This window comes from Podarcis raffonei, chromosome 2 (assembly GCF_027172205.1).
Source record: "Podarcis raffonei isolate rPodRaf1 chromosome 2, rPodRaf1.pri, whole genome shotgun sequence".
NCBI lineage: Eukaryota > Metazoa > Chordata > Lepidosauria > Squamata > Lacertidae > Podarcis > Podarcis raffonei.
In genome coordinates, this window is record NC_070603.1 from 59,933,734 (window position 1) to 60,077,912 (window position 144,179).

Genomic DNA, 144,179 nt, shown 5'->3' on the forward strand with positions numbered 1-144,179 from the left:
GTTGCACATTTGCAACCATAATGTGGTAGTACCCTCTTGTGGCCTGCCACAGCACTGCTGCTTCTTAAACATGAATGGTTTCAATCGCAATCAGGGTGTATGGGAATGGGAATTTGAAAGCAACCTTTTCATCATTACGTATTTGGTCCTCCAAAAGTCACAGGACCACCTTCTATCGTATATACTAAATGGCAAATTCATTCCAAGCTCCAATCATCATGCAGCCAGTGGTACCAACCACTAACCACACACAAGAGGGAAGTATCAGAAGATTTAAGGGAACATCAAGGTTTCCAAAAGTACCAGGTCACTTGCTTGCTCAGATGCAAGGGAACATTGAGTGTCCGTCGAGGGCAAAAATCTGGAGGAAACCTGAGGGAAGTGGGAATGCAATGGTGTGTCCTAGAAGCAATATGTTTTGTGAGAGGAAGGGGAAACTCTATAATGTGGCTCTGTCCAGCATTTCATTCAACTTTGTCTGGGTTCTGACTGATCGATTTATGAGTAATCCAGAGGCATTAAAGTTGCAATTAAGTCTGCTTCCCATCTCTCCCACTGAGGTGGCCTGATAGTTATGGGAAGAGAAAGGATTCAGATTATGTGACTTGTATGTAAAAGGTTATCCTATTACATTACAGAAATCTAGGGACACAGACTCTTAGCTGGCTGAGGATTTATCAATTCCAGCATGTATTGGCTAGTCAAAGCCACTTGTAGGATTTGAAAGGATGTTTATTAGTCCAGAGTAATAAGAATAGGATGGGAACTGCTCTCTGTACAGACTGGAAGTGCCCAGTAGACTTTTACTGGGATTGAAATGAGAGAAAAAGTAGCTTTTACTGAAAATTAGTAGGACAATTTATGACTATCTAAACCATATAAATTAGTATCTACTAATATAAAGGAATGCTCATTAAAAATTAAACACGGAGGGCACTATACCCTGGCACAGATTTATAGAAAAACATCTGGACACCCCTCGTGGGGTCAATTTCAGCAGAATACTGGCACAGGAACCCAGTCCAGGTCTGGAACATCTTTCTTAAAATAAAAGCAGTAAGATTGAGCACACTTACCTAAAGACATGAATGAGGTAACAGTGTAGTTTGGCACTTATCATAAGACTTTTAGTGATAGCCTGGGTAAGTGGTTTGCTTTTAAAATCTGTATCTTGCCATGTGGCAATATAAATACTCAGGGTTGTTAACAAAACATAAAACCAGTAACAGCAAATCTGTAAAAATTCAATATATTAAAACAATTCAACATAATGAAATGGGCAGAAAGACTATGTGTTGAATTATCAACAATCTAAAATCTTCAAAAACTCCCAATAACATTTCTTTAAAAACAGTTCTGGAATGCAATTAATTTTCATTTGGTTGTGGGAGTGAGATGACCTTCACACATTTTCTACAAGAAGGCCTGATGAATGTCTCTAGGATGGAGTTCCACAATACGGATGACAATATCAAAAAAGCCCTGGCCCTCAGGCCTAAGGTCTAAGGGGGGGATGTCTAAGGGGGGAATGTGACTAGAAATTAACCAGAACCCAGTGAAGTTCTTTCATGATGATGGTTCCTGTGCCTTATACCCCAAAACAAAATACCAATAGAATTTTTATTGATTTATTTATGTATTTATTAAATTTGTATACTACCTTTTAACCACAGATCTCAGAGAGGTAATTATTTTATATTTGCTATTAATTACTTTGGAGAAGGAAAACAATTGCTATTATAGCTACTGTGGATACAATGATAAAGGGGGTTAGAAAATACGGGAAACATGAGTGTTTACCTTTTTTGTAACACAGTTTCTATTCACTTTCTTCTTTAAAATGTTTAACATGGTTGCACTGAAATGCAACAATTACATAAAAATAAAACAAGAAACACTCAGATAAACATTTCTGAATATATTAGCAAAGTTGTAGCAAAATGTAAATACCAAAATTATTACAAATACGAAACGATGTATAGTAATGTGTATTGCTTAGATTGGTGGCCGTAAATAAAAGGCATTTTGTATCCATTAGAATTTTTAGGAAGAGGAGAGGGGGGGAAAAGGGGAAATAAAAGGAAAGATGTTCTTCATGCATGCCAGACTGTGCTGTAAACTATGGGTACTGTTCTACCATATGCAGGACTATTTCTGTAATCAATAAATCCATATCACTGCATAAAATTTGTGTTTCTTTTGGCCTATTGCTACTTTTAAATTATTGTGTCAGTTTTTTCCAACAATGCTGTTTGGCAGATTACATTATGCCTTTGGTCCATAGTTAACAATTGTAATGATTTCCATGTGCTGGCAATAGTTGTTCCTGCAAGGGTTAATAGATGTGTTGAGAGTTCTGTTTCCAACATCGTATGTCCATATTTGTTGTTTCCCATCCCTTGATATAATTTGTCTGATACACAGTAATTTGTTTAAATTATAAGTAATACAAATGTATCCCTATCGTGTTTTATGACTTCCCTAATACTTTATGTGAGCTGGAACTGGTCTGTGACTGAAATAATAAATTCATTCAATGATAAGTAACTTGAATGCCTAAGTATCTGAAGCTTTTTCTCACTACTGGGATTTGTAATATTTTGGAAGCTTCCTGAAGTTGTGGGGAAACATGAAAGAATATTATTTTCAATTCTTGAAAACTTACCTTAAGTCCAGAGACATTAAAAAAGGTCTCTAATTCTATACTCAATAACCTTCCAGTGTTAAGCGAGTCTGATGCAGATAAAACAAGACCGTTGGCATAAAGCCCCAGAATGCATTCGGTTCCATTGATAGTTACACCATATCCTGCCAGAATTTGGCATAATCTCATTGCCAGTGGTTCTATAATTAGAGCAAATAATGGGCAAACTTGTTTTGTCTCACAGCTAAGTTGACATGAGTATTTATTTTGTACTGAAGCTAGGTGTACCATTGAGTAGGGTTGTGCTAAATAATGGGGATGTGTCTTTAATAACTTCAGGAAAATATTTGGCAAGCCTAGTTTCTGTCACTGTTGAAATTATGTGACAATAGATTTCTATACTATTTTAAGTTCAAAAAGCTTATTTCATGCACTACAGTACATGCTGTTTGTCTTATCAGTCTTACCTATTTTTAAACAGGTGAAAGAACCCATGGCATGGATGAACTAGCTTTTTATTTATAGAACTGATGTTACATCATGCTGACACATCATGCTGACCCTTTTCTTTAAAACTGCCTATATTTTTTTAAAGCAACACAAAACTTCCTTGAAGGCTGGAAAGTACAGACAAACTGCATATGTCTTGACTCTCTTTATGATGCAGTTTTTTTATATAAAAAAACCCCAGAGATATAATTCCTCTTTTCAAAAAATAAAGAACTAAATAAATTGCCAAGACCCACTAAAGAACATTGCATGGCACACAGCCCTGAACACTGCTGGTGACTAACAGAACTACTAGCCAGCCTTCATGAATGTTGACATACTAACCTACTTTGAAGGTATTAATGCTGCTACCACTTCTGTCTCCTTGGCAATTTCAGCTCATTAGAACTGCACTATATAATTATAATAAGACCATTATTTCAATTTTAAAGAATGAGAATGGTGTTCTAAAATTTATTCCTGTTAACTAGTTCGTCTGAATAGGTAAATTTATGTGATAACTATCTTGTGCAGCTTTTATTGCCTTTATAACCCTGAACTATTTATATTTGCACCAGACAAGTCTGTGCATGACACTGCAAAATAAACTGCAGTGCAAATTTTCTTCCTTTGACTGTTGTGCATGTGGAGGTCTTCTTCTCTGTGCACATACTTAGTTCAATTGGAGTAAAAGTAAGCAATTAAAGAGGCAATTTCAAGTCTATACGCAAATGACTAAAGGAATTCATGGATTGCATCTCCTTGATAAATAATTTATCAAGGATGAATCATTGTTTGTTTTGGTACATAGAATAATAGCAGAAATGCTACTAGAAGTCACCCACCCCAATCCAATAGCTTGGTGATGAAAGGTCAAAATTTAAATATGCTATACCTCCAAATTACTCCTGAAATGCTTTGTGCTACATTGTGTCTGTTTGCCTTGGTGTAAAACCATGCAAGTGCATTGGTCTTTAGGAAAATTGGAAGCACACTAAGACCACCTCTAAGACCACTTGAAAAGGCCTACAGTATTTGCAGCTATCTACCCCCAGGTGCCATATAAATGTGCTGCCCTTTTACAGCTACTGAATGTACCAGGGTAGGTTGTTGATTATTTTTCCTCTGATGATGTATGGTAGGCTCCTGATACTTTCTAAAGGCAACAGTGCAGGATTTCAACACATTTCCAGAATCATTTAAAAAGGTATTGGGTGAAAAACTAGATCCAGCCAGCAGGCCCAATCCTGAACTCCCCCACCCTTTCCTTGCGGGCTTTGACAAATGAGTGGCGCTCCTCTCCACAATGGCAGCAGGAATCAAAATAATAATAACAACAAACATTTGTGGGCACTGTTCAAGTTATACATGTGTAGGACCATCCTTTGCATCGCTTTGTTGATTTTGGTTACGTCTTTTGTGTTTTCATTTTGTATTTTTATGTTGTGAATTGCCCTGTGATCTTTGGATGAAGAGTGGTATACAAATTAATTAAATAAATAAATGCTTGTGCTTATAGCAACTTGTGGCTTGCTGTAAGCACCAATGAGTTAATCGGTTTTGACAACAAGTCCACTTTGCTCAGGGTTTTACTGCACCATAGGGCTCCTGCTTGTTTATTTGCAGCTGTGTCACTATCTCTCCTACATCTGATGCCACATGTCAGCAAAGGAGGTGGTAGGTATGGTTTGGGGGAAATGGACTCACAGGTCGAAATGGGGGGGGCTGTGCTAGGCGCAGAAGTTCTCTACCCCCTAGAAAAGGCAACCCATTTCTCAGGAAACGAGTCAGGGGGAAAGGGAGGGGGCTGTTAAGGCAAGCCTGATGTTTTGGGTGGAATTCCAAAGTCTACAGACTATTAGGTGTTCATGATATTCCAAAATTATGCATTATGACTCTCTGCATTCGAATCGACCTATTCCTTACAGCTGCACTCAACCAGCCACATTGGCTCCACCCTGCAGCTTTCTGATGTTCACATTTCCAACAGCCTCCTTTAGCCAGTCAGCTAAACTGGGGAATGCGTCCCATTTTAATATCCTTCCAGCACATGAAGCAACCACTTAATTCAACTGATTTCATTCCCTAGGCAGCGATGTGGTCCAGATGTTACTGGACCACACACTGTCCCCACCCAACCCCTGTCTACCGTGTATTGAAACTGTGTTCAGAAGCTCCATTACTTGCGCATTTGCCAGCCTGGCCAAATGGCAGGCCATAAATTTAACATATACACAATAAACGCCCCTGCCATTGGCTATGCCATCTGAGACTTGTAGAAGTTAGGCGTCCACAGCATTTACCCAATCAAAAGTGCTTCAGCTCCAGCCCTATGAAGTGTTAAAACACATGCACTCAGTCTAGAAAATAATTCTCTTACAGTGAAAGCAGCAGATGCCCTACTGGAATTTTTTCACTCAGCTTTCTTTTCCTCCTGTTTTCAGCCTCCCATCAGCATGACCAAATGGCATCTTCGTCACAGCTGCTCCTATTGAGTGGCAATAATTCTCTAACCCTATTAATAACTGCCCCTGCTACCCTACCTCCGCTTCAGAGTATCAGACGAAGTGTGTATTACACACGAAAGCTCATACCTTGAAAGCTTATATTTAGTTGATATTTAAGGTGCCACTGGAATTATTTAAAAAGATTTTTTTCATCTTGTTATTTATTATGCTACCCTAGTGTAAGTAAGCGGAGTTCCCTAAAGCTACTGAACAGGCCTTTGCTACCATTTTAAGCGTCGCCATGGCAACCCCTGACAAGCACAAAATGGTGGCGGGAGGCACGCAGCCCCGCCCACCCCCGTATGCGCGCGCTACTACAACCCCGCACCAGACCTAACCCTACCCTACCGAACCCGACCCGCTTTTCGGCTCCAAGGGAGGGAAAGGCTCGCCTGTCGTAAAAAGAACGCGGCGAAGCGGCAGAGTGCGGAAGTGAGAGACGGGGAGATCGAGATGCGCACGCGCCGGAATCTAGGTCAACGGAGCTGGGTACGCTCGCGCATGCGCCAGAGGGGAAGGAAAGGAGGCGAGGGTGGGTGCGGGTCAGGCGTTGAGGCAGCTCCTCCTCCAGTCCGCCGCCGCGGAAGTGACTGGGCTTGTTGTGGGGTCGAGGTGGCGCCGCCGACTTGTTTTTCCTTGCCTCCCTCCTCCGCCTGCCCGCCCGCCCGCCACTCGCGTCCTGGCACGAGCCTTCGGGATTCTGAGGTGAGGGGAGAGCGGGGAGGGGGCGCCTTGGGTGCATTAGCTCCTGCGCCACAGACGCAACAACAAGGCCCGTTTGGGGGGAGGGCGGGGGGCCGCGGCGGAGAAACGGCCGCGCGCACTTTCAGGGCCTGGAAGGCGTCGGGAGCGTTGGAGGCGCGGCTGAGCCAGGATGCGGGAGAGGAGCAGCCGCCTCCGCCGCGAGTCCCCATTGGCCCGGAGGGCGGCAGTGGGGCGTCCGCCACAAGTGCGCGGCTGGGGGCGTCCGTTGGGATCCCTCGCGCCTTCCTTCCCCTGGCAGAAGTCACGAAGCCTGTTTGGAAGTCGGTGGCAGCTCTCGAGAGAGAGAGGGAGAAAGAAGCGCCTTTTGGTGGTGGTTGGGGGGGGGGCACGAGGAAGCAGCAAAGCCGTAGCCTTCCTAAATCATAAAGCGATGCCAGTACAGTAATTAGCCCTTAGCCCCCTAATGCACCTTGAGCTGAAAATCTGCTTCTGACGTAAAAGAGTGCGCGTCCGTGTACGCCTTGAGCGACTGTTTATAAACAGCCCTGCAGCTGCTGACAGGTAAATAGACTTATCTGCCTTTCGTTTGCCTGTCACTGTGCTCGCAGCCAGTGGGACAAAACGGTGCAGTTGATGCGCTTTCGCTGCTGGAAGCTTTTCTCTTTTTTTGCCAGGAAGATTTTTTTAAAGGGAGAAAAGAAAAACAATTAACCCACACAGCTAGTATTGGGCACCTAATGAGTTGTTACTTGATACTTAACATTGTGCTCTTGTGGCTTAGTACACGGGCTCTTTTCTTCGTAGGGGAAAGTGAACTGTTAACTTGACTCAATTCTGATTTTTGCCCAGCAGGTTTTGAAAAACAACAGTGTTGAATGAAAAATCTAGGGACCTTCATTGCAAGTTGGAGTGCTTAACACTAGACTGAACAAACGACAGTAGGTAGCTTTTTATTTCACAAATAACTGCAGGAGCTAATATATCATGAAATTTGTTTGCTAAAAATGCATTTTCTGGTATGTGTCCAGTGAGCTTGTCATTGAAAGACAGCTTAAGAGTGGTGATGTTAAACCCAATGTCAATTTTCTTTCAGATGGTAGAGATTTTAAATATCCTGTTTGATTCTTTGCTTAGTTCTTGAAGATGGTCAGTTTTTCTACACCAATTTTCTATGCAGCAGATAAGGATAGTAGGACTGTTTACATCTTCACATGGATTTTACTGCAGAACTATGAGTTCCAGTTATTAACATATATCTGAATCTAGTGCAAAAGGTACATAGTCACATGGTAAACAATTGTGTGGAAATGTGTCAACTATTTTTTTATTTTCTTTGCTACCATCTGAAGATCACAGGACAATATACAACTAGAAATGGCAGCTGTTTTTAAATGAGTTATAAAGCAATATAACATGATTATGTTTGCACATCATTCTTAACAGCCATTACATGTTGTTTCCTGTTACTTCAGTCCAGAATACATTATATTTTTATTTCCAAAACAACCCTCAGTTTACATTTGAGACATTAAAACCTGTAACTTGGTTCTCAGTGTCTAAGTTAATACAACTGGGTCACAGCAAGTATGCTGTCTTCATGTTAAATAGTTGTCGGAATACAAGATGACTTTAAACCTGTATAATGGAAAACTAAACTATTGACAATACATAATATATATGGTAATGTGAGTTATTATGGGACAACTTCTTTCACCTGAGCCTATACTCAATTATTTCAACTGTCTGTGTTTTGGATTGGACATTTTATCTTGTCCTCTTTCAAAACTGTACTGTGTCATGACAGAATTGAAAGTTAGTGAAACAAGCAGTTTCCAGCATATCAGTTTGACTTGCAAATGGCAAAGTTTGTGTTCATGAATTCTCTGAAAATACCATGAATTGGGTCAAGTCGTCCACTGTGTTTGCACATGCCACACTACACTTACCAATTTCTATTCCAGCATTTGTACTTTAGCCAGTTTGAGATCATTGGCTGAACCTCTGAGAAAAGGAATATTCTCTTAATTTCTAAATTGTACTTAAACCCCCCTCATCAAAAAAAGATGTACTTTGTCAGATCTAGAATTCTTGGGTTTTTGTTAGATATGGCACTGTTGGGATTTTGTCCTGATCTGGTGTATGGCTTTCTGCATGATCATCTGAAGGCACCCTTGATTTTTATGAAATTATGCCTTATAAAGAAGCATATGCAGTGTGTGTGTCCTTCTTAAAATACCATTTTTTTAAACGATCCTCTGCAGAGTCACCCAAACTGCTCTATAAATGCTCAGTATTCATTAATCGGTTTTGGGGTCTTTGCATGATAAATATTTTGTTTAAAATTCTGTGTGTTTTTTATATAAAAAGAAAACTAAATCAAAGTATTATATAAAACAGAATAACCCGTTACATAAAACAGTGGCAGAATTAAAGCAGAACTAAAAACGCAATTAGGGAGCATATGGTGAAAAGTGTATTTTAATACAAAAGAATTTAAACAGCAGTTGAGTCTGCTCTTCAGGGTTTTCTTTTTAATAGGAAATTTTGGGGGGAGGGGAAAGATTGTGGCTTGGATTTTATGTACTGATGGAAAGAGGTGTGCAATGAGTGACTTTCCTCCTTCTGAAAAGCCTCGCCACAAGGCTCAGGGGACTGAGATTGCTGAGGGAAGTCACCGAAGGCACATTCAGTGAGAATGTTGTCTACTCAGCAACCGATCTCAGTGATCACGGGTAGGAGGAGGAGTTACGCTAAGACTAGACCACGTCATTACAGAGGGGGCAGGTTTAGTCGTTGTCTGAGGACTATTCCTGCCTCTGGGTCTGGTCCTGACCGGATGGATACTAGAATCAGCAAGGGATACCCACATGACCTGAAGGTGCTGCTGTGCAATGCCAGGTCAATGATTCATAAGACCACTGCCATCCATGACTTGATCATGGATGGAGGACTTGACCTGGCATGTGTAACAGAGACTTGGTTGGATGAAGCAGATGGGCCTGTCCTTGCCGCTGCTTGTCCACCAGGTTTCTCTTACGCACAGCAACCCAGGTCATGTGGGCGGGGAGGGGGGGTTGCAGTGATTTTTAGGAAGTCATTAGTTTGCACCAGGCGTCCTATTGGGAAGACCCAGTTTTCCGAGTGCATGTTCTGGAAGTTGGGCAATAGGGGCAGTACAGGATTCCTTTTGGTGTACCGACCTCCCCGCTGCACCAAGGATTCCCTGCCCGAGCTGCTTCAGGTCGTGGCGGATGTTCTCCTGGAGACACCTAGCTTGGTCGTCCTAGGGGATTTTAACATCCATGCCGACACGACCTTACAAGGGGCCGCTCGGGACTTCGTGGAAAGCATGGCCTCCATGGGGCTGTCCCTGAATAAGTCTGGCCCAACCCATAGCCGCGGACATGCCTTGGACCTGGTGTTTACCTCTATGGATGTTGGTGATCTGACACTAAGTAAAAGCGAAACGAAAGAAGTGCCATGGTCAGATCACTTCCTGGTGCAACTGGACTTCTCTGCGACCCATCCCCTCTGCAGGGAGGTGGGACCAATTCGGATGGTCCGCCCCCGCCACTTAATGGATCCAAATGGTTTCCAGAGAGTGGTAGGGGATGCTTTATCCCATGTTGATGGCCTTTCAGCTGATTCCCTGGTGGCCCGCTGGAATGTGGAGTTAACCAGGGCTATTGACTGTTTGGCTCCGAAGCGCCCTCTCTGACTGCATGGAGCCCGGACAGCCCCGTGGTTTTCCACGGATCTGAGGGCAATGAAACAATCGTTGAGACGGCTAGAGCGCCGGTGGCGGATAACTCATTCCGAATCTGACCGGACACAGGTTAGAGCTCAACGTCGAGCCTACCAAGTGGCGATAGCGACGGCGAAGAAGAATTTCTTCACCGCCTCTATTGCATCTGCAGAAAACAGCAGCAGGAGACTTTTTCAGGTGGTTCACAATTTAGCGGAACCACCTGCAACATCGGGGCCCAGTATGGGCCACATGTTCTCCTGCAATGATTTTGCAAAGTTTTTTGCAGATAAAATCGCTCAGATTCGGGAAGAAGTAGACTCCACCGTGGGAGCAGGGCCGGGGCGGGAGAGTGCTAGAGTTCTGTCTAGTCAAGTTGAGTGGGATCAATTCCAATCTGTTACCGCCGAGGATGTGGACAGGCTGCTTGGACGAGTGAAACCAACCACCTGTCTCCTGGATCCTTGCCCATCCTGGCTTATAAAAGCTAGCCGGGAAGGACTGGGCGATGGGCTTCGTGGGGTGGTGAATGCTTCCCTCCGTGAGGGAGCCTTCCCAGACCCGCTGAAAGAGGCGGTTATTAAACCGCTTCTTAAAAAACCATCTTTAGATGCGGCCACGATGGCCAACTATCGCCCAGTCTCAAATCTTCCATTCTTGGGCAAGGTGATTGAGCGAGCGGTTGCCGAACAACTCCAGGCACGCCTGGAAGAAGCGGACCATTTGGATCCCTTCCAGTCGGGATTCAGGCCTCATCATGGGACTGAAACTGCCTTGGTCGCACTGGTTGATGATCTCCGGCGGGCTAGAGACAAAGGTGAGAGCTGTTTCCTAGTTCTGCTGGATCTCTCAGCGGCGTTTGATACCATCAACCATAACATCCTTCTGGACCGTCTTGAGGGGCTGGGAGCTGGGGGCACTGTCATACAGTGGTTCCGCTCCTTCCTCCTGGGCCGTGTTCAGAAAGTGGTGGTGGGGGATGAGTGTTCAGACCCCTGGGCTCTCACTTGTGGGGTGCCTCAGGGTTCTGTCCTCTCCCCCATGCTTTTCAACATTTACATGCAGCCGCTGGGAGAGATCATCAGGAGGTTTGGGCTGGGTGTTCATCAGTATGCGGATGATACCCAGCTCTACCTCTCTTTTAAATCAGAACCAGTGAGGGCGGTGAAGGTCCTGTGTGAGTGTCTGGAGGCGGTTGGAGGATGGATGGCGGCTAACAGATTGAGGTTGAATCCTGACAAGACAGAAGTACTGTTTTTGGGGGACAGGAGGCGGGCAGGTGTGGAGGATTCCCTGGTCCTGAATGGGGTAACTGTGCCCCTGAAGGACCAGGTGCGCAGCCTGGGAGTCATTTTGGACTCACAGCTGTCCATGGAGGCACAGGTCAAATCTGTGTCCAGGGCAGCTGTTTACCAGCTCCATCTGGTACGTAGGCTGAGACCCTATCTGCCTGCGGACTGTCTCGCCAGAGTGGTGCATGCTCTGGTTATCTCCCGCTTGGATTACTGCAATACGCTCTACGTGGGGCTACCTTTGAAGGTGACTCGGAAACTACAACTAATCCAGAATGCAGCAGCTAGACTGGTGACTGGGGGCAGCCGCCGAGACCATATAACACCGGTCTTGAAAGACCTACATTGGCTCCCAGTACGTTTCCGAGCACAATTCAAAGTGTTGGTGCTGACCTTTAAAGCCCTAAACGGCCTCGGTCCAGTATACCTGAAGGAGCGTCTCCACCCCCATCATTCTGCCCGGACGCTGAGGTCTAGCGCCGAGGGCCTTCTGGCGGTTCCCTCATTGCGAGAAGCAAAGCTACAGGGAACCAGGCAGAGGGCCTTCTCGGTAGTGGCGCCCGCCCTGTGGAATGCCCTTCCAGCAGATGTCAAAGAGATAAACAACTACCTGACATTCAGAAGACATCTTAAGGCAGCCCTGTTCAGGGAAGTTTTTAACGTGTGATATTTTACTGTATTTTTGGTTTTTATGGAAGCCGCCCAGAGTGGCTGGGGAGGCCCAGCCAGATGGGCGGGGTATAAATAATAAATTATTATTATTATTATTATTATTATTATTACTCTTGGAAGGTGCCTGCACCTTCTTGCAGTTACCTTCAGTCTCCTGTGCCATAGCTCACCCTATTCAGTAAAGGCATTTCAGGGGACTGCTAGGGAAAGAAGATGGAAAAGCCATCTTCTGCTCTCCCCCTGCCATCAGGAGTTGGATTCAAGCTGTTGTGTATGCAACAGCAGCATCAGTCCTAGGGGAAAGGGTGGGGGCGGAACTGTGGTGGCAAAACTCCAGATTGCTTTTTGCACTCGGGAAGTATTTGTAGTTTAAAGGGATCAGTTGAATCTATAATGGCACCTTATGAGAATGAATGTTCATAATTTTAAAAATAAAAAGGTGCGCACACTCCAGGATCTTATACATAATTTATCAGGTGCAGTGATGAAGTTATAAAGTGTTCGTTGGATTGAGGATTGCAGATTGAATGTTAAACATTTTCCACTCCTAAAACTGGAACTTGGTTTCCAAGGAAGAAGAAAATTGATTTGTTTGGTACAGTGGTACCTCCAGTTACGAACTTAATTCGTTCTGGAGGTCTGTTCTTAAGCCGAAACCATTCTTAACATGAGACGCGCTTTCGCTAATGGGGTCTCCTGCTGCTGCCACGCCGACGGCATGCGACTTCTGCTTGCATCCCGGGGCAAACTTTGCAACTAAGGGCATCTACTTTCGGGTTAGTGGAGCTCGTTGCCCGAAGCATTCGTAAGGAGGACAGTACGTAACCCAAGGTTCCACTGTATCTTCCTCTCTCTGTGTCAGAATAGGTGAAAATCTGAACTCGGTGCAGTTGTAGTTGTTAAATTCCCACATCATATAGGAAGATTATAAACTCACTCTGAAATTCTGTTTTGGCAAACTAAATTAAAATTTCTTTGATATTTTACCTAGCCTAGAAGTGCAAGCAGACAGATGTGGGTGATTGACTCATGGACGCAGATAACCCAGTTCATTCATCCAGCGTTAACTATAATTTGGACACATTCTTTAGGTAAGAGAATGTTGGTACAAAAATGTATTGTATAGTTTGCTTTGGGTTTAACATTGCCATATTAGTAATAGCTGAATGTTATCCATAAATATTTGTTCATTGATGTGCTTTCTGTGCTTTGTGCAGCAATAAACAGGCTATCTATGCTATGATATCCATCATGTTCTGTTGCTAAATAAACCAGAAATATGTCTTCTGTATGTTTTTGAAATAAAATGCAAAAGAAATATCAAGACAACCACTTCATTTCAAAGAAGTAATAGTGAAGAGTATTTTAATCTTCAATGAGATATTAATGTAACTTTTTTCCAACTGTTACTAACTTTTAAAATCCAGTTCCAGATGTCTGCATCTAATAATATATCTACAACCAAAATACCACCTTAATAGTTAAAATACAGTGATACCTCTAGTTACGAACTTAATTTGTTCCAGAGGTCTGTTCTTAACCTGAAACTCTTCTTAACTAGAGGCGTTCTTTCGCTAATGGGGCCTCTTGGTGGCATACGATTTCTGTTCTCATCCTGGAGCAAAGTTCTCAACTCGAGGTAACTCTTTCAGGTTAGCGGAGTTTGTAGCCTGAGGCATTTGGAACCTGAGACGTTTGTAACTCGAGGTACCACTGTATATTCATTCGAAGAGTGCCTAACCAGAATGCCTAACCTGAATGGGAGTTTTAGAACTTTTGAGAAAAAGATGATTTGCACTTAGCAGTCTGCCAGTGAGAGACAGTTACGATCTCTGCCTTACATCTTCCACTCCTTGTACTTTAGTTATCTTCTGGGCCGCTTTTCTGTGAGCCAAGCTGAAAGAATCTGGCCCATCCTTTATTGGTCACAGCTGAGTTCCTGACATCCTCTTCTCTCTTGCAGGGAGGAGTCTTAGGTCTTAGAGCAGATTCCCATCCATGTTACTCAGAAGTAAAACCCACTGTATTCATGGGAGTTTATGTTCCAGCGATAACATAAGGAGAGAGCTGTTGGATGAGACGAAAGCTCAGCATACTGTTTTCCAGCGTGACCAGCTAGAAAGTCCACAAGCAGTGCATGTAGAAATAGCCCTCTCTTGTATTTGCTCCTGAACAACTAGTGTTTTGTGGCAGGGATAAATAATCATCCTAACAAGTAGTCATTGACACATTAGTCACCATAAGCTAATCACTTTTAAAGCCCTCTAAAGTAGTGATCATCACCATAGCTCGTGGCACCCATTTCCTTTAATTACGCTCTATGTGAAGTATTTTATTTTTTCAGTCCTAAATCTAAACAGCTTCCTTGGAAACGGTTAGATTGTTCTGAGAGAGGGGGGAAAGAACCCTTTCTCTGTGCCCTTCATCCACAACATGCTTAATTTTTAAATCTTGTCATAACCCCTTCCCTGGTCACCTGTTTTCTGAAGACCCCAAATGTAGTTGCATCTCTCTTTAGAGAAGATGCTCCTTATCAGCCTTATTCTTGAGTTTTTGCATTCCTGAATAATTTGATCCCATGCACTTTGATGATCAGCCTTAACTCTAGGTTATATACAGGTATGAAAGAATTAGAAAGTATTGGCTCAATACTACTTCTTAGGAGATCCTACATTTTATTTCCTTCCCTTGTGAGAACTGCTTTCTTTCCATAAGTGTCCATAGGATTGCAGCCTTAGTTCCCTGTTTTGCACAATACTTTTTGGAGTATCTTTCCCTTTTCTGAACTTTGCCTAACTGCACAGAGATTCATTAGAATCTATTAGAGCCATTGCAGCTTTCTTACAAATGAACAAATTTAAGAAGCAATCATGGGAAGAAGTCAGCACTACTGAATCCCAGCTTCAAAACTATTCTATGATTTGTTGCTGGGTTGGCATTCCATTCCATTAGTCCAAAGCTCTTTCAGGGCTTTTAATTTTCCTACTTGTTGCAAGCATGTTAATACAAATTGTGCTTAACTTACAGAATGGAAATTGCCTGGTCAGCTTGCTAGGCAGGCTCGCCTTGCTAATAAGTATTGAGGGGACATCCCTGACCTGCTGCCATTTGCTGCCCTGTCCTCTGTATCTGGTTTCGTTCCAATATAACACTGGACACACCATAACTGAGCCTGGGTGAACCTTGAATTGTTTATCATATTTTCAGTACTTAAACAGTTGTAATTTTCTTAGTTGAAGTATAAAGGCATATGTTTGGATATAGTCAGGTTTGCCAAGCTTTTATAAACTGCATGGTACATTCTTCTGTGTTAGAAGTCTTGCTCCATTGGTGTTTTTCTTTCATGAAATTAATCAGTTCCAGATATTTTGAATTTCAAACCACTAGTAGGAAGTGATTTACTTGCACAAGTCATAGTTCCAAAACTTGACTGCGTCCCTCATATGGGTTTCCTAGACTTGGCAGGTCGTTTTTTCTTTGGTGGATGACGTCATAGGTCAGCCATTCTTCTAGGACCCCACCCTGCTCTCCAGTTAAGGAATCTTTTCACACAGACAGGATGACTCATCAATGGGATGGCTGTTCTGACACCATAAAGGTACTTGTGTTAGACAGGAATTTCCACATTCTCTAGAGGTATGTGTGCAAGTGCACCTCTAATTCAAGGCTAGGTGACTTGTACAACTAGCCATTAAGCTGTAGTTGACTTAACGGGGGGGGGGGGCAAGCTTGAATCTATTTGGAGACACTTTGGTTCATATGCAATGTTTTGTCTTTAACTATTAATTTGTTCAGAGAAAAGTACTAACTACAGCTTTATAATTTCTAGATGTGCAGAGTTAGTCGTTCCTACGGTATTGCTCTGCATTCTGGTCGAACTGGCTGCATGTATGTAACCTGAAGCATATGTTAACCCGAGGTACCACTGTAAACCATTAGCTGTGATTTAGCATGGTATGCTAACACTACCATTGTCACATGCTCTCATTTGTTTGTGAGGTAGATTATAAAATGAATACAGTGGTACCTCGAGTTACATACGCTTCAGGTTACATATGCTTCAGGTTACAGACTCCGCTAACCCAGAAATAGTACCTCAGGTTAAGAACTTTGCTTCAGGATGAGAACAGAAATCATGCAGCGGCGGCAGCAGGAGGCCCCATTAGCTAAAGTGGTGCTTCAGGTTAAGAACAGACCTCCGGAATGAATGAAGTGCTTAACCCGAGGTACCACCGTACAGCAGTCACAGCTTTATAGTTTGTGTCATTTTATAGCTATATATTTTGGTTGCTTTGTCAACTACGTATCAGAAAACTATACTATGACTTTCACAACTGATGTTTTAGAGATGATACTGTAATAGTATCTGAATATTATTACTAAGACTGTAGTCCTAACTTTGCTTACCTGCGAGTAAGGCCTGTTCAGTCAGAATTACCTCAGAGTGGACTTGTGTGCTGTAAATTGTCCTTGTTTGCTAGTAATATTTTGGTGATTGGAGGACGCATTTAATTATCCCAATAAATGACTGATGCTAGCAGCCAGGGACTCCAGCAGCATTCTTTGGGGACCCCCCCCCCCGCTTGCCTGTTATTCATCTTCTCTGAATATAAGTGTTTCTTAGAGCAATGTGAACCTTCAGCTTCAATATACTATTTATCTTTCCTCTGGAAAAACACTGTCTTTCAGCATTTGTCTGCTCTTTATTTTTTAAAAAATGGATTACTTAAGTCGTCCAGGCCTTCGCCAGGATTAGAGAACCACTTGTTCTAGAGCAAAAAGGTTGATGAACTCCATCTTGGCTCATACTTAAGACCTCTAAGCTTAACTCCCCCCCCCCCCAAAAGCCCCAGCAACATTGGGTTACATAGAGTGAGTGCTCGTCCTACTCAGAGTAGACTCATTTAAGTTACTAGGCCTCACTAACTAAGATTCATTAATTTTAATGGGTCTACTCTGAGCAGAACTAGCATTAGATACAACCCATTGTTCCTATGTTATATGTCTGTCTTGGCTGCAAATGTCTGTAACCTATACGGTACAAGATTATCTTTCTTGTCCTCATCTTACATTGCTAAAATATTTTGGGTTGTATCCAATGGTGTCACTCAGCAAGGTGAAGGGGGGAAACAATTTCTAGCAATTCCCCAAGTCCTAAATACAGTATTGAGTTATAAGATTCTCCAGAACAGATGGGGCAGGGAGGAAGAAGGGAGAATTTACCAAAACTGTTTCGCTCTGCTGGTGAAACGTTCTGCTGGTGACACAGTTGGACACACCCCTCTTTGTGGAAGATTTAACCTTTAAGATTAAATCTCTTAATATTTTTATCATTAATGAAAGGATTTGAACTTCTACCAAAAAAATATAATTCACAAAATTAAAAACACCTTTTTAATTGATTTAAAACTTTCATTTGGTTAATCTTAAACAGTGGGCTGGGACCTACTGATGGGCCCTGGGCCACTTTCAGGGAGGCCACAGCATGCCCAGTACTTGAACTACTCTCTTGGCATACCATAAGCTTTTGGTTGAATCAGTGTCAGCACAGCCACCATTTTTGCATGCTGAGTAAAAGTTGCCAGGGATGCAAGTTAATAAATATAATAGCAATAATTAACTAGGAATAGAAAGGAAGGGAATCGGGTAGAAGTGAATGTAGAAACAACAGAATGGAGGAATGGCTGTTGGAGATAAGATATGAGCTGAGTGCGAAAGGAGAATGGGAGAAGAAATTACAGGAGATGAATAAAAACACCTTTAAAAGGCATGTTATAAAAGGGGGAAATACCAAAGAAAACTTATTTCCTCTTTCTGCTTAAAATTTGGAAGTGGGTAAGTTGTGATACTCTAGAGCAAATGTCAGTACTTATTTTAGGAGAGCTGAGCTATGGAACTCCTTGCCACAAGAAAAATACTGTAGCCATATGTTTCATATATCACTTGTCATTAGAACATGATTCCCAACTAATTATGTCAAACTGTGCTTATACCTGCCAATATTTTTTGACTAGCTGTGCAGCTGAACATGCTTGCAAACCTCCCTGTGATTGGGAACACTACCTTATCACTGTTTCTGATACAGAGACTAGTAAGTGCCTTCATTCCAAATAAGAGGAGTGAAACATGCATGTACCTCACCCCCCCCCTTTAAGTTTAAGTCCTTATGCATTGTTTTGAAAACTGGGACAAAGTATCAAACAATATTATAGCTTACAAAAGCAAAGTTGCAAGATATACTTTGGAATTCTAATTATTTTGTTTGTTACGGCCCTATGTACTTTTATAGAGATCTACAGTACTTGAAAACTTTCAGAAAGCTTTGCAGCTTCTATACATCTCAACAGTATTGTACCTGAAATCATTTTGCTCTCGGAATGAAGAGGATCAGGCAGACAGCTAAAGCTGAAAATCCAGTTCTTCAAACACTACAGAGGACAAAAAAGCAGAAGACTGGTTTTTACAACACTCTGTTTGATACATCTCATCCTTTTACCTTGATGGACTGGGGAAGTCTGCCACACCACGTAGTCTTGCACATCTTCCAGTGCCTGCCTCTTGTTGATCGTGCCCGTGCATCTTCAGTTTGCCGGAGATGGAATGAAGTGTTCCATATTCCTGATCTCTGGAGAAAGTTTGAATTTGAGCTTAATCAGCCTGCTACTTCATACTTGAAGTCTACTCACCCAGATCTTATTCAACAGATTATTAAAAGACATGCTGATCATTTGCAGTATGTCAGCTTCAAGGTAAAGAAGCCTCTTTTGTGTTCTAGTAATAATTAAGAATATTTTATGTACATTGAATTTTAGAATATGTATTTGTCAATTTTAAAGAAACTTACTTGTTTAGGCTAGTGTTTACTGTTTTTTTTAAGTGTAGAACTATCAAATAGAAATGTGCTGGCAACTGCAAGTTTTCTATGTCTCCAATTCCTATCTTCCCAGGGAAACCAGTGTTAAGAGATAATGTGGGCATCTCCTGGATTTAGGATACTTTTTGTTGTTGTTAATTAGGTAGGGTTTACTTTTCAAATGCACCTTCAGCGTTATTTCTTTACCAATTTCAGTAAGTGAAATATAGTGTATTTACCACCTACTTGGAGCATTTCTGGTAGAAATGAAAAGTAGAGAGCCTGAAACCAAGGAGTTTCAAATTCAGATTTTGGACCAATCGCAATCTCTTGGCTTAACCTATTTCACAGTGTTCTTGTGAAGATAAAGGAATAGATTTTCTACATCACCTTGAACCAATTTGGAGAAAGGGTAATAATGTAATAGTTTCAGGTTATTATTCTTATTCTTATTTAGTCACTTGTTAAGTGACTTACATTAAAGAAAAATATATGCACATACATAATGCTGTTGGGAAAAGGGAGAGATTATATAATAGATTAACATTTCATATTACATACAAAATCACACCAGCCCCATAAACAATAACAAAAACATTGGCAGTACTCAAGCAATAAGCAAAGCAATACTTGCACCCAGTAATTAGCAGATAAACAAATCTCAAGCCCCTCGCTGGTCCAAAAACCATTCACTTCAACCGAACAATTCGCCCTCCCACCTCCCCACCAAGAAGTCTGGCATCAGGTGGTCACTGTCAACTTTCCTTTGGATTAAACTGAATCACTCCAGACAGCCTGGAAGGTACACTTCCTTCCAGCAGGTTTGGAGTGACATAGACTGCTTGCATTCCTTTTTCAAACACAGGGATGCTGTGTTTTATGAAATCAGCACTAAACTCTGTGTCATGCATGCAATACATAGTTGCTGCTCAAGAATCTCTGGGAAACATTAATGAAGTTGCAGTACAGAATTTTGGACAGGTGTGCTCACTAAGAATCAAAAGTGCTTTGCAATAACTTCAATGCACAAGTACAAAGCAGCACATGGTGCTAGTACTCATTGGCTCTCTACATTGCACAATGAATATAATTCAATGTAATGTTGATTTTCACTAAAGTATTGTGTGTTGCCTTTCAGGTTGATAGTAGTACAGAGTCTGCAGAAGCAGCTTGTGACATCCTATCTCAGCTGGTGAATTGTTCTATCAAGACACTTGGCTTGATTTCAACGGCAAAACCAAGTTTCATGAATGTTTCCAAGGTAATATTCCATAGAGTTCTGAACTTGAAATTATGTCTGTAAATAAAATGAGGTGGGACCTGTTCTAAAAGTTAGGTTTACTCTGCATGTAATGAATTTCTAGGGTAATTAGGGGGTGAGGTTGGGCAAAGTTGCTAATTGCAGTGGCACGGTATTATTGGGACTTCAGTACCAGATTTTTATGCAGGATGTAAAATGAGCATGAGCTTCAGGTTTCTTTTAAAATAACATTTGATTGTTCAATGTCAAATTTTTGACTTCCATTAATTTATTTATTGTAATTTCCAGTACTCAGCCAGTCAGCAAATGGAGTTAGGAGCTTCCACTTCATAGTGGCCTGTCTGCCAGTTATTTTTTATTTTGTTTGTTATTTCCATACATTTTTCCTTTGAAAAAAAACAAGATTTGGGGATAAAATTTTAAAAGTCATATAACTGCATGCCAATGTTTTCCTTCTCTTTTTTTGTCTGAATAGGCTCACTTCGTATCAGCTCTTACAGTAGTATTTGTCAATTCCAAGTCATTATCTTCCATCAAGATTGAAGACACACCAGTAGATGATCCATCCTTGAAGGTCCTTGTTGCAAACAATAGTGACACTTTAAAATTGCTCAAAATGAGCAGTTGCCCTCATGTTTCACCAGCTGGTAAGTAATCTGAGAAAACAAAAATTAATATAAAAGTAGCAGTTCATGATTAATTCCTTCAATTAACATTTTATTTATTTAAAAATCACCTTCATAATTATCAAGGTTCCCTCTTTACCAAGTTTATGAAATTCTTTTATCAACTTTTGTCTTTATTACAGAAGAAATAAACTGTATATATCATTATTAGCATTACATCTGAAAGAGGATTATGGCTTGTTTCACTCCAGAGATGATTTAGCCCTTATGGTTGGGTTGCAGCAAAACACAAACATTCCCAAAGCAAGAGCCATCTGTGTGTTGACAATGAACTATTAACTTTGATTTATTAAGCTATGTGGATGCTGCCATAGTCTCTGCTACTCAGATGAAATACAGTTGTAGGCCCAGGATAATGTTTGGAAACTGAAAACAATTAAGAAAATCACAGCTTTATTCTCCATAGACTTCAAATTTTGGTGAATGAATTTCACTAATTGACTATGTTAAGATTTGAGTCCTTTATGCTTGTGTTGCTTGCTTTGTTAATATACTGACAAGTACTGCCTTCCATAGGTGTCAAATCCTTTTGGGTAAATAAAATTGTTGTGAAGGTTTTTGTTCTTGAAACATACTGAGAGAAAATATGCATACAGACAGCAGACTGTACAAAAAAGTTACATTTTGAAATGCAATTATTTTTCTCAGTGAGCATTTACATTGCTTTCCATTGTGATTGGAACTTCTAAAAACAGTTTTTTACAAGCATTATTTCGTATCCTAGACCTCAATCTAGAATGATTGCTAAAATATCCGCTGAACAATATACAGACCTTCTTACCAATAATCCTCATTTAAAACATACATCATAATAATACATAAATAAGTGATGCATTCAAACAGATATACATGGGAGGCAAAATCCTAGCCCTTATATAGGCTACGTACATAATGGCACAATCTTATGAAGCTTCACATAAAAGTTGTTAGATAACAGCCTAAGAACTTGATGCTGGTTTCTGATAATTGTGATGTCCTGGAATTGGGAATGTTTTTCAGCATGGTAGAGGTAAACTAAATTAGAGTCTTTCTTTGTACTTAACTTTTCTTTCCTTCTTTTTGTCATTCCTAGGAATTCTTTGTGTTGCTGACCAGTGTCATGGCCTTAGGGAGCTCGCTCTTAATTACTATCTACTAAGTGATGAATTGTTACTGGCTCTTTCAAGTGAGAAGCATGTTAATCTTGAACATCTCCGTATAGATGTTGTGAGTGAGAATCCTGGACAGATTGAATTTCACGCTATCAAAAAACAAAGCTGGGATGCTCTCATTAAACACTCCCCCAAAGTCAACATTGTGATGTACTTCTTCCTATATGAGGAGGAATTTGATGCATTCTTCAGGGAGGAAACACCTGTAACTCATCTTTATTTTGGCCGTGCAGTAAGCAAATCAATGCTCGGACGTATTGGACTGAACTGCCCAAGGTTGATTGAATTGGTTGTCTGTGCTAATGGCCTACAGCCCTTGGATGATGAACTCATTCGCATTGCTGAACGCTGTAAGAATCTAACTGCCATGGGGCTTGGTGAATGTGAAGTTACATGTCGAGGCTTCATTGAGTTTGTAAAGATGTGCGGAGGCAGGCTTACCCAGCTGTCCATTATGGAGGAAGTGCTTATTCCAGACAATGACTACAATCTGGATCAAATTCATTCTGAAGTTTCCAAACACCTTGGAAGAATGTGGTTTCCTGATATGATGCCAACATGGTAAAAAAAAATCAATGAGGCAAAAGACCGAATTGGTCAGAACTGTAGTACAGGGTGTTGCTTTCTATGCAAATAAGGAATCTTAAATATAAACATACTGAATTATTTTCCTCAGTTAATTGCATACCGGCAGTACTATGCCAATCATAAAATGGAATAGAGTATACTGAATAGTGTATACATTGAAAGTATATCCATAAAGTGCTTAGTTTATCCTCCAGTTAATTGGAGTATTTTTAACAGATTTGTATTTAATTGTTAAGCACTTGGTTTAGTACAAGTTACTTTTGTACTAGTATTTCTGGTGTGGCTAAACACTTTGGCCTTCTTGGTAAACTTCTGCCTAATGGGTGTCTGGATTTTGAGTTAAAGTGCTGTTTCTCCTGTTGCTGTTCCTTTAATTAAAACCAGTGGTTATATACAACTTGTAAACAACAACAGCTTATAGTATGATGCCTGAGGCCTATATTTGTATTAGTATTGTGACAATGCTCAAGCTACAACAGGACAACTGTGTAAATGCACTATTTCACTGTTTCTCTCCCCCCCAACCCCCCTAACCATCTGAATGCAGCCCTGTTTAGGGAAGCATTTAATGTTTAACAGACTATTGTATTTTAATATTCTGTTGGAAGCCGCCCAGAGTAGCTGGGGAAACCCAGCCAGATGGGCAGGGTATAAATAATAAATTATTATTATAATTATTATAACCAGTTGAAAAATTGCTTATGTAACTGTATAGAAAACATTGGTCAATACATGTCCGAGAGCTTACGGTTTTTCTAGTTATGGGTGGATGGTGGCACTGCAGATGGCAGCCATAGTGATCACAGCAAAGGCAGTTCGGAAACATCTCAGCCTTCCGCCACTTGTAAATTAAGTTATCCTCTTCAGCAGTCACTGCCCATACATGTGCTGTAAGCACAGCTTGAAGCGTGGTAGAATTGCAAGTTCACTTTCCTCCAGCAGCTTTTCTCATCTTGCCAGTCTGATACAAGCAATCATTTGATTTTTCTTCTCTGCCGAACAACCCACAGAGAGAACTCTTACTACTACCTGTACACAGGATTCCATTATGTAAATAAAACAGATACCAGCATTGAGAAAGGATAGATAATGTATGTCTGTATAGTATTGATGCTACTTATAAGTGATGCCTCTGCAGGAAAATAACTTGTGTTTCTGAATGTTCTGATATTAAAGATACTGGTTACCCGAACCCATAAGTTTATAGAGATATTTCCCCTGGTTGCATTTGTGTGCATGTGTGTGAGAGAGAAATTCCCATCTTTTCTGGTTGGAGCCTCTCAGGTTGTGCTCCCCTTACAGAGAAAAAACAGTTCTTTCTAACCTCCCAACCCGCTACTGAAGCTCAGGGTTCTTGCATCTTAACAGTTGCCTTGGTACTGCTGCAGGATCTGAACTTATGCAAGTGTAAGCAACTCATTGCTAAACAAACAAACACCTTTAGTACGGAGTGGAAAGGAAGAGCCATTTGAAAAATCCTATTGGAAAATGTTTGGCCAGTCTGCCCACTTGTACTTTTTTGGTATTTCGGTTTGCTGCTGCCATGAAAAGTACTTCATGTTGAAAACAAGCATGTCTAGGAGAAAGGTTTGATCTACTTTCCCAGATGCACCATTTTTCTATTGGTTTTCATGGGAGAATGTGAAAACTTTCTCCTGTAGTTTGAAGTTGTACAGATGACGAATTTTTTTATCCTGAATAAAATACAGAGATTGCTAGCCCAGAGATGTAAGCAAGACTGCTGTGTATTGCACATCACATTGTTTGCAACATATCTCAGAAATAAGCAGAAATGGTCATATTTAAGGGATGCCTGATTAGAGGTACAATCAGAAGCTCTGCTCTCTTCAATATTTGATAGTACACACCCTTTCTACTTGGGAAGCAGGTGTTTAACTTCAGCTCAGTTCATGCTCTATTTATTTCGTGCAATACTTTATTTGGCAGGCACATTTTATCAGTTGGAGCAGGGATTGGATTGTATACACTTAGTTTAAAGTCGCATTAAATTTAGCAAGATTTACGAAGTAAACACACATAGGATTGGCTGCATGATTCTGCCTAAATTGACAGCTGGGATTTTAGTAGAGTGGCATAGAAATTACCTAAGCCTCCCACGTAAGATCAATTCTGAGTGTTTCATTTTCACATAACATTTCCAGCTCTGAGCCTTGGGTAACTGTAGGAGCCAGGCTTTGCTGATGTCAAGTAGAATGTTACCTTAACAAAATTGTTAAACTGTAACCATGCAAATCTCAACAGGTGAAATGGATGTTCAGTGCATGTAAGCACTGCGTTATGCATAAGCAGGGTAGAATTTTAGTACAGATTTTGTTTGTAACCATTTATGCACAATTTCAGTGTAATCCTATGAATGTTTACCCAGAAGTATGTGTGTTTAGTACTGTAGCCTTAGTTATGTGCTGTTCACATAAACTAGAGAAAGCAAAATTGTAATATGAGTGAACCAGTTTCCTTCAGTTCATATAAATTGCTCCAGTTAAAGTACTAATCCACTTTATCACTACAAATGGGAAGGACGTTTTTAAAACTTTAAAACTAGGGTGCAGTTGGTGAGGAGTGGTTGGAAGAGCAGCAGAGGCCAGGGACTTTGAGGTAAAGTGGAAGACAGCTTGTCTCCTGATGAGCTTCTTGAATCTCATAACCATATCTCACTGCCTTTATTGCGCGAAGCTTCTTAAAAGCAAAGCCGACAATCGTATTGTACAGTTCTCCAAACTTTTAACCAAAGCCATCTGTTGTACCTTATGGAAAGCTATCAAAGTTTAATCCTTGGTATGTAAAACAAAACCAAGTAGAGCCATTTCTACAAATAATTTTACACTGCTTACTGCTATTGAGCAGTGATATATCAACTAATGTATAATGTTGTAAATAAAACTTTCAAAACTACGTACATGTAAAGAAAATAAAATGGAATGGAGCTTATTCATTTCAGTTAAGCAAGGCTAGCATACTGAAAGATCTGCTTCATATGCATGTTGACCGTATATAGTGTGTGGGGAAATGTACATTATGAAATTTGATTTTTGACACTTGGAGAAGAGATAGAGCTTTTCAAATGTCAAGGAAGGTTTAACTTTTCACTAAAAATACTTATCCCCGTTGCTGCCATGTAGGAATCTGCTTTTGAAACCCAGGGCAGCTTCATATTGCAGGTTCAATGAAAAGTAAAAATTGTGCTGGGGAAAGGTAAAGAGCCCCCTGACAGTTAAGTCCAGTCACAAACGACTATGGGGTTGCGGCGCTCATCTCACTTTACTGGTCAAGGGAGCTGACGTTTGTCCGCAGACAGTTTTTCCGGGTCATGTGGGCAGCATGACCAAGCTGCTTCTGGTGCAACGGAACACCGAACCCAGAGCAGCGCATGGAAATGCCATTTACCTTCCTGCCAGAGTGGTACCTATTTATCTACTTGCACTTTGATGTGCTTTCGAACTGCCAGGTTGGGGTAGAAAAGTCTTTTAATGTAGCACTAATGTTTTCATTCTGTTCCCAGAAAGAAACAACTTGCACATTTTAAGTAGAGGAAAGTGATTAAAACCTTTTTACTGCCTGCTGCAAAGCTCCAGAATGGACTATTTAGGGATAACTTGTAAGGAACAACTTCTATATAGTTATTTATGGGTGATAGCATTTTGCATCTGTATTAAGGTTGTAGGTGCAGCTCTCCGTTTTTGCTTTTGCAGATACATTTTGGCAACAAGAAGGGTTGGGGAGCTGTTAACTCTTCCAACTTTTCTGTATGAAGAGTGCTGTAGTTTTAAGTGGACCATACTGAAATGAACATCTGGCTAGAACTGATTCCCCAGGGCTGGAAAACACTATTTCGGCAGCAGCTAGAGCTCACTGCCATCATTCTGCCTGCTGAATTTCAAGCACAAACTTGCTAGTTCAAGCACAAATGTCAGAACATTGCAGTAGGATTTTGAGTTTGAGGAAAGAAAACTACAAAAGTATATAAGCTTATGACTGAAATGTTTAGAAGCAGATGGAACATATAATAATGAAGGTATTAATGCACTGAAACAGTTCAAGTTGTGTTGTAGTTCCATATGGCTTCCTAATACTAGAATATGAAATCCAAATTTGGATGAGCCTTAATTTGGATCCAAAACCACATCTGAATGCAGAGGTGTGGAATCTGCAACCCTATAGATATTCCTGGACTACAATTCCCATCACCCTTGACCATTGGCTAGTTGCTTGGGGCTTATGGGAGTCTAACAACATCTAGAGAGCCACAAGTGCCCCATTTTTTAAGACACCTGTCTAAAACACTACTTTTTAAAAATACCTATCTAAAACACTACACCTATCTGACACTACTAATCAGATATAGCTTGATCACAGTTGTGGCTCCAGTGGTTTGTGTGTCATCAATTTAAAAGAATAGCTTATGTGCTCTGGCTTTTCTAAAGAGCAATATGCTTGGGTGAACCGCCCTGAGACCTCGGGCTATAAGGTGGTATATAAATTCAACAAATAATAATAAAGCGTGTATTAACAGTTCATTCCATCCTTCAGTATGTAAACTAAGCCTTCAGAATATAGTTATAATTGAAAATAAAAATCTACAAGCAGGATGCATATGTTGTTGAGGTAAATTGCTAATATACTCACATCAGTCGCTAATACCTTTTGTGTTAGACCAAACAACTTGTATGTTCCAGCTGCCACCACCAGGTGTCGTTTGGGGGCCTACAATCAAAGCCATCTGACAGCTCATCCTCACTTTCATTATAATTACTCAGCTGAAGATTGCAGGCTGATTCACAACAACAAAAATACAATATGAGAACACAAGATACATAATAAAACAAAAATGAACCAATAAACATTTCCCAGACAAACACACAAATGTATTTCCAGTTTTAAAAGTTCCAAGTGTGTAAGGTCTGTGTTTTATGCATTCCAGTTCACCAGTGTCTAGAGCAGTTCCAGCCTAGGTTTTGCATTTCTCGTGGACTTTTCTCATGCCCAAGGTGCATTAGAGCTTGTTCCTAATAAGGGACATCTTTGAGATGCCCTCTGACATTTGTTCCCAATTCATCCTGGGCTGAACTGTTAGCAATAGTGAAACCCGGTGTATAGGCAGTTGGATGGGGGAGATCAAGGTTGCAACAATCACCTTAAAAGCATTCACCAAGAAGTAGGTTCTGTCTGTACCCTTAAAGTAGTAACCTACTTTAAGAAGTCATGTATTACATCAGTACGCATGGGAAACCATTAAGGGTGCAGTCTTACAGACAGTTGAGACGTCTGAAATAAGTGGGATGCACTTCGGAGTAAGTCTGCATTGCACTGCATTGTAAATGGAGAGAACAATCTGGCTCTTAATACGGCTAAGACCAAGGAATTAGTGGTGGATTACAGGAAAAAAAAGGCGGACATTCAGCCCTTGCATATCAATGGGGAACGGGTGGAGAGGGTGGCGGAATTCAGGTTTTTGGGAGTAACTATCGATCAGGGCATGACTTGGAGCGCAAATACCACTGCTCTGGTGAAGAAGGCCCAGCAGAGAATTTATTTCCTCAGACTTTTAAAGAAGAACAATCTGAGTGAGAGACTGCTGGTGTCCTTCTACCGAGGCTCCATAGAGAGCATTCTTACATACTGTATTTGTGCTTGGTTCTCCAGTTGTACAGCTAGGGAGAGGAAGGTGCTCCAGAAGGTCATAACCACAGCACAAAGGATTATTGGTCAACCTCTCCCATCTTTGGAAGAATTGTACGGTTCCCGTTGTCTTAGGAAAGCAAACAACATCCTGCAGGATTCATCTCACCCGGGATACAGTCTGTTTGCACTACTGCCTTCTGGCAGGAGATATAGAAACATCAAGTCAAGGACAAATAGACTGAAAAACAGTTTTTACCCGAGAGCTGTGGCCCTTTTGAATGCTGTAACTCGATAGTGTGACCTGGGAGATTGATGGGTGTGGGTGTGGCTGGAATGTGGTTTGTTGGTTGTTGTTGTTGTTTTGCTTTTGTTGTTTTTAAGGGATGGCATCCAATTTCGTTGCACTTGTGCAATGTTGCACGTGTGTAATGACAATAAAGAATCTATTTTAAAAATTAGCCAAAATAGGACTGAGCAAGCTAGCTCAGCTACAAACACATCCTTCATATTCCTCTCCAAACATTCCATAAACCCTATGCTGCGTTGTAAATAGATGTCTCCCCAATGATGAACATTTGGATGTGCATGCTCACTTTGATCCGCATATGGGCAGTGGGATTGTGTAGAATAACCTCCTGCAGTCTTCTAATGCATGAGAAAGTTAAGCATTGGGGCGGGGTATAAACAAACCATAAGAGTAAGCTGTTACAGGTGGTGTATGTATAAACCGTATGCTCTGGAACAGAATAGGCTCAGAGGGAGCCATAGGCCCAAGTGCCAAGCCTTCCACCCATTAGCAGTCCTGGCTGAACACACACTTTTGCTTTTAAAAACATCCCCAGATAACAAGCCGGAGGTGATAGTTTCCAAGGCAACTGATACCCGTGGGAAACCAAGCAGAGGTTTTCTGCTTCACACCCATACATCAGCAGCTTACCCACCAACGCACAACCTTATATTGTGGGCAGTCAGGGAGCAGGCCGTATGAATGCGCACATGCGCAGTGGGGAGGGGTCATAACTGGGAAGGGGCTGTAGGACAGTGGCTGGCTCCTGCTACACACATTTGAGCTCCCAGGCCCAATTTACATTATTTCCAGTTAAAGTTTCCATGTAGGAGGGCTAAGAACAGCCGCTAAGAGCTTAAAGAGCCAAAGTAGACAAGACCATGCTTGATGGATTCAATGCTTCGATTCAGACACGATGTTAAGCACGGACTGGCACTACATGAGGAAACCCTGGGCTTACATGCTCCCATCACATGCCCCGATTTCCTCTCATCCGTTTGAATCAAGAGGCAAACCGTGATCTGCTATTGCATCTGAAGTGGGGGAAACTGATGCAGAAAGTTATTTAAAAGCAGTTGACTCTCAAAAGTAAGACTTCTTCCAGTATGTTACGGTTTGCCAAACCAATTACCCCAACACATACAGCTGCTAAAGGAAAAAGGACACTATATATTTATGTATAATCTGGCCCTCATTACTGAACATTTCATTTGGCATTTCAGAGGAAATGTTGGATGTAACTTCTTCCTCTGCTCCACAGAGTCATCCCATTTCAACCATGCATGCATCCTTCCTTTTTAGCAATTCAAAACCCACCCTTTCATCTCTATCCCTGTTTTACATCTTTGCGGGCCTCCACTTTATGCTATCAATTACTTCAGCATGTTCCCCTTTGGCCTTTTGACAGAGCTGGCCTAAGAGCCATAAGAGTCCCACATAAGTGGGTGCTTGCTGAGGTAGAGCCAATGCATAAACAGAGTAAAGCAGAGGTGAATTTTTGTGGCTAAAGGTAAATACTATTTATGTAGAAGAATTAGTCTGTCATGCACCATTTTACTTCTATTCAAGACTCTCAGCAGTCGCTACATGTGTTTTAAAATTCTTCATCATCTGGCAGCTACATGATCTAGCCAATCTGGAATCATATTAATTCACATTGACGTCATGTACTATGTAGTTGTGTCATGTGATGGCACCAGAAAGATGGCAGTCTTCCTGTCGTGACTTTAATTGTGAGAACATTCTCACTCTGCTACAAAGTAGGCTTAATTATCATCAAAGCGGAGTAAGTGCATTTCACAGAGGCGGAGATTTCCGCCCCCCAAGCCACACACATTGCCCATTTCAGAATATAGTTTTTTGTGCAGCATTGTTGGGTTAATTCTGCACAAAATTTCCAGGGACCCTGCAGCCTAGGAATAAAGGCAGGCAGCTGCAGGTGAACTTATGAAGATGGCAGGAGCAGCAGGCAGGGATGATCAATAAGCAGAATCTGAACCTCTTTGAGGAGCTGGGCAAAGTCACTGGCAAAAGCTCGACATTGATGTATTTCAACTCAGCAGGATTTCTTAGGCTCCTCTGCTGTTATAAAAATGCAAGGTGCTGTGGCTGAGAACAAAGTCATTAGGCAGTCACTGCTATCTCCCTTGTTTTCTGCAGACATAATTGATGCTTGGAAAGGAAGGCGATGAGTAGCTCTCATCTCCTTGCTTCACTTTTCCTGTGTTGCTCTTGCCATCTGCCTATGAGCATTTCAGTGGATGCCTTGGTACAAAGCTTTATATTTCAGATACAAGCCAGGCACTCCTGGCACTGGGATTCTTTGAAGCAAAAATGTTTTGAAAATAAGGGACACCCAGGATTTTTACTGCTGCAGGCATGGTCCTGATTTTGCAGTCCAAGAAACACTCTGGTTATATTCAATAATCGTCAGCAGGGGGAGCGACATATCTCCGTTTGTACTTCATTCTACATTTCCCACTTTCTTTTCCTGTTTGGATTTAAAATGATTGTTTTGATATTCTCTGCATGATACGTCTCCTTTCCTGTTTCATTTCAGGGATAGTGACACAACACTGGAGTACTTAACATTAACTGCCATGTGTTTTTTGCTTCACAAAGGCACAACATCAAGTCCATTAGCACGCTGCCAAATACCTTCCAGTACTGATAATTAAAACATACCTTTGCAGGCCAGTTTTTTTATTAGCCTTTTTGGCCATAACTGAACTGTGATAAAAGCACATAAGAAGTTTTAATTTAAAAAATGCTGTCATAGATGTTGACCAAATGTATTATTTATTTGTTTGTTTTACGAATCATTTCTCAGGTGGCACTCAAAGCGATTTACACTATGAGCCATTTACAGTGTATTGCTATATACAGCACAGATAAACAAAAGCGCTTTGCAATAAATTGCTAGATATAAAACACAGGTCTGCACAGTTGTAAAGGTGTACTTCTTTGGCCACTCCAATAAAGAAAAAGAGAAATGAGTGACATGGCCCTACTCTACCCTCCTGGAGGAAGAAAAGTGCCTCTCTAGAGGTCAGATATTGGGGTGGTAGAACAGAGTATGTCTCCCGGCTCTTTTCCCTAATGGCTGCTGGAAAAAGCACCTGCCTTCCAGCCCTGGGGTGTCCCTCACCCTGAACCACTGGGAAGCTGCTTCACCAGGTGATCATCCCTCATGTGGGAGGATGAGGAGGGAAAAGGGGATTAGGGAAGCTCGTCTTGGACCCAGTGGCTGACCTACATTTTGGGGGCCCTGAAGCTTGAACTCTTATGATGGGCCCCTTAAATATTAGCAATGTGATCTGGGTAATACTGTTATCTTCTTCAATGGGGTCGTTCCACAACGGATTTCCACACCTTTACAACATACGTGCTACTGACTGTCAAACTTTGGAATTGTTGAAATATATACTAAATTACACACACGCATCAATACAGTGGTACCTCGGGTTACATACACTTCAGGTTACAGACTCCACTAACCCAGAAATAGTACCTTGGGTTAAGAACTTTGCTTCAGGATGAGAACAGAAATTGTGCTCCGGCAGCGCAGCAGCAGCAGGAGGCCCCATTAGCTAAAGTGGTGCTTCAGGTTAAGAACAGTTTCAGGTTAAGAACGGACCTCCGGAACAAATGAAGTACGTAACCAGATGTACCACTGTATATCAATTTGAGTCATGTGATTCATATTGGGTCTACTAGACCCAAAATTTTAAAGCAATGTGGACCAAAGTCACTTCCTGGACTCCTCCAGGATTAGGGGCCCTGAATCTTAAGCTTCATTAGCTTCATAGTAGATCCACCCCTGTCTGGACCCCCATCACCACAATGGGCAGGGAAAGGAAAGTGCCACCACTGGAAGAGAGGAACCTTGTAGGTGGAGCTCTGAGTTGTCCCATGTTGTGCTGCATTGCGTTGAGCTCAGGGCCGGATTTAGGTTTGACAAGGCCCTTAGCTACTGAAGTTAATGGGGCCCTTTATATGTCCAGCTGTCCTTTGTCAACAACAAATTGCCACTGTTTTTGTGTGTTGAATATACGATATACGATATACAATATCTTTATTGTCATTGTCTCATGCAGGACAATGAAATTGAAAAACTACATAAAACTACTACAAAACTACATAAAACTACTACAAAACTACATAAAACATTCAAAAACCCCTAAAAACTCTGAAACCCCATTTTAAAATACACTATACTATGCTATATGGCAATTTATGGACCTAATAGGTATCCAAAGCCATTTGCACATAACAAAATATGTATTTTATCAAAGTAATTGTTGAACTGAAATACAATTAAGAAGTATATTAACAGAGAAATACATCATAGGAGCCTACACAACACAAAACACTGTTGCTGTATGTGGGTTTTATTTTGTTTTTTATCTTATGTTTTGGAAATGTACATCCAGTTTTTTTTCTCCCTTAATTTTTTTGGGGGCCCCCAAGAGAGTAGGGCCCTAAGCTATAGCTTGTTTATCTTATATGTAAATCTGGCACTGGTTGAGCTGCTTCAGCCAAAAGAGGCCCCTACCCACCCTGCCGGTGCCAGTTGCATTTAATGCCACTGTACCAGGGGAGGCCCTGTGGGTGGTGACCAGGGCAAGATGCCATTTTGCCCCACCCAACCTTCTGCCTGGGGCACATGCCCCCTCTCTCCCCACTTGATCCTGGCCTAAGTGTACCTGTGGGAGCCTACATCAGACATTGCATTTGCCATGTGCATGCTTCCAAAGCAGCCTTCACTAAGGAGGGGAATGATGCACTTTAGTCAGAGACGGTCGGGTAAACCTTTACCTGTGCATTTCTACATAGCTATGGTTTTCTACATGCCTAAACCTTATATTCCTACGCACGCACACCAATGAGCCAGTGGGGTGGAATGGCAGAAGGTCAGGCTAGGGCTTAGGGGGAATCTGTTTTCAAATTGCCCATCAGTTTCGAAATTCACTGGGGATCCTTGGACCAGCCTCTGTCTCTCAACTCAGCCTACTTCACAGGCTGGTTGTCATGGTAAAAACGATGGGGACCACCAGGTATGCTGCCTTGAGCTCCTTGGAAGGAAGATGGAATATAAATACAATGAATGAAAAAGTGCCCTATGACATACTGATTCAGCAGCGTGAGCCATTGTTCAAATCTTAGTATCTTGCAGATCTCCCCCAGTTTTAACACCCTGCCCCCACTGCTGTTTGTACAGCTGGTAAATGCTTTGCTGCCAGATGTTCTTTCCTTTCGGTTCAAAAGGTGGCCTCGTCTCGTGCAGATCACTTCGGCGGTGCAAAATAATAAAGGGTCCCCTTGTTACCGAAGGCTGAAGTTGCAGAGAATACAGCTCGTTCCAGTTCCATCGCTGGTGCCTCTTGTTTTGATCTTCTGCCTGACAGACCTAACGGACCCTGGCATGCATTGTTGGCCCAGAGGCAGTGAAAACTGAATGAAGTCAGTGAGAAAGTTATTTGAATATCTTTGCTTTGTTTTAGATGTACTTGCATTGTGCTCCACTTCTGATGAATAGTCACACTACACTGAATTAGCTTAGTGAAGCAAGTGTCACTGGTCACTGATCATGAATAGGACCACTTCTCCATAGCATGAATGAGGTGACTAGTCGCTTTAAGGAGGTTTATCAAGTGGCAATCATGGCAATTTATGCATTTTCCAGTATTGCAGCTATGCCTGGTAGCTTCCAGTGGCTGTAGCAGGCATTGCATGGGACTCAACATACAAGCCACTATTTTGTGGCTTGTGGATGTGTCTACAGACTTCTTTTGAAACTCCCCCATGGGCTATGGGCTCTATAACCTGGTATATGCAAAGGGGAAAATGTACTAAGAGGAAGGCACATTTGACAAACCCTCACCATGTTCAACTCCTCCCCGGAAACTGATGTCCCCACTGTGGAAGTATGTGTGGATCCAAATTTGGCCTCCACAGTCACCTAAGGACTCACTGTTAAGACTGTGTTCATGGAAGACAATGATCACCAAAGATATGCAAGGTTGGTTGGCATCTGACTATATTTGGATACAATGGAGGTGTGTCACTTTTGGGGTAAAGTCAAACTGTTGGAAGATTACAGCGTCTGCTGTGGCTGTAGAGACTGATACGGGAGAGATATGTTTTGTTGCAGCAGGGGCAGATGAAGGCATCTGGTTGTGTTGCTGATGATGTACCGTGGTTTTTCTTCTCTTTGCGCTCTTCCCAGCAGTCATTCCTTCTCTGGTTGCTGCTATGGATGCATGACCTGCCAGTCTGTGAAATTTGTGGGAAAGTTAAGTGTGCCTAAATTCTAGGAACAAAGGATTGTCAGAAGCTGCATTTTACTGAATCAGGTATTTGTCTAACTCAATATTATCTACGCTACAGACAGAGGTGTCTCCAGACCTATCTGGAGATGCCAGGAATTGAACTTAGAACCTTCTGCATACAAAAAAGATACTGTATGGTTCAGCTATGGCCCTTCTGTAGAATTCAATAGGACATTAACTGTGTGTTAAAGGCTATTTGATGTCCATGGGACTGCATCTTCAGTCAGACTGTTTGCTTATCTAGCCCCAGGCCATGATTTTTCACTTGTTCCTTCTAAACTGGAGTGACCAGGAAAAGAACCCTGGAGCTTGCGCATGTCTCACATGGTCTCAGCCACTGAAATAAGGTTCATGGCTCCATAACAGCCAATAATTCTGTGGCTGCGATTCCTCCCACACTTGTGGGGGATTACGTCCTATGGAGCTCAGTGAGGCTTGCTTCCAAGGAAACACACACCAGATTGGGCTGCATTTCTCCTTTCCTTTTGTTGTCCTCTGACTCATATTTTTTTCCCAGCCTGCAAGAGATTGATTGCAGCTTTAATGAAGGGCCTGCTCTGTAGGAGGACAGTGGCGCTGTTGATTTGCTAGATTAGCCAAACTCAATTTATTTCCCAGGAAAAAAGTATTGGTATTTCCTTTATACGTGGGTTTAATTTCCTCGCTTTCAACATGGATTAAGAGTCAGCCCTGTCACGTCCAAGTTGCTCTGCCTCGTATCCCTGCGAGTGGCTAAATGCACATTTTTATCCATTTTAAACAGCACTATGATCCACCAGTATCTTAAAGCTAAATCATGATATGAATAACATGCGGAGCCGGTCACCAACATTAACCATCTATGATGAGATCACTTCCAGTAAACCCTTGAAATATAGTAATGTGAGAAACATCTGGATGATGTGCACTTGCACTGCGCTGCACTTGATTTAAACTTGGAAGCCTTGGACCAAGGGGGATGATGTATTTATTCATAACTTATGCTCTTTTCTGGAGGTTTCCATGAAATCGACTCATTAGACATCAAAAGCTGGGAACGTCTTGGACTTCTTGGTTTGCGTTATTTTACAATTCCCATTCTGCTTTAATATATTTTCTAAGTGGGCCTATTACATATCCCACTGCTTGTACTGCAAGGAGTCCAAATAACTGACTTCCAAAAGATGAAGCATTGCAAAAAACATGCAAGTAGCAGGCATTTGCTGACCATGTTCATGTGAGGGTAAGTTAAAGGAAGAGTTTATTGTCATAACTCCCTTGAGTCTTTAACACATGTGGCTTTTCTTCAAGATCCCATGCTGACCTCCCACAGGTTGAACAGACCATGCCACTGCTGCCTAACACACGCTCAGCTTTGGAACAGGAAGTCACAGACACAGATTTTTCAGCCATCGTTGAGATAAAGTGGGAAAAGATGAACTGGACTTAGCTTTCAGTTGACCACAAAATATGGTTCAGGAATGTTCATAACTTGCAATTCCCATGGGAGAATGATCTCTGAATTTCCACGTTTCATGTGGAACAGAGCTGAAGGGCTGCACGATATCTATCAGGAGCAGGGCCTTTTCATTTTGGACACCAACCTAGGCTGCCAGTCTCAGAAACCGGGCTGAATCTTACTGGGTTGAATCTTACTGGAGGGTATAAGGGATGTTAAGGGAGCAGCAGTACTTCTGTACATCATGCTCCTTCTAGAGTAGTTTGTCCACTTTTGGTCTCCACCCTGCACTCAGCTCACACCTTTGTCTCCTAGAAGCCAACAGCATGTGACAGTGGCCACAACCTTGGAAACAGCTTCAACTGGCCGGCTAAATCAGGTTAAGGTAGCTGATGGGTCTCAAATTCTTCCCCTGCGTGTGAAGACAGCCTCTGGCGGATGGAATGGACAAGACCAATACTGGGTCCAATGGTGAAAGAGGTGGTTTCAGTGGAGGGAAATTAGGGGACGATGGCGCTTGTCAACCTAGGAAGGTAGCCTATCTAGGAGAAGAAAAAGTTTGATACTAGACCTCCATTGCCTTGTGGGTATACTAATTCATGAGAAAAATCTATACCCGCTGCCTTGCGGAACATCTTCAGGAGAAGGTAAGGCTAAGGAGTAAACTCTACACAAAGCTGGAACGGAGTTCCTAAGATGGTTGGATGGTGTCTTGTATGCCTCCTTCAGCAGTTTAACTGCACCCCAGAGGTGCACTCCATTGTCTCTCAAGACAGATGGATGCCAATATCTCTTTAGGGGCATTTGATCGACATTACTTATTTTAACGATAGGTTTTAATTGCCATTTTCATAATAGCTTGGGTTGTTGAGGTATCATTTTTTCACAGCCAGTATTCTTTCAAACACCCAAACATTTCATGCCATCTATGTGTGCAAATGGGATGATGAGCTCAAGGCATTGCAAGGTTCTTTCATGTTGTGCTTTAACTTTCTTTATGTACCCATTATTTAACTATCTAGTGAAAAGTATATACTTCTGGCTTATGCTGTTTCTTCTGTGTTCTGCATGGGCCATGCGAGACTAAGGTTGGCCTCCATATTCTAGAAGGAATTGCTCCAAAGGGCAACGAGGTCAGTGTTGTATCTGTGTGATTGTTGCTTCCAAACAGAAAAATGTACACAATATATTAGAGGAATGGCAATGCAATGCGTTGGTTACCATGGGAATTATGATGTTTAGCAAACTGTACTATGGAAAGTTCTTAGTCAACGGCCAAAGGCCATGAGGCTTATTTAGTACAGATCCTGGAACTTCCTTAACAAACCTGCCTTCTGATTTTTCTTTTCTTAAATGTGGAAAATACTGAAAGCTTTTCTTTTCAAGTACCATACTTGACAGAGGGGAAACTTGCTGAAAAGACAAACGGTATATTTTCATTTGTACCTTTAGACAAATGGGACAAATTAGATGTTCATGGGAGTGATTCTTTACATTTCAGCCAATGAGGTTTGTGCACGGTTTAATGCAATGGATAGTGTTATTTTAATGCATGGAGTTTAAGCTTTGTGTGTGAAACTGGTGTAGACGAATCACATCAAGCCGGCTTTCTTCCTCCTCACCCTTCCACCTGCACTTTGAGAAGTGGCCTGTGATGGCATTTGCTGTCGGATCACGATAGGTGAATCTATCAGTTTGGGTTTCTCTCAGTTTCTTAGTTCTGCACATTTCTACATAAATTTGAGAATTTTTATTTATAACATGCTCATGAAAAACCACCAGCAGTTTAGTTCAATTTTCTCCCAGTATACACATAGTAAAGCATGTTTTCCCTAATATTTATATTTCCCCTATTATAATATGTTTTGTATGTTATCTTTGCTAATACAGTGGTACCTCTGGTTATGAACTTAATTCATTCTGGAGGTCCATTCTTAACCTGAAACCGTTCTTAACCTGAGGTATCACTTTAGCTACTGAGGCCTCCCACTGCTGCCACGCCGTTGCCACACAATTTCTGTTTTCATCCTGAGGTAAAGTTCTTAACCCGAGGTACTACTTCTGGGTTAGCAGAGTCTGTAACCCAAAATGTTTGTAACCCGAGGGATTTGTAACCTGAGGTACCACTGTATGTGTATTTTTATGCAAACTTCCCCTTTGTATGTGAATTTTTGTACACATGACTTGGCTGGAAGAATGCACTGTAAAATTGCTGAAATGTTAATTTCAGAAGATGGCTGTGTTTTGGTTTGCAGAGAGTTTTGAACACATCAAATTCAGTAGGTTTGCCTTTTAATGCAAAGCAAATGGAATTTCTCCCCCACGCCTATGCTCTGATCCATGTAGTAGGAACACAACCAATACCCTATACCGTTTACTCCTTTGTATTTATATTCTGTGTACTCCAGAAGATTCTGCGAAGCTTCTATCCATAAAAATATATCAAACAAAACAAAATACAGAAGCTGCTAACTACATTATCCTGCAGGAGGTGGAGGCAGTGGAGGAAAATGAGATAAAATGTATAAAATAAAATTTTTTAAATCTCATAAGAGTTTTACAATAAATGCAAATGATTTAACAGGAGTTATTTTTGCCGCTTCATTGAGTTTTACTGTTTACTATATTGGCTGTTTGCAGAACCCTGCTATAATCTACTAACAGTTGGAGGTATAAATATTTTAACCAGAAAATGGGCAGAGCAGTCCTAACGATGATCAGAGAGGAGGAGCTACTGCCGCATTGGAGGGGGAGGGTGCCTTTTTTGCTGCACTAGCTTCAGGCTAGCATGACTGAAGGTGCTGAATCAGGTCCCCTCCAGGAGTTAGACAGGCATATGATCCAATGGATCAAAGGCCAGGCCAGTCCTGCTCTGGCCCCACCAGTGGATCTTACCCATTTCAGGATCTTACCCTGGTGGTATCCTCCCACTCATTTGGGCAGAGTCAGGCCTCTGCTTCACAGGGAAGGGGAAGGCAGCCTAAGCAAGCATTCTGTGATTAAACTTCCTGGCATGCATCAAATGTGTTCCCGGCCATGTGTACCAGCCCATGCACACACTCTGATATTTAAGTGTTCTAGCTTAAAAATAGCATGCTAATCCTCCCTATTGTTACCTTAGAATTTTTTGAAAAGTCAGCAAACTTTGGGTCCCTTGGGTAAAGAGTTCCAAATATCCTGAGTCACCACTGCAAAGGCCCTGCTCCACAGAGAAATATATGCCCCAATTCTAAGCTGAATATGTTCTTATGCTTGGAGAGCTGTATGAGAGATCCAGGCTTAAAGGTGAGCAACAGCACCTGAAATGCTCCCAAAACCTTATGATAGGCCAATGCAGTTGCAAGGGACTGGTTAAATATGCTAACTTCAGCAAACTGTAAAAAACAAACCCACAGACCACCACATTCTGCACCAGCTGCAGCTCCACCCCATGAAAAGTCAGTATGGAGGAGCACAGACATTTTTTCCTGTACAGAGAGCAGGAAAATAATTAGATATGAAGCAGCCCCAAGGAATAGAGTCTGCATGAACAGGCAAGGTTGAAGAAAGACAGATCTCTAGCAGAAACCTGGCACAGCAAAGGTATAATTACAAAGCTATGAACAAAGTAATCCCAGATTAATCATTCTATTTAATCATGACCCATCCTTAAAAAAATAGTAGTAGTAGGATCTGGAGCATGTAATTCCACGTATGTGGTGATTTTCGAAAGCTTCATAAAATTAGGGCTGCGCACACAACTGTGGGGCCGTTGGCCAAGGTTGGGACAATTTGATTAGTCAAATGAGGTTCGGTTAGGCAAACTGAAAAAGGCAATACTTTTAAATAAATCATGGGTGGGGAAAGACAGGGCACTGAACTGTTAAGGGGAAAGGATGTGGGTAGCAAAAGCATGTCTGGGATCGCTTGATGAGCCTTCACCATATAAGGATTGGTGCTTTTTTGCTGTTGATTTGTTTATATGCAACACAACAAATCAGAGGCGCTTCCTACATTTGATGGGCCAACTGCATAACCTCTGAAAGGAGAATAACATGAATAAATATATGGTCTCCTTGGTGCCCATACACATTGCTAGTCAAAGTATTAGACTAATAAGGATTTGTATTATATTATGGAGCTGCTGGCAATCCCTAGCACTGACCATTGATTACAATTAATGGACCCAGGACCATTTTTGACTGGAGGGTTTGCAGTGGGTGAGCCTCTGTCATTGAAGATTACTTTTCTCTCTGTGTTGCAACATATTCCCTTTGCACGCTCACTTAGAAGTAGGTCCCATTGTGTCCAGTGGAGCTTATTCCAGAGAAACAAGGCAAGTAGGAAGTAAGCCCCATGGAGTTCTGTGGGAGTTCTTCCCAGGCCACATGAGCTGCGCAGGTGGGGGCTGTGTTGTGGTCCTTGCTTCCCAGTGCTGCACACTGCTGCTGGTTACTAAGAGGAGAGGGGAGTGGACAGCAGGGCGCAGGTGCAGTGATGGAGAAAACCCAACGCCCCCACCTCTGAGTCTATCCCAAGCTCATCACTGCCTTGCCGCCACCCCCACACCTTGGAAACTGGCAAAATGGCACGGCATTGGGAAGCTGGGACAAGCTAGGGAAGCCTAACGACACAGCTGTACCAGACCCTATTGCTCACAGGTAAGGATGGGCAAGTAGAGCCTTTCTGTTTCTCTTGCTCTCTCGTTTTTCCTGTCTTCAGGTCAGTTCTCCATACCATTTCGTGACTTTTTAAAGTCCCCATAAAATTTAGTGCAAATTTCTCCTAATGTACACATGTATGCAAAGCAATTTCCTCCAACGTAATGCGTTTCTCTGTGTTATTTTCATGGGTATATATGCATTTATATGGACACTTTATATTAGTATATGCAGTTTTGCAGACATTACCCGAGTGGGGAAATGCACTGCAAAATTCGGAGAAGTGCTCATTTGGGAAAAATGGCTGTGTTTCCATTCACATATTGTTTTGTGATGTGTGAATTACAGTAGGTACGTTCACTTTCAAATGCAAATGGAATAGAATTTCTCCCTGCTCCCAGCTGAGTGTGTGCAGATATACTCCCTAAGTCTTACATTAATTTCATTTGGAGTACTCTCTCTCTCCCAAAAAGAACATGGCAATTAAACATATACAGTGGTACCTTGGGTTACATATGTTTCAGGTTACATACCCTTCAGGTTACAGACTCCGCTAACCCAGAAATAGTACCTCGGGTTATGAACTTTGCTTCAGGATGAGAACAGAAATCGTGCAGCGGCGGCGCGGCGGCAGTGAGAGGCCCCATTAGCTAAAGTGGTGCTTCAGGTTAAGAACAGTTTCAGGTTAAGAACGGACCTCCGGAACAAATTAAGTACTTAACCCAAGGTACCACTGTATCTCTCATGCGCTTTATCTCTCATAGCCAGTGTCTCCTTTGTCACGTGCTTTTATCAAACGTGTTCCTATAGCCAGCTCTGCAGCCCCTATAAGTTGTGTAGGGTACACCATTATCAAAACCTTAAACTTCGCCCGGTAATATATTGGCCCTCTTATACCGTTCATACCGATCCGTTCCTACAATCTTGACCTGTGGTTGAGTCTAAAGCAGAGCAAAGATCTGCCATTTCCCAGTGAGAGGGAAGCTTCAGCCCATTTCATATGGAAAAAAGTAAAATCATCTATATACATTGGATGGGAGTGGCTTCTGTGGACTGTAAAAAAAAAAAAAAAAGAGGTGGGAGAAGAAGCTGTGAAAAGGTTCTATACCCAAGGGATACAGACAATTACAAATGACAACGTACTGGAAAGTATTTCTCCAGCCAAACAATCTGTAAATTTAGTCTGACTCATCTGAAACCAGACTAACAAGATGAGTTACCTCTTGTAATAAAAGAGTCCAACATATAAATATTCTTTTCAAGTAGCCACATTACTCTATGCGTAAAACATGTTTCAAAGCCTGCTGTGGGTATTTTCCATGAAAGTACAACCTAAGCACAATAATCCCAAGCTACTTTTGCTATGTAACATCTGCTCTCAATTTTCATGTGATTTATGTTACCATTTTGAAAATAATATATAGGCTGAAAACCTAGCCTTGTGTTAAATAAAACCAAAAATTAACAAAATCCTTCATATTACTTCTTATGCACCAAATGTGTGTGTTTTGCACATTTACAGTCTGTGTGTTGAGGTGTGTGTGTGTTTTGCTTTGCGACTTGTGTTCAATTAACTTCTGTTAATTGAAATTGTTAGATAATTTTATGACAAGCTTTTGCATATAAAAACATTAAGGGGGCATATTTTGACATCATGCTTCAGCGCTGCTACTGCTGAGGGTCCTGTTTATTTAGTGCAGCGGTGTGTGTTAAGAAGACTGATGCAGAGTGTTTCTGCAACAGCCTATAATCACTCTACAGTCAACTTTACCATACATAGTTTATAATGATTTAATGCCAGCTTACATGTCATGCCTTCCCCCAAGGAATCCTGGGAACTGTACTGTAGTTTGTTAGGGGTACTGAGAATTATTTGCAGGAGATCCTAACCCAAGGAAGAAGAGTTCCTTGGAGAGAGAGGAGAAATGATGATTAAACTAGTAGGGCAGATATGCCCTGGAAAGGACATAGAAAGAGAATGTGTTTGTTATGTCTGCTGTCATGATTTCTTCATCCTCTTTCTTTCGTCATAGTCTCATATTGTTTATATTCAGCAGCCTTTACTGCTGCCACATCATGTTCTAATATTATACAAAGAAATTGCTTACATCACTTCCTAAAATGGACACATGCGTTACCGTCTCACATTTACCCTTAATGGGTTCACTAGGGGATGTAAATTAAAAGCAGTCCTTCAGATGCAGACTTCAATAGCACCAAGTCTTCTATTCTTGGAATGCAAATGGGCTGAGATTATAGATTGTATAATAACACGATCTGAATGTTTGTCTTTTTTTTCTTTTTTAAACAAAAGACATTTATTAGACAGCGCTATGGCATGTGCTTATGCTGAAAATAAGATGAAGGCATTCATGTGGTCCCGTGGCATTTTCCCAAAATGTTGGGATTTAATGTTCTGTGTCCACAAATGAAATGAAAGGAGCACATTTAATGGGAAATGGATGAGTTTCTCCCAATTGCTGTGTTACCAAAAGCTTCTGTACTGCGTTAGCAGTGATGTACTGAAATCCAAAGGACAATGGCTTCATACATTTAAAGCTCGTTTCCGACTTCCATCCAAGAATTCTGGGAACTGTAGTTTGTTAAGGGTGCTGGGAATTTTAGCTCTGGGAGGAATAAACTAGTTTTCATGATTCTTGGATGTGCACGCTCTTGGCGTGTGCTTTAAATGTATGGCGTGTACACCACCAATCTTAGTATCATTTGTGAATGCACTCCTGGCATGTGTGTCGTTTATTAGCCTTTTGGGCTTGCTACATCAACTACCTGAGCCAGTTCTCAGGCACCGTGCTTTAAGCTTCAGTTTTGCACTGCAAGCAGTAGACTGATACATGGCAGCTGGCCCAGCTGCAGCAAGTCTCCCAGAAGCAGCTTCACTGCCACTTAGTGGAAGCAGGAGAAGCAAGGTAGGGTTGGGGCCATGTGGAAGCACTGATGGGAGCACCAGTTTGGCCAATGCACCTGTGAAGCCCCAGTCTCACCACCCACTCATCCCCTCTCCCATTAAGCAAAAATGATGCTGTTTCCAGGAGATGATGGCTGCGTCCTGTGTGTGGCTTCCTTTTCATGATACTTCCCCTGAAACAGTGTGAGCTTCAATCGGGTCTTTGATGGCATATTTTATGGTATCAGGTTTATAATCCAATGGAAGGAAGTTGTATCACTCTCCATTATTATTCAGAGGCTATAAACTTCGAACGATTATTGCGCAAATGCACCAGCTTCTGGAAATACGTTTGTGCATTCCGTTCCTCACACTGTTTTGTTTTGAGCCAGCATGTCCCTTAGGTCACCTTTGGGAATTAAATCAAGACAGGATGGGTTCCAGTTGCGGGGGGCGGGAGAATAAGAGCTTTGTAAACCTCCCATCCCCATAATTCAGCAGGGGTTTTTACTGATGATTTATATTAACGGTAATGGAAATTATGCATGTAGAAGCCACAGGACTAAGTCAAGGAACTTGTGTCAAAAAGTCCAGACAGTAAATTTATAGTAGAATGTGAAGAATTCCATCAGAACACACTTCAAGAACCCAATTGTCTTTTGTAAAAACTGACATAGTGCTTTAAGTGCCCAAGGACACAAAGCCTGAAGCAGTTTCTATCATCAAAAAGGAGAGACTTTATGAAGCGGAACATCAGCTACATCTTATTAGGCATGAGAAAGTCAAATAATATTTTTCAAATTACATAGAAGGAAAAAGCTTTGGCATTTCAAGTGAATATTATTGCCAATAGAATATGAGTTATTGTATTGGATATTATTTGCTCATATAAAATATAGGTGGTGGTTAGCAGAGGGAACTGGATAGATTTTTCTTTTGTCCCTTCAGAAATCTCAACAGAAATATTGGGGGGAGGGGTTGCCAGGATCTGGGTCTGATCAGATATTAAAGGATTGCTCCGGGACTAAAACTCAGAATCAAAATCCAGAACCAAAGTGGGCCAGGCCATTTTTCTTTTGGACTTGATCAGAACTTTGCTTTTCCATGTAGGGTGGCACTTTCATAGAAGGGAATTTACCACCAAGAACGCTCTGCTCTCTAGGCCTGGTTAACATAAAATGCCAAACCATGGTTTTCTAAACATACCATAAGTAAACCACAGTTGTCCCCCAGATAGCAAGCAAATGTTGGCTTGTTCCTCTGAAGTTTTCATGCTCTTTTCTTGTAGTTTTGTAGCATAGGGAGTGGCTGGGGTGGAGTAGTCAGAAAAACAATGATTAAGGAGAGGTGGTGGGTTCACATGTAATACCAAGCCATAGTTAAACCAAGGTCCATGAACCGATAACAAACCATGGCTCCATAACATGGTTTGTTGGTAGTGAACATGGCATAGTTAAGCCAATGGGCAGGGTTCAGCCCAAATGCTAAGCCATGGTTTAATAAACTGCAGTTCAATAAACCAAGGCTTAGCATTATGTGCAGAAAATGTCTGCACAGATGTTACCATTCAGGTAGACTGAGACCAAGCATGCCTTTGGCCCAATTGAGGATATTAGATTTATAGGAAGAGGTGCTCCCTAAACATTGTGACATGCATGTGGGAATAAGCACATTAAGTAGAACAAAATCTAATAAAGTGCAAAGATGATGTTCTAAAATGGGGCCTCTCTTTCCTTCCAGGTTGGAGGGGGCCTGGGCAAAGTGTTTTCTAGAGGACCCCCTCCTCTGTCAATAGGCCTGAGTGGTGGCTGTGCTCCAAGTCCTACAACTCCCCAGAATGATGCTAGGTGAGGGGCATTGTGGGAAATCAAAAGGGTGGGTAGAGCCAGCATCCTGGCAGTACTCAGGTCACCAGGTCACACACACAATAAATGAGGGGCTCTAGAGAAAGTATTGGCAGTGGACCCTGCCACTATGCTGCGGCCCCAACAGCCTCCCAAGGGTGCTAGGTGCTGACACCAGCTTTCTTTCTTTTTCTTTTTCTTTTGAAGCCAAATTTATCTGAAGCAACTTCACTTTCAAGATATGATGAGCACTGCAGCATAACTTTACTAAAGTATTCATGTAGGAGCCATTTCGCTAAGAGTTTGATTGATTTGCTTGCAACAGGAAAAAGAAACACTCCTGCAAAATCGCTTTGGCGTTTTTAGTGAAAACGTAGAAGGAAATCATATGCTGCCCTCCCAGGGAACGGTAGCTGTCATTACCAAAGAGGGAGCCACTTGTCATGAGCTCATGTCAGTGTGTGGCAACCTCCTTGCACTTAACATCTGGAAATTATTTATGAGAAAGATCTCATTAAGTCCTAGGCCACCGTGGCAATGCTAATTTAATTCATTTTTACCCCTTTTGGATTCACCAGCTAACATTCTGGAAACAGAATTCAAATGCAAGGAAGAGATGCCAACAACACGGAAGTTAGGAAATAAATGTTATTTGAACCCTCAACGTATATAAGTACTAAAAGAATACAGCGTAATGCTTAATCAAGAAACCATATGAAAAGGAAACAGATTACGGAACTGGAATAGGTGGGGAAATGTCTCTCAAATGACTTGTCCCAGGGAATGGAATGTGAAGAGCTCATAAAAAGAGGAACTGGCCTAGCTTTTGCTACATTTGGAAAAACGAGGAAAACTTGGAAGGCAAAAACATAATGAAAAAAACAAAATCCCGTATAGATGAGCTATTTGCTGTGCTGATATTGGCATGAGGGCCAGCTTCCTAATGCCTGAAAGAAATGAAAAATAAAAGTTAGGGTTGCTTAAATCCTCAAGAAAACCAATGGGATTTAAATCTGCGCATAAGCAGTGCCAGGGCCATTCATTTTGGTGGTGTCCTACTTACTAGGAATGCTGTCCAGAGGTTGCAGCAAGTTATGCATGCTTAAGACTCATGGCATTATAGGATATGCACCTGGAGGTTGCAACCACTGATTTACATTGAGGAAAAGCAAAAGAAAGGTGGTGATGGCAAAGCAACTGTGATTTCACAAATGCACAAACATGCACACAAATGGCCTCTATGCTGTGGCCAAACACCAGGAAGGAAATTGGGAAGGATTTCCAAATGCCTTTCAGCTAACAAGGATAAGGGAGGGAGAACAGGTAGGAACTCCATCCTCGTCTTCAGGTTCACCAGATGCTGATCAGCCTTGGTCTAGATGACAGCAATCGACTGCATACAAGGCATTTTATTGCCTAGCCAACATTTTGAATACCATCAACTAGCACCTCTTTATTTAAACATATTCGGACATAAATCGTAGTAGGGAAACACCTGGCTGCTTCTCTGGACTACATATAGCTGACAGCAGTCTTTGTAAACCTGATGCCCATTTAACCACAAAAGAGCAGATCTCCAGACTGCTTATGTTTGTTTTGGATTAGGACCAGTGTGCTGCAAGTCAGAAATGCATGCAATTCCCACATGCCAGCACTACACTCTACACCTGAAGGGGATGGGAACTGGTAAAGAGGAGACTGAGAGGAGCTATGATAACCATCTTCAAATATCTCGAGGGCTGTCACATGGAAGATGGAGCAAGCCTGTTATCTTCTGCTCCGGAGGCTAGGACCGGAACCAATGGATTCAAGATACAAGAAAGGAGATTCCAACTAAAGATCAGGAAGAACTTTCTGACAATAAGAGCTGTTCGACAGTGAAGCAGACTCCCGTGAGAAGTAGTGGACTCTCCTTCTTTGGAAGTTGTTAAGCAGAGGTTGTCATGTATGATCTAGTTGAGAATCCTACATTGCAAGGCATTGGACTAGATGACCCTTGGAGTCCCTTCCAACTCTTCAAATCTATGATTCTATGAAACATCGATCTGGAAACATTGTGTTGAAATTGATAGCAGGTCAATGGCTTCTTTATTTTTTAAAGGTAAAGGTACCCCTGACTGTTAGGTCCAGTGATGACCGACTCTGGGGTTGCAGCGCTCATCTCGCTCTATAGGCCGAGGGAGCCAGTTTTTGTCTGCAGACAGCTTCCGGGTCATGTGGCCAGCATGACTAAGCTGCTTCTGGCGAACCAGAGCAGCGCACAGAAACGCTGTTTACCTTCCTGCTGGAGCAGTACCTATTTATCTACTTGCACTTTGATGTGCTTTTGAACTGCTAGGTTGGCAGGAGCTGGGACCGAACAATGGGAGCTCACTCTGTTGCAGGGATTCAAACCACCAACCTTCCAATCAGCAAGTCCTAGGCTCAGTGGTTTACACCACAGCGCCACCCGTGTCCCCTCTTTATTTTTTACATATGTGCTTATCAGGAATGTGAATAATATACTGTAAACACCAGTTTCAGCTTGAGGCCAACATGTAATACAATGAGCTTTGGACCAAATGTGGCCGAGGCTGTCCAATCTCTACAAATGGCCCAAGTATTCCAGTAACTGACCATCAGTCTTATTCAGTATTTAATGACTGATGATTCTCTCAAAGCCATTTTTGTGTCTTGTTCCAGCCAACACACATGGGCTCTTTCAATGTATTTCCATGCATCCAATCAGTTTTCTAATTGATTAAACATGTGTCTAGACTGAGATACAACACCTCTTGAGGAATGTAGCACATTGTGCACCGCAAACCATTACATGCTGTTGAGTAGTCATTTGGAACTATGCTGACCTGTTCGTGAGATCCTTTCAACATAGGCAAAACCACTGAAAAGATCAAAACACGTCAAAGATGGTCCTGACTTTTTACCTCTTCTACTGTGTCTAAGAAAGTCCTAGCAAAAGAGGATATGGCAAAGAATGATGTCAGCTCTTCATATAGTTCGAAGAATTCAAACCATATGACTTCAAACGCCACAGTCTCTTGTGGCATTGTCAGGCAAGAAAAGCAGAATCTAATTTGCGTGTTCTGTTTATTTCACAATTTAATGGACACAAAAGAACCTTAATTAGCACATCTCAGAGGTATAATGAACTGCAGAAGTAATGGTTCAGTTTGCCAACATACCATTCAGAAAGCGATTTTGCAGGTTCAGATGAGTAAAAGTAATAAACACCAAATCTGCCTGTCTTGATCATGCAGTGAAATATAGATGAATCCTACTAGAATTCTCTGTCGGTTACATCACGCTATTCATGTATCGTATATAAGAGTTGATGACTTTTTAAAAATGTAACCGTAGAAATTTATTTTCCCTTGGTATAAGAAAAAGACTGCAGCAGTCTGCTATACTGACACTTTCTGGGACTTGGGTTATACACTTTTTTAGGGTGGGGAAAAAAACACAGTGCAGTAAGACCTACAAGGTCTACATGGAAATGTAGCTTCTTATTCTCAGTATGTATAATACATTGCTTTATGGAGTCACCAGATTGCCAGCAGTGGATGGGAAGGGAGGGTATGTACTTGTCAAACATAATAGGTGAAGTATGGGGAATATTTTCTAAATTATACAGTGGGACTGAAATGCTTTCTGACCATGGCAGATGGGTGTCAAGGATAAAAGCACTTAGATAACTTCCTGATGAACAAACTAGTTCTAATCACAATTATGCTGGTTGTAACTGAGGTAGCAAAGGCTCTAAAATTGACCTAAAATTGTCTTGCCCCAGCTACACACAAAAAGCCTGAGGTCAATGCTCCTACCACCATCTAACTTATGTTGACTTGGGTAGAAATTTGTTTTATAGTTTAATGAGACCATTTCACCACTAGGAACATTATGTTTATATGAGCCCATTATGTGGCTGGTGGAGTGGGGTGAGGGAATGTTATGTGCCCAATGGCTGGGCCTCCTTGTTTAATCAAAATAAATGAACCCTTGTCTTAAAGTAAGAGACAATGCCCTAATAAATTGGAAAGGGTTCTATTATTCTATGTAACTCCCAGATTCAAGGGACGCAGGTGGCGCTGTGGGTTAAACCACAGAGCCTAGGACTTGCTGATCAGAAGGTCGGCGGTTTGAATCCCCGCGACGGGGTGAGCTCCCGTTGCTCGGTCCCTGCTCCTGCCAACCTAGCAGTTTGAAAGCACGTCAAAGCGCAAGTAGATAAATAGGTACCGCTCCAGCGGTAAACGGCATTTCCGTGCACTGCTCTGGTTCGCCAGAAGCAGCTTAGTCATGCTGGCCACATGACCCGGAAGCTGTACGCCGGTTCCCTCAACCAGTAAAGCAAGATGAGCGCCGCAACCCCAGAGTCGGTCATGACTGGACCTAATGGTCTACCTTTACCTTTAACTCCCAGATGCCCCCAGCAGCAGATGCTGAAAGGCAATGGTGGCAACCTTAGCCATTCTTCCTTAGCTCCCCAGCCATTCTCTTCAGTAGCTTCTGCTCAGGTGTAGCAACGGGTGCTATCTCATCACTAGGGTGGAAATAAGACTGTCCAGTCAGGCAGTGGGGCACCATCATGCTCTTTGCCTCAGGCTTCAAAATGCCTTAGGCCAGCCCATGAAAGCATCATTACATAAAGGAAGAGAGACTCAATATTACTACGTGGTTAACCATTAAACCATTAAACAATGGATTGGTTATGAAAAATGTAGCACATTTTATGAAAACACAGCTGATTAAGAGGGCAGTGAAGGAATAGTTCTAATATTCTTCGTCTTCCCAGTTCTTTTATAAGGAACTTTTACAAACCTCCTAAACGGGCTTCTCTGTGATTTCTCTTCCTTATGAGCAGCATCTTTTCCCAATTATCTGCTTAACCATAATCTACAAAATCAGTCTTGTTAAATTAAACCATATGTTTTCCAAATTCAAAGATAGGACTTAGACTGCATGTGTCGACTGTACAGACACACACACACACATAGGGTTCCTGTGGCTAGCTGAAGTTGTTCTCAATGTAAGGCCCAAGGGTGAAGAGAAGGAGATGGCTGGCTGCCATTTTTCCACTCTTGGAGCCTGGACCAGCCTTAGAAAGTCTAACATGATGATGTAATGGAGCAAAGGAAAGAGCTCTGCATTAAACATCTCTGTGTCCAAAAAAATAATTAAATAAATAGACACTTGGCACCCCAAAGCTTAAACACATTGAGGTTAAAAAGGATCCAGACTTACACTATAAACACACCGTGAAGGAAGGTTGCTTGGAAATTAGTGCAATTTTTTCCTAACATATAGGTGCCAGAGACATGGCACTTGAGACAGCATGGGTGGGCCCCCAAAATCAAAATGGCACTGTTAAATGACACACACACATTGCTAAGAACAGGGCAGGTGTCACCCCCTGGCATCCATGAGTCATTGGCAGGGTCAATCTTAATGCCTGTCCTCAGTCCCTAAGTAATAATAATAATAATAATAATAATAATAATAATAATAATATGACATAGCATTTTAAGTAGTGCTGGATAGACAGCTGGGTCGAGCTGACATTTTTAATTTTACATAGTGCTCCTGGTGTAGCATCACTCTGAGGCGTTGTGGAATATGAGAATGGTAGCCAGATCCAACCATCCAGTGCTGCTTGGATAACTGCTACTGCCACCAGAAAATCCTGCTGGGACCCACCGATAGCGAGGAGCTAAAACCATAAAGCACTTTGCCCAGGAGCCTTGCAATCTGGATCCAGGTATGGCTCAGTGACAAAACGAGTGCCTCCTCCAAATTGTCATTATTTTGCAGGAGGGATTCAAGCCCATATCAGAACATTAAAGGGATCAAAATGTTCTGTTGGCCTAGTGTAACATATACACTTAAAAACAAAGTCTTTTGGTGGGTATAGGCAATAGGTATAGGCAAACTCGGCCCTCCAGATGTTTTGGGACTACAATTCCCATTATTCATGACCAATGGTCCTGTTAGCTAGGGATCATGGGAGTTGTAGTCCCAAAACATCTGGAGGGCCGAGTTTGCCTATGCCTGGTTTAGAAAGTGATGGGGGAATGCACTGAAAAGTGTAGAATGGCAGAATGGCCAATGAGAATATGTGCAGGTACCCTGTAAGGAAAGTAGTACAGATGCAGGATGAATTCTGAACTGCCCCAGAATCCAATCAAAAGGAAAGCTTGATAAAGGCTGGACCGCTGATTGAGTCTTGCGCAAGCAAATGGGGGCACATGCTGAACAAACAGGTTGTCTGGAAGACCCCTATGTCTTTCATTGCCAGATGGTGAGAGCAAACATATAAAACAGTTGACAGCAAAGCAGTACTTTAAGACAGAAGACCAGGGCCTGCTCAGCTGAATGAACAGGGGTTGGGAAGAGGGAATACAACAGGGCTGGCTTTACTGCATTAAATGAAGTAATGCATGCTATCATCTAACTCCTTCTACATCATACATTTAAAGCACATGACCAAAGAATCATGGGAACTGTAGCATGTTAAGGGTGTTGAGAATTGTAGCTTCTTTGGGGGAAGCTATGTCCTTTAAATGTGCTTTAAATATACATGTGTAGGGTGTAACCATTAAGACCATTATTAAGTCCAGAATCTTTATTTACCTCACCACACCACTGCATGTACATTGATGAATAAATAATAGTTTAAAATGCATTGAGCACCTCTAAACCTTATGGAGGAGCAAGCATTTACAACTACAGCCCCACTCTTCTGCAACATCCAGTTCCAGCCTGAGGTAAGAAAAACTGTTGCCAAAGTCTAGGATGACAGACTCTGTAGAGACTCCAGAATGCTTGAATACGTGGACAGCTCTGTAGTGCATCTCTGCTGCAATGTAACATTGTTCAGATGGTCTCCATGGAATCGTTCTTGTCCAAGCTGTGACGAATGTCATTTACTTCCCTCACTCCGGCCATCCCTGCTAGTGAAAAAAATGAATTCAGATTTGAAAGCAAACCCTCCTAAAAGTGAGAGGCAAAATAGTGCAACACTGGGAAGCAGCCTTTTTTTGCTATACGTATTACAAAATGGCTAACAGCCAAACACTGTGGCCGATTACCGCACTAACATTAGGCACCCATAAAACATTGACATCAGTGGACGCAAAGCAGAAACATGTTATCTGTTTCAAACTTTGCCTGATCAGCTCCAGATATGGCTTCTTTCCAGGGCTGACCTAGAATGTTCCATAGCTAGTGCTGGAGATTATTATCATCTGGCGGCAGCTGAGGGTATCCATATTGCCTTCCCCCATCCCCCTTAAAATTTAGAAAGGTATATTAAAGAAGGGGGGATAGAAGAAAGCCACCAGTACTCTGAATTTGACATTTTTACAGTGCTCATAGTAAGCTCGCTGCCTTGCAGAACTCAGAGGTGACAGGTCCACGCCCATACAAAGACTAAGGACAGGGCCCAACAATGAGCGTTCAGATAGTAAGTTACAGTGCTCAGAGCACTACAGTCCCTCAGTAACCTTCACAACAACCCTCTCAGGCGAGGTTGAGGAGCTCATGGCTCTCCAGATGTTGTTGGGTTCCAGCTCCCATCACCTCTGGCTGCTGGCCATACTGGTTGGGACTGATGGGGCCACAGGGCCCTATTTTTGCTGTAAGATATGCCATATTTCAGAAGCTGAGAGGCACTGGGTTGTATCCAATGCTGTTGCTAGAGACATTCATTTACACAATGGACCTTCCCGCCTCTTCTCCTCTCCCCTGCAGTGCTGGGCTGGGGGTCCTCCCAGAACAGATTGTGGAGCACACAGGGAGAGCAAAGGAAGGGGAAGTCTTGTTGAGGCTGCCTTCAATATTCTACCTCAGGACTTCCGGACCTCCATGATGACCATGGGGCTGTCTCAACACACAGGGCAGGGCAGGTTTTTGTTCCAGGTCAAAGAAGGGTTGTCTGGAAATAGGTGTGGTGGATATCACAATGAATTGATGACACTGATTGCAGGGGTAGTGGACCAATCTGGTAGGTCTACCGCAGAGACAAATGGAATCTGATGGTTTCTTGAACTACCTAGGGGTACTTTTCAAATGGATAGAGCAGACAACTCTGTTGAAGCATGTGTTGCAATGAGGAATAGTTAGGTATGGTAATCCCTGAGCATCTTGACATGGTAATCCCTGAGCATCTTCTCCAGAGCCTATTCTGCACCTTGGTGTGCCTGGATCATACAAGTGCCCATGTGACTCTCCTTTTGTATTGCTAAATCCTGTGCTGGTTGATTTCTGCTTATTTTCAATGTGCCCATTTGAGGTAAAGGGAGCAGGGAAGGAGGAGAGGAGAATGGAGAAAGTGTGTGCTCTCTCACACAGTTTACTGAACGTTCTTTAGCACTGACCGCTAACAAGCAACCAAAACCATACCTGTCTCATCACAACAGACCAATCAGCCGTCACATCTAGGTAGATCTTCAGCTTCTGCCAGAACTTTGCAACCAGTTATTGTTTTGCCAGATAGTACACACAGACACAATCTTTTTGGGAGCTACGACCACCCACGTTGAAGCTGACATGCTAAGGAAACCTACCCATGAATCATCTTAAACTAGCAACAGCTGCTCTTTTTTCTTTTCACAATAAAAAGTTCAGCTTGAAAAGTCTAGCTGCATCTTTCCAGCTCTTATAAGCCTGGCAGAACAGTCTTACCAAAGTGTGTTCTCTATGGCATTGTAAGTGGTAAAGAAGAACTACCTGACTACGTCTAGCAGCACAACACACATCTCACAGGTGAAGGAAAGGGAACATGCAGATGGAGCTACTTTAAACATTTTTAATGCAGGCGCTCACTCAACTGAAGTTTTCAAGGGAAACGGTTTCAATGGAAAAGCCAATTATTCAGTGGGATAGAGAGAGCTGTTTTCTCCTTGGATTCAGCTGGGTGATCAGCTGTCACAACCCCCCACCCAACAACACATAGACTTCCAGAAGTGCGCTCTTCTTCCCCGTCAGAATTATGACATTTTTGAATTGCAGCTGAAGAGATTGTGTGTACACTCCTTTGTGCGCTTGCTAGGAAGCAAGCCCTGTTGATCTGTGTCCAATTGCCATCAGCAGCCGGCAAGCATGAAAGAGCCTTTTCTGGTGGCTTAACTTCCAAGGGCTTGATGTTGAACACACTTAAAAGCCTATCTGCTATGAGGAACCTGTGTTATTAGGGTTCCTGATTAAATAAATGCGTTTCGAAGGTCCCTTGAGATCTTTGATGTCAGACAGGAAGCTACCAAGATAGCACATCAGCATCTGCCTTTGGAACTCCCTGACTGGAGAAGTTAGACCATCTCCCTCCTTGTTGTCCTTTCGCCAGGAGGTGAAGACCTACTTGGGGAGGACTAACTGCTTTTAATGAAAGGGCTGGTGCCATGGTATTTTTATTGTAATTATCTGTATCTTTTTAATAGATCTTAGAGGGAAAGAGAAAGAGAGAGAGTTTTAAATCTATTAATGTTTAAGTGTTTTTAATGACTCCTCCTCCCTATGTTTTTAGCTGTTCTTATTTTTTCTGTAAACCATCCTGAGTCCCTGTCATGGGAAAAGGTGGGATATAAATAAATGAAGTTTTAGTATGGTCACTAATTTATGTTGGGTGGGATTTAGCTAAGTTGTTGCATGCGTGGCATGAGGTCCACTCACTCAACAGGACCTTCCCTCCCTCTCCTCCTCCCCCCACATGCCCCTGCATTGCTGCCTAAATCTACTCCAGAAAGGTTGAGGGGAAACCCCAGAATAGGTTTAGGAGCTGTAAGGTGCTATTTACATGGAATTTTTACTTGATGGGATAATCGCTTGTTGCTTTCTTACACTTGCTGGTGGTGGATTGGTGTTACACCAAAGGCATCACACATGAAATCTGATTCTGAAGATTAGAATCCAAGTTCTCTATGTAGCTCACGGTTAAGAGATATCACATCAGAATTATCTGGTGCCCATGATGGAAAACACTTGGATGCGGTAGCCCAGAGGCCAAAAATGTCTAAGAAAGCTCCATGATCCTGAAAAAGACAAGGTGTTACAAAACCTGGGTAAGCCCTAAGGACCATGCAGGTGTACCTCATCTGATGGCCAGAAATCACAGGGAGAAAACTTTCTTACCAGAAGTGAAAACTGAAACAAAAATAAGCATACTTTGTGGAGGATAAAAATAGAAGATAAAAATACTTTGTGGAAATCACTGTGATTGGACATACTTCATTACTACTGGACACTCTTTATATCCATTCATGTTTTCTACTTTATTTTAGTGTTGTTTATTTCAAATTCAGTGGTGACTACTACTCTGCTCTCTCCACTCACAGAAACCCATGAAAAAGGTCCTAGTTATTCTCCCTAAATGGCTACCAACTGTGAGGCTGTCCTACGCAGTTCACATAACAAGAACAGCAGTATGCCTGAGCAAAATGTTCAGTCATTTGCTCTTCATATTTTGCTTACGAAAGGAAAAAAGAGGGAGTGCTTTCCAAATAATAAAGCTTTGTCATCACTAAAGGCTTCTTCTGTTTGGCCCCGTGATACCTTTGGGAGAAATTAGCTTCCTGACTTGTACTGGAACAGCTGCCATTTCTTGGCTGCTTCTTAGTTTGAAAATGTGTATAAAAGCATTTTTGTGTCTGCGTGTGAATAGTCATTATTTCCAGCATATTCAAGAACTTGGGACAACGAGAAAGGTATTCCCAAATGACCATGCAGAAAACAATCGTTTGGTGTTCATACTCCTAGAGACCAATTGCCAATTGCAACACAAAATTTTAAAATGTTTGTCAGTATTGTTCACCCACATTTCATTTTCCTTCCCTTTGTCTTGAGGCAGGAATGGCCACTCCTCTTGGGATCTAGTATATCCACTGCCGCCTATGTTGAATTCCTCACTACCAAATATAAGTGGAGGCAGTAGAGGTGAATGTTCAGGAGCATAGCTCAGTCGGTAGAGCATGAGACTCTTAATCTCATGGTTGTGTGTTCAAGCCCCACGCTGGGCAAAAGAGGTCTAGAGTAGATGATCCTCTACAATTCTAAATCAAGCTGCTTCAGCAAGTAGGAAGCAGAACACTGCTTGACTAAAGTCTACTACTGAGGCTTTGGTGAAGTCAAAAACTGTTTGTAAGTAGTGTGTGTGTGTGTGTGTAGTCTACCAGATCACCCTTGTTAACATGCAGATGTACTGCTAGGCACAAAGCAAGCACTACAGAAATTAAGAGTGATGCATGTGACTGTATCTTTTGCAAACTGTTTTCCAGTCTTTTATTGTGCTGATGGTCCCACAAGAACTTCATCATGAGAAAGGTCTCACTCTCACTCTCACCTCCCATAGATGGAGAACTTAAGACTGAATTGCCCCAAAGAATGCTCAGTTCACAGGACAAGCCTAGCCTTGGTTTAGTAAGACTGCACAATTGTATAGACTCAGGACAAGGAAGCCAAAGCCTTGATTACACCTTGTGATTAGTGAAGAGAGAGCTGAACCATGAGTTCCTGTTTGCAAGAGTTGCAAGAGTTCAGCAGGACATTATGGGGCATGCGCAGACTGGAAATGAAGCAGATGTCTACCTAAAAACTTTTGCAAGCACACAGCATTGAAGGTGGTATTGCATGGAGCCACTCAGATATCATCCTGAGCAGAAGTCATCATTAATAAATAGGACGTGGGGAGGGAGGAGGGGCTCCCTGTCCTACTCTGGCTTCAAAAGCACCGTGGATTAGTAAACGGACCCCAACAATTTTTTTAAAAAAAACATTTATTTGTTTTCTCAGATTAAAATTTTAGTCATAGATGGAAGATAACATAAAAACAAGATTCCAAAGAATCTCTTGGACTTCCCTCCTCCCCTTTCTGGGTCCTAACGTTAATCATTTCCTCCTGCATCTTTTATGATAATCCAAATTTTTTACATCTCCATTGTGTCCACAGTTCACCATTCAGCTACAAGTGATATTCCAAACCTACTAACGATGTTAACTGTTTACAATGGTTTTTAAGATAGGTTATAAATTTTCCCCATTCCCTTATTAAAATTTTGGTCTTCCTGATTTCTGACTCTTCCGGTCATTTTAGCCATTTTGGCATAATCCATCAACTTGATCTGCCATTCTTCTCTGGTAGGGACTTTACCTTCTTTCCATCTCTGGGCCAATAACATCCGCGGTCCCATACAGAGTCTTTTCTGCTCCCTTGGGGTTTCGGAACCTAGAATTCCTAAAAGGAAGACTTCGGTTTTGTTTGTTTTAGGGGGACGGGACACCTTTTAAAGCACACACACACTCGACTGCCCCTACTGTTCCCGCACAAGCCCTTGGCTGAATGGGAGGGGTCTCCTCCGTCTTTCATTCCAGGGGGACAAACGACGGCGCGATTCCGACGCCTCCTCCCTGTGGAGGGCTTCCCCTGGGGCAGTCATTCAAAAGCCCAAAAGCAAAGCAAAAGTGTTCAGGGTCCGCTTCTTATCCGCAAAGGGGTGCCGTTAACCCGAAGTGGAACAAATGGTGGCGGCAGGTAGCGGGTGTGCAAAGGAGGTACCGGCAGGCCGAGCGGAAAACTCGCTCCGGAGTTTGCAGGAAGGCTGGAGGGGCCGGCGGAGAGAGCCGCGAGAGCAGCTTCAGGTGACCCCACCCGCCTCCCGGCCTTTCCGCCCCCTGGCCTGCCGCCGTCCCACCCCCGGGCGCCGTCCCGCCGGAGGGGCCTGTCTCCGCCCCCTCGCTCCTCACGCCCTTATTTAACTCCGCCGCGCAACAGGGGGAGCGGCTCACTCCGCCGTCCCGCCGCTCGTCTCCTCGCGCCGCATCGGGTCTTCCCCCTCCGTCACGATGCGCTCGGGACTGCTGCTGCCTTTGGCCCTGGCTCTGTGGGCCAGCGTCTCTTGGGCTGCCACTCGGACCCCTTACCAGCAGATCTTGCATCACAGCCGGCTCCGGGGCAGGCATCAAGGGTAAGTCTCTGAGCTTAAATTGGGGGGGGGGGAGCGATCTGGTGATCCACCCAACCCGCGGGACCCGGTGCCTCTTGCACACTGGCGGCGACGCGCGTGTGCCTGGCTCGTACAAAAGGCGGGAGACGGTTTCCACACGTTCGCCTCAGAACGGATGTGCGACGGTTTGGGGAACGCGAAGCGGCGGCCACATGATGGGCCGAAGGTGTTTCGCTGCCGCCCTGCTGCCTCTCGAGTTTAGATTATTTTTTGAGATCTCTGTTTAGATTTTGGGTTCCACAGAAATGGCTCTTGGTCCAAAAACGCGTCTCCTGTTCCGGTGTAATTCGTTTAAGGGATGGTCGGAGGGGGAAGCATTTGGAAAACGAAGAGAAAATCCCAATCCATGGATTAAAAAGCAAGTTTTAAACAGCTGGGGGATCCACTTGGATTATGGTCAATGGGGATCAAATGGCTTGTAGAGATGAGCTGTGCTTCCCAAAAGAGTGAGGCTCTTTCTCCTGCCAGTTATTTATTCTCCATTAGGTAGGTCTGCAAGAATAGGAGGCAAGATTGTATCTTTTTGTTTTTGCATTTAATGCAAGGGATGGTTCAGGTAGTCTGTTTTCAAGTTACATAGACCTCTTCCTGAGTAGAGAAGAGTGCTGTATGAATTGAAGGGTGGCTACCCTTGAGGCACAGTATACTGGCACTAACCCTACACCCACCTTTTATGGACTGGCTGCACCTCTCACTCTCTCTCTTTAAGGAATGCATCCAATATTGTGTTCAGATGACTGAAAATCAATCCAGTTCTTGCCAACATTTGCCTTACATTTAAATGGACAAAGGTTCAGTTAGCCAAGTGTTTGTCAAACTGTTCATTTGTGCTCACCTTTCCAAACTTACCCCTGCCAAGCCAGTTCTACAGATAAAGTGAAATAAGGCAGAACCATAAATGTGGTTGCTTCTCCCCCCCCCAAAAAAAATTAAAATTAAGGTGCTCAGTGTCCAGGCCAGCTATGTTAGTTTGGCACCTGAGGCAGAAAACCCCGCTAATGACTGTTTCCCCTTCCTAGCAGTAAAAATGCAAGCAATAATAAATTAAATGACACTCAAAATCAACTACCTGAGGTAGTCACCTCATTCTACTAACAGTAGAGCTGGTTAACATTTCTGTCCTAAATGGCATGAACACGTGTAAGCTCTTTAAGCACAGCTGTTGAGATAGCACATTTTAGGCTCATGCCACTAGTGAATTTAATAAGGCTGATGGCATTAAGGGGAACTTCAGGCATACTGAAACCAAAGAAATGTGAATCAAGCCAAGCTGATACATGCAGGAATGGAAAACCTCCTGGAAGGCTTTGAGTATGAAGGAAACAAATCACTTTAGTCATTTGGGGGCAAATTCTAAAAGGCCTATTTGGGGACGCGGGTGGCGCTGTGGTCTAAACCACAGAGCCTAGGGCTTGCCGATCAGAAGGTTGGTGGTTTGAATCCCCATGACGGGGTGAGCTCCCGTTGTTCGGTCCCTGCTCCTGTTAACCTAGCAGTTCGAAAGCACGTCAAAGTGCAAGTAGATAAATAGGTACCACTCTGGCGGGAAGATAAATGGCATTTCCATGCTTTGGTTAGCAAGAAGCGGCTTAGTCATGACCCGGAAGCTGTATGCCGGCTCCCTCGACCAGTAAAGCGAGATGAGCGTCACAACCCCAGAGTCTTCCACGACTGGACCTAACAGTCAGGGGTCTCTTTTAAAGTATTTATATAGCTTTTGCTGCACTACAGATCCCATCCTCCATGACGGTTGGCTATGCTAGCTGTGGCTGATGGAGGCTGAAGTTCAAGACGTTTGGAGGGACAGATTGAGAAAGGCAGTACTACAATAGGAGCTGATAAGTCAGAGGGATCCGAGTGTTGATAGAATGCAGTTCTCCAGATGCTCTTTTCATTGGTGTGTAAACAGTCACAAGTGTGGTCCTTTTAGGGGCATTCAATTTGGAGAATTCTGGTGCAAGCTGGGAAGCAACAGGCAAGCACAGGCTTAGCTGTGAATGGGCTCTGGGATTCCTTCTCTTGGGGACCTTTAGATAGATCATAATACTTATCCTGACCCTCACACAAGACACTTCACTTACTAAAGTAAGACTAAGTCATCTTCACAGCTTCTACCTAAGCAGTGTGATTCATTATTAACCCATCAAGGGTGATGCCCACTAGCATTTTTTAAAAAAACAACAACACCCACCCACAAATTAACTTAAAAACAAGGAAACAACTGGATGAAATTAAATACACAACTATCAAGGGCAAGTAGTTCTGATAGCCAGAAATGCTGCTTTGATTTCATAGATCAGGTATTTGGAATTGACATTGCTCGTTTCCTGCCTTTCTTCCAAGGAGTTTAGGGAAGCATTTTATCCTCCTAACAGCTTGGTAGTGTAGGCTAGACTGAGAGATAATGATTGCCCAAAGCCAACAAGTAAGATTGTAGCTAAGTGAAGATTTCAATATGGGCTTCCCACATCCTATCCCAGCACCGTTGCATTGTTAACACAGGGACTAGATTCTGTATCTTGGTTAGATCCTGCGTTAGCCACTGTTTTATCATCACCTTTCCTCACTCACAATCACTCACTCACTCACTCACTCACTCAGTAGTATAAGATTCATTTCTCTTTGTTGTCCCATCGTGTTGTGGTATTGTGTGTGAATATCCCAAACAGATGGGTGGAACTGGTCACTTGCATGCCAACTTTTTAATATGAAATACCAATGCAGTCAGCTCAGTCCACATCATTGCTTCGTTTTTGCTCTTTCCTTCTCTCTCACACACATCACTATGAGATTCCTATCACAGGGTGAAGGGGAAAGAAAAGCACTCCTCATGGAAGTAGCTCATCCTTCTATTGTTTGCCCGCTGTGGTTACTTGAAGGAAAGGCCCTTTTCTCATTACTCAGTGTTTTTCATCGTTATCATGTCAGCTTATTCACAAGCAATGCTAAGCCAAAACCATAGCTTCATGCAAATGCGTGAGTGTGCAGGATCCCACAGAAAGCTGCTTTGCTCCTCTGGTCCTGCTGCTGTGATGTAAAGCCATGGTGTGTTATCTGAGCCAAGGTTTATGGTTTGTCGCATTCCCCACAAACCATGGGCTGTTGCCAGGATTTGCCTTTGATTTTACAGTGGCGAAGATCTCCTCTCTGGGAACCTTCACACTTGTGCATTTGTGTCAAGCCACACAGAAGGCTTCTCCACCCCCAGTCTGTCTCTGACTCTGTGTGTAAACTGTTCCCCATGAGCTTCCTTCTATCCATGAGTGATGAACTTTGATGCAGGAAGGTAGCAGGCAGGTTCTCCTACAAGCCCCTGTCAATCAGCTGTCCTCCATCTCCTTTTCCTTATCAAAACTGAAGTAGGGTTAATTTAAATTGGATGAAAATTTCTTCCTAAGTTATAACTCACATTTGCTCACACACTCACTCAGGGGATCACTTGCCCTAGTGGAAATATACAAAATCCGAATGCATTCAAAGGAAGGGTGCAATAGGGGTGGTGGAAATCTAACCTGGCTTAGTGAAGAGAAAGGTCTTTCACATTTCAGCTTCATTTATGATTTATATTCTGATCTCATGGAAATTTAAACTGTGGGAGCAATGATTCCTTCTTTATAAATACAGTGCTTCTTTTAGGACTTATTATTTACAAGACATCGTTGAATGCCAGGGTATGTATAGGGAACTCAATATATATATATATTTCTCTCCTTTACCTGTAGTCCCAATGTGTGTGCTGTGCTGAAGCTCATGGGAACAAACCAGAAATACTTGCCAAACTGCAAAATGTGGTACCATAGGAAAATCTGCGGCAAATCAACGTAAGTACTTGAGTGGTTTGAAGAAAATACAGTGCTGTGAAGCAGATGGGTCTCTGGTGGTTTTGGGGTGCTGTGCGGCAGGTGTCCTGTGTTTCTTGTTACCACCAGGCCAAACATAGTTTGCCAGCTTTGCAGCTGCCCTGTTTTCATAGTACCAGGCATGCTGTAAAAGCAAGAGGTCTATCAAGCCCCTGAGAAGCACAAGACACTTTGGGGTTTCCTTTCTCAGAAATCTGCAGCAAACCATAGTGTGCCATTTCCAACTCAGGTCTACAAACCAGATTTTGACTTTGGTTTGCTATCCTGCTTGCAGGATAAACCAAGATTGGAGGAAGTCAATCGCACTGCACGAATGGCAGCACATTATCCTAAATTCTCCCTTTCCCGTTGGGAACGGTCATTGCTCAGTAGTAAAATACATGCTTTGCATACAGGAGGATACCAGGTTCAAATTCCAACTATCTGCCCCTAAGACTGAGAAAGCCCCCTGTCTAGGGAATTGATGCCTGTCAATGTATGCCGTATTGGATTAGAGTGGTCATGCTTCAAGTAAGTCAGTTTCCTAACACTGGTTTACTTCCAGTGTCATTTCTGATCTACCCTTATATAAGAACATAATCTGGATCAGGCCAGTGTCCCATCTAGTCCAGCATCTTGTTCTCACAGGAGACAACTAGATGCCTCTGAGAAATCCAAAAGCAGGACTTGAGCACAAGAGCACTCTTATTTTCCTGTGGTTTCCAGCAACTGGTACTGCCTCTGGTGCCCCTAAATCATTGCTTTGCAAGTTTTAGGGACCTTCTTAAAACCTGCTTTGTGTCTTTAAATTGCTGCTCTGACCTGCATCTCCCTGAAAGATGGTGATTATGTGACTCCTTCTGGCAGAATAACAGAATTCCAAATTTGCAAATCAATTTGTACGCCTGGTCATTCATCTCCTAAAATAAACAGTCCTTAGATAATGTTGTCTCAATAATGTTCTGTTGACATAAAAATATTTTCTGGGGAAAACATGCAGCCACATATGAGAAGCCTTTCTCAGAGTGTGGGCATCTACACTACTGGATGTGCAAGGTATCCATTTTTATGTAGTATTTTGAATTCCTGGAGCCTCTTGAGTCTGGAAAGAGCTAGTGAGAATGGGGAATGGATGTGGTTGTTGTCAGAGGCAAGTTAGTGGACTGGATAGATTACTGGGTGACCCAGTCTATTTGCTCTTAACTAAACTTGAGTTTCCTAGTAATTCATAGCACTTCCATGTAAATCAGACACAAGATTTTTCATGATAATCCCTTTCCCTGCGATTATCCCTTTTACTGCATAGCACAGTGGTCTCTTCTCTTCTTTTGAATTTATTGATGGTAAACTGAGGGGTGCTTTCTGGGGAGATCATTTCCTTGTAGAGAAAATGATTCACACTGTCATGTATGAAAGACATTGCAAGCCTGTTTTGTCATAATTGCATGGGTTTGTGTAGATCAAGCGTATGCAAAACTATCCGGCCTTTGTTTGCAGCCCCTTCAGTCGCACGAGGAAGACTTTCAAATCAGTCTGATGCCTGTCCCTGCAGATGTTAGCATTCAATAGACCTTGCATAAAGCACCCTAGGAAAGTGGCCTCAACACGTCCTCTGGAAGGGGCAGTCTGCACCTAATTATGAATGTGTGCAGTGCTGGCTGGCTGCCAGGCATGAGTTGAAGCCTGCTAGTCTTCCAGGAAAGGTGTAACCTCCACGGGGTCACACAAGCTCCAGGAAAAAATGAAATTTGGGGAGGGTGGGCAGAGGGCGGAATGAAACAGTCTTTTTAAAGTTCAAGGAAGACTCCAGACAGCTAAATTCACTTGAATGACTGTTACGTTTGTCAGCAGTAAGTGTAATTTTCTAGATATGCTTAGACAAATGCAGGAATTACAGCAACAATTTTCCAGGGAAACAGAAGTGGTTCAATGAAAGTTATGTGACCAAGTATCTCCTTAGAGGTGGGAAATGACATTGTCTCACAGCATTTTAAAAACTCAGTATCATATGGTGAAAAGAGTGTTTAGCTAAAATTAAAGGCACAGAGTATTTCTCAGGGAAAGGGTGAAAACTCTATCCCTCACCCCACCCCACCCACTTTTTAAAAACTAGGATTTTTACCCCAATGTAGACTTAGGACCAATTTGAATGTTACCATAACAGTGTGCTTGCTATTTCTGCATAGTTGGAAACAGGGCCAGCCTAAAATGGAGCAGAAAATATGGCTGCTCCCTCCACCAGGCAAGGTGCACAGTACCCAAGTCTGGTAAAATTATTTTGAAATCACATGTTGATACAGGAAACCACACAAGCACCTCTCTCCTTCCCTGGCAGTAAAAATACAATAGCAATAAATTAAATAAACTATCCATTTGCTGTCCTTCCATGAAACCTTCAAATCTTCTACTTGAGGCGCTTACCTCACTCTGTCATGTGGTTGGGCCAGTCCCAAAGTTCATTGCTGGTGTGGATATTTAGCTTGCAATCCAGCCAACCTTTGTGGATATTAAATATGCAATTCAGCCAACCACTGCGGAGAGCAGAATCCAGTAACTAGAGTAAGCAAGAAGAAAACATTCTCTGTGAACGGAAGTGGGAAGGCTATACTTTCAACCAATGACATTAAAATTAAAAACGTAGAGCAATTTCAAGCAGACCAGCCACCAACCTAGAGCTGGACTGAGGAACAGAAGAACAGTCAAGCAGTATGGGAATAGATGCAGCGCTCAATCTAGCATAGCATTAGGCAGGCATAAGCTCTTCAGTTTCAATGGGCTTAAGCAGACATAACTTCTTGTTGGGCTTAGGCTGTAGGAAATGATTTCTTGATGGGATTGTCAAGCAGCACAAGGAACCAGATCTTTATGGTGCTCAAATAGAACTATACTGCTTACAAAAGGAAAGTTGGAATATGTTTACACTTTTTAAAATTTTGGGGTGATACATAACAGCTCCCCTCCTGTTCTCCCTACCGTCCTATTATCCATGTCTTGCAGTAATCATGACTCTAGGTTGGTGCAACAGATGGCAAAGGAGGTTGGGCAACATGCTGGATGGAGCGACCTGCAATGGTTCCATCTCCCACTGTATTGAGACACATGCAAGAACTCAGGGACATGACCTGGCAATGCTTTTCATAGGCCACTATTTCTTATGCAGCTGGAAACTCCCATCAACCCAAGATAGCAGCCATATTACTGTTTACATGACCACTGATCCCATAATGATGAACATGTGAGTCAGCCATCCCTTATCTTGCCAGGGACTGTTTTGCTTCTCACATGTATAAACAAATCAGAAATTGGAGTGAGTTTGGGAACTTGATTAAGAAGTCCCTCTCTGAACTTTCCTTTGTTGACTGTTGAGTTGGAAATCCAAAAGGCATAATGTTATGCTTGATAGGATTTCAGTGTTGTTTCTTGCAGATGGCCTTCAAAACATGAACTCTTTTACTAAGTGAGCCTTAGCAAGTAGCCCTGAAACTATTAATAAAAAAGGGTTATGGAATGCAACAGGTAGAAACACAACAAAAGAAATCTGTTTTTGTACAGAGTGTATGTTTTCCTTTCTCCCTCAAGCTTTGCCCTTCCCCAAGTTCCCTGCACCGTCAGTCTTTCTTGCATTTTTGGTGTATCCCTGGTCCTTTAGTCAGCACAGTTTGTGGTTTCTCACTTCCTCTATTAAGCCAGATCGCAGATGGGATCATATGTCCATTTACAGTAAGAGCGAGGTGGGAGGGGGGCTTTAATCTAATGGGTATACCGGTATATGATATACCCATTATATATATGATATACCCAATAGCATGCAAATAATCATGTAAACAGAACTTTAATATCAGCTGCCGTGTGTGTGAGAAAAATAGAGAACTTAATTGTTCTCCAGCAGAATAAACTGGAGATTCTATACTGCGCTTCTTTGTTGATGGGAGAAGAGGAGAAAAAAAGGATGGCTCCGACATGAGCCCTTTGCTTCCATTCAAATCCATAATGCAATTACTCTTTGATCCGAGAAGAATGTGGCTGTCCATACTGTGCAGCTGGAGGGTGTGTCTCTCATCATGTACATATTTTCCTTCAGCACAGATTTGCCAAACGCATTTGTGATGAGCCATTGGGCTAAAAGGGAATTTTATGATCATTCAGCAAAAATGTTGATACTAGAATCATAGCAGTAATTGTCTGTCTAGCACGGACTTGTCCAAGCTTTGATGAATTAGTATATTTAGAGGAGAGTGCCACGATACGAGCAAACCATTTTAGGGGACATTGAGCTGGCTGTAATTTGGGAGATCAGCTGGGCATTTCCATTCTCCACAATCCTGATATGCAGGGGGGTGCTACAAAGCATGCTAGTCCTGCACTCATCAGGACCAAATTAGGTTGCACACCCCACATAAAGAGGCTTCCTGCATTTATCCATATCCATATAGACCCACAGGATTCAGACTGCATTAGAGCATGCCTGAACAGGAATGTCTTAAAGCACCTTCAACGTGCCAGCAGGCTTGAGTAAATTTCTCAGGGCAGCCTTTCACGCTTTAACTGTGTTCTTTGGTACAGATACATGATCACAAAATGCATGTGCTGTGAAGCATACACGTATATAAAGGCAACTGCTTTCTTTTTACAAGATATGGAAGGAGCAACTGAAAAATGACTAGGCTTCTGTTTCTGTGTATTTTTAAGGATTGTGATGATTTGTACATTCTTGTACTCACTCATCTGTTCTGACATGCTATTTACATATTTTGCACTTGGATAGAAAGAATAACCCACCCTAACCCCAACAAAACAAATAATACAACCCCAACAACAAAATTACATGGCAGAAAAGACCTTCTTCCTAGGTCCCTGCCAAGCTGATCTCCCTAGCGTAGGGGCCCTCTTCTATATCAGGGCTCATATGGGAAGAGATGCTCTTGGGACATGGCCAGTAGCATGTTGAGAGGTATATAGTGCACCTGCAGCTTGCTGATGTTCTCAGATGTACTTTAAAAGCAAACAAAGCTCTGTATCTCAGTCTCAATTATTTGGGCCATCAAGTCAAGGATATCTGGAATAAGACGTAGTTCAACATTATATAGGAAGCTGCCCTATGCCATGTCAGAGAAATAGTCCATCCAGGTCAGTATTGCTGACACTGATTGGCAGAGGCTTGCCAGGGTTTTAGACTGGGCATTCCCAGCCCTACTAGGGCTTGACAGAAACTGAACCTGGGGCCTTCTGCATGTAAAGCTAAGTTACAGCCCTTCCTGAATATTTGGTTCAACTCTATAAAGAGTTCTGTCTATTGTTGTTGTTTTTTAAAAAATCTGTATTCCACCCTCCCCTTCTATTTTCAAACAAGAAGCTCATTTCAACGCTTGTCTACTGTGGAGTCTCAATAGAGTCTAGCGGTTATGAATCACTGGCACAGACACAGCTAATGTAATTAGAAACATTTGCCTCAACAGGGTTGCCCTCTCTGTGTTTCCCTATGGATCTCCTATTGCAGACTATTAATTTGGAAGACATTTAAAATGTCTGCAAAGAAGAGTTGCTGATGATAGGCGTTCTCTCCTTCATACGTGAGGGTGGGAACATCTGTCAGCCCAGACAATATTAAGTTAGATGTATAGAATGTGGGTTCAGATCCCTGCTCAGCCACAAAGCCACTTTGGTTAAGCCTATCTGAAAGAGCTGCCAAGATAATAAAACAAGTGGCACATTATGACATGCTGTGTGTGAGGTAGCACACGGCCAATTCTCACTCCTGTCACCAGGTGCTGTGGGGCTCCACCCCACACCAAGCAATGGCACCATGTGGCACTAGGGCTGTTGGTTGGAACTGTGGACGGTTGCAGCTGAGACATTCACACAACAGAAACTTCGTGGCCCAAAGAGCCAGTCTCATGCCCTTGCCTGATTGGTACATTTTTTCATGTCTTCTGCATTTATTCAGTGTGGGCAACTTATCATTGAGGGAGGTACCATTTTATCTTTCTTTTATCTTATTTTTATCTTATCTTTTATCTGTCCTGCTGGACATTGGCCTCCAGCCACTTGCTTGCCGGCCTCAAAGTATTTACCCTCCAGCTTTCATATCTGCTACATACAAAGCTCCCTGAATCATGCCTTGCCCATCAAGGTGAGCAACCAAATATGTTTAATTGCTGTTCCTACAGGTTTCCTGCCAAGCTGTTTGATGCTCAACCATCATCTTTCTTTCTCTGGTCAACATCACTGGTCTTATTATTGTTGTGCACATCTAAATGCCCACCCCACATCTCACTTGTGTGAATTCTCCTACCCTGCCAGCCCATTTGATGATATTCACGATGGTCGTCAAAGCATTATAACCATCTCCATTCCTACCAGCCTTCTTGGATGTTAAGTTCTGCAGAGGCGGCTTTCTTCGTAGTTCCACTACCCTTAGAATCATATTCTAAAATGTATACATAGTTGTATGTGTTGCGTGGCAAGGTCCCAAACCCTCCTGGGAAGTGGAATAAAGAAACATGAAACAGTATTTTAGGTTAATGGGTGAAAAAGGCCACAACTTTATTGGTTACAGAATGTGAGTGGTACTTTTTTCATAACATTTGAAGAACTGCAAAGCTAGAGTATAACTGTGTTTTGATCCATATATTAAACTGGGAAGTGCAAATCAGAAGGGCTTGCTTAAAAATGTGGGCCATAAAATTAAAAAAAATCCTTGGGCGTCCCCAAAATGTAGTTGAAGTAAAACTTCACCCTGCTGCCTTCATAAGGCACAGGACATTCTTTTGGATATTCAGCATTTTGAATGTGTTCTTATGTTGGAAGTAGATCTGATACAGAAGTTGGTTTGTATAATTGTCAGCCTATGTTTGGATAAGTTGTGGATAAATTGGCCTTAGAGCAGAGGCAGCTTATGTGACATCATGGTGTTTTATTAACTGTACAGTGAAAGCAGAGCTCTGTTTGGTTAATTATGTAACTTTCCAGAGTTGGATACTGCAGGGAAAAGGAAGATCCCCCCCCGCCCCCGCTGATAGATTTATATGTGCCTTATGTTTTGTTTTGCCCGTTCCATAGCCAACCTGGAATTATTTGACAGCCTGCCCCACAAAAATGTAAACAAAAATAGCTTTGCCACTTGATAATTAGAAATGAGATTTCATAAAACCAGAAGTGGGTGGTTTGTCCCTTCTGTCATTAGGGCTACTTCAGACAAGCACCACTGATTCCCTCCCCTTCTACAGTCATGCACTTTGGTTCTTGAACATGTACAAAAAATAATCTGCATAATTTTATTTCTGCTTTAGGCATCTTTATACTGCTGTTTCTTGAAGCTCATGGGGCTACCACTGTGCTCACAGACAAGGCAGGTTCTTGTGTGGACTGCCATGCCTTCATTGGAGGAGTGCAAGAGTGACTGCCATTATTTGCATCCTTGCGGATGTGGCTCCGTTGTTCACATCCCAGCCCAGCGGGAGCCCCATGAGCTTGCAAGGCAACTAATGAACCAGCCCTGCAGCTGCTGCAGCCACAGACATTGTAGCTGATGTCTCTATGCAAAGCACTTATCGTCATCAGCAAAGCTTCTTTGTGATCATGTATTCAGGTATGTGGTTGCATGAAGAACACAATGGTTGCTTGTTTGTGTGGGAACCAGCCCTTGGAGTTTCATGATATTAGATCCTTTTTTAAACAAACAAACAAACAATGTTCTTCATTGCTGTTCTCTTGTTACTTTTGGATTTATATCCTTTTGTAGCCACATGAAAGGATTTTTCCAGCCTTGGGGTGGGTGGCGATGATACTGTTTTTGAAATCAAAATATGTGGATTTTGTTACAACAAACTATTACTCATGGATCTTGACCAGGCCGATATGTTTAAGCTTATTTTGATTACTTCAAAATTTCACTTTAAATTAACTCTGAGATGCTAAGAATAACTGGGAGGGGAAGCAATGGCCAATACAAGCAAGGATTTTCCACACATTTTGAAGTCAGCGTCTGATTTACTAATGGAAAAAGATTTCCCTTAAAACCACCCACCAAATAAGGCAGGAAATGTGGGGTTAGAAGCCATTTGAGTATATAGGACAGACACTCATGGTGTAAGCAGGTACTGATAGAGGAGTTGTTGACTTAGTTATATCTCAGTGGAGCCAAACATTCAAATTATCACTCATTGCTAATCAGACATCATAAGCACAGTATATAAATGTATCACTGTTCACAGAATATACTAGTGATTTGTGCAGCTTGTTGATTCTGAACACTGGGTCCAGTGGTCCTCTAGGAACTGAATTTGGTGCTTTCATTTCATTTAATTACTGGAAAAAATGATGTTTCTGTAACCTTAAAGAAAAACCTAACTTTTCTAGCCTCTGTTAGTTTGTATGGAAGCAGAAGAGAGCAAAATCTGTTTAGAATATCCCAGAACAATTGGGTAAATAAGACATAACAATGTTTTTATAGAAAGAATGTGAAGAAAAGAGGCAAATAGTGTGGAGTAATTATGGGTAATTATCACCCTTACATGCATTTTGCTTTGTGTACACACAGAACAATTGTGTGTCCAATCATGGGAGACAATTTGTATTCCTGTATTATTTGAAGTGTTCATTTAAGATGATTTACTTACTTCTGATGTGTATGGGCTTTGGAAGAGTGATGAGTGACCAAATATGATTGTTATCGTGATTGGTTATGTTGAGCGTGCTCCAACTATACCTAGTTACACACTGCAAAACCCACAAAAGGTGATTGATTTTATGATAAATTGGGGGGGGGGAGTGTTACTGTTGCTTAGCCTATGACTGAGAGAGGCAGGCTGACCAATTCAAAATAAATAGGGAGTAGAGAAGATCAAAAATATTGCTTTGTTTTTGTTAATGTTTTATTTAATGGTACATATTTCTGGGAGCCAGGAGTAATCCGGAAACCAGAAGGTCAGTGCTCAGTAACCAGCATATCAGGCTGAGAAAGGAGGCAGGAGCTAAACCCAAGGAAGGAGGGAAGGGAGTCAGAGGAGATAAGATTCTGACCCTAGTGGTCTGGAAACCATCAAGCTATTACTCAAAAGTAACCTTGCTATGACCCAGGGAACTCAATGCAGCACAGAGTTGGGCTGAGCTGAGAGCACAATATAATCTACAAGAAAGGCTGGTTGGAGCCCAAACTCACCACAACTTGAACTGGGAATGTCTGAACAGCTGATCTAAGTGCTTTCCTTAGCTGTGATGATGTGCTGCAGCAGACATAACCAACATCTGTATGGTCACAGGTGCTCTGTTTGCAGATAAGTGTTTGGAGGCTAGAAGTACCGTATATTTTGCTGCACACACTATCTTTACCATTGGGTCAGGGAGAAGCTCCTTTAAGAGATGGGCTGGAAGCAGCAAGAAGTGAAGGGGTGTGAGCAGCTGCAGAGAGAGGGAAGGAGGTGGGACGGGATCAACCCAAATGGAAGTCTCCTGCATTAAATCAACAATGAAATGCTTCTCAACCAGGAGCAACTGTGGGGGGAGAGGCATTCCCAGAACTCTTGGCAACAGTATCACTGCTGCATATTGCGGTGGTTGAACAAAATAACACAACACGATGGCCAATAACAATGGCACTAAACACTATTTATAGACTAATACAAATGAACAGAAATTGCAACCAAAGTCTCTAAATCTTCTTCACCAGTTGCGGTAGAATCATACAAAAGTTTGATATATACCGTATTTTTCGCCCTATAGGACGCACTTTTTCCCCTCCAAAAATGAAGGGGAAATGTGTGTGCGTCCTATGGGGCGAATGCAGGCTTTTGCTGAAGCCTGGAGAGCGAGGGGGGGTAGGTGCGCACCGACCCCTCTCGCTCTCCAGGCTTCAGGAGAGCCGCAGTGCCAGCCCCACAAGGTCGGGGGACAGTGCGGAGGCGGAACGCCGCCATCCCGCTGTCTCCCAATGTGGTTTGGAGGCTGACGGCGGGGAGACATGTGCTTCTCCCCGCCGCCAGCCCCGCAAGCTCCGGGGACAGCGGGGAGGCGCAGCGCGTCTTCCCGCTGTCCCCGGACCTAGTCTGCAGGCGGGCGGCGGGGAGAAGAGCGCTTCTCCCTGCTGCCGGCCCCATAAGCGCCTGGGAGGGGGAATAAAATTTGTTTTCTTTATTCCCCCACAAAAAAACTTGGTGCGTCCTATGGGCCGGTGCGTCCTATGGGGCGAAAAATACGGTACATAATCTGTCACCAAATATTGCCAGAACAGAAATTATTCTTACAGGTCTGGCTGAGGAAGAATTGATCAAGATTGACTGATGAAGCATTGAATGAAGCAGATTGGTTATCTGGAAACTCTGTTCCGGCGATATTTGGTGACAGATTATGTATATATCAAACTTTGCAATTTCTGTTCATTTGTATTAGTCTGTAAATAGTGTTTAGTGCCATTGTTATTGGCCATCGTGTTGTGTTATTTTGTTCAGCTTGTCTACATTGCAACACAGGCGTCTGTTTATGGCATATTGCGGTGGGACAGGGTGTCAGCAAGGTTGGGGTGCTGCAGGCACTCCCACCAGTGTATCCAGACCACCCCAAACTCACTACCATCTGGACCTGCTCTCATAGCATGATGATAAGCTGCTTGCCAGCACAGAGGTGGATGGGGGGATATGGAGCACACATTCACAGACACAGCATTACTCAAACATGTACACCTTAACTTTACATACCAGATTCAAAAGATATGTGACATAACTGTAGCGGCTTATAAATTGTTGCTCTTAGTTCTTTCAGGCCCCTTGCCAGTTGCTTTGAAGCTGAGGTCACTTCCACCGCTTCCCCTACCCTCTGCAGGGTCTTCCCAAGCAGATCCATCCGCGTTTAGACTGCCCTCCTGAGTTTTGTGTACACTAGGTTCCTGGCCTATTAGCCGCACTTCATTAACCTCCCATCTCTCTATAAATAAGCCTTTGGGAAACGACGTCAGTTCTCGAGAATTCTTTAGGTTAAACTTTGGGTGGACTTGCCTTTAATCATTCCTTTGTGTTTATTCCAGTTTTGAACCAAAGTGCTGTCTAGACTTTGAGAGAATATACAATTGGCTCTTTTGTGTCCAAAAAGAACAATTAAGGAATACAAAGTATGTGTGTGTGGTTTTTTTTTCCTAAAGAGAAAGTAGGGTAGATGAGATTGAAAAGTTGTACCAGTGGGGTGTTGAGATCTCTAGAAGTCAAAGAAAGCAATTTAGCCGTTTCCCACATGGAATATATAATGTCTAGACAATCAGTCTGGATTTTTTGGTGTAATTTTGCTTGGAAACTATGACACATAATTTATTTGCTTCTATAACTCATGTACAGGTATTTGGTACATGCTAAATCTTAATTACCTTGAAGAACTTTGTTTCATTCAATAGTGTTTCCCCTGTTCATTTTTATGACATATGAAATAGTTTTACCCTTGACCTCGCTCCCCAGAATATATATATATATATAGAGAGAGAGAGAGAGAGAGAGAGAGGTGTGTGTGTGTGTGTATGTTTTCTTGGGTATATTTCCTTTCAACTAATTTTACAACTCAGGTCAGCAGTCAACACACTATTATTCTTTGCATTTTTGTCACTGGAATTAAATTGTCCAGTCTCTTCTAAATGTTGTAAAGCTAGAAATAATACAACCCTGGGGAAATCATGAACCTGCTTTCCTTATGAATATTAAAGCATGGTCTGTTGCTGCCTTTTAAAAAAATTGCATTAATGTAGGAAGCATTTTTTGTAAAGTGAAAAAAAAGTTGGTACATAAATTGTAGCTTAATTAAAGTGTGGTCGACTATGGTGACTTCATTTAATAGCATTCAAGAGCAGAGAAAGAGCAAGCCAAGAGCTATTAAATCTATCAGACAGTTCATTAGTGTGTGCAATTGACCAGCTTCTGTTTTTTCTCTAAAGCCTCTGAACACAACTAATTGGCTTAGCTGCTTGGTTTATATCGCAGAAGAGCATTTGCTGCTTTACTTATCTTTCTGCTCACAACATAATTGATGTGTCCCCTGTGCCCATCCAAATAAGTACAGAGGATAAATGAGGCCATCGACATCAAGGGAATAATTAATTCCTAATGTTTAAGGCTGAGAGCTCTAATTTGATCCAAGAAAGCAAAAAGTGTGTCTCAAGGAGAGAAGTATTATTCCAGAACTGGTGGGCCCATGAGAGAAAACACTAGGTTGCTTCGTTAAGATAATAAACATAATGGAATTACAATGTTATCCAAACAGTGATTAAATGTGGCGTACAAGGCCAGTGGTTCCCAAAATATCTTAATCTGCTAACAAAACACAGCACTTGCAACTTCATTCCTTTTAAAGTGGACACAAAAGACTGTTACCAAACACTCTGCTTGATCTTCAAGAGGCTCTGTACACTACAGCTCAACAAAGTAATTGAAAGCCACAACCCCATACATTGATTCTTAGAAGTAAGCAACACTGAGTTCAGTAGAACGTAGTCACAGGTAAGCAAGTATAGAACTGCAGCTTAACACTTTTAAGATTTAAGAAGAAGTAGTGGATTGCTGGAAGCTCCAAGGCAGAGGTGAGGCACCTGTGGCCCTCCATATGTTGTTAAACTACAATCCCCATCAGCACCAGTCAGCATGACCAATAGTCAGGGATGATGGGAATTGTAGTCCAGAGATATCCCTGCCATAAGGTTATCTCCCTCTTGGACTACTGCAATGCACTTATCCATGAGGATAAGACTGATACTATTACACTGGCTGTAGCAAATTTTCTCTTGGAGGGCTAAAGTTATTCTGTTGGCCAGTAAGGCTACCCCTATAGCTTAATAACTGCTGATATATACCATCGCTGAACTTTTTATTTTGGGTCTATGGACCGCAATGAAGCCTATGTGTATGTGACTATAGATTGTCTCAGTTTCTGTGTTTATACACCCATGAAGATGATGGATGGTTGGCGAAGGACCCTGTGTGAGAGGTAGGGAAGTGAAGATCTTCCAGGGTGGGAAACTGGGGGAAGAATGGGAAGCTCCCAGATGAGAGCTGGGAGGGTCCACCTCTTTCTGTGTGAGACAAGGATTAAGATCTGTGTGAGACAAGGATTAAGATTAAGAACCCTTAAAGTGATTACTCTGTACTTTCTTTTCTCTTTTTGTTTTTATTTAGATTTTTAAAATTGTATTATATTATGAAAAGCCTTAATAAAATTTAATGGGGGGAAAGGATTGTGTTTACCTGATTTTATGGTGAGGAAGTGGTGTATGAATGGAAAATAGATGCATACCTCATAGGTTGTTGCTGTGATTGCGATGTCCCATTTTGGGTGTTGTCATGATGAGAATTGCAAGTAGAAAGGTAATTCCAGTTCAGGTAGGTGTGAGCATGATTACATCTCCAGCTGGGAAACTTGACTTGTATGAGCCATCCCTATAATAGCAGGCAAGCATTTGGACCACAATATAAAGTCTATATATGAACGGTAGTCAAATGCATAGAATGGGGGTACCTGTGCTACAATTTAAAAAGTCACAAAAGTCACAGTACTGCCTGATTAAACTCTGCTACTTAAGGTTGTGTGTCTGATTGCTGCCCCATGCTCCAAATAGCCTTCATGTGAACAACTAGCATGTCAGGGAGGATTACAGCCCAGCCTTCTACTTCTAATTTTCTACACACACACACACACACACACACACACACACACACAGCATCATTTAAGCATCATTTGTTATGATTTACTTTAAATTGCAAACAACCACACCCATAAATCAGTAAAGAAACGATCAAAACAGAGCGAATGAAACAGCATAAAAGACTGAAAAACAGTCAACTTAAATGCTTCAGCAAATATTCATTGGCAGATTCATCACCTGATATACTTGTGACAAACAGCTCACCATTCATGCAGATAGTGTGATCTTCCGTCTATAGTATGCTGTGGTATGGTCTTTTGGAGCTCTGTGCCATGCAACCAATTGAAATTGGCATGACAGCTAGCCATTGCTTTGACTATGCTGCATTTCTTTCTCGCTGCAGAATGATTACCTACGAATGTTGTCCAGGATATGAAGAAGTTCCAGGGGAAAAAGGCTGTCCAGCTGGTAAATCAACTGAAGTACAAACTAATACCTTGTGCAAATTTGGGATGGTGTGGGAGCGTCAGTGCATACATTGATACAGCCAGTGGGCCTCACAGGTAGCTTTCAGTGAGGCGGAGATGTCTTGCCTAGTGTAGTTTCCAGAAATTACGATGGGAGTAGCAGCAGGTCATTTAATCCCCAGGCTGCTTTACTCATTACATTTTGGGAGTACAGAATGCAGTCAGTAACCAACAAGGCAAATTCAGTGTTAGTCATATGCATTGAAATCAAGGCACTTAAGTTACTTAGGATTGTTGATATAAAAGGGTCAACTAATATTGGATATCACTCTAGATGTAGTTCACTGATTAATGAATATGAGGTGAGCTACTATCTTCTGGGCCCAAATTATATCTTGCCAACATCTTAAAATCAGCATGGTGCAGGCGAGTTCCTAATATTCAACCCAAACCTTCCTTGTCCCCATCATTCCTGTCACCATTGGGGTTGCTGTTGATGTCTGCATGCAACCTATTCCTTCCATAGGCAAGCAGTCTTGGCAATTCTGCTCATATTTCTTTCCCTCCCCCCTAGAGTTCCCAGATCCATTATTCCCCATTTATTAGTGACTATTACTCATGATGGCTATCTGGAATGCAGGGTGGCATGATGACTACCTGAAATCAAGGGTAGCATGCTTCTGAACATGAGTTACTTGGGGAAAGCAAGAGGGGTGGGGTGTTGCATTCTGCCCCTGCTTGTGGGCTTGCAAGAAGCAGTTGGTTGACCACTATTAAGCTTTTTTGAAAAATTATATACCTCCCTTCATTTAAAACATAAAACATAATGCACAATATATGTCAGTACATAATATCCATACAATATAAAACATTAAAAACAGCCAAATAAATGCAGTTCATAATAAGAAGCAATACCATGGTACCTAATATAGAACAGACATCACGGATACATATTAAGCAGCAATATCAAATTAGACACAATATCTTACTTACTTCACTGAATCTTTATACAAGTATAGGCCATCATAAAACATCTATAAATAAAAATTAAAAATATATACAAATAAACAGCCATGTGAAATATGTAGTAGCTAGGATTTTCATGCTCTGCATCTTCCTTCCCATCCCAAAACACCTTCAGGGTGGGTAGAGTCCAGTTTGTCTACCTCTGCAGCAGTAGCTGTTAATAAACAATGTCCTATGCACCAAGTTGCTAGTAAATTAGCATTAAAAGTTAAGCAATGTTAGAGGGTAGCCTCAGTTATAAGGGGCAGGGAGTATGAGGTTTGAACTTCACCTACTTTTTCTTTTCTTTATAACCTGGCTGCAAGCAAGTCTGTCATTGCTGCTAATATGTTTCCTTGTCACTGCCCACAGAGAGCCCAGTTTTATCCTTTATTAGGAATAAAATGCTGGACCAGGTGGAGCCGTGGTTTGATGCAGCAAGGCAGTTGCTAAGTTCACTGTATTCTGCACAAACATATCTATTGTTATCTCAGTTGCCTCCTCCAGCTCCCATGCCTTCTGTCATGTCTGGAACATGCTGCACATTACTTTCTAGTACAGTGGTACCTCTGGATGTGAACGGGATCCGTTCCAGAGCCCCGTTCACATCCTGAAGTGAACGCAGCCCACGACTGCGGGTCACGATTCTCTGCTTCCGCGCATGCGTGTGACATCATTTTGAGCGTTTGCTCATGCGTGAGCCGTGAAACCCGGAAGTAACGTGTTCTGTTACTTCCGGGTCGCCGCGGAGCGTAACCTGAAAATGCTCAACCTGAAGCATATTTAACCTGAGGTATGACTACATGTAACGGTAACAGGACAGCCCTTTTTTCTTTTTTGCCAAGGAGGGTGTGACTTGCAGCGGAGAAACAGCAGGAGAGGATAAGGGTGCTTAACCCTTTATCCACACACAGACTGCCAGCTGCAAATTGTCCCTCCTAGTGACTTCCCTGCCACCAAATTGTTTCAAACATGCATTTTCTAGGGCAGATGCGAACATGCCCTTGAAAACGCTTTGGTTACAAAGGGTGCTTAGGAGAGCAATTTCACATAGGAAGATAGTGGGTGGAGAAAGGGTGAAGTTCGCTTTCCCCCTGCTATTTCTCCACTCGCAAAGCAGCTTTTTCAGTTTTAAAAAATGGGTCATTGGGCAATTCTTACAAGCATTCCCATGTAATATGCGTTTTTATGGTGAAGTAGTAAATGTTATGATTATGCTATTGCCTTGTCAAAGTGAAATGTCATCTGTATTATTATTTTTAAACAGCTTTGCCTCTTTCCAACTTGTATGAAACACTTGGAACTGTTGGGGCCTCAACCACACAGCTCTACTCTGCCAGCTCTAACCTGAGTGCTGAAATCACAGGCCCTGGAAGCTACACAATCTTTGCCCCAACCAATGAAGCCTGGGCATCCTTGCCTGCCGTAAGAATAAGTGCCACTTCAGTTTCTAAAACTTGAATGTGTTGAGGAAATCATGAAAAATAGAGGTGGTCTATCCACAAAGTGGGTAGGACACAGTAAGAAGATTGGAATCATTATTTTAAATGAAGGAATAAGAATATTCAGACACCATGATTAAATATCATTATACGTATATTCACATTTAAACATTGTTATATATTATTTCATTGTTACCCTTTCTAATATGTTGTTTTGTTGTTCCGTAAACCACCGTGATATTTCTTTGAAATGAAAGGCAATATACAAATTATTTAAATAAAGGAACTATTGGGATCACACTTCCGGAGCTCAGGTCCTGCTTCTCATAGGCATCCAGTTGGACACTGTGAAAGCAGGATGTTGCTCCACATGGGATGGGCCTTTGGCCAAATCCAGTGGGGCTCCTAGTTGCATGTCAAGACCTCAAGGCCTCCCCCTTATGTTGAATAAGAACACCTGGACACAGTATTTTGGGTTAATGGGCAGATAAAGGCCACAGCTTTATTGGTTACAGAATCTGAGTGGTATTGGCTTAGACACTGGAATTGAACCGACTATATCTGACTCCTGCCCGCCATGCAGGTAATCCAGTAAGGGTCAACCACCAATAGGGGGAGTCCTGTTGATGTACATCAACTAAGAACTCCCCCAGGGTCCCCAATGGGGTCATGGCATGGCCCTAGCCCCTACTCGGGCTTCAGACAAGATCCACACCGCTGGATCATTTTAACGGAACACCCTTAAAAATGGAGGGGCAGGTGATGGCCACACCTCCCCTCCCCCAAACCAGGTTTTGCCTAACCGCCAAACCTTACAAAAGTTGTGGTGATTGCTTTGAGGTAGGTGAAAACAGGAAGATCCCTGGCTGTACGGCTGCTTAAATTAGCCAAGTCACGCCCACCCACCCACCCCTCCAGCCGGATTGGCTGGCTAGGGCTGGGACGTGGCTAGAGACTCCCCAATGACCCGGGAGCTTGGCTCTGCCCCCGCTGTGTGCAGGAGGGCCTGCCCGCAACACTGCCCCACCAGTGGAGCAGCTTTCTAATCTTAGTTGCTCAAGCTCCCATTCTGTGTTCTTTAACCCTTGCAACTTCCAAGAGCACTCCTGCTTATCTTTTATCCTGTTTCTTTTCCTGTGCCTCCCATAGCTATTCATAAGAGGGATGATTAGATTAAATTACTTCTCTTAAAGCAGAAAATACAAAAGGCTGCCCGTAGCTGAAAGCAGGATCTAGAACAACCTTTCTCAACCTTGGGTCCCCAGATGTTGCTGGAATACAGCTCCTATCATCCCTAGCTAGCAGGACCCGAGTGGTCAAGGATGTTCAGAGTTGTAGTTAACAGCATTTGGGGACCCAAGGTTGAGAAAAGACATTGTATCATTTTATTCACAGTGGGCTCAGTTCATTGGATGGGAGCTGGGTAGTGCAAGTAACACAATTGCTAGCTTGAGGGTGCATTCTCCTTTCAGCTGGGGAGCTGTACACAAGAAGTTGCAGTCAAGGAATCTTCCCAGCAATTGTATATTGTTCCACTGACAGAGGAACAGGGCTACAGTTGTTAGCCCTCACTATAGGGGGGGCAGTTGCAGTCCAAGCATATTTCCTTCCTGCTTGCGAGGTAGAAGCAGGTAGAAATAGTCAGGTACTATTAGTCAAGCATTGACATCTATGGCTTTGTGAGAATAAGCTCAGTGGAACTGAGTATTTGGTCTCATTTGCTTTTTCTCAGGAAATGTTGGATTCTTTGGTGAGCAATGTTAACATTGAGCTGTTAAATGCTCTTCGCTACCATATGGTGAATAAAAAAGTTCTTACGGATGATCTGAAACATGGAACAACTCTCCCTTCAATGTACCAGAATATTGATGTACAGATCCATCATTATCCAAATGGAGTGAGTATTTGGTAAAACTGCAAGGAAAACTGAAACTACAAGGGCAATTGATATATATCAAATATTCTTTAAAGAGCTCAGGATATTATTTTGCTTCTATTTTAGATGGCCAACTTAATTGTTCTGCCAGATGTATTAATATGAACTGGCTTTTCCCAATATAAGGGGTGGGTGATGTAACCAAAGGCTTGGGACCAGCCACCATTATGGCCTCATGTCCGGGAAATCAGTTGACACTTTTAAAAATACGAATAAATGAGTAACTTATTTATTGACTTATTAAAAGGATGAAACTGACTTTCAAACCACTAGGATCCTTCAAGGTGGCTCTCACAGATGCATACAGACAACCTTTAGAATTCTCCCTGTCCCTCTTAAGTACACATAGACTTAATGATAGAGAAAATGATACGTGGAATTCTTTAAACCAGCTATTGACATATTATTCCACTGGCATAATATAATATGTTAATCATATACTAGCTTTAGTTTTTTATTTGTCTGGTCCCTGTGTTCCCCAGATCGTGACAGTGAACTGTGCTAGGTTGTTGGAGGCTGACCATCACGCCACCAACGGAGTGGTCCACCTGATAGACAAAGTCATTTCCACAACAACAAACAGCATCCTTCAAATTGTTGAGCTTGAAGAGAATCTTGAAACCCTAAGAGTAAGTCCATTTCAAATATATATCCCAATATTTCCTTGGATGCCCATTTAGGGTGAAATCACTTCCTTGAAAACCTATTAACTTGTATCCCTGCTGGATTCCTTCCTTTCTAACATGCCTAATTCTGTTTCTTTTGTATTTATTCAAAGACTGCTGTGGCAGCTGCTGGTCTCGACAGTCTTTTGGAAAGTGAAGGCCAGTTTACATTGCTGGCTCCAACCAATGAAGCTTTTAAGAAGATCCCACCAGAAACCCTAACCAGGATCCTAGGAGACCCAGAAGCTCTGAAAGGTAAACAGCTGTGAAAATGTCTATTGTACATAGATATAATTTGTAAACCACTTTGACTTTTTTTCTACAGTCAAGTGGTATACAGTGGACCCTCTGGATACAAACTTATCCCCTTTGTTATGGGGATCCGTACGTACCCCAAAAAGTCCACATCTAGAGGTGCTGCTTCTGTGCACATGAGCGGTGCTATAGAGCGTTTCTGCACATGTGTGCACGGCGAAACCCGGAAGTATACTGGATAAAACCCGGAAGGGTCCAGTGGATAAATTTTATGAAATAATTTTTTAGAAAAATCCTGAGTAGAAGGGCACTGGGGGTAGGGGAACGTCTTAGACTATGTGTTTTGCCAGAAGTCTCCAGCTAGTATATGTGGTCTAATGTTAGTAATGAATCTGGGTCAGATGTATTTCTGGAACTTTGCTATACTTTTTCTTGGTGTGTAATTCACTGATGATTTTATAACTTTGCCATATCTTGAAAGGCAAGGTTAAATGTTAATTTTTCAGGGGTAAGGGGTGGGGAGAAACTTATATTTCTGTAATGGTTCAAAGTGACATACCGCTGACCTCAAATCTTTTCTCTCTCTGATTTCTCTCCTTAAAGTTAGTAGCAGATGGGCATTGTGGTGACCTCGACAGCTGCGTTGCTGCTGCTTACTGGGAAGGAGAAGGGGAGGAACAAGGTGGTGAAGTCCAACTGGTGCATGTGTACCAGCAGGAGCACCAGATATGCTCTGCCGGTGCGCTTGCACTGCGCCAACCTCTCTACCATCTCTCCCTCTCCTTCCCAGTAAGCAGCAGCGACTCAGGAGGTCAAGTGAGCACCACCACTCTGCTTTTAAGGACAGCTGACAGAAAGGTCCTCTAAAGAGAAGGCCGGTTTCAATCCCCATAGCCCAGTGCTCTGTTTTCATGACCCGCTACTATGGTGGTGGCCTTTCTCTGCTCATTCTCCACCATCTGGTTTTAAGGCAGGAATGTAGAGAGAAGGCCATGGAAAAAAGATGAAGCTGCATTTGTACTGAGTCAGTAGCCAGAAGGCAGACAGGGAGCTCAGATGAATGGAGAACTAGATACGCAATAACAAGCTCATCAGCACTTTCCATGGGGAACTAGATGAGCAATAGCAAGTTGGTCAGCACTTTGAGCGATGTGCTAGATGAGCATTAGCCTGGTTCTACGTAGCAATAGCAAGCTGGTTTTAAAAACACCAAACCAAACTCAAGGTTACCCACTCGCCTCCTAAGCAGGAAACTAAAGCACAAATAAACCAGGTCTTTGTGGCTTGAAATGGAGAACAATGCTCAACACTGGCAGGTCTTGGTCAAATGTGGTGGGGGAAAGAAAATTTTGGAAATTTATTGATTAAATCACTCTAGCCGCTCCATAATAATTCTCTGGGCATCTCACACAATGAAATCAAACAGTTTTAAGTTCAGCATAAAGCAGCAAAAGTCACAATGAACTAATTTTGAAAAACCATTACACAATTTAAAAATCAAAACCATACCTCCATTAAAAAGTGTGCATCTGCTTTTGCAGATGAGTGTCCCAAACTCATTTCTTGGCAAAGTGGAAATGTTTTTGGAAACCATCAGGGAAACTTTGTACATATCTCAAGAGTACAGATTCTCTGGCTAATTTAGGACATTACAGTGATGCTAATTGGCTTCAAAGCTGTACTATTTACTTCCCTTGTCTCCAGCCTCTTGCAATTAGTGTGCATATATACATACAACATGCATTTTGTTCTTTTGTGGAGGGCATGATCAGATTAAACGTGATACCTTGTTGTTTGGTTTAATTTTCATTCCATAGCCTATGACACACTGGTAGCAATTTTCAAGCCACTATATCTTTCCTTTTTAAAAATTTTAAAGAGATTTCCCCTCTTTTCAAATCTGCTTGGTATATTTTGTTTCCACGTAGACCTGCTGAGCAACCACATCTTGAAAACAGCTATGTGTGCAGAAGCCATTATTGCTGGTTTATCAATGGAAACACTGGAGGGGAACATGCTGGACGTAGGCTGCAATGGCGACGAACTGACTCTTAATGGAAGGCCCATCATTGCTAACAAGGATGTCATCGCGACCAATGGCGTGATACACTTTGTCAACGAATTACTCATCCCAGACTCTGGTAAACATTTTCCTCATTATGATTTTGTCTCAGACAAGATGTGCTTGGTGAGCTTGCCAGTGTGAACAGTGCAGCTTAACCGCCAGGGCTGTTGTTTGGGGATGACCCCCAGGGCCTCAGCTCCAGGTCCTTTGTGTTCGGGGTTGGACATCCTGCCCATTTTTGTAGGTTTTTTCTTTCCTTATAGCATGGCTGAGCACACTGCAGAGCAAAGTGCAGATGAGACACCAGCCAACTTGCCCAGAAGCATCTCTGCATATAAATTATACCCATTTTAAGTACCTTATAATTATACCTTTTAAGCAACACCCCTGCTCATTGCCATCAATTGTATTCTTTTATTCAAATATATGGAGAATGCACTACAACAACCTGACCCACTTGTGACTGGCCTAATTCCATATCAGTTCAGCTGATGTTCCAACTGAGTCACTTGTCTTCCATAGTGTATCTTTCCCACTTCTAAAATGAGGTTATATATGAATGTATTTCACAGAAAGAAAAATATTAAAAATAAGCTTAATGTCAACAAAATTAAGAATCGAAATGTCAAATATTTCTTGGTTTGTTTTTTTGATAGAGGAAGCACAGCATGAGCGTTGAAATGGAGGTGTAAAATGAACCATAAAGTCTCATTTTAAAAACACACATAATGAATCTGGCATAGAATACACATATTTTTGTTGCATATTTTAATTTAATTTAAAGCTCTGGTCCATGGGTAGGCAAACTAAGGCCGGGGGGCTGGATCTGGCCCAATCAGCGTGTTTTTACATGACTAGAATGTGTCCTTTTACTTAAAATGCATCTTTGGGTTATTTGTGGGGCATAGGAATTCATTCATTTTTTTCTTCAAAATATGGTCCGCCCCCCCCCCAAGGTCTGAGGGACAGTGGACCGGCCCCCTGCTGAAAAAGTTTGCTGACCCCTCCTCTGGTCATTCATCAGTTACCCCTTCTGTAATAAATAATAATGTTGAGACTCATGTTAACATCTTTTTAAATTGCAGCTAAAACTTTGTTGGAGCTCGGTCAGGATTCCGACATTTCAAAGGCTATGGACCTTTTTAGACGAGCTGGCCTCAGTTCGCATCTCACTGGAAATGAGCGGCTGACAGTTCTTGCCCCCATCAATTCTTTCTTCACAGGTAAGCTCTGGCACTCATCTGCGCTCTAATCTGCTTAGTGGCAGAACCAGAAGCGTCAATCAACTCAGGACAGAATCCACACTCTGGTGGGCACTGCTGGTTGTGTGTGACAGCCATGACTGAAAACGAGGAGAGATTATAATCCCCTCTGCATGCATGAGCTGTCCCTAAAGCTTCATTTTATCGTTGAAAGTCAATTTGAGCTTGTAAGGTTGCAAGTTAAGGTCACATCTTTTTCTTTTTTTGGTGTTATTCTGGTTCTAATGCATGACTGTAAAAGGTAATGTAAAATGCAGTCGCTTTAATGCATGCAGGATATGCCCATCAAACACGGGAGCAGCCAACCCGGGTTACAGTGTGATATTGGCACTGTAAAGGCATGCTGCTTCCCCAAAGATCATCTTCATTTGCGCTGACTAGTTTCTGGGGAACTCACAATTCTGCCTGATCGAAAGAATCCACGTTCATCTGAATGTATTCATATCAGTGGAATAATTCACATTGTTTCTACAGGGTCACCTATTAATTCATGTACAGTATAGAGGTACCTGGTGTTGATTGAATGAACTTTACAGTGTGTGTGAAACCACTCTGAAATGATAGATATGAGGGGATGGGAATCCTGCCTTTTGTCTTGTCAACATAACACCCAGTTCTTGTCAGAGGAGCTCATTGTGTGTTTTGGCTTTGGGGAATGAATGGGCGGTGTTCAGCAGAGGTGGGGAAACCAAGGCTCTCCCAATTTCATTGGACTACATTTCCTGTCATCTCTGACCATTTGTTATGCTCGCTGGGACTGATGGGAGTCCAGCAATGTATGGAAGGACACAGGTTCCTCACTACAGATTTACACAGTGGTACCAGTTGCTCTGACAGTAACTCTCTACTTAGATGTTACCTTTAGATCCTGCTTTTCCTCTCAAGAACTCTGAGGCTGTCATGTGGACCTCAGGCTATCTCTCGCCCAAGGCGATTAAAAAAATGAGCTTGATCAACATTTGCTAGAACTTTATGACAAAGTGGTGCAAAAGTTTATGCTTCAATAACATTAAGTCTTTGAAGTGCCACAGAATTTTGTGTTGCTTTTGTTACAAAAGCTAAATGGCTATTTCTTTGGAATTGAAATACATTGGCACTAACATGGAGGGAGAAAGAGGCAATGGAGTATCCTTTGTCCTCACACTGTGGAACCATGAGCTACAAAGGAAACTGTGCATGCTACACTGAAATATTGAAAGTGTTGACTCGAGCAGCGTTTTCTCTTTTATAATAATAAGCACTTTTATTATTTTTAGTTTCAGGAACTATCAGAGTGATGCACAAGGATGACACTGGTGTGAATCACAATTTCCCCCTCAGCAGGTTTTCTGTGTAGCCACATGGGTTTGCAGATGCAAATTTTGTTTTTGCAGACACTGACTACATTTTAAAAGAAAGAAACTGCCGGCCCTTTTTTTGCGGTGGTGAAGGGGTCGCGCAGAGGACTCACTTTGAAACTTGCATTTTGCAACAAAATTCTACACAACAGCATGCTTTAGATGCCTTGTTATAAAACTATGACTCTTGGCTTTCTTTTGTTCTGCAGATCAGACTCCTACGCCAGGCAGGAACGTGCTCCGGGATCACATTATTAAAGAGCAGCTTTCCTCTAAATACCTTTTCCATGGACAGAAACTAGAAACTCTGAGTGGCAAGCAACTGAGAGTATTTGTGTACCGCAATGTATGTTTGCCATTTAATTACTCCTCCCAGTTTGAGTTTTTACTTTTAAAACAGGGTTTGTTGCTCTGGGCTCCTTTGGGAGGAAGGGTAGGGAAATAATAGTAGCAGTAGTAGTAACAATCAGTTCAAATAAAATCCTTTCTCCAGGTACTCATACGTAGCAGTTTAAATGGGGTTATTTCATTTCTGTCCTCGCAGCAGTCCTGTGTTTGACCTAAGATTATTCAGTGGATTTCACAGTAGAACAAGGCCTGGTGATTCTGTATAGATGAACAAGCTGGTTCCTTCCTTTTCTGCACTGGAAAGTTCTTTTCACACAACTCGGAATTGATTCCACTCTAGTGTTACACTGAGCTGATTTGTGTGAATGCTCTGCCTTTTAAACCACTTGATCAGCATGCAGTCGAGAGACTGTTAGCCTTGTGGGGATGTCTGATTTACTAGTCAGTTGGTGTTCAAGTACTTCTAGGCCTCATGCCATAGACCAAGATGTGCAAGGTCTCTAGTGTGGAAACTTAAATCATTTTAAACTTCTGTGATGCTTTTAATTAAAACCCAATCCATCCTGTAGACTCTCTGCATCGAAAATGCCTGCATTGCTGCCCACGACAAAAGAGGAAGATTTGGAACCTTGCTCAGTATGGAAAAGTTGGTGACTCCCCCTCTTGGCACCGTTATGGATGTGCTCAAAGCGGATGATCGTTTCAGGTGACATGTTTAGTTTGTATTGTTAGCTTGAGAACAGTGACGTGGGAGAAGTGGTTTTGCTTTAGTGAGAACTCGAGGCTGATTATACTGCTGCATATTTAATCACATTTTGAATTTTAAAATCAATTATCTGATTTAAACCTTTTTTATATAAAAAAAGTATGGAAGACAGACATAGGAAACTGTCCTACACAGATTCAGACGATTAGTCCATCTAGGTCAATATTGTATATACACTGTATATTGTATTGTATTGTATATACACTGACTGGCAGAAGTTCTCCGGTTTTTCAGACAGGAGTCTTTCCTGGACCTGCCTAGAGATGTTGGGGGCTGATGCATGCAAAGCAGGTGCCATGCCACTGAGATATAGTGTTTAACGGCATGGCTTTTGACTCACAAATAAATAAATTGACACCATTATTATAATATTAAGGACATGATTTTTGAATTATTTTTATTTATAAAAATACTTACGTATCACTATTCATTAAAAAAAAAACCAGAGCCGTTTACCACAATTAAACTGAAAACCATACAATAAAAACCATGTAAACATTTAAAATTGGAAATCAACTATTGCAAAAGGATATTTTCTTAATGGCCAGCATACATGTGGCAACATAGAAAAGTTTCTGGCTGGTGTTTAAAGGTTAAAACAGAAGGCACCTGTTGTACCTCCTCTGGATTTTATTATGTTTTTTAAAAATAAATAAATCAAAAGTCCTGATGGGCACACATAGTTGTGTAGTTCTCTATCTGTTACTGGGAAATTCTAATTGTGTCTCTCCAGTTCAAGCCTAATTCATACATTGGCAAAGCATTTAAAATTAATTTGAGGCTCTTGCTTGAAAGCTTTTCTCCGTGGCATTGTAGACCTAACTTTCAATTGAATATTTAATCAAAATATATTTTATCACATTAATTTTTATTCTACATGATTACAGAGGATGGAGGCAAGGAGGGACAGAGCTGGTGGGAACCAAGGATCTACTAGATCCTACGCAGCTTTAGTGAGCTGCAGATTTTGGCAGGAATTCCAGTTCAAGCCCATTTGCTGCATCTAACCTGGTTTAAGGCTCAGTGCTACCCAGTCAGGGTTAGGATTGCCCATATGTAATTCAACACAGACCAATGGTGCAATTTAATTAGATCCTAACTTCATTATAATTCTTTCCATGTTAAGTGTTTGTACTTTATCTTTTCCTCTTTAATAATAAGTGCAGCAGGCCAGTAGGGCAGTATTAATTCCCTTTTGCAGATAAAGAGCTCATGATTAAAGACAGCAGTGGTCAAGGTTTCTAAGCTGATTGAACTGTGTCACCTGAATGCAAATAGCACCCAGTCAAGCCACTGGGATGCTTTTGCTCTAATATTGCAACGGGGAACTTTTTGCAAAGTTGCCAGATGCAAAAGTGGGAAGAGCGATGGTGCGATGCTCACCTTGGTACAGTAGGTTATATTTCAGAAACGCAAAAGTCAGAGGTTTCAACAAACCGCACACATTCCTCTGTCCTCCTTCCAGGCAAGCAAGAAGTATTATCAGTGTTCAAGGACATATTCCGGCCAAAGAAAAGAACTCAGGAGGGTGTGGCCTGTGGCAGGGCCAAAGAGAGGCGCCTGGAAAGCCATCTTTGGCTCCTGGGCCTGAGCGCCTCACCCTGCACTGCCGCTTTAATGGGACATGTGACCTGCCAACACAAAGGTCTTATAGAATCCTGTCCAGCAGTGTCCAGCCCTTTGGGAAGTCTTTAAGAGCTCCTTGCTCTTCCCCAATAATATATTGCAGGCACATCAGGGTTCCCTAAACACAGCAATCTCTTCCAGCGAAAGGAACAGAGAAGCCCACTAGCTCGGGAGTTCTATGTATACGTTGGGACATATATGGAGCTCTATGCTGGACCTCTTTGTTATTTCAGCCGTGACATTTTAAACTGCTCTTTGAAAATGCCTGAACGTTAAATGCGTATTTTCTCTGTGTGTTTCCGACAGCACTCTAGTGGCTGCCATCCAGTCTGCAGGCCTCACAGAAACGCTGAACAGGCCAAGGTCCTTCACAGTGTTCGCACCAACAAACGAAGCCTTCCGAGCCATGCCACAAGGGGAGCTGAACAAACTTATGGGTAAATGTCCATAGATCTGGTTGGCTGTGGTGTGAGATACTGAGATTACTTACACTGAGTTCCTTGGATAAGTGAGCTTTCCAGCATTCTGTGCTATTACAGTCTCATATTCAGCTTCTCTTTTGTTTGCTTGTCCATGGGTTGGAGACAATAGGTTACAAAAGTGGTGGCTCTGGTTTTCACTGATGTCACGAGGAATGATTTGTCCATGAGGTGACAGTGACTTATGGTCTACACCCATGGTGAGACAGTTCAGGCCCTTCACATTTTGTGTGGGTGGGTGGGTGCACTAGATCCCAACAATTTATCACAATGAAAAGAAATATTTTGCAGAGTTGCCACCCACTGTGCTGAACTTCCCTCCCCTGCTCATCAGACTGCTGTTATGAGGGGGGGGGGATGTCCTGATTTTCTGTATGCTAGCATGTGTGATTGCAAGTTTAGTTGTGTGTGTGTGAGAGAGAAAGAGCTAGTCTCTGTTCTCTCTATGTGTATGATTATGTATGTGTGAAAGAATGAATCTGTGAGAGAGAGGCAATGATAGTCTATCTGCCAGTCTCTCTGTCATGTGTGCAGTTGTCTGTGTGTGGGGAAAAGACATAGACAGTCCAGACATCCCTTATGCCTCAGTCATTGAAATATCCTAGTACTTTTATGGAATATTGCAGGGGTAATGAAGGAGTAGAAAAAAAGGCAAAGAAAGAAGAGTATCAGTCAAGATTCAGGGTTGATAAGATAGACAAGCAGTAGTAGTGGTGTGGGCTGTGGTGCATGGGTATTTATATGCTACACCCTCTGTTAACAAACAATATCTAAAAAGAGGTTAACAACCAACATCTAAAAAACTACTAATATTTTCCTCAAGAGAGAGAGGGGAACCATGCCTGGGCTACTGAAGGACCTAAGTAAGAAAAATGTCATGTGTATGTCTAAAGAGTTGCCAAGAATCATAGCAGGGAAGATGGAAATCACAGATGGCCATCAATAAATGTTGATGAATGTTAGCCGGGCTGGTAAGGACAGGGGTGAGATTTTCATAGGCCCCAGGCCCAGTGAAGAAAAAAAAAAGCTTCAGCTTGGAAGCCCTATAAGGAAAGGGTATGTGAACTTGTTCAATTATCTTTCATGTAAATATTGAAACATTCTCTTGCCTGAACTGAAACATAGTTGTGGCTTAGAAAAGAATATGAGCTGTTCTGGTGCAATGCCTTTTCTCAGTTCATGCCCATCCCATTTGTGACATCATAATGCAACATCTGCTGATGGGAGCTGGTTATCCTTTTAAGTTCGCAGAGCAGCAGTCTGCACATTTGCTCTATTGCTTAACGCACAAATAGTTTGTAACTGATTTGTAGCTACCGTAAGTAGCTGTGGAACTGAAGCATCCCAGATGTGAACAGTCAAAATGTTCTGAGGCTTTGTAAGCAAAATATTTAGCTTACTCCTCTGAAAGCAATGAATCACCATTGATGGGAATATATAGCAAAGAGCAACTTGTGTAAGAGGGAAAAGGGAAGAAGAGCTGTAATTTCTTGTTTGATCAGCTTTATCTCTTGGATATGTTACTCATAGCTGCAGCTGGATTTGGGACAATATACAACCTACTTCTATATTTGCTCCAAACAATTCAGTAGCAGGGGGTTCTAGTCCAGCACCCTGCTACTGAATTGTTTGGAGCAAATATAGAAGCAGGTTGTGTATGACTCTTGTGGTCTTTTCCAACTCTATGATTCTATGATGGCAGTATAAATTATATAAATGGTATAATGTCTGACTGCATATCATTTCTGCATCTCAGAAATTTCAGTTTCACTCTGGAGCTGAGAAAACCTGGATGATCTGTCCAGAGTTAAGGCTCACACACAAAATCCTGAAATTCATTACCTCCAGTGTTATGCCTTTGCACATGCTTTGCAAAGTAGATATAGAAAAGTACTGAATTCAATACCAAACCAGTCCATAGATGCATAAGATATGAGAGTGAATTTTCAGCAATATAATTTCAATGCTTCCTTTGAAATTCCAGTACTGTCTTTTAAATGAGGAACTGCTGATTACTTTCTAGCCTAAAACTTTGCCAGAGACCGTAGGAGTCAAAAGTGTACATATTTATCTCATCCAAGCTGTGATTCCAAGTTCACTGAAGACCAACTGAAACACGAAATCCGTTTTTCATAGTGAGGCCTTGAACCTTTCTTGAATAGATTTATCAATGTTGTGATAGAGAGCAAATTTAGATGGGTGTTTTGGGGATCATGATATTTTCTGTTTTACAAATGTGCCTTTGTTGGTAAAGGCACAGAGGAAAAGATCGGTAATGCGTAAAGGCTTATCAAAACAGCTTCAAACATTTTGGTTCAGTTTCACCTGTTTCCAAAAACAGCATCGGGGTTTTCTTTTCCAGTACGTCTTCTGCCACTTTTGGAAGCACTTGCCAGATATCAGATTTATAAGCTGCTATGATTCATTGCCAGTATATGTTGGCATCCTCTTCTGCTTATGGAAGAAACAGATAGAGACAAAGGCACCATAAGCAATGAAGGCACCAGCTGCACAGCATAGCAGAAAAATATTGCAAGGAAATGATGTGATGTCAAATGAGCAGTTTTACTATTTTAAAAAACCCGGAGCACTACGGGAATCATAGCTGCTGTTAAAGGATAGAGGTTCCAAGTATTTTTTAAGTCCTGTGCCCCCCCCCAAATTGCAGATCACTCAGATCACACATTCATGCATTTGAAGTCAAATAACTTCAATACATTCTATGTAATACAGTATAGCTGTTTATACTGCATCCTTCCTCCTGCTGCAGAAAACACTTCAGCTGCTCAGTACTTAAGAGTTTCTTTGCTGGAAGGAATACTTGCCAGCATATGTGAGAATCTGAATATGGGCACTCTAGAGATATATGGCTGCAGTCTGACTTCATGGAACAGCTGCATACTGTTAGTGGAAGGCGGAATACTCCTGATACAGTGGTATCTTGGGTTACATATGCTTCAGGTTACATACGCTTCAGGTTACAGATTCTGCTAACCCAGAAATAGTGCTTCAGGTTAAGCACTTTGCTTCAGGATGAGCACAGAAATCGTGCTCCGGCGGCGCAGCAGCAGCAGGAGGCCCCATTAGCTAAAGTGGTGCTTCAGGTTAAGAACAGTTTCAGGTTAAGTACGGACCTCCGGAACGAATTAAGTACTTAACCTGAGGTACCACTGTACTGTCCTTCGTCTGTTTACCTCACTACGTGATACTTTGTTTTCTTTCCTAAATACCACGAAACAAGTAAAATGAGCTGTAACACACATGTTGGGTCTCTTTCACTCCCAGGTAATGCTAAAGAACTTGCCAGCATTCTGAAGTACCACATCGGGGATGAAATATTGGTTAGTGGAGCAGTTGGTGCTGTTGTAAGAATGAAGACCTTGCAGGGTGATAAACTGGAAGTCAGCACTGTAAGTTCAACTCTCTCTCCCCCGCCCCACTATCTCTTGTTGTGAAATTACTGAGTTGTTTATCTGCAACTACCTTGAATTTCTGAAAAGCAGACAATGGTTTTATTGTTGCATGTCTCATTTCTGTGCTTGTATAATATCCTCTTATTCTTCCTTCCCTGCATTTTCGTAAGAAATCATGCAGGATAGTTATAAATATAAAGACATACTTCTAATATTAACCAGTTAACAATGTTCACACAAAACTTTACCTCCCTGGGATTCCTTTGTGGGAGGCTGGGAGGGGAAGAGAAGATTAGAAGTGAGCCTCAATTTTGCATACTCTTTCTCCCTCCTCTCCTCACCATGGAGGAAATGTAGCCTTTATCTCACAAGGACTGAGTGATCTCATGTTCAAATCTTCTATCCCCTATCCATTCATTCACTTCTAGAAGTGAATAGAGTAGTGGAGATAGTTCAAGGTTTGTCCTGACATATAATCTGAATAGGTACAGGGTTGTCACGGAAGGTTTAGAGGAAACTAGACAATGATGTTTATCATGTCTCTTAAACAAAAACACGAACCTTCAGACTTCAAACCTGGACACAACTAAGTCCAGTGCCATCTATGACAAAGCTACATGATGACACTATCCACAGAAGAAGAGAGGCTGGAAGAGGAAGTCCAGTTGTGTGAGGTTAGCAACTACCAACAAAATACACACACTGTCTAGACACTTGCACTGTTACATAATAACGTTATCTCATTTTAATAACCTTCTTTTCACTTGTCAAAAACACATGCAATGCTGTTAGCAATCATGGCATGAACAGCTTCGCATTGAGCTTCTATTGATACCATAATTGTGATAGTTTATGCAGCAGATTCCTTGATCCATGGCAGTGTTTTGGGGATTAAGCACAGCCTAGTGCCCCTCACGACTTATGCTGGCCTGGCAGAGCAAGGGACAGCCTGCAGGAAAATAGGAGTCTGCTTGTGGCTGCCTGCAAGGGAGGACCCACAAGAAACAATCTTACATTTGTTTAACGTAGTCTGCATCCACATTCTTACTTATTGGAATCCCAGGCCTCTGAACACAAAAAATTGTTCACGGATATTAATTAGTTTGTTAAAACAAACAAACTGCTTGGGTGCAGCAGATTTCAGTGCAATATGCTGCTGGGTCTTTTGGAGAAGATTAAAAGAAACCTTCTGCATATTTTCTCCTCTAGAATTATTTCTCCTAGCATATGTTTCTGATGACTTATCTCTGCTTCTTTTTTTTCTCTTAAGAAAAACCACATCGTAAATGTCAACAAGGAACCTGTGGCCGAAGCTGATATTATGGCCACTAATGGTGTGATTTATGCTGTGAATACCGTTTTACAACCATCAGGTAGGTCAAGTTGGGTTCAGGAATAAAAGAGATCTCCACCCCCTCCCTCAGGTTTGCTTCTCTTTCCTAAGGCGTTAAGGTCACATTATTATTACTGTGGAGCAGCAGCGAAATGCACATTTCCTGTGCAGCAGGAAACAAGTGGGTAATTCTCATCTTCCTGAGAAACATTATATTTTCAGTCTCCAAAGCCCTCATTCACTTCAATGAAGCATTAGGAAAACTGCATGTGCCATATACGTGATTGGAAACATTGGGAGGGAAGAAGGGAAAGTGATTTTGCAGGACTGTGAATCATAATTTCCTTTGACAATTTAACAAAAAACATACTGGACACAATATTTTTGGGTGGGTGGGGGTCAGCTTACAAGCAGGCTGCTCCTGGTGAGCCAGCTCAAAGGGCTCCTTTGCTCCTTTGAGAACAAACAGGATGTTTGCCTGCCTACTCATCCGTGAGAATGATGGCAGTGGTGTTGATCTGAGCTCCAGACCTCTTTACTTAATATGGAAGTGCTGAAGACAGCAGAGTTGGAAGAGAGCCCCCAGGATCATCTAGTCCAACGCCCTGCAATGCAGGATTATTCAGCTGTCCCATATGGGAATCAAACCTGCAACCTTGGCGTTATCAGCACCACACTCTTAACTACAACTTCTATCATCCCTAGCCATTTCCCATGCTTGCTGGGGCTGATGGGAGTTGCAGTTCTGCAAAATCTGGAAGGCTAAAGGTTCCCCACACCCAACCTATGTTCTTAATTGTGTTCTACCTGAAAATCTACCAGTTTTGCTGGATGGAGGGCAATGACAGGAGCAGTGGACAACTCCTAAAAATACAATGTACAATCTAGCTGTAGTATTTTACTTTTCCTGCATATGGCAACAAAACATTTCTCTTAAGGAAGTATCTAGGATAGTGTGTGGAATTTTCTGGGTTTGTGCACAGAGCAGTAATGTTTGGTTGCTTGGACAGACTGACAGCAGAGTTCAAAGCACTGGTATAGAGTTGTTGCCATTGCATTTAGTTGGTTCTATAAATTTGTGTCCTGCCTCTTCATTTGATGCGTAAGGTAGCTCAAAAAACAAAACACCAACCCAAAATAAAAGCATTACAACAGAACGTTGTAATTTGGTGTTCTAAATTAATGGAAGCAGAAAACATCCACAAGTGTATTTGAATGTTGTTTGAACGTTGTTTGTGTCTTTTAGCTTCCAGGCCTAATGAAAGAAGTGATGAGCCTGCAGATCCAGCACTGGAAATCTTCAAGCAAGCCTCTGCATTATCCAAGGTAAGCATAATGCTCAAGCAGCATATAGAGACATTTCTAATGTCCCTGTATTTGAACATGGACAACATAGATCATATCACTGGAACCTACATTCAGATTAAATTATTATAATTTATTTACTTGTTTCAGTTTTAAACTGCCCTCTTCAATTAAGATCCTGGAGCAGTTTGTAAAATATCTAGTTGAAACTGTAATAAAACCACTAAACCTTTAACCACTATTTTTATAATCATCATCATCCTATTCAGGCTCTCAAAATCAACACAGCAGAGGGCAATGTAATCACAACAGACCTTGAATACATCAATCTCCTGCAAAGGCCAGGGTAGACAGATGTGTCTTAAGCTGCTATCTTCCAGATCAGTTATAGTCACATGTTGTGAAGAGGGCAGGGAGAGAGCCCATGTGAGTTAAGGACTTGGCCCACTGACTTTATGTCACCACACATAGAGGTTTGCGACAGGAGGTACTCTTTGAACATATCCAAAAATGTGCTTGCTTGAAAAGATCTCCCACTGATTACAGTGAAATTTGCCTGTCTGTAGCCCCCTCCTAAAATCACAATCCTAAGTATGTAGTGAACCATACAGAACCAATGGAACTGGTATCCATGGATCAGGTGTGAAATATTTTGTACCAGCTCCCTAAATCATGCTATGCAATCTCTCAATTGGCCATATTTGAATGGCCTCCAAAGTAATGGCTGTGGTGCAAATGGCCTCCCCCAGGCACTGCCTGCTTCTCCCAGTTTTCTTTCCGTCTTTACAGAGGCTTACAGTGGTAACAGCCAAGGGCTGTAGTTAGACCTACAGCAGCTTTTCAAGTGGTGAAGGGTGAACCACAGGGCACACAGATGCTGTTCTGACACAAGCTCCCTTTGGATTAGCCCACTGGTCCCTGCCCCCACCCCCACAACACTGCTCTAATATGGGCAAGACCCATGCTTACTAAGGGAATGTTTTTGTTTGGGGTTTTCAATTGCATACCAATTTGCTATAAAATTATATAAATATTATTGATTTGTTTCATCTGTACAAATGTAAACGTTCTCTCTCTCTTTTCCCCCTTGCAGATTTCCCACAGGAATGTTCGATTAGGTAAGCAAAATTTCCATGCCACATAACTTAAATGGTTCCTCTGTGGTGTGGCAGCTACCAGGATTTGTAGTTGCATCCCATGCTTCACCCATGAGAACCATTTGTGTTCTCTCAGAACATGGGCATGTTTAATCCACTCACAGGGACCTCCATATATTCCTGGCATCTTCACTTGATATCTTACGAGTGCTGTGTGGGTGCTTGCCAACGGAAACATTTTTAGCCACACTCTCAGTGGGGGTCATGTATACTCTGGACCCCCTCTGAATTTGCCTGCTGTTGTACCCTTCTGGGAAGCAATGCCATTCCCTCCTTTCTTAGTGAGGCTTTCCTTCTCTTTGTTTCTTGTAGGCTCTTCAAGGGCAATTCGCTAAGGCTGAGTTGAACTATCAGCTATGAAAAAATGTTTGGGATAACAAGGAATGTGAAAAGCCCCAGTCAAAATACAAACATGTGTTGGAAGTAGGGAGATATGCTCAGCCATATTTCCCTGTCTCCCACTGCTCCTTTCACTGAGACAGACCACTGGTCCATCTAGGTCAATAGGGATGCAGGTGGCATTGTGGTCTAAATCACTGAGCCTCTTGGACTTGTTGATTGGAAGGTCAGCGGTTCGAATCCGCATGATGGTGGTGAGCTCCTGTTGTTCTGTCCTAGCTCCTGCCAACCTAGCAGTTCGAAAGCATGCCAGTGCAAGTCGATAAATAGATACCACTGTGGCAGGAAGGTAAATGGCGTTTCCGTGCACTCTGGTTTCTGTCACGGTGTCCTGTTGCACCAGAAGCAGTTTTGTCATGCTGGCCACATGACCCGGAAAGCTGTCTATGGACAAACGGTGGCTCCCTCAACCTGAAGCGAGATGAGCACCGCACCCCAGTCGCCTTTGCCTGGACTTAACTGTCCAGGGGCCCTTTACCTTTTACCATCTAGGTCAGTACTGCCCACACAGAACAGCAGCTGCTCTCTAGGGTTTCAGTCAGGGTTTCTTCCCAGCCCTACCTGGAGATAGGGAACATTGCTTGGCTGCTTAGGCAATGTGAGGGACAGGTTTCCTTTCCCTTGCATAGTGGGCAAACAATCCCTCTCCTCTTGTCCTGCCTGGTCTAGACATGCAACAGAGTGAGGTGATAAAATCCTGAGGCAACAGAGTGGTCTATGCCATTTCAAGCCTGCAGATGGTAGATTATATTTTTTGAACACTTCCCCACATTTTAAAATACACCCCCTTTTAAATAAAAACTAGGTTCTGGCTCAGTCTGTTCCCTGCTCTGCGACAAGGGAGGGCTTGCGGGGTGTTGTTTTAACAGAGGGACATATTTTATAAATGTAATTCCCCCACCTGGAATCTGAAGTGGTACTCTTCATCCTTCCATCTCAGAATGTTGCCACCAAATTCACAACAAATTATGCTGTGTATATAAACGTCTAGGAGACACCTAGACATCTCATACTATACCCCACTGTGAAGGGGATAGCATACTGTAATATCAGATCGCCCAATTCTTGCAAATTGCCATGTTCATGCCAGAGCACTGTGGCATAGGCATCCAGCCTAGTTTAATGAAGCTTTGCAAATCCAGTGAAATTAAGTATGTGGGAATGTGTGCCTGATTGCCGTCAATGTTCAAAGCAAACACTGTAGGCACATTCTAAAGCATCTTTCAAGCAATTCAGTTTTCATTTAGCTGTGAACAGCTTTAGAGAGGAACAGAATAACATAGTGGTAGTAAATGGTTTACTGATTTTAATTTGAGAAGACCTCTGACTGTCTTTTTGATGCAGCCATAGATGATTAATGCAGTTGTGCTTATGACAGCGTCTGCTTCTCTCCTTTTTCAGCTCCTGTGTATTCCAGATTGTTAGCCAGAATGAAACACTAAAGCAACAGCCATTCTGTATATGTAAAGCACAACCAAGGATTCAACTAGCTTTTGCCATTGGGTTGCTGAAAAGAAGGACTTTGTTTTCTACAAAACAACAACACCATCCACACATACACACATGCCACCATGTATTACATAAAGGTTATGTTTTTTTCAACTGAAATGAAGGAGAGAAAATAAAAGCCATATATATTTAAACCATTGTTTGATAAGCCTAATTTTGTTACAATTGGTAGCTGAGAATTCAGGAAGCCTCAGGTATGTGTGTCTACTCCAAAATTATTTAGGCCCAGACTCCAGTTGTGCAAGAGCTGAAAATGACTTTGATTGCAAGACACTCTAAAATCAAACCCTCTCTGGTTAGTATTTAATAAAAATGTTTAAGGTTTGCATGCGCTGTCAAGAACTGCACACACTGGCTTATGCTCAGAATCCTATTGAATATCTGAGGCTTTGGCTTTAGAAAAGGGAGTTATTCAGAAATGCAGCCTGAATTAGACTCAGGTTGGCTTTCAATTGCTACAGATTGTCTTCATGGTTTTGAGTGCAGGTATGTAGACCGTTCCTGCACTTTTGCACACAGTCACCAAGATTCGTGAAGCTCATTTGTCCAAACTGGCCCTTCACATTCTTAAGGGTCAGTGAGATGAATGGTCCATTTTCTATAAGGTGCTAATAGTAATATTTTTCTACTTAACACAGTTGTGTCGTGAAATATTTTAGAAGATAGCCACAGAAGCATTTATTATTCATTTCTATATGTATAGGGGTAGGTACAGATGGAACATGAGTGGTCTCTGTACCCTGGTGCTTTTCTTTTTCTTTCTTTGAAAAAAGAGAGTTTTTAAAAGAGTCTTGCTTTAGAGTAATAACCCAGCTTTGTGACTTTTCCACACTTTATGGTTTGAGGCTTGCAAGCTTACAGATAGGATATTCTGATTTGGTCTCTCATAGTTAATGGGGTTGGTTGGGGCTTTCAACTTCATTTTGAAAATGAAGGCAACAAGCTTCATAGCGATTACGTAAAATCTTAATACCATTTTTCAGAGCACACAGCCTAGGCATGACTTAGACATAAATTTGTATGTGGACATTTTAAAGGATGTAAAAGTACAGCTTGTGCCTTCAATTAAAACTGGCTATTTACGGTAGGTCATAATACAGGTGCTACAGAACTAGCTCCCTACATGCTGTGGAAGCTTTCTCATTCATTCACCCCCGATAGAGAACAAAACCTGTCAGAAAGTCAGGAGATTTTCTTTAAAAGGGGGGGGGGAGTTTCGATGTAACGTACACTTACAAAAAGCTGCCTGTGTGTGGACAAACTATCACACATTCTAACACGATCTCTCTGAATTGTGGCCTGTAGTCTTAAGAGACTTTGCTAGGCACTCTCTGAACAATGCCAGTTGTGTACTTCAGCAAGAACATGTGGTTTTTATTTTCTTCCCTCCTGTGCTTTGAAAATGTTCCACACAATTCTGTATTTTAGCTTTTTTTTTTTAAGCCTCATTGATGATATTAGGGAATTTGCATGATATAAGCTATGGTTTGATCAGTGCTGTCAATTAGCTTTTGTTTACACATATGGTTCTAACTTTAATATCTTTTTTTCTTCCTGAGCCTGGCAATACATCCTCTCTGTAATGTGGTCATAGAGCAATCCCTCATCAAAACCTTCAAATAAACAATTCATTTGTGATAAAACTTGGGTTTTCTTTTAAAAATATAAATTGACTGTGACAGTAATATTACAAGTGACATCAGCATACTTTGTTTAGGGGCACAGTTTTACCTCAGATAGCTTTTAAGAAATCCCATGAGTGCCACCCCAAAATACTGCAAAGTCTTTCTGCAGATTTTACACATTGTGAAGCTTTTCTTTCAGCCATTTACCTCAGAGTATTACCTCACACTATCCTGGCAGTGAGGAAGTAGGACCCTGCCATCTCAGTTTGCACATGGTAACTTATTTGTTTGACAATATCTCCATCTGAAAATCACAGCCATTTCTCTTTTTAGAGAGAAGGTTCAAAAAGCAACTTTCCTTGATATGGCAAGTTTTGATACGAAGCAGTCATTTTCAAATGTGGACACTTTCAAGCATTCAGATTCAGATATGGGATGGCACAGAGGCCTGGCAGAATTGGCAGGGCCGGGGGGGGGGAGAAATTGAAAGTGTTGCATAAATATTTTACAATATTCTTTGTTTAATTTTTTGGACATATTCATGAGATAGCTTAAAGACGCCATTCACCCACTATTTATTTATTTGTAACTATTTGGACTAATGATTTATTTGTAACGCAAAACAACCACAAAAATGAGATTAAGAAAGTTTTTTTCAAAAATAAAGTAGCACACAGTTGGCCAAGCCAGGCTTTCAGCAATTATCAAGAGCTTTGTGAACATGAAACACAGTTGAAGAGCAAATATTTGGCTCCCAGTGTTTTGTTATCTGTGCATCAAACTATTCTGTGGGTTATCTGTGAGAGGTCTAGTACTGTGGCCCTACCTTATTTATGCACCCCTATGATGTTATAGTTTATAATTATTGTGTAATGTTTTATTTCTGACTATCGGTCGAATAAAGGAAATTGATTGATTGGTTGATTGCATAGGTGCCATATTCATGAACATGCTATGGTAATGCTACCAGCTGGCACCATTAAGAGCTCATTTGCCAGGTACCCCAGTAAATGCCTACCTCTCCCAATGACACTTAGCTCAAAGGACTTTTGTGCATTTGTAGTCCTTCCAAGAACTCTGTAAAGTAGGGCACTATTAACATCCCTGCAAAGCAGGGCACTATCAATTAGTAATCCTTGCAATAACCCTGGGAAGTAGGGCACTATTAATCAATACCAGCTTACCCGAGATTGCCCAGCCAGCCAGTCAATGCTCCAGCGAAAGTTTGATTCTCTTCCTTGCCTAATTCATCAATCATTATGGTGTAGTACCACCTCTAGATTTCCACATTTAATGATGGCGCTGGATTTCTCAGTGACACATGTCCCTTCCTAAGTAAAATTTATTGACAGAACCTGTGGCCTTTGAGATGCTGTTCGACTCCACTGACTATGCTCCTGGGGCAGATGGGAATCAAAGTCCAGCCTCATCTGAAGGACCACAGGTCCCCCACCCCATTTTAAAGCATTCTGGTGTGCACAAGAATCGGAATCAAGGGAAAATAGTCAGAATCCTATATAGAACTAAGCACTTCAAACAGGAGTCCGCAAGCCACATCCCAATGCCTCCTATGGACCTTGCCATCGCTCATGCTAAGCCCTGGTTATCTTGCCTTTTTCCATACCCGGCGAAACAATTTGTTACGACACAGTTTGACTTAGTATTACGCATCCCATTCAAGGGACTCCCATGCTCTTTTTCAATACAAGATGCAGGTTTGTCCAATCATACAAGCATAAGAACAGCCTGCTGGACCAGGGCAATTTCTAGTCCACCATCCTATTCTCACAGCGGCCAAACAGATACTTTTGGGAAACCTGTAAGCAGGACCTGAGCACAAACACACTCCCCTCCTGTTGTTTCCAGCAACTGGTATTCAGGAGCATTGTTACCTCTGGCTGAAGAGGCAGAACATAGTTCTTGATAGCCTTATCCTCCACAAATTTGTCCAATCCTCTTTTAAAGGATCCTCTTTTAAATCAACAACAGTTGAACAGGGTCAAGTGGTGATGCCTTCCAAGAATTTCCATTTCTGGGGTGGTGAAGGTGACTTTTAAATTGTGGTCTTACTCAATGGGAAGGGAAACCCTTGCCCCCTACCATAAACTAGGAGAGGAGGGAGTGTCACAGAGTAGGCCAGGCTGTTGTTTTTCTTCCACAGGGGAATATTCAAATATAAATGACCTCATCTGAAGCCTGAGTGGCACCACTTGGTTCTTCTCACTGTATAAGCAGACCTAATGTTTACACAGGAGAAGTTGAAGCATTTCCTTCAAGAGAATACTTCTGACCTCTTAGAGCTACTTCTTTTCCTCATATCCCCAGGAATGGGGATAATAGCATGTGCAATACTGTGGTTTGGAACAAAAAGCAATGGTGCACTGAAGCACAGCGCTATTAAGTGCTAGAGGGATTCCGATAAACAAAGGGCATGAAAGAAAATGCTTCAATGGCTTAAAATAAGAACTGAGTGCTTCCGAAGAAAAACAAGCAGGCCAAATTCTCACAGGAGAAATATACATTTAAGAGCAGAAGAACTATGCCAGAACAGCATAGTTTGACAGAGAGGGCTGCTCTCCAAAAGGAGAATTCTCAAAGTCTGCAATGTTCTGTGTTCTGGATTAGGGGTGAATGGAGACAAGGTCCAGCCAGACTTCACAAACAAAAATCAAGCACAGCAAAACCAAGTTCACAGATGTTCTAAAGGCAAACAAGGAAATGAAAGAGGAACTTTTGAAAAAGAAAGGATTGTTCACATATTTCAAAACTAATCTTAAACATCTATTGTACTGCCAGCACAGGAGAAGGCAACCTTAAATTATTACGGTGAAATTTCAAATCTTATTTGGTTCTAAGCAAATGTGTCACAAATCTGAAAGTCATTTTTACTCACCTGCAATAAACTGAAAAGACAATCCTATGCATGTCTAGGTAAAGGGACCCCTGACTGTTAGGTCCAGTCGCGGATGACTCTGGGGTTGCGGCGCTCATCTCGCTTTATTGACCGAGGGAGCCGGTGTACAGCTTCTGGGTCATGTGGCCAGCATGACTAAGCCACTTCTGGCGAACCAGAGCAGCGCACGGAAACGTCGTTTACCTTCCCACCGGAGCGGTACCTATTTATCTATTTGCACTTGACGTGCTTTCGAACTGCTAGGTGGGCAGGAGCTGGGACCAAGCAACAGGAACTCACCCCATCGCAGGGATTCGAACTGCAAATTCACTAAGTTCAATAGGATTTACTCCAAGGTATAGGATTACAGCCTAACCTGTCGGGTCTATTCAGACTGCCACTATTATGTCTGTGGCTCATTGCCTACGTATATTAACAAAATCCATTATGGGACCTGGCAGTTTTGTATCAGCATCACATTTGTGACTTGTGTCCATCTGGCACACTGGAAGAACTCTGTTTTTTACTTCCATTTTGTATCCATGCTTATGAGCTTCCTTACTCTATGAGGCATCAGCAGCCGATAGCATCTCCACTTTTTGTTCATGTAGAATTTGTTATGATCAAATTCATGGCTCATAAAATTCATGCTCCCTAAAATGGCAAAACCCTCCCGGTCAGCACTGTTGCCTTTTTAACTATACGTCTTACCACTCCTCTTAACCCTGATGTGTGAGGGTATTCATCTTAACACTTGGGAGGATAATACAAGGGGTCACATCCACTCCCATCTGCAGCAGTATGGAAGCAGATCCTCTCCCTTGCTAAAGGGTGGACATGACCCATGTGACCCATCCTATCCACTGACATTCACCTGAGTGGTTACATCATTTGAATGGTAGAGTAGCAGTCTTCTTCTTCTTTGGCGATCACTCATAGCTGAGTAAGAGTAGCAGTCACATCCTTTTAGCACCACCACATAGATAATGCTATCTATGGTGCTAGTAGTCCACCTAGATACACAGTTTTGAAAATCTCAAATTGTGCAATTTTGCAATTTTATTATTTTTTTTAAAAAAACCAAAACAAGTGTAAATAAATTATGCAAATCATCTGGCCATGTGGAGTGCTTCCACATGACATTGTTTACATAGCAGAGGGGAGCAAAGAAACATGGTAAAGACTGCTGGCACCTAAGAATGAACCACCTCATCATATCTTAATGTACCACAGAGCAGGACTGCACTGCCCTTCTGACTTCCATCTGGTTGAGTCACAGCAGCATACTGGGATCCAGGGCTGCACTGGTGGTGAGATTGTTGTGGTACAAACACACCAGTGCCCTGCACTGGCTTTGCCATGGCTCTGCCCTTCTTCTCATCTCCTCTCATCTCTGTTTAGCATTCGCCTTTCTTTATGTGATGGACTCTCCACCAACATTCATTATAAGCCGTCTGTCGAAAACCAGGAGGAAGCTCCATTTGTTTAAAACATTGACCAACAGGGGAAAAAATGTAATTCACTCCGATCATAACAGCTTCTGCTATTGTGTTCTCTATGAGAGGATTCCAGAGATTTATTGAGGATCATTCCTTGCCAAGTTCAGCACTACCCCAGGCTCCATGCCTGTGAAATACTTTGTTCTTGGCACAGGCTCCTCCATCAGGGGGGGAAAATAGCTGGAAACCTTTATGCTCTCGAGAGGAGCACAAAATGTCAACTGTTGCTAAAGTGGACTTCAGTGAAGCAATCTCCCCACCCACCCACCCACTTTTTCCTAACAAGAGACTAGATTTGTCCAGAGACATTTGTGAGTCTGGGCTACTGACTCCTAACTGCACCCAGACAGAACCATTCGTAACTTGTACCCTGAGCAGTAGCTCCAAGCCTGACTCTCTTCCTCCACCCCTGTCAGTGGGACCAGCTGCCCCAGAGGCAGAGATGCTGGATACTCAGACCTCAACATCACGCTTAAGGCATATTCTGGAGCCCATTAGCTGGATACATCAACGCTTGAACCTCCCCTTCTGCAGAACTGGCCTCTTGTACACATTCTAATACCTGTCTATTAATGCAGGTAATGAGCCTGCAGGGAATTAACAAGAGAGGAGATGCCTTGATAATCCCCTGACATCTTGGCTGCACCCATGTTTCTCTCCACACACCCCATGCCAAACGTTTGCTGTTTTGTAACCCCCTGCCAGCATCCCCAGGGGTCCTGCTGCCCTGTAAATGGAAATTTAGTAAAATCCACGAATGCTGACCCCCTCCTACCTATTTTCTTTCACAATTCCTCTCCATTGCAGCTTTTATTTTTTTAGATTTTTTGTGTTTTTCTTTGGTACTAATATAATGTCAACAAAGCAAAATTCAATAAATTATTATTATCAAGATCAAACCTATCCATTCTTAAGGAAATCAGCCCTGAGTGCTCACTGGAAGGACAGATCGTGAAGCTGAGGCTCCAAGACTTTGGCCACCTCATGAGAAGAGAAGACTCCCTGGAAAAGACCCTGATGTTGGGAAGGAGAAGGGGACGACAGAGGATGAGATGGTTGGACAGTGTTCTCGAAGCTACCAGCATGAGTTTGGCCAAACTGTGGGAGGCAGTGGAAGACAGGAGTGCCTGGCGTGCTCTGGTCCATGGGGTCATGAAGAGTCGGACACGACTAAACAACTAAACAACAACAAAAGATCAGGAATGGCTCTTCAGATGTTGTTGAACTCCAACTCCCATCCGCCCCTGCCAGCTTGGTCATTAAGTTCCTCATCCCTGATTTGGAGGTTCCTGGGAACTGGAATCATTCTGAGTGTCACTTGTTGTAGGAGATTGCTGGGGGTGCTGCCTTTTCATTTCTGCAACATAATAATTGGCATGGTTTAAAGGCCGAATGGAAACGTTTATATTTCAAAGTGTTAAAAATTAAAATAAGTTCAGAGAAGTGAGAATTTTGAAAAATGGCTGTATTGTGGTTCACATATTGTTTTGGAAAGGTGTGAATTAGGTATGTTTGCCTTTAAATGCAAACTGAAGTGAATTTCTCCTCCATCCCTATCAGCGACATTATGTGCCCACTGATATATCTAATGTATATGTTTTAATACACGATTTTCAGCCAGTACATCAGGATCCAATGGTGGATCATCAGTTATCAGAATATTGTTACCAGGGGTAAGGACGAGGGGTGGGGGTGGGGGCAATATGTAGGACCTCTAGGCTACTGAGTGAGATAGTTGAAAGGGCTATCAAAAGGGAACATTTCCAACAATGAACTTTCTTAGTAAAAAAAAAAAAAAAGATCTAGAAACAACCATTTTTAAAACAGTATTAAATGAACTCTTTTTACTACAGATGATCTCCTCCCTTAAACTTTTCACTGCTGTTCTGCAAATGAATTTAAATACAGGGAAAGAAACTAGCACAGTGTCCTGTTCCAAGAGAAATTCCATACATAGGGGACTTCGATTGTAAAGTGTGCGTTTTTTCAGCCGTGTGGAAAAAGTGGAACATTGTTTTCCTAGTTTACAAAGAGGGCTTGGAGTTGATTTGACCCATGGGCTGATGTTTGGGTGGTCGGCCGAAGGAAACCGTGCAGCAACCTCTCTAGCAGATGCACTATTGACATGTGCGTGCATCTCATTAGGAGCCTTCTCAACACTTTGTTGTTAAATGTGTAACAGTGGGAGCATTCATTTGTATTCGGAGGCCACCCAGGGTAAAATAGTCAGCAGTAGGAAAAAGAAAAGGAAGGGCCACGACAGAGGCACAACTCCCGAGATCTTTCAAACAGACAATGAGAAAGGCAAAGGTGAAACCACCCACATGCTATTACAGTGGTACCTCTGGTTATGAACTTAATTCATTCTGGAGGTCCGTTCTTAACCTGAAACCGTTCTTAACCTGAAGTACCACTTTAGCTAACAGGGCCTCCCGCTGCCACTGCCGCCTCGCCACCGCCACACAATTTCTGTTCTCATACTGAGGTAAAGTTCTTAACCTGAGGTACTACTTTCGGGTTAGAGGAGTCTGTAACCTGAAGTGTTTGTAACCCGAGGTACCACTGTACTGAGAAACATTATATCACATATATCACACACACAGACAAGCAACAGTCATTATTATGTAGTTGCTATAAATGACCAATCATATCATCGTATAAATGACTGGAGGCGTGTACATTTTAGGTCAGACAGCAAAGTGGGGATGGTGGTGTGAAAATGGGAGAAGGCTAAGAAGAAGGCTGAACCAACAGTATAGCGTTTCAGTTCATGCAAACAACGAGCACTGTGGTGTTTAGCCATCACAGAGTCGCCTCTTTGTCCCATTTTCCATTGGGAACAGGAAAATGGCTTGCAGAATAAATTCCTAGAGAGACAGAAAGTATGAAGTCACTTCTAGTACTGTTGGTTGAAAGGCAGGATATAAAAAGAGAACATAAATAATTGGCATTAGATTGTGTTGGTTTTAAACAATATTGTAAGATGCTATGTGATCAAGGGGTGGGGCAATTTGGGTGATGTGCTGGTAGATCTCTGGATGATTCGCACTGGATCAGGAAGGATTTTTGTTTTACAATAGCTGCAACAAAATTGCTTCCTGCGGCCTTAAATTATACTGTTCAGATGAAGGGATATCCAGGAGTGGGGTTTTGTGTGGAAAGGTGGTGAGTTCTGTTCACTTCCATTAAAGATTCCAGAGTCCAAATTAGACAGGACTAGTTAAACCTCTCGGTACATTTAATGTGCACATTTTCACCCCTGCTGTGTTTCGAATGACAATAGCTGGTCTGAATCTGCTATTTAGATTGGGATAAAATCTTCCTCCGTGTCATTTAGAGGGAATCAAAGTCACATCTAACTTGGCCCTAGGGGAAGAAGTCTGTGGTTTTCTGTAGAAGTTGATTCATCCCATGCTCGTAACAAGGGATCATTCCCACAGTCACTGTGCTTAGGGGTGCTGATCTCAGTGGCTAGACATATCTGTAAACACCACAGCTACAATCCTTGTTTTATTGCTCATTGAGACTCAGGTTACAAATTCAGCAGAACTGGAAAGCTTTTCCTGGATTGTGCTATAGCCGGCTGCAAGTAAAAGTTGGTGGTAGTGGTGCCTGAACCCATGCAAGAGCTTCTCCATTGGGTGGGGCATATGAAACTCCAGCTTCTTGCACGTCACACGTGTGACATCATGCACACGACACTGCCCCCCCTCCAACTGCCTTCACAAGCTGGTGCCTCTGTGGCCAGGAGTATGAGGTTTGGGGGGGGGACTCCCCCATCTCCTCACCTCCCATTAAAGCTATTGCAAGGGGCAATAGAGTAAGCAGCTCTCTTTTCCAGGCCAATTTCCTCCCCCACTGCAAAACCACCCTAAGATTAAAAGAAAGAAAGAAATAGGATGCTGAATTATGCACACAGTTGACAGCACACTGTGAGCTGAACTTGAAGTAAAGGAAACAAATATGGAAAATCAACATCAGAGTTCCTGGCGTGACTATAGTTCTCTTTATTGTAGCTGGATAGATTGGAATTCTTAGTCATCACGCAGCATTTATATTAGGTGCTATATTCCCTTGGCAGCAGCAGAGTAAACTGATGATGAACTGGTTGTGTTCCCTCAAATTTCCTTACGCTAATGAGAGCCTCTTAGCATTGTCTTGAATTTTCTTTTATCATAATGACATTTTCCATGATTTGTGAGATGTTTCCAATATGAACAATTCAGCAACTTAAAAAGCAGCTGGCAGGAACTCCCGCTCCCACCCACCTGCCTGGGAATAGGATTGGCTTTTCCCTTTCAGGAAATAGATGGATGGCTGGTGCCTCTACACAGCCCTGGAGCATGGCCTGAACCACATGGGATGCCCTAGCCAATGACAAGGATCCATTTCTCCTACTTTTGAGCTTCCTGGTACGTGAGCTTTTTGCCACTGCAAAACCATATTTTGGCCCTGGGACATAGCTTGAAGACTGGCTAAATTCAAAATATATTGACAAAGTACCCTTTGAATTCATCTTGCAAACAACCCCTCCTACACAACTGCCTGGATATCTATTTTCAGAATGGACAGTAGCATTTTATTGTACAGACATGCATTTCTTTAAGACACCGTTGCTGAAAGATATATTGTGCAGAACACTTAGTGCCTGCAAAATATTATGAGTCTCCAGTTGGATCAGGAGATTTTCCAAAACAAAGAACCCATTGCTAATAACAAAGAGCTGTGAAAAATAAAACAGAATTTTTTTAGTGCCTTTAAAAAACAGTTTGATGTATTTGTTTGGAACAGAGGCATATTTAAATAACACCTAAAGGCATAAGGCTAGGTTAAATGGCTTAGATATGGAATTGCACCAGCATATTTGTGGGTTTCACCTTTGGGGAGATGACAGGAAGATGATCCTTGGAAATGACAGAAGCTTAAGTTATTGCCAAAGGTTCCACAAATTATAGAAGTTGCTGCAGCCCTGTCTTGGGCCTGTCTCACTCTGACCAAGCATACCTCTCTTTAGCAATAGCCAACTGTTGATGAAGTACCAGAATGGCTGTTTTGTTAAGCAATTGCCTGATGATGTTGTCTTTTCCCTGAAGGGCATCTTGTCCTCCTGGGAGCCTGTCCCTTCATGAGCCTGCCTTTCCCAATCCATAAAGCCCAATGTGAATAGCCTCTAGTGTTTAACTGAAACTGTTTTATTGCCAAATGGTTTAGACCTTTCAGTCACTACCCAAGATTCCCTGAGATCCAAATACATGAAGCTGTGTCTATGTCATAGAGTCAGACCCATTGAAAATAATGAATTTAAATTTCTCATGTCCATGGATTTCAGTGGGTCTACTCAGATAGATCCAACCCACTGCTCTTCCACTGTGCTTTTAGCACTGCTGGGCACAGGAATCACCTCAGTATCTTCAGGTGGGAGACAAAGACAGGAAACAGGATCAGTTGGGAAATCTGAAACATTTCAGACTGGAAAATGCATGGCCTTGTGTAAAGAGCTGCCCCCTTCTCCCATGTTCTTTTAAAGATCCACTTAGTTTGATATCTACCCAAGACTAAACATTTGAAAACTGCCCTAGTGTTTAAAGCTAGGAACAACAGTATAATGGTGTTGATATGCTTCTAGGAAGCAACAATATTTAGAGGGCATTTGAGTCACAGCCTTGTACAAATCGCTATGGTCCAACAAGCGATGATTCCCCAGGTTGGATACAGTGCCAAGGAAGAGATTGTGGTTTGTTGCTCCTGTTCACACTGAGGGAGGAGCAAAACGGTAAACCATTAAGCATAACATGCAGATTCAACCTATGTGTTTTCATATTGTCATTTACTTAAGCCACAGGAGTAATTCTATTGCCTTCATTTGTAAAGGCTTGGCAAGCTAATTCTGATGTCCCCCTTATGGGTATTGATCTATGTCTCGTGTGCTCTGCGCCTTTATAAGTTAGCACTTTTTTCTTCTTTTTTTACAGTGGAAGAGTTATTTTAAATAAATACATTTCTCCTAAACTCAAATGATTGATGCACTTGGGACCTCACAAAGTTTATTGTTGCAGCAGAAAGACAGAGTGGAAAGTTTATTCATAGCCCCTGCTACCCTCCTGCATGGAATCTTGATGGCTAGAAGTGAAGAGTAACAGATCAGATTAGTTGCTGCCTGGTGATTTATTAATGAGGAGTGCATGATGAATGGAAGCCAGGATTTATACCTAGTATAAGAGCAACAAGCAATATTTATAACGGCTTATGGCAGATTCCATCTCTGCATCAGGCCGGATGCTGATGATGTCTTTCACAAATCATGTGTCTGCTGTACAGAATCATGTGAGCTTAACGTTATAAAATTTGTAACCATCAAAACAATGTGAACTGGGGTTTTTTTAAATTTAAAAATCTAACCTCCCCAACTTATTGATAAATCACTTTATGAGTTCTTTGAACTGAATGCTTTTCTAGCAACCTCAAAGTCATGAGCACCAAAACAGCAATTGTACTTTTAGCACAAGGTGTGGGTGATGGCAAAACTCTGAATATGGCCTTGAGCAATTTCTTTTGGCAAAGCTTCTCTTTCTGCATAATATACAGACTTTAGCAGTTGCATCTTAACTTAAATTCTGTCAATTTCAAGCTCTCTCCACCCCCTACTCTGCCGCAATCACATCCTGAAAACTACTTTGAAAGTTGGCAAACACGTAGGCCTTAGATGCTGCATTCAAAATTTGATTAGATGGTAACGTTTGATTGAATCTGGCAGGTGTTCTGAAGTTTTGTTCTGAAGTAACAGTGTGCAGAAAAAGAATTTTTAAAAATCATTCCAGATTTCTGGATGCCACTGCTTCATGATATGCTCAGTGCTTGTTTTGTTTCCATTCATCTACTTGCTGATTTTATGGGTTGTTGTTGGCATCTGTTTGTCTTGAGAGACAATGGAGTGTGCCTTCAGGGGTGAGGTCAAACCATTGGAGAATCACAGTGCCTGCAGAGACCAGTAACTTGCAGCTGCTGCTTCCTGTGTTGTTTTTGCTGCATTAGCAGCACAATAGTGACCTCCCTGGGGCACAAACCTGGACAGTGTGTATGGAGGTCCTGGGCTGCCCAGACAACAAGACACCCTTCTTGGCCTCTCTGATGTGGTCCAAAGGAAAGCAGAGCAATACATTTGGCACCAGCTTGGCTGCAGGAGCTGCCAGAAGGAGGTGTACAAGACGCCATTCAACAGTCTTAGGGACCCCACTTCCAATTTGTGTAGGGTTTACCCCTTAGCCTTTTCTTCTCCTGAAGGTGTCCCACAAGACAGTGGTTAACTTACTATGTTTCTTTCAACAGCCTTGGAAGACATACCAGTATTGCCATCTCAGTATTATGAAAGCCAGTGTGTTGCAGGAGGGAAAATGTTAGGTGTGACTTTGGTTCAAATCCTCCCTCGGCCATGAAGCTCCTGGTGTGACCATGGGACAATCACTATCTATAACCTAACTCATTCACAGGTTTGCTGTGAGGATGAAATTAGGGTCACTAATATAAACAATGGATAGGGCTCAGTGGCTGCAACTTTCATGACTTATCTTTCTGTTCCCCTCCTAAATTCTTCAGTCAAAAAACCTCTCCAGAGGGTCAGTGGGCATCATGAGCAGCATGGATCTGCAGTATCAAGGGGGAACTGGGCTTCCACAGAGCAGCACTCAGTTGGCACAAGATCCCTTCACTGGATCTCAGGCTACTCCTTTCTCACAATGCAGGTCCACTTGGACAGCTGCTGCATGCGATGCTTCATGGTGCAGTGGGAGAGTTGAAGCCAAGAGATAGGAGCTGTTTGAAGTCTTCCTCGTGACAGGCAAGAGCAAGTCTAATGCCAACCAGGGGGTGGGTTTGTCTCTCCGCACAGTGTGATGGGCAGCAGTCTCCCCTACTCCAAATCTTCTGGATCATGCACAAAAGGAATTGGTAATACTCAAGCACATAATGAATTGCTGCAGGAATTCCGAATCCTGCCTGAGGTTTTGGCAGAATGAAACCATTTTGGAGGAGTATATTGTTTCTGCTCATACATCCTTTCTCTTCTGCTGCTCACAGTCCACCATTTCTACCAATCTACTGCCTCAGAAAAGAGTCTCAAGAGACCGAGTCACACAGCGGGAAGCCGCCCCCCTCCAACTAACTATCGTTGCTGTCAGGGACTCAGTAGGTGACCTTAGACAAGCCACCGTCTCTTGGCTTCAGCTCTCTCCCTCTGTGCCATGTAGCATTGCATGCATGGTGCCGGAACGGATGTATTCCGTATTCTAAATTAGATACCTTTTAAACATAGAGCCTAGGGTTTGCCGATCAGAAGGTTGGCAGTTTGAATCTCTGCGACAGGGTGAGCTCCCGTTGCTCAGTTCCTGCTCCTGCCAACCTAGCAGTTCGAAAGCACAAAGTGGAGGTAGATAAATAGGTACCACTGCAGCAGGAAGGTAAACAGTGTTTCTGTGCGCTGCTCTGGTTCACCAGAAGTGGCTTAGTCATGCTGGCCACATAGCCTGGAAGCTGTATGCCGGCCAATAAAGCTAGATGAGCGCCGCAACCCCAGAGTTGTTCGCGACTGGACTTAATTGTCAGGGGTCCCTTTACCTTTACCTAAACATAGAAGAAGAGGTATGATCTAGCTATAAACTTTAAATTACTCAATTTAAAGAATATACATTATTGTATGAAGCCCAAGATTCACCAGTTAATTGCCTAGCTGTAATATTTATTATAAGTGTTTTTTTGCTTCCTCCACCCACCCTGTGGCAGATTAGATCTGGGCTTCCTAGCAATTTCATAAATAATTTCCTCCCGTTTACTGCAAATCAAATATTTCATTCTCCTGTGGGTTTTCCTTTTCAGGCAATTCCCATCTGCAGAGTGTTTTAAATGTGGTTGCTATTCCTTGGATCTATTATTTCCTCAACAAGGAATGTTTCACATTAAGCCAGAAAAAAGAAAAAAGAGAGAGACTCAGTTGAGCACTGTAGTTGTAAAACTGACAAAGCCTCCATCCAGAAGCTGTCAACTCCATCTCACCCTTTCTTTTTGGGAGCCATGTCCATTATTTTTACTCGAGAAACAAATAGAAGCTGTTGTTTCAGTGATGTCGCTTGACATTCAGTCAGTTCCGAGAAACCATTTTTCCACTGTAAGCTAGCTCACAAAATGCCAGTAGCTCCTGTTTTCTTTTCTTTTATCACTGGAAGAAAGCCATGTGTGTTGAGAGAACTGGGAATCAAGGCTTTCTGAGTTCTAGACTAGCTCCATCATGAACTCTGGGTGCCTTTATTTTTGCAAAATGATCAGGACACCATATTTGTGTCCTAGATTTGCATTCTGCCATTCCTTCAAGAATGGTGCACAACAGTGGTGTAGCATGGGTTGCCAGCATCTAGGGTCGTGTGGGGTGGGGTTGAGATAGAGGGAAACGGATACGCACGAGTATTCAACTGCCTAATGGCATCCGCGCACCCAGGAGATTGCAGCTGCAGAGATAAGCAAAGAAGAGTCGTTCCGTTGTAAAGAGAGGTCACTTCCTGGTTCACATGGAGAAGCTGTTTTCAGTGGGGCCCAGCAATGAAAGCACAGAGCTGTATTGAGGCAGCACCAGGTGTTGAAATGTTGAACCCCTAAATTTTTTGTACCCAGGGCAACCGCCCCTGTGCCCCTGCCAGGCTACACCAGTGGTACACATTAGGTTAATGCATTTTATCCTCACAACAACTCTGTGAGGTAGGTCAGGTTACAAGAGGATGATTGGCTCAAAGTCACTCCATGGCTTAGCTGGGTAATCTCCATGGCTTAGCTGGGAGTTCAGTCCCATTTCTCCTTAGATCAAGTATTTAATCCACATCACTCTGCATGGCTTTTCAATACTAAAATGGCAGTGTTTCTGAAGTATTCCTCAGTGTGCGCAGAACAGTTTATTGAGTGAAATTGCACAGAAAATGAAAGCAGTAATAAAGGATCCATGTGCAAAGGCAACTCAGGCAGGGGGCGTTAGTTGTCCTGTCTTCTGTAGGCCTCAGACATATAGGCATCCAATGCTTTTCTTCTTTATAGTAATGGCTCTTCCCTCCCTAGCTGAGAAATTATAATTGGTTCAGCAGCAGTGCCATATTCCTTCCACAGCTGAATGCCTTGATAGCCCTTGAGCTGAAGGAAGGAACTAGTACAACCACATAAAGCTCTTTGCCTTCTACTTCCCAGCAGGCATTAGTTCAATGAGAGAGCTGAGTTCATATGGGATAGGGGAAATGATGATTAGCCCATGTGGGCTGTCAGTATTGTATTAGATAACTCTATGCATTCTGTGACATCTAAATGAATAATCCTCTAGTAATGTTGGCAGTTGATGACTTCACAGGGCCTGAGCACTTAGGCCGACAAAATTAATGGAAGCGTGTTAATTTTGCACGTGGAATCACTCTGGCTGTGTTGCCAATATGTCCATACTCTTTGCTCTGTGTATTGTGTTCAGAGGGCTTCAGCATCCGTTACACAACTTGCAATACACCACATTTTATTAAAGGCCTCCTATCTGTTCAAATTTCCTCTGTGATGAGAAAATCACACTGACATTAGGAAAATCTGTTTAGTCTCCAGCGGAATTATTGCTGCTTCAGCTCTGATGCCATCATGAAATCTGGCCTTCATTTGGAATGTGGCTTATAGAACAAAAATAACACTGACTCAAAGTGAATGATAAGAAAGCTTTTAGCTGTCTTCAGTTCCAAACAAATGAGAATAGAGGAAAAATTACTCGTGATGTAAAATTATGCCTATTTACAAACACCATCAACCATTATCAGAAAAAGGACATTTATACACAAATCAGGGATAGCCTCAGCCCCTACATTTACCGACAAAGAAGTTTCAGGATTTAAATGTTTTGAGTAAGTCAGAAATGTGTTTTAATTAAGTAATCTGCAAATTTCCCCGAACTAGTTAAGCCAGAGCATTTTGATCTTTAGGTCTTTAGGGGCATTTCTTGCCTAAGGTCAAGGGGAGCTGAGCCAGATCAGATACGAGTAGCTCAGAGCATGTTCACACAGTGAGGTGTTAAAATGAGGCCTTGGGAGTCTTTCCCACTGACTGTGCCATGAGCAAAGGTTGTTAATGTTGGATAGAGTTTGGGAGACACATTGGCCATGCTTTGTGGCAAAGGTAGGGTTCAACATTATGGAGCGATTTTAGAAAAACTCAATTGAAACCTGACATGTGAAAACACCCTGGGGTGTCTCCAACTAGGTTCTACTCAGAGCAGACCCACTGAAATTAATGGACCTAAATTGTTCATGTCCATTCGTTTTAATGGACTTGCTCTGACTATGATTAAAGTTGGATGCACCCACTTCAGTTGAACTAGCTCTGTTTTTTAGCCTTTCCAGTAGTGACACAAGCCTTATCCCGATGTCCTGAAAAGTAGTAGAATCAATATGAGAAGAGTACTGGTAATCAGGATCATTCACATTGTCCAACCACCACTCTCAGCATCCATGGGATGATGCACACAGATTGCATGTGTGCGTGATTTGTAGATGCTGCCATGAAACCACTGAAATGCAGATTTATTGACTGCATGGCAAGCTCATGCATGCACAAGTTGTATGTGTATATGCTTTCTACAGAAGGCAAAAGCAGAGGGTGAAATCCAAATCTGGCACACATGGCTCCTACCTCTATATAAACTCTAGGTATGGGGAGGAATTTGATTCAGTTCACATTTAAATGCAAACCTACCTAATTTGCACTTTCTGAAACAACACACCAACGGAAACATAGCCATCCTTGGAAATTTGCACTTCTCTGAATTTTGCAGCATACTTATCCATGCACAAAATTGTATATCCTAAGGTAAAGTGTGCATTAAAATAATACATTCATGAAACTGGCATACAAAATTGCATTATATTAGGGAAAATAGGCTTTGTGAAAATGTGTATTAGGAGAAATTTGTACTAAAAAGCCAGCAGGTCTTCATTTTTTATCATTATTTAGCAAAATGTATATACTGCCTGACTCCAAATAGAAACTCTAAGTGGTTCATGAGTATTTTTTTTAATATCACAAACAGATGTGGAAATGTGGAAAACTGAAAACGAGAAATGTGGAGAACAGGAGAATGAGAAATGGAGAGAAAATGAAACGGACAGATTTGTACCCATCACACCAACACACAAAAGGAGGGAGAGTAGGGGATTCATTCTGTCTGCCATCTTGTGCCTTCCTCACAGTAGTGCTAGCATTTGTATGAGTTCCATCTCACAACTGGCATGTTATTGCTTCCCAAGTTAATAACATCTTGAGTTATAGTCTTGCAGTCCATCAAAAGTTTCTCAGTATCTCTCGCCTGAGGAAACTGAGAGATGTTTGTTTCTCCTCTAACATCTATGTTTACAGGGCTGGTTTTGAGGGTAGCCAGTTTGTTCCCAAGACAATTATCTTAAACTGGTAATTGCTTCCTTCTTCTAAACTAGTAATTTTGTCTTGTTTCTCCTCTCAAATTTACACCAATTGCGGAGGTGTCTTTTCAGCCACACTTCCTTCTTCATGAAGTCATTCATGTATTGACATCAGTCTTCCCTGCCATCTTTTTTACTAAAATATATCCTAAGGCAGGGGTAGAACCTTTGGGCCTCTAGATGTTCTTGGATGCCAACTCTCATCAGCCCCAGCTAACATGGTCAATGATAAAGGATGAAAAGAGCAAAAGTCCAACAACATCAGGAGGGTTGCAGGTTGCCCAGTCCTATCCTGAAGGCTGCATAATACCCATCTGGATTTTGCAGACCCAGAAACACAATTCAACTTGGCTCATAAAATCTGAGGAAAGCTGAAGTTAAGGTGGTCCAAGGGAGTTTTTCAGAAGCTTACTTGATAGGGTGACCTAAAGAACAGCCAAGGAGGTTAGGTCTTTGGCAACTTCAACAGTTGGGTATAAGAGGGATTTGGACAAATATAGCTGGGTCATGAAAAGATGAAAAGATGCACTTGCATAACAGTTATTGTTACAGTCGACTTGCTTTTCCCATCTCATCATCCTGTCTTTTCAGACGGCTTGATGTTGAAAATAAAGGTAACTTAGAAGCTACAGATGGGGAGTCTGTTATAAACAGAGGGAGCCATAGAGATTCTGGTACAAAGATCAAAGTGGAAAAAGAAGAAAATGGGATCTGATAGCAAATATATCTTTTAGAGTTTGTTCAGCCAAACACTGCATCTGTAGCCTTGATTTTTGACATAGTCCTACCATAGTTTAAAAACATCAAACTATGTCATCTCAGGACTTTGATGGGAGGGGAGAGATAAATTGTCAGCTTCTCATTGATTACTGCTGTAGGAGACAAAATAGCCTGCTTCCTGTAAAGTCAGATACCTGGGAAACCAAGCACAGCACATTCTTCATCAGTACTCCTTGGCTGCTAGGCCTTGTTTTCACCTGCTGTGTCTTAATAGCCTGGTTAAACACCATGAGTTTACCATGCCACAGGAAAGCTCTGAAGAGGTTGAGAGGAGTCTGCAGGCTTTGACCTCTCTCTTTACAGCAGAGCCAGAAAATAAACAGAGAGGCCAACCCAGCTTGCTTTCGGAGGTGGAAGTGGGGTCCCCTATGTCAGGAAGCCAAAAAACACTGTTTTAAGTGCCAGAGTTGGCCAATTGGGAGATAGTGTGCCCTGACAGTGAGTGTGCCTGAGACAAGCCTCTCTTCATTTAGACATGTGTGTGTCCCTGCCTACCCCATTGTACTGTGCAATGAGATCTATGGTAATAACAGTGCCAGTCATGGTGTCAGGATACGCGAGGTGCAGAATGTACTATAGTGTCTTGTTAGTGTAAAACAAGCTCTGCAAATAGCAAGCTGTCATTGCTACTCTGCAAAGTGCAATGGAGGAGCCTGAGAGCATGGAGATTGCTGCCAGCCAAGCTGAACCAGTGTGCAGCCATGTGCGCAGCAGCCATTGTCCAGACAGCAATGTACACGCAGCAAAGAACCACACACCAAAACTGAGCAGTGTATTTAATATTATTGTAGCTTAACGTCACTGCGAGATGCTGAGGTTCGTTTTCTGGAAAGGAAAAGGAAACACAAAAGTTTTGATCCTAAACTTAAAGGTAAAGGTAAAGGACCCCTGACAGTTAAGTCCAGCGGCGAACAACTCTGGGGTTGCGGCACTCATCTTGCTTTACTGGCCAAGGGAGCCGACGTTTGTCCGCAGACAGTTTTTCTGGGTCATGTGGCCAGCATGACTAAGCCATTTCTGGCAAAACCAGAGCAGCACACGGAAACACCGTTTACCTTCCCGCCGGAGCGGTACCTATTTATCTACTTGCACTTTGATGTGCTTTTGAACTGCTAGGTGGGCAGGGGCAGGGACCGAGCAACGGGAGCTCACCCCGTCATGGGGATTCGAACTGCCGACCTTCTGATCGACAAGCCCAAGGCTCAGTGGTTTAGACCACAGTGCCACCCGCGTCCCGATCCTAAACTTACTGTGACGTTAAAATCAAAACCAAAAGTCACCATTTGGTCTACACACCCATCACACACCCAGCTACCTATATCCTGAATGATCAAATCACCCACATACGACCTCTCACACACTGGGGGAATATCTTTGGCAAGAAATGATAACTGCTTGTATCCAAAGGAAAGGGTTCCTTTTAAGAGGACCCCAGAGTGACATCCTGATATATCTGATCTGGTGTTAGGGGCTACAGAAGGCAAATTTAATCAGATAAATTCATATGTTCACACAAGCACACTTTCAAGTACCCACATTGGTTTTTTTAAAAGATCCCAGCCTAGTTATTTATTTGTCTCCACTATTGGCTTTTGGTCCATTTCTTATCTAGTTTCACCTATGTGCCAGAGAAAGAGGAAAAAAAGATCAGATTGAACATGAAGCCATCCAGAAGAAATAACACAACCAGGCGTGTATTTTTTTTAGTAAAGAAATATTTAGAATTCTATTACATACCAATGACTCAGTCAATATAAAGTTAAGCACTTTTCAAACCCATTTATTTCAACGGGAGAAAGTTCCGTTACGGTACTATGTCCCTTAGGAACGGAAGTTCTTTAACAATCTCAAGGCAACTGACAAGGATAAATTAAAAATGAAAACCACAATTATTTAAAAGCAATATAATACAAAAGATGAAAAGGCTTGAAAACAAAAAGACAGCCTCCAGCGATTGAAATTTCTACTAGTACAGCTTCCACAGCCCAAAGCAAGGGAGCCCTCTAGTGGACAACTATAATTATGGTAATCGGTTCCCTTTAGTTTAGACCAAGGGATTGCTGTGCATGAGGCCTAACTAATCACATATTATATGTGGCATATAGATTCCGTCTCATAATTAATTCCCTGTAAGAGTCAAAAACTTACAATGACAGGGGCAGGACGAAGTCTGAAAATAAGCCTAGTACTTCCAATGGCTCTTCTATCCTATTGCCTGTTGTTTATTTTACTGTAGTTTATGGGAATTTAATTTGGGACTTCTTACAAAGCATGTGCTGTCAGCCGTGGTTGCGTACTGCATTTCCCGATTTAATAAATCATTTTATAAACCATGATGCACTTTTGACCTGCACTACTCAGGTCTTGCTAGTTCAGCACGACCTAATACTAAGACTGTTGCAATGTGCTGTACATTGGGTTGCCTTCAGTAATGGTTTGGAAACTGGAGAATGCCATGTAAAATGCAACAGCTTTTTAAACGTGTCTGCAGGATGGGGATGATTGGTTTCTTTTGCTTTTGTCTTATTACATATTTTGTGTTTCCATGCTGTATTTTTGTGTTGCGATGAAGAGCGGTATACAAATTCGATAAATACCGGTAAACAAATAAAAAGCTAGACTGGAACAAGGAAGCATCAACATGTAACAGTGGTTCCAGCTCGGCAGCACTGGCTACCAGTTTGTTTCTGGGCCCAATGCAAAGTGTTGTTTTTGACTTTTAAAGCCTTGTATGACTCGGGACTTCTGTCCCTAGAGGTCCACCTTTCCCCCATATGAACCTCCCTGAAACCCTGTTATTGTCATCTGACGCCCTTCACTGTGTCCCACCATCAAGCGGGGTCTGGAGTGTGGCCATGAGAAAACAGGCCTTTTATCTCTCCCCCCGCCACCCCCAATTCTCCCTCAGCTTCTTCTCACAGGAACTTTCTCTCCAGGCAGGCACCAGCCTTGTCATTGTTTCAATGCCAGATGAAGACATTTTTCTCTCACCAGGCATTTCGGCAGCACTGGTGATTGGTTGATTTTATACTATGTTTTTAAAATGTTCTCCACATTTTTCTTGTTGAATTTCACCCTCTTGGTAAACAACAGACATTTTGTGATGGGGAAGCAATTCATAAATTCAGTAAACCAAACCTAACATCACTTAATGCAAACTAGTGTCAGCCTAAGACGAAGTTTGGAGAGCAAACTTGAAATCCCTACTCTCTTGATCTAATTTACCTCACAGGATTGTTGTGAAGAAAAAATGGGTGGTGGGAGGCTGTCGAGGAGCAGGCTATAAATGTAATGTGTAAATGTAACACACACATGCAATTACCTAATACAATCAAACCTCGGTTGTCGAACGTAATCAGTTCTGGAAGCCCCTTTGGCTTCCAAATCGTTCGACAACCGAATCACGGCTTCCGATTGGTTGCAAGAGCTTCCTGCACTCAGCAGAAGCCACGCTGGACGTTCGGCTTCTGAAAAACGTTTGAAAACCGGAGCATTTATGTAGGGATGATCGCTGGGTCCAGAGCAAACTCCCCACCCGCAGGCAGCCTCAGCCTGCCTGCATGCGTGACCTTGGGGTGCAGGGCACACTCCCCCTCACAGATAAAGCCACAGCTGTCTGAACATCATGCCCTCTGTCTAACCTTTTGTGATCTCAGTAGTCTGCGGTGTCCTGTCTGTGACCTTTGTCTCTGAGACCTTTTGTCTCCTTCGTCATACACTGTGCAAGGGGAAAATGACGCGGTGGAAACAGATACTAAAATAACTTTGTACCACCCCACGATCTCGGGACTGGAAGATGTTTAAAGGTCACAGCCCAAAATGTATCTGCCTGGGTTTGCATATTTGGGTCAATAAAAGGAGGCTCCACGGAGCTGGCCGGCAGCTTGCTTGCAGCTCACCTGTGCGCAGCTCACCTGCATTATCAACTCCTGCCTCATGTCCTTCACTTCACATTTACTTCCGGGTTTTCGGCATTCGGGAGCTGAATCGTTCGAAAACGGAGCCGTTCAGGAGCTGAGGTATGACTGTATCACATTCTGTTATCAGCATCCAGCAGCCTTCATAAGATGAATTGTGCACCATTTGTCCCCTTCTCTTGCATATCCAGAGTAAAATGGTGGGGTGGAGGGGGTGGACGAAAGAGAGATGCAAAGCACTGGTTGCTCTCATAAGACTGGCTGCAAATCCTGGCCTCAACCTCCTGAAAACGGCATTTGAAATGTAGAAAAATAAATCCATAATCAGGAAATGGACTCAACCAGAGTTATAGGACATACATACAGCATTTATATGATTGCTTCTTAAAACAACAGTGATAAGAAAAGCAAGGAAAATGAAAGATTTGGAGAACAGAAGAGGCCAACGGGGAAGGAAACCAAAATGTGCTTGCTTCAAAACACACAAACTGCTTGTGTTGCCGTAACTCCCTGCCTTTGTTTATGCTTTCTTCTGATGTCTCCACCCTGAGTGCTACATCTTGGCAACCTCAACTGGGGAAGCCAGCCCCAGGCTGTTGGGTGGGTATCTGATACTCCGAGGCAATGAAAGCGCTGGCCGGTCCAAACATCTGTAGTTTTCCAAGGTCAGCTATTGTTCAACATATTATAAATAGCCTGATGCTGGCAATAACCCCCACCCCACCCCACCATTGATTTTCCTTTCTAAATGAGAAAACAGTTGTTATTCTCCTGAGGTAAGGAACGTGAAACAAAAGAGACAGATGAGCCTGCCAGCCTACAGTGTCCTCTATCCTAAAGGCAAGACCCACCACCATTTTGTGTTGTCTACAGTGAATCCAAGTGTGCTGTAGAGTTGCCAGGTATAGAAGTTTGTGACTTAAAGACCTATGATGAGAAAGCTCTGGTGCATGAAATATGTTCCAGTTTCAGTCATATTTTTTGAGAGCCTCTCAGGTACCACAAAGGGCCCTGAGTATAGAAATAAAATGCTTATTATCATTAAGAGTCTGCAAAGCCTTAGCCACCAGTATGGACTGTGTTTCAGACTTTGCTTGAATAATGAAAGTAGAATGGTTTAACTTTTGTTAAATGGAATTTGGATGATCTCATGCATTTGCAGTTCTAAAATATTTCCTTCAAATTAATTTTTTGGCATCATCACATGTTTTTGCAGCTATTAAGGCAAAACATAATTAATTAAAATTTCTCAGTGATTGACAGTGCAATACGAAACGTGCTAAGAGGAAGGCATGCTTGGCAAATCCACACTGTGATCAACTCCCGCCCGGAACCAATGTTCCCACTGTGGAAGGACGTGTGGATCTAGAATTGGCCTCCATAGTCACTTACGGACTCATTGTTAAAACTGTGTTTATGGAAGACAATCTTACTTGGCTATGAGTGATCGCAGAAGAAGAAGAAGAAGAAGAAGAAGAAGAAGAAGAAGAAGAAGAAGAAGAAGAAGACTATATCTGCTAACAAGTGTAGTTCTGGCAATATATGTTATTGACTGTGGACCACTAAGGCTTAAATGGATTTCAGAAAAGCCTAAATAAAAATAATTAAGACCACCTATACGATAGCCTTAGGATAAAAGCCCATCTAGATTGAATTTTGAACTTATCAGGTGACAACTGAAGTGTAAAAACTGGGTGACATCCAGCCATTGTGATTACCAAAAAGAGCACTGATATTGAAAAAGGCCAGAATCATACTGCTGCCGTCCTTAATTGATGCTTGAACTGATTTTCCACTGTCTGTTCTAATGCAAGATATATTGGGTATTTGCCATACAGATGCCAAGGGAAGGAGCAACCCTGCTGTGCACCAATAAGAATGATTTATTAGTTTAGTTTAAAACATTTCTGTATCTTTCTACTCAGGAACATTGTACTTGAGGTGGCTTACAATAAAACAATGCCTCTACAGCATTGCCAATCCTATGCCAGATAGATATCCCTGAAAAGAAATGTACAGATGTTGATTGGAGCCCAAAGTGTTCTCTTCAGTGGCTACCTGATCAACATCTGAAGGAGGGAGCACCTGAAGAATACCTACTCAATATAGTTGTTTGCTTTAAAATAAATAAATGGATTATAAATGGATTGTACAATTTTGTTTGCATACTCCCTGCTTCATAGACCTAAGCAATGTGGAATTAAATCTGAAGGCTTAATTGCCTCATTTCACTGCAGGGAGCATCAGGGCTGAGCGGGGCATTTAATGACTACCCTGCTCGATCATGTGCTCCACAAACGTAATAGATTGTATCCATGATCTAGACTCCTAATTACAATGAAAATGTGTTAAAAGCCCAAACTGCATCAATTAGAGCATTAGCTGCTACTATAACCTCAGTGTGCAGTGCGGCTCATTGTGGGCCTCTCACAAGAGATATATAATTACAGCACATCCTTACCTTTTAAGCTTCCTGATGAGATATTTTCTGCTTGGAATGAGCGCCTGCCAACACGCCTCTTGAAATTTCCTGAGGAAGTCGTTAAAGGAGCGCTATGGAAATGGGGCCAATTTGTAAGGCAAAAGAAATCGCGTTCTTGCTTTCAGAAACGCGGTGGCATCAAAGGAAATTTTAAGAGCCGGATCCCCCAAATGTTCTGCCAACACAATTCTCCAAAGAGCAAGCAGGGTGGGGCACGTTCTGAATTAGAGGCATCTGTTCTGTTCCTATGTGCCTGGGTCAGTTGGGGAAGAGAAAGGGATCAGGCACACAGGAAGAAAGCATTTATATAGAAAATAGAGCCATGGCATCTTTTTTACAGATAAGAGACTAAGCAGCAGAGCAAGTCCAAGGCATTTTGCAGGCTGAGAGGAGGTCAGATGATAAGATGCCCCTCTCCTCCACAAATTCCATGTACAGAAACTAGCTGGACTGGCAATTCATCCTTACTTCAACACTGCCAATGGGAGAGCATCCTCTCCTGTATCTGAGAGGAGCGTATGGATATAAGAAGGCATCATTTTTCATACTGATCCATGTTCAGCACATGCACCGCTGTTTCCGTTCCGCTGCAGGTCAGCTTCCAAGAAAAAAATGTTACGTTATTCATCTTGCTGTCCACCGTAGCACAATTTTACGTAAGTAATTACATAATTAAGTACGGAATACAGTGGTACCTCGAGTTACAAACGCCTCAGTTTACAAATGCTTCAGGTTACAAACTTCACTAACCTGGAGGAGTTACCTTGAGTTGAGAACTTTGCCCCAGGATGAGAACGGAAATCGTGTACAGGAGGCGCAGCGGCAGCAAGAGGCCCCATTAGCAAAAGCACGCCTCTAGTTAAGAACAGTTTCAGGCTAAGAACGGACCTCCAGAATGAATTAAGTTCGTAACTAGAGGTACCACTGTAATTACGTTGTTCCACAACATTGCTTTCAACGAAAAGCCCATTCATTTCAATGCAAAGAAAACACAATGCAAATGTGGGGAGAGGACTCAAAACAGCATCCACGGTGAATATTGACTTGTGTTCACTGGACTGAATTCCATTGCAGACATGGGACAAATAAGCCAATGTTGGCAAATTTTGATCCCGTTTCTGTTTCCAGAGGAATTCTCCAAAACCCATAGAGCAGCAAACTATTTTAAGGAGTACACTGTGTGTGGCACATACTGCTCTGTCCTCAAAACTATGCCACTATTCCACAAACACAGCCAGCATCTATAATCCACCAAAGTCATTTATCACGTATAACAGCTGCCTCATTTTGTCTAAAGCCTGAGCCACTGGGCCAGCCCTCCTGAGCAGATGTGACAATGATGGCAAAGAATGATCTCTTGAAAAGGCTTTAAATGTTCTTTAAACTGCTTGATTGGATTAGTCATGGTTCTGCTTCCACTTGTGCTTGAGCCCTTTGTCCTAAATACCTCGCTGCTTGTAGGAAAGGATGGTCTCAGAAGGTTGTGGACGTCTTAAGAACCTCCAGTGAAGAAGAGGTTGGATGGCCATCTGTCATGGATGCTTTAGTTGAGATTCCTGTATTGCAGGGCTTGGATTGGATGACCCTTGGAGACCCTTCCAACTCTATGATTCTAGTGATTCTAAGATGAGACTAGGACCAGGAAGACTAGGGTTGATATCCCTATGCAACCATGAATCTCTTTGTGTAACCTTGAGCCAGTCACCATCCCTCAGCTTAATCTACCTCACATGGTGGCTGTGTGGATGAAAGGGGGAGGAAGCATGTCACCTTGAACTCCGTGTAGGTGAGTATAAACTTTTACTGATGAAAATTAAAACAAAATAATAAAATAAATTCCCCTAAGAAGAACCTTGATCTCTGACCAGCTTACAACTCTTCAGCATAATTAAGTCTGTCATGATATTAACACGTATTTTCGTTTTAGGCAGGCTAAATCATTTCGATTACTGACACAGCACTCCCTGCCGAGAATCCCAGCAAAAGCAATTTCTGCATAGGTGTACCCCACACATTTCATTAAAGTGTGCATCCAGGGAATTCCACCCCCAATATTTATTGAGTACATAATTTTAAAGGACATCATTTTTATTCATCAAACTAATGAAACAAAAGCTTCACTATTTTTTTTAAATTAACAACCAAACTTTACTTTAAAAATACAAGCTTAAAAAGTGAGACACAAAATACCATTTCTTTTCTTTTCTTTTCTTTTGCTGCAGTGATAACCAAGAGTACGCAAAGATGCATTAAATTTTCATGATCTTTATTTTTAACCAGATAATGAGCTAACCCAAATTGACCAAAACTCATTACGGTTCCTACATCCTCCTGCTCTGAAATATGAGACTTCACTCACCAGGTGTTATGGACTTAAATTCCTCAAGCACATCCTTGTAATTAACTGACGAAGCCAATTCTTGTTCAATGTACAAAATCAAGAGTGAGTTGGGAGGCTGCTGGGACATTGCACTTCTTAGTTTGTTTCTTTACATGTCCTAGTTTTGAAAAGGCTCTTTCACATGAACAGCCTGCAACAAATAAAACTGCAAAGCACTGAATAGATTTGTAAAAAGGCCTGAAATATGGAAGACCAATCTGATTCCTTTTAGCCAATCCGGCCACACTCTGGTGGTGTTCGTCATGCTACTTTAGGAACAAACCCATCATAACCCTAAAGCAATCTGACTTCAACCAGGTTCCCCTTCCATACTCTCTCCTCTTTGCCACAATTACTGTTTTTCGGTACCCGCTTATGAATTTATTGCTTGTTGCTCAGGTTGCAAAATACATCACTCTCTTAGTGCATTCTACACAATGATGCTATTCTTGTCTAAGTTTATCCAATAACTTTCCCTTTATTAAACCTTTTATTCTCTTGTTCACTTAGATAGACAACCATGTTCTTAAATTGTTGTGCCATTCAGCTATGGGAAGAGGAGGAGAAGTTTGGATTTAATATCCCGCCTTTCACTCCCCTTCAGGAGTCTCAAAGCGGCTAACATTCTCCTTTCCCTTCCTCCCCCACAACAAACACTCTGTGAGGTGAGTGGGGCTGAGAGACTTCAGAGAAGTGTGACTAGCCCAAGGTCACCCAGCAGCTGCATGTGGAGGAGCGGAGACGCGAACCCAGTTCCCCAGATTACGAGTCTACCGCTCTTAACCACTACACCACACTGGCTCTCACACAGAGGAGCAACCAGTTACATCAAGGCGATCATTCCAGGGGTGCTCAACTAGATATTTACTGAGACATGAATAAGCATCATTGCTTTGGAAGTGGTACATGACAGGAAGCATTTTCTTCAAAGGGACATTTGACCTATAATGAAGCATGAAGCAATTTGATGCAAATAGAAATAGGAGTAAGAGTTAGACTGCAATGCTAGCCACACTTACCAGGGGTAAGTCTCAATGAAGAGAGTAAGATTCATTTCCAAATATAAATGCACAGGATTATGCTCCAAGGCTGAAATATAGTACAGAGCCCTTGTTTGTAAGAATCAATAGGGCCCAGAGAACCTTTTCTCCCTCAGTCTGTTTTGAATCTCTCTTCTAGAAAGAGAACTGGCTTCATAATTGCTCACTGGTTATGTTAATATCCTATATGGTATTTACAATGTGTGTTCCATTATTAACATTTTAAAGAGTTTGGAAATGCTGTTCTGACAAATTAAATTTGTGCTGGCATCCAATAATTTTTCTAAAGAATCATTAGATACGATTCACTGCACATTTTTAGAGGACTGGGGAAAATAAAATGAAATTTGCAGGAGAAATTAAGACACAATACAGGCTCCTTTATTAAATCACATGGTACCTGGTTTAGGAACTGACAACGCTAATTTGTCTAACATTTCTCTTTCGGCTGCCTAATCATTATAGAAACTTTTCAAAGGCTCTATTAGTAGACAGGAATGTCAAGTTCCTTTTTTAATTCCTCTAATTTTCTCTTATGAATTTATATTTACCCAGGGAAGAATTTGTAAAGGTTTTTTAACCACTAATCACATGCTCCAATATTTGTGACATTTGACTGGCATAATGCATTACTGAAATGCTCTTACTAATATAGGTGGTTGAAGTAGATCAGAATGCAAGAAAAGGAGGCCTATGGTCCTCCAGATGTTGTTAGACTCCAACTCCCATCATCCCCAAGCTGCATGCTCAATGGGCAGGGATGAAGGGAGAACATCTGGTTCTGCAAGCCTGATTAATAAATGGTACCTTCCCCTTAGGGGACGCAAGTGGCGCTGTGGGTAAAACCTCAGCGCCTAGGGCTTGCCGATCGCATGGTCGGCAGTTCGAATCCCCGCAGCGGGGTGAGCTCCCGTCTTCCGGTCCCAGCTCCTGCCCACCTAGCAGTTCGAAAGCACCCCTAAAGTGCAAGTAGATAAATTGGTACCGCTTTATAGTGGGAAGGTAAACGGCGTTTCCGTGTGCTGCGCTGGTGCTGGCTCGCCAGCTGCAGCTTCGTCACGCTGGCCACGTGACCCAGAAGTGTCTCCGGACAGCGCTGGCCCCCGGCCTCTTAAGTGAGATGGGCGCACAACCCTAGAGTTGGACACGACTGGCCCGTATGGGAAGGGGTACCTTTATCCTTTACCTTACCTTCCCCTTAGAAGGATAATGAGTATTGCTGTTAGCTGTTTCAGACACTGATTAAGAACTTGCTCACACAATGGCCTGAGCTACATGTGTGAGAGCATTCTACTACAGTGGTACCTCTGGTTACGTACTTAATTTGTTCTGGAGGTCTGTTCTTAACCTGAAACTGTTCTTAACGTGAGATACCACTTTAGCTAATGGGGCCTCCCGCTGCTGCTGCTGCGCCACCGCAGCGTGATTTCTGTTCTCATCCTGAATCAAAGTTCTTAACCCGAGGTACTATTTCTGGGTTAGCGGAGTCTGTAACCTGAAGCGTATGTAAGCTGAAGCATATGTAACCTGAGGTACCACTGTACTGACCATTAAGACCAGAATGCCTTCCCATTCCAGTCCCATTAACCTCTAACCATAGATTAACCCTTGTCTTGGCTGGCCTGTCTCTTTTTTCTTCTTATGGTGCTGAAAATTATGGGGTTTGGCTTGCCGTAATCATTGTATACATGCCTTTGACTTCGGACTGCAGCAAAACTATTGGGTATATTTTATTTCAACAATCTGTGGAAGTACCAAGCATAATTGGGTCTAATCCTTTAAAAAAAAGGGTGTTTGACTTAGTTCTAGTCCACGCAGAGTTGGTGTTAAATCTTGGCATCATCTCTGTGCTTTGCCTCCACAAAAGGTCCAAATATGCAGGAAAGTGCTCCAGCCAAGGTGATTTTCTAACCCCATCGAGATAATTGCATTTAGTTTTATGTCTTCACTCTTCTTCTGAGAAAGCGCAGACCTTCTGACTCTAGAAATTGCAAATAACAAATTTTAAAAATGAAAGGGCATTAAAGGACAATTCTCCTTTAAGAGAGCACATAAGCCCGTGAAGTTCCAAAGGTAATTGTGAAATGTAGTCCAAAGGAACATTCCCAATTACACTTGGCATTTCAGATTAGCTGACTCTTGCTAAACAAATGACATAATTTGTGGCATTGGCTGTAAAACGTTGACTGTAAACAAAAGCGCATTATGCTTTTTTATCATTCTGACTCAATCAAGAAAAGAGAAAGGGGGGGATTTGATATGACTCAGCATCAAAGTTATTTGGTGTATCAAACAAATTATGCTTGGTACTTCCACAGATTGTGGTTGACATAAAATATACCCAATAGTTTTGCTGCAGTCCAAAGTCATGTATACAATGATTACGGTAAGGACAAAAGTTCATCCCACTTCCCACAGGAGCTAACCAGCTGACTTCAGAAAGTCCAAAAGCAGAGCCTGAAAGCAATAGTCCTTTTCTGGAAGGCTCCAGACGTGGTCTGAATGCTCAAGTCACTGAGTATTCTCCAAATATTTGTTATCTGTATTTGTATGATAAATGTGTTCAGTTTGACAGTATCTGAAGCTAGAGAAATGCTACTGAGTGACAGAGAGGAGGTGGAATTCCTCAATACCTACTTTGCCTCTGTCTTCACCCAAAACGAAAGCAATGCCCAACCTGGTGATAACAGAATAAATGGTGCATGGAATCAGCTGCAGCCCAAGATAGGAAAACAGGTAGAAAGGGAACACCTAGATACTTTAAATGAATTCAAATTTCCAGGGCCTGATCAGCTGCACTCAGGGGTACTTAAGGAGCTTGCCATAGGAGCCAGCTCCTAGGGGCCAAGATCCCTTCATATCCCTCACCAAAATATTTAAATGGTGCCATTCATTGCCATTCAAATGCTTGCAACCAATATCAGGAAAGGGCCTTGGAACTGATAATTAAACAGTTGGTCTGTGAGCGCTCAGAAGAGGATGCTGTGATTACTAAGACTCAGTCTGAGTTTCTCTAAAACAAATCACACCATACAAATCTCATTTCTTTTGGGGGGGAAATAGAATTACAAGCTTGGTGGATTGGGGGGATGCTGTGGACATAGAGTATATTTTGATTCTGTAAGGCTTTTGACAAAGTCCCCCATGATCTTCTTCCAGAGAAGCTGGTAAAATGTGGGCTGGACGAGGTAACTGTTTGGTAGATTTGTAGATGGTTGACTGACTGAACTCAGAGTGCTCACTTATGGTTCCTTGCCATCCTGGACAAAAGAATTTGGATTCAATATGGCTTTAACAAATTGGAGAATTGGGCCCAAACTAACATAATGAACTTCAACAGGGATAAATGTAAGGTTCTGCACTTAGGCAGGAAGAACCAGATGCAGAAATATAAGATGGGGGACGCCTGGCTTGCCAGTAGTACATGTGAAAAGGATCTAGGTATCTTAATAGACCACAAGCTTAACATGAATCAACAGTGTGATGCAGCAGCAGCAAAAAAAGCCAATGTTTTTCTAGGCTGCATCAACAGAAGTCTAGGGTCCAGGTCAAGGGAAGTAATAGTACTGGAGTATTGTGTCCAGTTCTGGGGGCACCACATTTTAAAAGTTTGAATGTGTGCAGAGGAAGGTGACCCAGATGATCAAGGGTTTGGAAACCAAGACTTACGAGGAACAGTTGAGGGGTCTGTGTATGCTTCGCCTGGATCAGAGGAGATGGAGAGGAGAAATGATAGCCATTTTCAAATATCCAAAGGATATGGAAGATACAGCAAGCTTATTTTCTTCTGTTCTGGAGGCTAGGACCTGAACCAATGGCTTCCAGTTACAAGAAAGGAGATTCCAACGAAACATCAAGAAAAACTTTCTGGCAATAAGAGCTGTACAACAGTGGAACGGACTTCCTTGGAAGATGGTGGACTCTCCTGCATTGGAGGTTTTTAAGCAAGTTTAAGTTGGATGGCCATCTGTCATGGATGCTTTAGCTGAGATTCCTGCAGTGCAGGGGGCTAGACCAGATGACCCGTTGGTCCTCTTTGAACCCTACAATTCTATGATTCTATGAACACAATACGATTAGCCCATGGGGGAACTTTCCATAACTGCTGTTGCTAGGTGAACTTTAAAGTATCTTCCCTTAAATAATAATTATTATAGCAACAATTCTGGCTCGTCTGCCTCCTGAATATGTAATTGAATGCAATTATGGGACTAATATTGAAATCTGAGAATTAGAAAACCATGTTCATTAAACCTGCAAGTTTAACAATTCTAAGCCTTGGATAGACTTCTAATTGATTGTCAACTCACAAAAAGAACAAAGCAAGTTGGGATAACCAATTTCTCTGCTTCTACAGATCATAACTTACAGGCGTTAAGGACAACTTGTGCAGAGGGTCATTGTACAATACAGGTTCCAGTCTTCATTAGAGATTTTATTTTTTTCCAGAGTGAGTGTTGACTTCAAGGTTTGCTTATGAATATTTATTTATTTATTTACTTATAGCAGAGGGTGTAGGCCCCTTTTCAGCCCGAGCATCACATTCCTTCCTGGGCAACCTTCCAAGAGCCACATACCAGGAGGTGATGCAACAAATAAGAACCGAAGAAGAGCCCTGCTGGATCAGGCGGTAGGACCATCTACTTCCAGCATCCTGTCCTCTCCAAAGGCCAGCCAGATGCCTCTGGTGGGCCCCAAAACAGGAGCTGAGTGCAACAGCACTCTCCCCACTTGTGATTCCCAGCAACTGGTATTTAGAGGCATGCTGCCTCCGACAGTGGAGGAAGGATGTAGTCATTTGGCTATTAGCCCATGACAGCCTTATCCTCCATGCATTTGTCTTGTTTTTCAAAGCCATCCAAGTTGATGGCCATCTTGGGACATGTGCATGATCAGCCCTGATGCTGTCAAATCAGAGGAGTTGAGATCTAGCAGATTGGGGATCCAGCAAGTCCCATTTTGGAGTATTCCAAGGACTGCCACCAGCAGGGACCCTTCTGGCAACCAGGCAGTTAGCAGAAGGGGAAGCTCCACACTGGGCACCTCCACCCAGCCCATCAAGTCTTGCCCCAGCCTGGTGCCAAGGGGGGTTGAATTATATCTTAATTTACATATATACAGCAGTTTGTTTAATTCTTAAAGCTTTATTGATTTTGTTGGATAAAAGTGACAATTCATAGGGAAACAATCCAAAAAGAGCTACCTACTTGGCAAATTTCACACATTTTACTCCTTTCTGAGAAAGAGCAGAAGGATCTTATACTAGGCTCTCATACCACTTTTTCTATAATGGCATCAGAGTGAGCTACATTATTATTCATGCTTGGTTGTTAATCATTTCACCCTAAGAAATCCCAGCCACCAACACCATTTTCTGTTGCAGGAGAGGCCTAGGTTAAGTGTGCATCTGTTGACAAAGATGAACCAGCCAACTCTGCAAACATTTTTTCCATGTATCTATGATTTTAAGATAATTAGGTGGAGCTCTATTGCCTTGGGAAAACCAATCCTAGTACATCATTTTCCAGATAGTAGGGTTTCTGTCATCTTCTTTCTTAAAATACCCTTCATTCTCACATATTCTGTCATCTGGTTCCTAGCTCAGTAAATATAGTATTTTTGAATCTGAAGAGAAGAGAATCAGCTCTGTTCTCTAACATGATCTGTCACTAAACCCTTACGGAATGGAACTAGACATCAACTGGTATCTAAACGCTGTGTGCTGTTTACATCATGGATCCTTTCCCTGCCTTCACCCCACATTAATTTCCATTCCAACTCGTCCTCATCACACTCAGTGCTGTTTCTATCCATGGTGGTAGAATTTTACATAAGTAGTTGTGTAATTAATGACTTGTGTTATTATGCTATTCCATATCATTTATTCCAATGCAAAAGAAACACGGTGGGAATTATGGTGGACTGAGTATATTTGCTGCATTGATTTTCATTCCAAGCGTGGAACGAATCAGCAAACATGAGCAATTTCTGCTTCTGTTGGAATTCTCCTACAACCCCAGCTCCTCATAGCCCAAAGCCTCTGTAAAGGGTCAGGAGCTGTGTCTTATGGGCTGCTGTATGATGCTGGAGAGGATGGGGAAGTTATGCAAAATCAGGTGGAAGTACCTTGTGTGGATGCAGCTTCGTTTACTCTAGGTGATTTCTTTCTCCCCCAGCAGCTCCTGTGTCAGAGGCCACTTTGTTCATGAGAGGCCATGGACTATGGTGGTCGGGGGGGGGCAGGAAAAAATGCATTGCACAAATGGCCTCCTGATAATAACACAACTTTTGGATACCGCCCGTTATGCCTAGATGCCTTTTTCAGATTTCCTCCCAGCACAAAATAAAGCCACAGAAAATACAGTTTCAAATGGAAGGTATGTGTGTGTGTGTGTGTGTGTGTGTGTGTACAAAGGAGCTTCTTAACACCTTCTTTATGTCACTATATATCAAATGCCCTCCCCCAAATGCTTTTCATTCTGCCAGTGAAAAGATACAGGTATGCAACATGTTTTAAATCCTGCCAACCTGAGATCATGAATCCCATATCGTCTCTCTTGGCAACAAGAAGAGCACTCAACCTAAGCCCTAAGCATTTTGGAGTGCTGTGGCACACATGTTTTGCAGATGAAATAACTTCATTCCAGGACACTTCATTAAAGAAAGGGAAAGCAGTCATGAAGTAACAAGCAAAGCGAGGAGTTAACAAGAGCAGAGGGTAACTGAATTTGGGCAACTGGGTTAGCAAGACATATCCTTCAGGTGAGGCAGACTCACTGGTGAGAGAAACATAAACAGATGTGGAATCTGGCACTTGAAACCGAAAGGCAGTTCGTAATTAAGTAATGTTGGCACAAAAACCATGGCTGAGGATGTTGCTTCTGAACATGAAAGAACAACTGTTCTGTTCTGGTGCCACACCCAGTACAGGCCTTAATGAGCCCAAGCATCAGAAAAATTCTTCTCAGGTATTTGTGGTTCCTAAAAAGAATTGTTATTTCTAATATTTATAGGAATAAAAACTCTTTACATGCCATATTATATAAATTAATTACACCATCATATCTGAGCTCTTGAGAACCACCTAAAACCTAGGTTGAGCCACTCAAGATTTCCTGGGCCTTAGTCAATGGCATTTCATAGAGCAGCCATTGACTCATAAGCCCTAAAATGGTAGTAATATTGGTTAGGTCCACTGATTTAGAAATATTAATAGCATTTGAAATGTTCTCTCCTATTCCAAAGTTCATGATTGCAAATTAGCTTGTTCAGCAGAGTTGCCACATAACCAGCCTTTGATAACGTTGACCATCTTCCAGTCTCTAAGGCTATGTACAGTTAGCAGCTAGGTTGTTCTTTTTCTCAATTCAGATCAAAGCTGGTTTGAGGGGAAATGCAGCATTTCATAAGAAATGATAGGATAGATATGGGTTGTGGTTAATGTCACGTACACACAGCTTCCCCAACCAGCAATGGGAGTACACCGGGTGCAAAGTAAATGGACGTGTGTACCCAGCTGAAGTCTGCAATCCTACAGGATACTTACTTACCTTGGAGTAAGCCGCATTGAACTCAAGACTTACTGATGAATAAACATGTATGGGACTGAGCGATTTTCAACATGACTGGCAGCAAAGTATCTAGGATTTTAGCCACCAAAAATTGAATCTGGGACCTTGTGCATGCAAACCACGTGCTCTGTCACTGAGCTCAGGGGTGTAGGAAGGGGTGGGGGGTGCAGTCAGACCCGGGTGTCATCCTTGAGGGGGTGACAAAATGGCACACCATGGGGGTGGCACTTTCCTCAGGGCCTGGCCTGCAGCGCGCCTGAGCCACGCTTCTCTCCTGGGAGTGACGCGGTGGTTCGGGGCGCAGTACTGCCTGAAAAGGCAGTGTGGGGCTTGCGTCTGCCAGGCAGACTCCATGGGCAGCTCATTGTGTCGCCCCCCCTGGGTACATCGCCCTGCCCACATGGGCTGCTCGCCCCGCTCCCACCGCTCTGGGTTCCAAAGCAGCTAGCTATGCCCCTGACTGAGTTACAGCCTTCATGCCTAAGCAGCAGCGCTGGGGAACAGCAGTGTCCATGGGGGTAGGTAGAGCTGCAGAGAGGAAGAGAATACAACCTTATACCTTGCTGCAGTGTCAACAGCAGACAGGATCTGCGAGGAAATAATAAATATGTTATTAAGATATTTTATAAACAATTATTTAAAAGGCCATCTTTATGTGACCTGTGTACCAGCCTTGAGCAAAGCCCAGAAACAGGCTTGGAGGACGGTATTCTACGCAGTTTGGTGCATCAGCGACGTGCAGGAAAAATCTAATGAGTGTTATTGAGTTCTCTGCACACACACACAACAACAAAATCCAACATTGCATGTTTGTCTACAAGTACAAACACCCAAACCCCACCCACATTCCACTCTGGAACTGCTGAAATGGCATGCAGAGAAGTGCTACAATAATTATAGTTTATAACTCTTCTGTATATTAATCTGGCATCTGAGATCTAATCACATGGTTTCGAAGGCTATATTTTTCCCAGGGTGTTTGAACATGGTGTAGCATTCCGGAATGAACTCTTGTGTTGGGCCTGCTTGTGGTTTGCAATACTTATGGGCCAACATGATGCTGTCTTTTTATCAAATCTCTAAGAGCGCCCTACTTCTTCTTTTTCTTTTTGGAAATAATTTTTATTTGATTTTGCAAATACAATTTTGTAACAATCCAAATGCATATCCATATATAGAGATTACTCTGAATCTCGAGATGTACCCCCCCATCCCCTTCATGGATCCTATTGTCAACATTTACAACTGCATATTATTCCATAGTCTATATTTTATATCAATCCATATTGTCCATAATGTTTGTTACAATACAAGTGAGATTAAAATCCTGCTAATGTTTTCATCTGCTTGCAGTGGTCTCTCAAATAAATATAAATTTTCCCCTCTCTGTTTTACAGTTTTTGTCCTCTTGGTTCCTGAGCTTTCCAGTCAGCTTTGCCATCTTGGTGTAGTCCATCAACTTCGCTTGCCATTCGTATCTGGTAGGGACTTATTCTTCTTTCCATCTCTGGCCTAGTAGTGGCTGTTGTCACATACATAAAATACCTTTTCTGCTCCTTTGGAATGTTGGTACCTATAATTCCTAATTAAAACAGCTTCTGTTTTTTTTAAACAAAAGTTATTTTGAATATTTTTTCACTTCATTACAGTGGTACCTCGGGTTAAGAACTTAATCCGTTCTGGAGGTCTATTCTTAACCTGAAACTGTTCCTAACCTGAGGTACCACTTTTGCTATTGCGGCCTCCCGCTGCCTCTGCGCCGCCACCACACAATTTCTGTTCTCATCCTGAAGCAAAGTTCTTAACCCAAGGTACTATTTCTGGGTGAGCAGAGCCTGTAACCAGAAGCGTCTGTAACCTGAAGCGCCTGTAACCCGAGGTACCACTGTATATATCATCTCCCAGAAAGCTTTTGTTACCTTACATGACCACTCTAAGAATGCCCTACTAACTTTCTCCAACTGTTGTTGCTTCATTAACTTGCGCAGAAAGGAGCGTATCAGAGTAGCAGATTCTCTGCTGTTGTTGTCTCAGCAATCCCATGTGCAAACTCCCATTGAATTTACTTCTTAGGATTTCCTTCTAAGTGAACATGCGTGAGATTGCACTGCCCGTGGCTATTTTAAAAAGTGATACAAGAACACGATCTTTCATTCTTACAAAGCATCAGCTTTCTTGAATAATCCAGGATTTTATTAATAGGGCATTATCCGGCATTTTGCCGGTGTCTTTTTGGGCTCCTGTCATTTCTTTTTTCACTCTTCCATCCCTGAGTGGAGGAAACTTAAAGAAAATGTTTCCTTGTGAGAGAAAGGCTAGAAAGCATGTCTTGACTTCATGTTAATTGTTTACAGAATGATCAGGTTGAACACGAATTATAATGTCACAAATGCAAGGGTGCCTCTAGATTGTCGGTGTTTTCTGGGAGGGATTCAAGTGCATATTGGAAATTTAAATTTGAGAAATTCAAGTGGATTAAAGTGCTCTGACACCCTGACACAACAAATCCCCATTTTTGAAACACGGACTTTTCGCAGTCAGGAAAGTGACAGGGAAATGCATTGAAGTGGAGGGTGGGATTAATGGGAAGATGTATAATGACCCAGCAAGTAGCACTGTGACAGTGGAGATGGATCCTGCTCTACAAAGTTCCTGAGTAATTAATAAATTAATTTAAAAGTTTTTTTCTGGATTTTTTCTTATGTCAAATTTATTTTTCTGTAGAATACAGAAAGAACAACATCTTTAAGGACACCATGTGAGTCAACAGGAAAACTGTTTCCTATGAATTGAGGATATGAAATGTTATGTTCATAAGGAAATGCCCTTTCCCCCCCAACTCTCCATGTGTAAAAAATGAATTGCCTTTCTCCATATGTGACATTCAACTGTGTTAGATCATCTCACCCTTTACATACCCAACCAATCACTACATTCTGCAGGAGGAGGCACCCTGCAGACACCATCCTATAAGAAGGTCCATTCTGCACAATGTTGGAATAGGGCTTTTAATGTGATGGCCCCTACGCTTTGGAACTCCCTCCCATTGTATAACAGACAGGCACCTTCTCTATTGTATTTTTGGCACCTGTTAAAGATGTTCCTTTTGAAGACGACGATGAAGAAGAAGAAGAAGAAGATTTCTAAATGGAGATCTTTATTCCACTTGGATTTGAAATAATTTTATGTATGCCACATGCAATTGTTTTAACTATTTTTATATATTTAACTGTTTTATATATTCTCTTAAAAGAAAACTTTGTAAAGGCTACCCTGAAAACCCAAGAACACAGAGAATTACCGGGGGGGGGGATAAAGACACTTATTAAAATATTGAGTTATCAAAGAAAACTTATGTTTTATCATTATGAAAGATGGTTTACTTGCATCACTTTATCATCTCACTCAAAGCACCTGGAATCTTCCATTGAGCTTATTGTTTTGTTTGTTACAAAGTTAAGTACTTTTGTTTTTTATACTGATCCTAGGATGAAGGGCAGTATAAAAATATAGTGGTACCTCGGTTACCAAACATAATCCATTCCGGAAGACCGTTCGGCTTCTGAAACATTTGACAACTGAGGCGCAAAGGGGGATCTGCAAAGACAATGGAGAAAACTGGGGGAAAAACAAAACACAGCGGAAGCCATTTGACTTCCGGGGCGCGTTCAAAAATGGAAGCATTTACTTCCGGGTTTTCGGCATTTGGAAACTGAAACGTTCAGCTTTCGAGATGCTTGAAAACTGAGGTACCACTGTATAATAATAATAATAATAATAATAATAATAATAATAGACAATACTATGGCTGCATGCTCCCACATGAGGCATTGGCCTGCCTCAATCCCAAACTGTGGACAGCACAGAAAAAAGAAATTTAATTTCTGCTTTATAAAAAAAGGCATATCAGCAGAATTAAAACAAGTCAAGATGCAGTCCAAACTTATAAGGTACTTCCAAGAAATTACCTTGGCAAGATTCCACATTCATTTTAATCTAATTGTTACTGTTGTCAGAGCAAATAAAACAAATTTATGCAATCACCCTATCTATTCCATTCAGCAAGTAATCTGACAGATAGCCCTATGCTTAACTCAGTGCAAAACAGACTGTAGGTTTTGTCTGACCTTTTGAGAAGATTATAAGGACTTGTTAAATCCTCTCTCCTCTACAGAGGTAAACTTGTCTTATAACCTGCCTTACAATAGTGTCTGTCTATGACCATGGCTGCTATAATTTGGAATCAGAGGGTTGTGAAGTGTACATTTAATTTAATGAAGTTAAATAACTTTCCAGACAATGGTTCTATTTTATAAATCTAAACTGGGGGAAGTCTTGCCAATAAATCCCAAGGTGTGTCCATATCTTAAATTCTGTATTTAGTCTGAGTTTTGGCAGACGAGGGCCTCAGCTAGATTAAACAGAAAACCACAATGCTGATTAAACCTAGTGACTATGTACTACAGCCAAAAACTTTGTCTAAGCTTCTTTAAAACAGACATGTTCCCCAAGACAGATGGGAATTTGCTGTTTTCTGTAAACTATAGCTTGATCCAAAAAAATGTATAATGGTTCTTAAAAAGCAACAGAACATTCTTGAATCTCCACCCTAAGGGGAGGGGGGCGTTTTTTGCAGAAAGATCCCAGAAAAGTTGCTTGGACAATTTCAAGCTCTTTTGTATTGTCCAAACACAATATTCTGGTACATCAAGCAAGGGTTGACCACTTATTGTTTAACTGATTGCATGCTAAAGCGAGGGATGATTTTGGCACTGGCTGGGAACCAGTTCTCAACTAACTTGAGGACATTCTGCTTTGAGCTGTCCCTGAAAGGTGTGAGAGGGCTGAGGTGGGTTGCTGAATTACCTTGCGAGTGACAGTTTGTTGAGAACGATGTATATGAAGACAACAATGTGTCTTCAATTTTAAAATAGAAGTGGCTCATTAGAGCAGGGATCCTCAAACTAAGGTCTGCGGGCTGGATAAGGCCCGAGGGACTTATTTATACAGCCTGCAGCGACCCTCACCACCCGCTGCCTCCACCCGCTCTTACTGGTTCTGCCCTGCACAGCTGCCCACTTCCAGGTCAGAGGAGCACTGGAAATAGCTTGTGCGCAAGCATTGTTTGTGCATGTGCAAGCGTTATTTCCGGTGCACATCCGGGTCGGAGGAGGCCTGTGCACATGCGCACAAGCTATTTCTGGTGCTCCTCCGACCCAGAAGTGCGCCAGAAATAGCGTGTGCGCGTGCATATGGGCACGCGCTCCCCCGCCTTCCGGCCCGCCGCGTGATCAGCGCTGGAGACACCAGCCCAAGGCGCAGTAAGTTTGCTGACCCCTGCATTAGAGGGAAGGACACAATGGCATCTTCTCAGCAGTGTCAGGTTTCATTGCTTTTACAGCTGTGTTATATGTGCATTTCTTACAACTACACAGCCTGGAAAAGTAATCCCTCCTGAAATATACTCAGAGTCGCAAAGTGATTTCATGCTCTTTATTCAGCTCATAGTGGTGAGGAGGAATGAATGAAAGTCCCCTCAAAGTATCTGCTTTATATACATTATTTACACAATGGGCTGCACATGATTGGCTAATTCCGGAATTCTACTGTAAGCCAATTAGGTTGTGGATTCACTTCTATCTGGAGCATGATTGGGTGGTTCCTGCCGACCAATCATACTGCTGCATTGTTCTAGGACCAATCAGACTGCTGCATTCTGAATCCTATTGTTCTAGGACCAATCAGACTGCTGCCTTTTGGATCCTATTGTTCTAGGACCAATCAGACTGCTGCAGTTTGGATCCTATTCAACTCAGTACATAACACCTCCCTTTCTGCCCCTTTCTCATCAGCAAACCAAAGAGGAGCGAAGCATGAATACTAGATGAATTACTGGAGAACTCTGGTCAACCCCTTCCATTCTCTTCTACACCAGAGGCATTTTGGAAGAATCTTCCATCATTTCCACGAGAGAAAAATAAAGCTCTATCTCTCAGATAACTTTTCAGTTTGTAATATAATTACGGCTTCCCTGGCCATCACAAACAGAACGAGGTTGGCTGTACTGTGTAGGGTGTATGTCAAAGAGAGAAAGAAGCTTACTTTCATGATCAGAAAAATAACTTAGCCACAAACACATAGATTAACGAATGCCACATTGCATTAAAAGAGCAGGATATAAATGTTCTGAAACAAATAACTAGATGTTCATAATATGCTTACGCCTACATATCACTGTCCATTCAACAAATATGTAGAAAACAGTCAACATTTTTGCATGAGGTGGGAAACCAGTGTGATGTTGGGCTGTGGTTAGGGAGTCTTGAATTAAATCCTCATGCAGACAGGAGGCTCACACTTAATGGTCTTGAACAAATTCAGCTTAAAATACCACATAGGAGGTGTTTAAGGATAAAATGGGATAGCCCATGTATCCAATCTTGAGCTCTTTGCATCAATAGTAGGGTCAACTGTGATTCATTTTTAAGAGACGACAGGGGTTCAAAGGCATGCACACCAAGTCCTTCTGTGTGCACACTGGGGGTGGCTGTTCTTTCTTTCTGGCAGCAGTGTACCCCATTTAGGCATTGAAAAGGAGGCGTTAAAAAGCCCCTGTGTATGTCTAGAACAGCATATGCAACACTCTGGATTCCAGATTACATATTGCAAAGCTTCTTGTTTATTCCCAGGCACTAATAGAAACTGATATGTAATGAAAAGAAGCAACGTGTTGGGTACAATCACATAGTGACTTTCTTATAGCTTCAAACACATAAAAAACTTGGAAAATCGTTGATGGGTTTTTGTGTTATGAACATTATAGTTCAGATTCTCCTCCCCCATTGCCATGCTGAAGATTGACACCCATTGACACTGTTTTTGATCATTGCTGATAACTGAACTGTACAGACGTTTATATGTGGTTTATAGCTCGCTCAAAGAACATAGAAAGAGATTCATGGTATTAAGGCTAAAGTAAAAGTGGAACTACATTCAAAGTGATAGAAATAATTTCTCCCTAGTCTTTTCGTTTTGTGATCTCCAGTAAACCAATCATTTCCCCTATATCTATCTATTAAGTGAAAATGCCTCCTAGAGTTATAATTCACAACTTGCAAAGTGTTCAAATATCACTTGATTAACACACTTGAAAAATTGCTTCATTATGATAATGCATTCAGCACATCAGTGGCAGAAGTCTGACCTGTAACAGGATTTGTATTGGAAATCACGCTTGCAAAACTTAGGAGGCTTTCCTGTCGTCGTCTCCCCCCCCCCCCCATTTTCCATTACATTGACAATCTGCTTCCTCTTAAAGCACAAGTAATGTGATGTAGCACTTAGAAGCAAAAATGTCAATGTAAGTATTCTCCAACACAATATTTTAATAAACTCATGGCATTCTGGTTAAAATTAAATTAATTTAATATTTTTTAATACAGAACTTTCATCTAGTCACTTCAATGATATTTAAATAAAAAATGTTGCCACATAGGGGAAATGAATGTTATGAAGAGTACAGTGGAGAGGGCAAACAAGTACACAAACAATGATCAGATGGGCTGGGAAGAGAAACCCTCTTTGCTAATATATGCCGGATGCCACAACAAATGCCATACCTTTCAATCTTCTTAATCAACTCATATGCATTTACAGTCCCCAAAAAGCGAAGCATAGCTTGGGTTCCCATCTCAGGTTAATTTCCATTTCAATATTTATCTGTGGCATGTAATATGAGCCTATAATTTTATCACTCTGCTTCAGCTAGTTTTATCAGGAATATTTGTGCGGTGGTTTTTTTTTTTATAATCAAAAGCTTCTTGTGACAATGCAGTTATATACTGTTAGCACTTCCTCTGCTTGGCCAGTGATTATTGGCAAGGTTGAAGGCTTTGTCTGCCAAATTTGTATCCCTGTTGATGGACCAGCAAGCTTGAGCCTGCCGGGAACTGTCATCCTTAACAGAGGGTTTTGTTTTTTTCTCGTCAGACAATGATCTCTACGTATGAGGCAGTGTCTCTGTGTTCTGGGTCAATGGATTTTGCACACTGACAAATCCAGTTTTTTCATTCTTTATCTTGCTGGTCTTCTCTGAGGTATGTTAGAAGGCTTACCTTTTGCTAACAATCTCTGTATTTCCTCAGCTTTAAAATGTAGAAGTGCTTGTGTCTGATCAGCAGCCAGCTCTGCTGTGTGTTCCTCACAATTTTGTGAAAATGCTTAGAAATACAGTCATACCTCGGGTTGAATGTGCTTCAGGTTGAGCGCGTTTGGGTTGTGCTCCATTGCAACCTGGAAGTAACGGAGTGCGTTACTTCTGGGTTTTGCCGCTCGCGCATGCGCAGACACTAAAAATGACATCACGCACATGCGCAGAAGCGGCGAAACGCAACCTGCGCACGGGCAGATGCCTCTTGCGTTGCATTCGGGATGTGAACGGGGCTCCGGAACTGATCCCGTTCGCATCCCGAGGTACCACTGTAATGATTTGTTTTGGTCTTTGCTGGCTTGACATGTTTTGCGAATGTATCCATTTTACAGTGGTACCTCTGGTTACGTACTTAATTCGTTCCAGAGGACCGTTCTTAACCTGAAACTGTTCTTAACCTGAAGCACCACTTTAGCTAATGGGGCC

The 144,179-nt window shown here is 42.2% G+C and overlaps 2 protein-coding genes across 6 annotated transcripts; both read left to right on the forward strand.

Moving 5' to 3' along the window:
• The first annotated feature begins 6,138 nt into the window (after positions 1 to 6,138).
• LOC128407895 (F-box/LRR-repeat protein 21-like) lies at positions 6,139 to 23,785 on the forward strand. Of its 5 annotated transcripts, none has more exons than XM_053376858.1 (7): positions 6,139 to 6,345; positions 7,198 to 7,283; positions 13,046 to 13,145; positions 18,344 to 18,803; positions 20,046 to 20,168; positions 20,644 to 20,815; positions 21,927 to 23,785. In XM_053376858.1, exons 4-7 carry the CDS (start codon positions 18,432 to 18,434, stop codon positions 22,568 to 22,570), a joined length of 1,311 nt encoding a protein of 436 aa, XP_053232833.1. In that variant the 5' UTR covers positions 6,139 to 6,345; positions 7,198 to 7,283; positions 13,046 to 13,145; positions 18,344 to 18,431; the 3' UTR covers positions 22,571 to 23,785. The 5 variants fall into 5 exon arrangements, with proteins under 5 accessions (XP_053232833.1, XP_053232836.1, XP_053232837.1 ...); XM_053376861.1 differs by having other exon boundaries at positions 13,051 to 13,145; XM_053376859.1 differs by lacking the exon at positions 6,139 to 6,345 and adding an exon at positions 6,775 to 6,906.
• A 34,559-nt stretch (positions 23,786 to 58,344) lies between these two features.
• TGFBI (transforming growth factor beta induced) lies at positions 58,345 to 99,645 on the forward strand. Its single transcript, XM_053376864.1, has 17 exons — positions 58,345 to 58,628; positions 62,390 to 62,488; positions 76,519 to 76,583; positions 78,855 to 79,012; positions 80,762 to 80,926; positions 81,448 to 81,594; positions 81,744 to 81,885; positions 83,814 to 84,026; positions 85,036 to 85,173; positions 86,759 to 86,895; positions 87,467 to 87,603; positions 89,596 to 89,726; positions 93,054 to 93,178; positions 94,452 to 94,554; positions 95,761 to 95,840; positions 96,913 to 96,937; positions 98,777 to 99,645. The coding sequence occupies exons 1-17, from the start codon at positions 58,507 to 58,509 to the stop codon at positions 98,815 to 98,817; spliced, it is 2,028 nt and encodes a 675-aa protein (XP_053232839.1). The 5' UTR covers positions 58,345 to 58,506; the 3' UTR covers positions 98,818 to 99,645.
• The last annotated feature ends 44,534 nt before the right edge of the window (positions 99,646 to 144,179 follow it).

Bases quoted from the DNA above. Each gene is read 5' to 3' on its own strand.
- LOC128407895 (XM_053376858.1), top strand. From the start codon at position 18,432: ATGAAGAGGATCAGGCAGACAGCTAAAGCTGAAAATCCAGTTCTTCAA. The intron at 18,804-20,045 runs GTAAAGAAGCCT...GTTGCCTTTCAG, and splicing joins TGCAGTATGTCAGCTTCAAG to GTTGATAGTAGTACAGAGTC. The intron at 20,816-21,926 runs GTAAGTAATCTG...TGTCATTCCTAG, and splicing joins CCCTCATGTTTCACCAGCTG to GAATTCTTTGTGTTGCTGAC.
- TGFBI (XM_053376864.1), top strand. From the start codon at position 58,507: ATGCGCTCGGGACTGCTGCTGCCTTTGGCCCTGGCTCTGTGGGCCAGC. The intron at 58,629-62,389 runs GTAAGTCTCTGA...CTTTACCTGTAG, and splicing joins CTCCGGGGCAGGCATCAAGG to TCCCAATGTGTGTGCTGTGC. The intron at 81,886-83,813 runs GTAAACAGCTGT...GTTTCCACGTAG, and splicing joins AGACCCAGAAGCTCTGAAAG to ACCTGCTGAGCAACCACATC.